The sequence below is a fragment of the Coregonus lavaretus genome, assembly GCF_964263955.1.
Source record: "Coregonus lavaretus genome assembly, chromosome: 1".
Lineage (NCBI taxonomy): Eukaryota > Metazoa > Chordata > Actinopteri > Salmoniformes > Salmonidae > Coregonus > Coregonus lavaretus.
Window position 1 is genome coordinate 7,251,041 of NC_139988.1, and position 115,000 is coordinate 7,366,040.

General features: G+C 45.7%; 1 protein-coding gene across 1 annotated transcript; it reads right to left on the reverse strand.

Moving 5' to 3' along the window:
- Positions 1 to 21,778: 21,778 nt before the first annotated feature.
- Positions 21,779 to 75,323, reverse strand: LOC311135847 (protein phosphatase 1B-like). The gene is made up of 6 exons (XM_084169875.1): positions 74,991 to 75,323; positions 51,407 to 52,264; positions 51,117 to 51,234; positions 39,579 to 39,690; positions 31,137 to 31,194; positions 21,779 to 22,634 (listed from the first exon to the last, which is right to left on the reverse strand). Exons 2-6 carry the CDS (start codon positions 52,247 to 52,249, stop codon positions 22,605 to 22,607), a joined length of 1,161 nt encoding a protein of 386 aa, XP_084026001.1. The 5' UTR covers positions 52,250 to 52,264; positions 74,991 to 75,323; the 3' UTR covers positions 21,779 to 22,604.
- Between the last annotated feature and the right edge of the window lie 39,677 nt (positions 75,324 to 115,000).

Below are 115,000 nucleotides of genomic sequence, written 5' to 3' on the forward strand. Positions count from 1 at the left end.
ACACGATGTCATGGATTCCTCTGTGTGACACGATGTCATGGATTCCTCTGTGTGACACGATGTCATGGATTCCTCTGTGTGACACGATGTCATGGTTCCTCTGTGTGACATGATGTCATGGATTCCTCTGTGTGACACGATGTCATGGATTCCTCTGTGTGACACGATGTCATGGATTCCTCTGTGTGACACGATGTCATGGATTCCTCTGTGTGACACGATGTCATGGATTCCTCTGTGTGACACGATGTCATGGATTCCTCTGTGTGACACGATGTCATGGATTCCTCTGTGTGACACGATGTCATGGTTCCTCTGTGTGACTTGATGTCATGGATTCCTCTGTGTGACATGCATTTCTCCTGAATTACAGCCCATAAAACAGACATAAGTCAATAAATCATAAAACACACAGTTGAAAGAACACACCAAATTCACTGTAATAATTCCTCTAAACACAGAAACTAAGACACAAAGAACACATGAAACAAGTACACAAACATTATTTCCACAAACACATGATTAGTGGTTCCTTTCTCCTGATGCTGGTTTTGGAGGGGTGCCCAAAGTGTGCTGTACAGGGTGGCCATTTATCAGCTGCACTCCCAACCAAGACACTAATCAGATAATTATCATCAAGTAGCCTACGTTAGGCTCAGAGGACTGCCCGTTGCTACACAAACAGCGTTGTAGGGTTTTGTGAGGTGAAAAGGGACCAATAGGATGGTGCGGCATGGCACTCCAGGGACGCAGAGCGAAGAGCAACTAATTAACCATCATGCACTAATCACTTATCTCTCTAATGGGAGGACACACACACACAATGTGAATATACACATTACACAGACGCACACACACAATGTGCAGGCAGACATTTCCAGGCATCACGTATAACATGGAGAACAGCTCTGCATCTCATTCCATTCATATTGGACATATAGTGACTACTGACTATGGCGCTCCATAGAATTGGTAGCAAAGAGTTCACAGAGTATTCTAGGTGTGGGTTAACACAGCAGGCCAGGTTGGAATTAAAAACCAAAGAGTTCACAGAGTATTATAGGTGTGGGTTAACACAGCAGGCCAGGTTGGAATTAAAAACCAAAGAGTTCACAGAGTATTATAGGTGTGGGTTAACACAGCAGGCCAGGTTGGAATTAAAAACCAAAGAGTTCAGAGAGTATTATAGGTGTGGGTTAACACACCAGGCCAGGATGGAATTAAAACCCAAAGAGTTCACAGAATATTCTAGGTGTGGGTTAACACACCAGGCCAGGTTGGAATTAAAAACAAAAGAGTTCACAGAGTATTCTAGGTGTGGGTTAACACAGCAGGCCAGGTTGGAATTAAAAACCTGATGAGACGGGAGGAAGAGAGGGAAAGGAGGAGGGGGGGGGGGGGGGGGGGGGGTATGTGTGTATTCACCACAGGGGTATGTCTATAGTGTGTGTGTGTGTGTCTCTGAGAATATATATATATTTTTTTGTTTCTATACAGGGTTAGGACAGTTGCCTGGACACAACCCCTGAGCTCTTAACAGCCTAGCACTTGTAGAAGGCAAAGCCATTTCCTCAAGAAATGGGACCAAACCAATTAACTTAAATTAAGTCAACTGGCAACTCTTCCCCACTTCACATCCTGAGCTACAAGGAGCCCCTCAGCTAATCATCACAGCCAACACCTCCCCCAGCAAACTGACAGGCCCAGGGGTACACTCACATCACACTACACTCACAAACCATTTACTTTGCTTTTACTACAATTTACTAGATTAACTCGAGACTGTAAATATAATTGTGTAAATCAATGCAGTTGTCATATGATCACGTAGTAGTAGACACCTTCATCCAAAGCAATTTACCATTCCTAGTGACACATGCTCAGCAGCCTTAATGTGGCCCAAGCAGGAATCTAAACCAGAACCCTAGCAGTGCTGGTAGCACCATGCTCTCTAACTGGTATCAGTGCTGGTAGCACCATGCTCTCTAACTGGTAGCAGTGCTGGTAGCACCATGCTCTCTAACTGGTAGCAGTGGTGGTAGCACCATGCTCTCTAACTGGTAGCAGTGGTGGTAGCACCATGCTCTCTAACTGGTAGCAGTGGTGGTAGCACCATGCTCTCTAACTGGTAGCAGTGGTGGTAGCACCATGCTCTCTAACTGGTAGCAGTGCTGGTAGCACCATGCTCTCTAACTGGTAGCAGTGGTGGTAGCACCATGCTCTCTAACTGGTAGCAGTGGTGGTAGCACCATGCTCTCTAACTGGTAGCAGTGGTGGTAGCACCATGCTCTCTAACTGGTAGCAGTGCTGGTAGCTCCACCAGTAGTGTTACACTGAGGGGCACAGAGGCTCGTCACAGAGCCTGGCATGTAAACACACACAGGGGAGCACTAATTAACTGTCACCAACACAAGAGTTAAGAGTTGCAGTGTCAGAGAGTGTTAGAGTTACAGCCCCCAGATCCACATGTAGTCCCCCGGGCCCCAGCCCTCCGCCATTGTCTAACGGGATACAATTAGATAGCATTCTGGCAGAGTGAATTAGCATAGTTATGCAAACAGGGGCTGCTAAAGGGTTGGCACAAGGGAGGACCAAAGGGCACAGTATTCCACACACACTTACACAAAAACACACACTTACACATAAACACACACTTCCACAAACTTACACATTAACACACACTTACACTTTAACACACACACACACACACTTACACATGAACACACACATAAACACAAACACACACATAAACACACACACACTTAGACAAACACATACATAAAACACACACTTACACATTCTTACAAACAAACACACAATTACCAATAAACACACACATGAACACAAACACACACACACTTAGACATTAACACACTTACACATTAACATTCACTTATAAAGCCGATGGTATAGCTGATGGAATAGTCGATGGTGTAGTCGATGGAATAGCCAATAGTATAGATGATGGTATAGCTGATGGTATAGCTGATGGTATAGTCGATGGAATAGCCAATAGTATAGATGATGGTATAGCTGATGGTATAGCTGATGGTATAGCTGATGGTATAGTCGATGGAATAGCCAATAGTATAGATGATGGTATAGCTGATGGTATAGCTGATGGTATAGTCGATGGAATAGCCGATAGTATAGATGATGGTATAGCTGATGGTATAGCTGATGGTATAGCTGATGGTTAGGTCGATGGAATAGTCGATGGTATGGCCGATGGTATAGATTATGGTATAGCTGATGGTATAGCTGATGGTATAGCTGATGGTATAGTCGATGGTATAGATGATAGTATAGATGATGGAATAGTCGATGGTATAGCCGATAGTATAGATGATGGTATAGCTGATGGTATAGCTGATGGTATAGCTGATGGTATAGCTGATGGTATAGCTGATGGTATAGCTGATGGTATAGCCGATAGTATAGATGATGGAATAGTCGATGGTATAGCCGATAGTATAGATGATGGTATAGCTGATGGCAGGATCATCCATTTTAGAGCTATGGTATCTGAACACACACAAAGACATGGTGCATGTAAGCTCTTGGCCTACAAGACAGCAGGAGGGGTCATGTCACTGGGTAATGAGGACGATTAGGAGACTAACAAGAGTTGTAACCAAAGTGACAATGAGTGGTTTTGTAAAGGAGCCACATTATAAAGCCTGCCTATTTCCAGAGACTTGCTATGTCCAAACAGAGGTCTGAATGGATGGCCCCTGTAGCCCTGATTCACCCAGCTCATCCCACAGCATGCCTTATAACACCTCCTTGTAGAGCCTTATGACAGCACAGAGTGAAACCTACATGCATGACCTAGCTGTGACCTAGCCTAGCAAACACCCCCAAAACCAGCCACTCCTCTCCAGTCCAAACGCTGTGTCAACAAGGCTCTCATGTCCCCAACTAAAACCTCTTCAGCCCCAAAGGGGAGCCATTGTGCCTGGAAACTTTGATCCTCACAGGAAACAAGGCCAGTTAAACCCCAAAACAAGCTCCCTACAAGCCCTGCTCCTATGGCCAATGCAGCGTAGAGCACCTAAGTCTACACATTTGCAGGACTAATCCACCCCCAGCGTTTTGGACTCACATTCAGGAAGAGAAGGAGCCAAAGGATTGTGGCTTGTACTCTCCTCAGGGGAGGATTTAGGGATGTGCGAGGTGGAGGGGGGGAGGAGGGGGTAGGAGGGCAGCTAACACAGGGGCAAGGGGCACCCTCTCTTCAGACAATGAGCTCCTGAGCTTCCCCCTCAACTCTTTTTGACAGGGACTTTTGGGGTCAGATGATTGGGCCTAGCAATGCATGAGATCAATTAAGAGTGGTTGAGAGGAGGGTTTGAAAGGCCCCTGAGGTGACGTGACCCTGCCTGGTGGTAAGGACCCAAGGAGGGTTTGAAAGCCCCCTGAGGTGACCCTGCCTGGTGGTAAGGACCCAAGGAGGGTTTGAAAGCCCCCTGAGGTGACCCTGCCTGGTGGTAAGGACCCAAGGAGGGTTTGAAAGGCCCCTGAGGTGACCCTGCCTGGTGGTAAGGACCCAAGGAAGGTTTGAAAGGCCCCTGAGGTGAACCCCCCCCACCCCCCCCCACACACACACACACACATCCCTCACGCTAATCCAGACCAAAGGTGGGTCAAGGAGCCAGATATCTATCTGAACCAGTGAATTGCTCCTCCAGCTGGGATGGTACTCAGGACGTGAAGAAGAAGAGCATCCTGCTGTGGTCACTGAGGGGAACGAACAGAGCTGGAAGCCCCACATTCCTACCAGAGCCAGAAGGGTTCTCTTGTACCCTCTTAACCCCAGACCCTGGTCCTGGTGATAGAGACACCTCTCTCACCCCTCAGTCACACAGCTGGTCACCAGATCAGCTGCAGGTACCAAAGCAGGTCAGACAAGGTTAAGCAGGTAGGATCATCAGCTCTCTTGACAAATAACAACAACATCTAGCCTATAGATGTCTATTTCATGTCACATCAATCTCTATGCAGACAGAATTCTGTACAACCTCTAATACTTAGATGTAAAGATATTTCGGAAGTAAAGATCCTTGCTTGGTTGAATGTCACAATACATCTGAATAATTTCACTATTATACTGAAGGGTCAGAGTGCATTAAGAATTACCCATGACCCCTACTCTATACCAGCTAGGCCTACTTGTAACTCAAATATGCTAATAAGGGCAAGGGGACCCACTACTGGGATAGACTGCTTATTATTTCTGCCTGCTTCAGCTTCATCAGGATTAGCTGGGATGATGGAGTCTGCTGAGCTGTGTGACTTTATAATGGGGGAATACTGGTAAGACTGGGTGGCGTCCCAGTTTTGACCTCTACCACGACCCTAGACTTGATCCCTGTGTAGCCATCTTGCTCACTGACATGAACCTCTGACCCCCATAGCTATGAAGCCACAGGAATACCTAGAACCAATCAGGTGACTGTAAAGAGGGCTTGACATACACAATGGGGTACTAAAACATCCAATCAAACACAAGACGTCCTTATTAACTCATGGATTTAATCAGGATCCATCTATCCATATGTCTACATAGTTACATACAATGATTATATTATTATATTATTACCATATGTACTCCTATATTACAATATAAAGGTAACTGCCAAAATAATGGAAACACTTGACTAAAAGTGTATGGAAAGCAGGTGCTTCCACACAGGTGTGGTTCCTGAGTTAATTAAGCAATTAACATCCCATCATGCTTAGGGACTTGTATACAAATCCTGGGAAGGCCATTATTTTGGCTACCATGGCTATGCCCCAATAGGATGACAATGCCCCCATCCACAGGGCTCAAGTGGTCACTGAATGGTTTGATGAGCATGAAAACCATGTATGGAAATGTAGTAAATAGGCCGTCTCAATTGATGGAAGAATGGATCCCTCCAATAGAGTTCCAGACACTTGGAGAATCTATGCCAAGGTGCATTGAAGCTGTTCTGGCTTGTGGTGGCCCAACGCCCTGTTAAGGCACTTTATGTTGACTTCAATTATTTTTCTAATCTCTGTTGACCCATTTTCTGCAAGACGAAAAGGGAACAGGAACACAGAATGAAAAGTCCAGACCACCAGTCTTGTTCCACCACAGTCCACAGCTATGATAACACAACACCCCAGCTTGGGCTCATTTGAGAGGGAGCTAGAAAAGCGATAGCAGCTTTAGCCAATCTGTTCCTATCATCAAATTAGTGGAATGCTCACCCCACCGTGTGGCAGGTATGTGGGCCTGCTAAAGGCCAGGCTGATGGGGATCACATGATCACATGACCTGGCTGTCAGGCAGGCAGAAAAAGAGGCAGATCAGCTCCCAGGGTGTTTCTGGCTCTGTTGTGTGAATACTAATGCTCAGCGCTGCCTGCTAGTGGGAGTACAGAGAGATGCGGCCTTCACTGAGGGGGTTCCCTCAGTTGAATGCACCAATTTGTAAGTCGCTCTGGATAAGAGGGTCTGCTAAATGACGTAAATGTTCCCTCTTCTACAACCAACCTCTCTGATTTACTGACCAAACGGTTACTAAGCCTTATATAAGATGATACAGAATGGCTGTCACCGTGGCAACACAACAGAACACACTGTTTCCGTTACCATGGCACCACAGCTGCACGACCTTCTCACCTCTCCTCATCTCCTTGGGATGCTCATTTGACTGGCTTCCAATACTTAACATAAGATAATTTGTATTTGTAAGCTGGTTGAGAGAATGCTAAGAGTGTGCAAAGCTGTCATCAAGGCAAAGGGAGTCTATTTGAAGAATCTCAAATATAAAATACTTTGATTTGTTTAACACTTTTTTGGTTACTACATGATCCCATATGTGTTATTTCATAGTTTTGATGTCTTCACGTTTATTCTACAATGTAGACAACAGTAAAAATAAAGAAAAACCCTTGAATGAGTAGGTGTGTCCAAACGTTTGACTGGTACTGTATATACAAAAGTATGTGGACACCCCTTCAAATTAGTGGATTCATCCATTTCAGCCACACCCGTTGCTGACAGGTGTATAAAATCGAGCACACAGCTATGCAATCTCCATAGACAAACATTGGCAGTAGAATAGCCTTACTGAAGAGCTCAGTGACCTTCAACGTGGCACCATCATAGGATGCCACCTTTCCGACAAGTCAGTTGATCAAAATTCTGCCCTGCTAGAGCTGCCCCGGTCAACTGTAAGTGATGTTATTGTGAAGAGGAAATGTCTAGGAGCAACAACAGCTCAGCTGTGAAGTCATAGGCCACAAAAGCTCAAGAATGGGACCGTTCAACTCTGGAATTGTATTGACTATAGCTATGATCCCCCCTTACAGTGAGGGAAAAAGTATTTGCTCCCTTGCTGATTTTGTACGTTTGCCCACTGACAAAGACATGATCAGTCTATAATGTTAATGGTAGGTTTATTTGAACAGTGAGAGACAGAATAACAACAAAAAAATCCAGAAAGACGCATGTCAAAAATGTTATAAATTGATTTGCATTTTAATGAGGGAAATAAGTATTTGACCCCTCTGCAAAATATGACTTAGTACTTGGTGGCAAAACCCTTGTTGGCAATCACAGAGGTCAGACGTTTCTTGTAGTTGGCCACCAGGTTTGCACACATCTCAGGAGGGATTTTGTCCCACTCCTCTTTGCAGATCTTCTCCAAGTCATTAAGGTTTCGAGGCTGACGTTTGGCAACTCGAACCTTCAGCTCCCTCCACAGATTTTCTATGGGATTAAGGTCTGGAGACTGCCTAGGCCACTCCAGGACCTTAATGTGCTTTTTCTTGAGCCACTCCTTTGTTGCCTTGGCCGTGTGTTTTGGGTCATTGTCATGCTGGAATACCCATCCACGACCCATTTTCAATGCCCTGGCTGAGGGAAGGAGGTTCTCACCCAAGATTTGACGGTACATGGCCCCGTCCATCATCCCTTTGATGCAGTGAAGTTGTCCTGTCCCCTTAGCAGAAAAATACCCCCAAAGCATAATGTTTCCACCTCCATGTTTGATGGTGGGGATGGTGTTCTTGGGGTCATAGGCAGCATTCCTCCTCCTCCAAACACGGCAAGTTGAGTTGATGGCAAAGAGCTCCATTTTGGTCTCATCTGACCACAACACTTTCACCCAGTTCTCTTCTGAATCATTCAGATGTTCATTGGCAAACTTCAGACGGCCCTGTATATGTGCTTTCTTGAGCAGGGGGACCTTGCGGGCGCTGCAGGATTTCAGTCCTTCACGGCGTAGTGCGTTACCAATTGTTTTCTTGGTGACTATGGTCCCAGCTGCCTTGAGATCATTGACAAGATCCTCCTGTGTAGTTCTGGGTTGATTCCTCACCATTCTCATGATCATTGCAACTCCACGAGGTGAGATCTTGCATGGAGCCCCAGGCCGAGGGAGATTGACAGTTTCTTCCATTTGCGAATAATCGCACCAACTGTTGTCACCTTCTCACCAAGCTGCTTGGCGATGGTCTTGTAGCCCATTCCAGCCTTGTGTAGGTCTACAATCTTGTCCCTGACATCCTTGGAGAGCTCTTTGGTCTTGGCCATGGTGGAGAGTTTGGAATCTGATTGATTGATTGCTTCTGTGGACAGGTGTCTTTTATACAGGTAACAAGCTGAGATTAGGAGCACTCCCTTTAAGAGTGTGCTCCTAATCTCAGCTCGTTACCTGTATAAAAGACACCTGGGAGCCAGAAATCTTTCTGATTGAGAGGGGGTCAAATACTTATTTCCTTCATTAAAATGCAAATCAATTTATAACATGCGTTTTTCTGGATTTTTTTGTTGTTATTCTGTCTCTCACTGTTCAAATAAACCTACCATTAAAATTATAGACTGATCATTTCTTTGTCAGTGGGCAAACGTACAAAATCAGCAGTGTATCAAGTACTTTTTTCCCTCACTGTACATCTTAATGTAATGACAATAAACAAATTGGCAGATTATTATCAATGACTTATCAACAGCTGTAACAAATTGTCCAGTGTAGGAAATCCTCAATGGAACCATAGTTTATAGAAAGACCATATATCCACTCTTTGTGGGCAGAGAGCCCAGGTTTGCCTTACTGTGCCAACTAAGTGAGTATAAGAGAGTCTGGGACACCAGACTCTCTCTTACCCCCACCTAGGTAGACTCACCTGAGAGCAGACTGGAGGGGCAGAACACAACTCCTGTCCCTCATTAATTCACACAGTACAGTGCATGTCAGTCATCACCTAGAGCAGGGCGACTCTCATGCTCTTTCATTCATCACTCAGCCCACTCACAACTCCTGGGAAATGGGGTCTTATTGCTGTATACAACATGATAAATGTATAATTATTTTATTGACAGCCCACAAATTCTGTGTGCATGTGAGCAATGTCTTACAGTCATCTCTCCCCGGACGTGTGGGTTGAGGAAGTGGAGGTCGGGCTGGCTGCTCCTTGAGGATCTGGTGGTAGTAACACTGCTGCCTCTCCTCAACATAAGTTCCAGGAGGAGTTCCCAAACACACTCACCTGGGAAGGAGAGTTCTTGGTTAATACTCTGGTCTGTTCATCCCCAGTGCTAAACTTGGACTGAAATAGGGGCCGGTACTCATTTTGGGTGCCGGCACTATTTATATTTAGGTGCAGAGAGCGCCACAATATATCCCCTTACAAATACAACTTAAATTATGACAAAGTGAACATGTTCTTGGGGTTGTTTGCAGTAGGACCAGATGAGGTAGTCTGTGTAATGCTCATGTCTACTACTGCTGAGGTTGAACCACTGGTGCCCATCACTGGTATGGTTAGCCATGAAATCCATGATCAACTTCAACCTTGGGGGAAGAAAGGTCAAATGTGACACTTCGGATAGTTGTGGAAAAGCAGTGAGGACTATTACAACTGTGGTTGTTAAAATATACATCTTTAGTCCACATTCCTCACCTTTGTCATGTATGGCACTAAGGAGGTCATCAAAGTCTTGCATGGAGCCAAAGAGTGGATCAATGTCTCAAGTCTTCCACATCATAGCCAAAGTCCTTCATGGGGCACTTGAAGAACGGACTGATCCAGATGGCCTTGTTGAGGTACTGAATGTGGTCCAGTTTATCCACGATGGCTGAACATACGGTACAGCAACGTTAAACCACATTGGCTAAATTAAGTGACTGTGCATGAACCTTAGAACTCTGATCACATAATCCATTGTTTTCTGAAATGTGATGATTCTAGTTAATGTTAGTGTATGAAACAAATATGTACAGTTCATTCGGAAAGTATTCAGACCCCTTCCCCTTTTCCACATTTTGTTACGTTACAGCCTTATTCTAAAATGGATGAAATATATAAAAATCCTCAATCTACACACAATACCCAATAATGACACATTTATGCAAATATATAAAAAATCAGAAATACCTTATTTACATAAATGGGGAGAACAAGTATTTGATACACTGCCGATTTTGCAGGTTTTCCTACTTACAAAGCATGTAGAGGCCTGTCATTTTTATCATAGGTACACTTCAACTGTGAGAGTTGGAATCAAAAAAAAAATGCAGAAAATCACATTGTATGATTTTTAAGTAATTCATTTGCATTTTATTGCATGACATAAGTATTTGATCACCTACCAACCAGTAAGAATTCCGGCTCTCACAGACCTGTTCATTTTTCTTTAAGAAGCCCTCCTGTTCTCCACTCATTACCTATATTAACTGCACCTGTTTGAACTCGTTACCTGTATAAAAGACACCTGTCCACACACTCAATCAAACAGACGCCAACCTCTCCACAATGGCCAAGACCAAAGAGCTGTGTAAGGACATCAGGGATAGAACTGTAGACCTGCACAAGGCTGGGATGGGCTACAGGACAATAGGCAAGCAGCCTGGTGAGAAGGCAACAACTGTTGGCGCAATTATTTGAAAATGGAAGAAGTTCAAGATGACAGTCAATCACCCTCGGTCTGGGGCTCCATGCATCAATTATCATGAGGAAGGTGAGGGATCAGCCCAGAACTACACGGCAGGACTAGGTCAATGACCTGAAGAGAGCTGGGACCACAGTCTCAAAGAAAACCATTAGTAACACACTACGCTGTCATGGATTAAAATCCTGCAGCGCACGCAAGGTCCCCCTGCTCAAGCCAGCGCATGTCCAGGCCCGTCTGAAGTTTGCCAATGACCATCTGGATGATCCAGAGGAGGAATGGGAGAAGGTAATGTGGTCTGATGAGACAAAAAAAATACTTTTTGGTCTAAACTCCACTCGCCGTGTTTGGAGGAAGAAGAAGGATGAGTACAACCCCAAGAACACCATCCCAACCGTGAAGCATGGAGGGGGAAACATCATTCTTTGGGGATGCTTTTCTGCAAAGGGGACAGGACGACTGCACCGTATTGAGGGGAGGATGGATGGGGCCATGTATCGCGAGATCTTGGCCAACAACCTCCTTCCCTCAGTAAGAGCATTGAAGATGGGTCGTGGCTGGGTCTTCCAGCATGACAACGACCCGAAACACACAGCCAGGGCAACTAAGGAGTGGCTCCGTAAGAAGCATCTCAAGGTCCTGGAGTGGCCTAGCCAGTCTCCAGACCTGAACCCAATAGAAAATCTTTGGAGGGAGCTGAAAGTCCGTATTGCCCAGCGACAGCCCCGAAATCTGAAGGATCTGGAGAAGGTCTGTATGGAGGAGTGGGCCAAAATCCCTGCTGCAGTGTGTGCAAACCTGGTCAAGACCTACAGGAAACATATGATCTCTGTAATTGCAAACAAAGGTTTCTGTACCAAATATTAAGTTCTGCTTTTCTGATGTATCAAATACTTATGTCATGCAATAAAATGCAAATTAATTACTTAAAAATCATAAAATTTCTGGATTTTTGTTTTAGATTCCGTCTCTCACAGTTGAAGTGTACCTATGATAAAAATTACAGACCTCTATATGCTTTGTAAGTAGGAAAACCTGCAAAATCGGCAGTGTATCAAATACTTGTTCTCCACACTATAGGTATTCAGATCCTTTGCTATGACTTGAAATTGAGCTCAGGTGCATCCTGTTTCCATTGATCATCCTTGAGATGTTTCTACAACTTGATTGGAGTCCACCTATGGTAAATTCAGTTGATTGGACATGATTTGGAAAGGCACACACCTTTCTGTATAAGGTCCCACTGTTGACAGTTCATGTCAGAGCAAAAACCAAGCCATGAGGTTGAAGGAATTGTCCATAGCGCTCCGAGACAGGATTGTGTCAAGGCCAAGATCTGGGGAAGTGTACCAAAAAAATTCAGCGGCATTAAAAATCCCCAAGACACAGTGGCCTCCATCATTCTTAAATGGAAGAAGATTGGAACCACCAAGACTCTTCCTAGATCTGGCCGCCCGGCCAAACTGAGCAATCGGAGAAGGGCCTTGGTCAGGGAGTTGACCAAGAACTCGATGGTCCCTCTGACAGAGCTCCATAGTTCCTCTGTGGATATGGGAGAACCTTCCAGAAGGACAACCATCTCTGCAGCACTCCACCAATCAGGCCTTTATGGTAAAGTGACCAGACGGAAGCCACTACACAGTAAAAGGCACATGACAGCCCGCTTGGAGTTTGCCAAAAGGCACCTACAGGACTCTCTGGTCTGATGAAACCAAGATTGAACTCTTTGGCCTGAATGCCAAGCGTCACGTCTGGAGGAAACCTGGTACCAGCCCTATGGTGAAGCATGGTGGTGGCAGCATCATGCTGTGGGGATGTTTTTCAGTGGCAGGGACTAGGAGACTAGTCAGGATCTAGGGAAAGATGAACAGAGCAAAGTATAGAGAGATCCTTGATGAAAAGCTGCTCCTGAGCGCTCAGGACCTAAGACTGGAGTGAAGGTTCACCGTCCAACAGGACAACGACCCTAAGCACACAGTCAAGACAACGCAGGAATGGCTTCAGGACAAGTCTCTGAATGTCATTGAGTGGCCCAGCCAGAGCCCGGACTTGAATCCGATCGAACAGCTTTGGAGAGACCTGAAAATAGCTGTGCAGCGACGCTCCCCATCCAACCTGACAGCTTGAGAGGATCTGCAGAGAAGAATGGGAGAAACTCCCCAAATACAGGTGTGTCAGGCTTGTAGCGTCATTCCCAAGACGACTCAAGGCTGTAATCGATGCCAAAGGTGCTTCAACAAAGTACTGAATAAAGGGTTCGAATACTAACGTAAATGTGATATTTCCATTTTTTTTATTTTTAATACATTTGTAAAAATGACTAAAAAACAGTTTTTGCTTTGTCATTATGGGGTATTGTGTATAGATTGATGAGGGGGGAAAATCAATTTAATCCATTTTATAATAAGGCTGTAATTTAATAAAATTTTGAAAAAGTCAAGGTAGATCTGGTACACAGAAGAGGGCTAATTGAGTGTGTCAGTGACTGACATAAGAGAATAACGATTAGTTACCGGAGTGTAACTCCAGTTCTATGAGTGGAGCGGAGACCCATAGGGGAGCTCTGCTCCTATTGGTTTACCCCCTGCCCTAAGGCAGCATCAGCCTGAGACAAAATTATGCACACACCTGCAGCCAATAGGAGTACAGGTGTCCCTATAAGAGGGGATGCCTCCCCTCAATCAGCCTCCCGAGATATTTATCTTCAGTGAGACTAGAGGGTCGGCAGGGCCTTAAGTCCTATGGGGCTCCGCTCCACTCATAGAACTGGAGTTACATTCCGGTAACTAATCGTTCTATATCGTGGAGCTCCGCCCCATAGGGGAGCTCTGCTCCTATTGGTTTAAGGCGGAGCATAGCGCTCCAAAATGTACTCCCTGCTGAGCCCAACACTTCCCATCAAAATGAAAAGGTCAGGCCTAGCAATGGCTGCAACCAATTCCCGCAGTACTGTAACCACTGTCACCCTACAAGTGTCACAATATACTGCGTCATCGGTTAAAAACCCGCTCCACCTAGGCCAATGGCAACACCAATGACTAGTGGGCAGATCACCAGAATACAGGCCATACTAATCTGTACTAGCAGATAGATGGTACCTCAATATCCTGTTACAATACTACCGACCACTAATGGAATGACACAAAGTGTCACTCTACATTGTGTACACGGTAGGCCGCCTCACTCAATCAATGGAACCCCAGAGATTAGTGGGCAGATCCCAGAACATGATTCATACTAATCTGAACAATCAGATAGATGACGTCACATTCCGTCAAATTATCATGACCGGTCTAATAGTATCGTAACCCAAGTTACTACTATTATCCCTCATCATTCCGCCTCACTCCAGTGAATCACTGGTGGGCAGATCAATACATGCTCTACTGTACTGAACCTGTCAGTCAGGAGTCATGCCAAAAATATGTCCTTCTATCAGAAGCGGACCTGATAGAGACCCTGTCTCCACAGTCCTGCATTCCTCTCCTCCTAGCTCAAAGTCTCCCTTCAGCCACGCTGAGTACAGACTGAGCCAAAGAGTTAGAAGACATATCCAAGAGATAGAAACGGATAAATGGAGACGGTATTGACCATGACGCCGCTCTACATATATCCTCTACCCCTGTTCCTCTGAAAAGGGCAGTAGAAGCTGCTACTCCACGAGTGGAGTGAGCTCTGATACCCTGAGGCAATTGTCGCCCCGCTGCCTCATAAGCTGTCTCAATGCCCTCACAGAGCCAATGAGACAGACGCTGTTTTGAAAGTGGTCTACCTAGTGCAGCAGCACCATGACACACAAACAGCTGAGGCGATGACCTAATCGCTGCTGTGCGCTCGACGTAACACGCCAAGGCGCGTACTGGGCACAGGCGATGGAGCCTTTCCTCACTCCTCTATGAGGAGGAGGAGAAAAAGCCCACAGCTCCACGGTCTGTGATCTATATGAACTCCTAATAACCTTCGGCACAAATGCCGGGTTAGGACGTAACACCGCTCTGCTCAGATCGCCATTAATGGCCAGGCAGTCGGGTCTCGTCGAAAGAGCACACAAATAACTAACAAGCTTAGCCGTAGTCAAAGCGAGCAACAGCGCTGTCTTCAAAGACAGCATCTTGAGGGGTATTTGATTTAATGGCTCGAACGGCAACTTACATAGTGCTTCGAGTACCAAAGCCAAATCCCACTGAGGAAGCGTGGCTCTAGGTGTTGGCCTAAGCCGCCGCGTTCCTAATAGGAAATGTTTCACTAGAGGGTGGCTAAAGACATGGTCTCTCCCAAACCCCTCGTGACAAGCTGAAATCGCCGCTGCAAACACCTTAATGGTGGCGGGCGATCGCTGCTTGTCAAACATAAGCTGTAGGAAAGAGAGAATACTCTCAACCTGACAGCTCATGGGGTCTACACCTTGTGTGACACACCATTGTGAAAACACGTTCCATCTACTGGCATACATCTTAGAAGTGGAACTGGCACGTGAACCCTGTATGGTCCTGATCACTGCATCAGATAACCCATGGCGCTCTAGCCTGTCCCTCTCAGCAGCCAGGCCTTCAGTGGTTGGCCGATTATGGGCAACTGCCCTATCGTGCCCCCCGCCTGAGACAACGCGTCCCGTCGATGTGGAATAGGCCAAGGTGGCGCAATCAACATCTGACTCATCTCCGCAAACCAAGGAGCCCATGGGCGATCGGGGGCTACCAGTATTACTGACAGCCCTCCTGATCTCACCCTGGCTAACAGTGGGAGAATGCAGGACAGCGGAGGGAATGCATACAGAAGAACTCTCGGCCACGGGTGATGCGCAAAGGCGTCTCTTCCTAGTGGCGGTTCTTCCTGTTCCCTTAGAGAGAACCATAGGGGACATTGCGCGTTCACACGTGACGCGAATAGATCCACCTCGGCTCTCCCGAACTGTTCCCAAATTTGGAGAACAATGTCCGGATGCAGACACCACTCGTCGTCTCGAGGACCCCCTCTTGACATGAGGTCTGCTCCTACGTTCAAGTAGCCTGGAATGTGTGCTGCTCTCAATGAGCGAAGGTGCTCGTGAGCCCACAGCCACAATTCCTCTGCCGCACGATGGAGAGCAGGAGACCTGACTCCTCCCTGGCGATTTATGTGGGCTACTGTGGTCCGGTTGTCTGACCAGACCAGCACATCGCGACCACGAAGGGTAGACGCGAAGTGGGTCAAAACCAGTCGAACCGTTTCCAACTCCAAGAGGTTGATGTGGCGACTCGAAGGAGGCCACACACCTCCTATCGCTTGGGTCTGACATGTCCCTCCCCATCCTGTCAGAGACGCATCTGTGAACACTGGGATGTAAGAGGACACTTTGCCTATCGGGACTCCGTGCGTGAGAACGAGCAGGGGTTTCTCCAAAAGTTTAGATCTGCACTGAGCGAGAGGGGAACCACCACCAACCGATGACGTTGACGCAAAGGGTCTAGTCTCAGTTGGGCGAACCATCGCTGCATCCTGCGCATGTGCAGGAGTCCCAGCGGAACCACAGCGTGGGCTGACGACATGAGACCCAAGAGTGACATGATCGACAGCGCCGTCACCGTGTGAGTCGGACGACACTTCCCCAGGGCTAGCAACAAGGCTACCCTTCGGGGGTCCGAAATTCGAGCCCTCATCATTACAGTGTCTAGCTGTTTCCCCAGGTAGACAATCTGATGACTGGGCCAGGGCGTGCTCTTTTTCCAATTCACAGCGAACCCCAGACGTGTGAGATGAATCACTGTCTGTGTTGTGTGAGTGATCGCCAGCTCTGCTGACGGGGCGAGAACCAGTAGGTCGTCTAGGTAGGCTAGTAGCCGTATTCCCTGACGACGCAACGGTTCCAATGCCGCCTTCACACACTTGGAAAACGTGCGAGGTGCCAGGGCGTACCCGAATGGCATCCTTGTGTATTCGTACGCCACCCCTTGAAAGGCGAATCGCAGAAACTTCCTCTGACGCGGCTGTACCGGCACATGAAAGTACGCGTCCTTTAGGTCTATGCTCGTACAAAAGTCTCCTTTCTGGACACATTCCAGCAGACGTTTTGTCGTTAGCATTCGAAAGGGCCGTTTGGTTACACTCTCGTTGAGAATGCGTAAATCCAATATTGGCCTTATTCCGCCCGTCTTTTTTGGCACTAGGAAGTAGGGCGAATATAGCCCCTTGTTCCTTTGCTCCTGGGGAACCACTGTGACCGCCTCCTTCGCCAAAAGTTCTGTAATCTCTGAAACCAGAGCGGCCACTTTTTCTGGCGTTTTCATCACTGTCTCTTCCACTCCCCTGAATGGGGGTGGGGTCCGATGGAATTGGAGAGCATAACCCTTCTGCAACGTCTGTTGTAGCCAGCGTGCAGAGGGTGCAGTCTGTAATATGAGGTCCCTATGAGGTAACACAAGGCGGCGCCTTGATACCTTCTTAACCTTCACCTTCTGTGTGTGTTCAACTCTGCACCTCTGGTGGGTTGAGTCACGCTCAGTGTGGTGAGTATTAGCACGTTCAAAGGGAAGTGGGGGCGCCGATACACTGGGCACCTTCGTGACCGTGGTAATCGGGCCCTCCGTGAACGCAGCATGGGTCTGAATCGCACTAACCGAGACCTTGGTCTGCGATAGTGCGCCATCCCCAAATAGCGGCTGCGTCATCATGTCTCCTGACTGAGACTGCAGCCTGCTATGAGAGACACTCACTACAGTACTCCCTGGAGTCTGTAATGTGAGGTCTCTTTGAGACATCATGTCAGAGTCTGACAGAGACTGCCGTCTGCTATGTGAAGCACTTCTTATACCTGAAGTGTTATGTGAACCTACTCTGAATGCCTGTTCAGCAGCGCACCCTTGGTGGGCTGAACGGCGCTTAGAGTGGTAGGGGAGAGAGGGTGAGATTTGAACGCTCTCTGACGTATTATGGAAAAGGGGCTCTTTTTTGACAAAGTCAGGTGGAGCCAACTCTTTATTCAACACATCAACAAAAGCATTTACATCATCACCCATCCCTTCAACCGAAGGGTGGGGGGGAACAGTGGTCACGTTCAAGGCTGACGTGTCCTCCATTCGCTCCCCCGCGTCCCGTCATGTGCGCCTCCTCTTGTGGCCTCCCTTAGGGGCCCAGGTCGGCGCTCTCACCACCTCCCTCGCCGGCTGCAATGGGGCCACCGTGGCTGCTGGAGGGGCTGGGCCCGCTCTCCTGCCTCCTGTGGATACACCGCCTCGCTGTAGATCCTTGTCTACTCTGGGAGGCGGAAGTGGATGGTTTACGAGACGGTGCAGGGCCTAACCTCCCTGCCAGTGGCAGGTGTCTGGCCAGCTGCTTCCTTTCCTCGTCCAACTTGGAAAACCTCTCAGTCGCCTCTTTGACGGCGACTCCAAAGAGTCCGTCGTCAGAGAGGGGGGCGTTCAACAGGGACGTTCTGTCTGCTTCCTTCATGGTTGTCAGGGACAACCAGAGGAGTCGCTCCGCGACCACCGAAGTGGCCATGGACCTCCCCGAGCAGACGGCCGATGCCTGTGTTAGGTGTAGGATGGCGCCAGAAATTCTAGACGCCTCCTCACCTCCTCTGGCTCCAGCGCTGTCTTACCCGTGGTTAAACGGGACAGAGCAGCTGCTAAGAGGGCAATGTTGTTAGCTGCTGCTACAGCTTGGGCTCCCAAATTGAAGGACTTCTCTAACAGCTGTGCTGTGAGACGGTCCTTCTGAGATGGCAATGTGGCTTTCCTGGAAGAGGGCCAGGGACTCGAACCCGGTACGAGATATGCCGCCATGGCGCTCTCTAACCTGGGGATTCCCTTAGCTTGGCCCTGGAACCTTCCCTCCACTCTAGTGAATGGGAGGTACGTTTTAGCCGGCGAACGCGCCGCTAAAGGTGCCTCCCATGAGCCCTCGACGTATTTTGCCAATGAAGGCATGGCAGGAGCTAGTGGCTCTGCCGCTCTTCTTGGCCTGGAATAAGGGCCGCCCTCCATTAAGTCAACCTCCGGTGAGGAGGGAATAGGGGGCAGCGGTATTTCCAGCCGTCTAGCAGCTCTCTCAATGACACCCGGAAAGTCCGTTCTCAGAGACGCTGCGGTGAAGGACAGGGCTTCTGATTTCTCAGAGCCCGTGTCGTCATCACCATAGGAACTACAAGCCCTCTCGCTAACCAAAGGAAAGGGGGCTTGAATGTATGAGGGACGGGGTCTGACTGTTCCATAGGAATGTCAGCCTCCTCCTCATAGTCCCCATCATCCCCTGAGTCTGCGCCGTCGGATGACGCCTCTGAAGCAGAGGCTAGTATCGACAACACGTTCTCTAGAGGGATATCCTCCCTAAAAAACGCCCAACGCTGCTTCCTCTCCTTTGTAGAAAGGAGGGCGCAGGAGGCGCAGTTAGGGGGACTGCAGACGCCCTCTCTTTGGCATGCTGGGACCCTAGACACACGAAACATAAGTCGTGGGAGTCGCCGGCCGCCATGGAGGAGCATCTGCATTGAGCTCTGAAAAGAGCTTTTGGGGGTGAAAAATCTCCTGGTGTGCTCATTTTAGGACGACGTCGGTGACTGGAAATTCGACGGCGTTCTCGTCCTGAGTCTTCTCTTCTTCTCTTCTTCGCTTCTTCAGTCTAGTCCAGTCACATTTACATTTACATTTACATTTTAGTCATTTAGCAGACGCTCTTATCCAGAGCGACTTACAGTTAGTGAGTGCATACATTACATTTTTTATACTGGCCCCCCGTGGGAATCGAACCCACAACCCTGGCGTTGCAAACGCCATGCTCTACCAACTGAGCTACATCCCTGCCGGCCATTCCCTCCCCTACCCTGGACGACGCTGGGCAAATTGTGCGCCGCCCCATGGGTCTCCCGGTCGTGTCGCTGAAGATAAAGGGAGGCTGATTGAGGGGAGGCATCCCCTCTTATAGGGACACCTGTACTCCTATTGGCTGCAGGTGTGTGCATAATTTTGTCTCAGGCTGATGCTGCCTTAGGGCAGGGGGTAAACCAATAGGAGCAGAGCTCCCCTATGGGGCGGAGCTCCACGATATAGAACTGCTGATGCGCAACCAAATTTTGAAATTGCACCTTGTGTATTTTACTATTCTAACTCAATAGTAAGTTGAGACCCCAACTGAGTTCCTAAAACAAATGGGGAACACAGTTGGCTATCCCTGCTCGAGATTATGATTTGTGCAATTTCTTCTGGCACAAGCTGTACCACAAACACTATGACAAAACAGAACAGATTTGTCATTCATATAAAGTCCCCATCTGATCAGTTCGAGAACAGGACAACCCAATATCCCAACTATACATTGTGTGTGTGTGTGTGTGTGTGTGTGTGTGTGTGCGTGTGTGTACACACACCCAGCAGGACTGAAAGTTAACACAGAGCATAACAATAACATCTAAATATATCCATCCTTTATTGAAGATTATGCTCACGGTATGGTCTGAAACATCACAATGTCATACTGGGAACTATCAGTACAAGGAGGTATGGTGAAAACCCAGGATCGACTCCTGAACCCGTCGCAACCCTCGTCACTCAGCTGACCCTGCAGAGGGGGTGGGGCAAGACCGGCCTTGTCTACACACATGATAATGTCACACCATTCTCAAATACAGCACTTCTCATTTAAAAGGCTAAAATCTGGAATAAATAAAATATGTGGAAATTATCATCATTCTTTAGAGCAATACTTGTAGATATACAAAAATCATAAAAGTAAAATCAGGATGAATGACATGGGCCCCAAATTACTAAGATCATTTCCTGCCCCCAAAACATCAGAATCATTCTCATTTTTCAATCGTTATAGTTAGTAGTGATCAGGTGTGGACCAACAAATTGCTAGTTAGGGAAGAAGCTGAGGGAAAAAAAACATCTTATTAATATAATCCCACTTGGGACAATCTATACATATTCCAATGAAACACAATGAAAACTGAATACCAAGGCAAGTTTTGTCATCAAATGACCAGCGGGAGGAAAGAGTCTGTAGCCCCCACTCTGCTCAGCAGTGTAGTGTGAAGTTGAATTACATTCAAAGCAGCCCCCCACCCCCTTAACCCAGTGTCTGCTATAGCTTAAACATACCCATTTACCGGGAGTACCCCCCCCCCACAACTCCAACATAAAACATGCACAGCAAAAAAAAAAATTTGATTTCTACCAAAAAAATGAATCTCATGAAAATCAATGTTACTGCAAAAATAGAACCACACACACACAACATTCAAGTACCTAATAGTCATATGGCAAGCAAGGCTTGTAGACCAGATCATTGCTAGGTCAGAAGCCCAGGCAGAGATCCACCTCACCCCTCACTGGCTAAATCATCCTTAGACTTCTCCTTTTAACAAACATCTATTTTTTTTATACATCCAATTTCTATTGAAATGTAGAGAATAGAATGTAACAACCATATTACACAGCATTTGAAAATGAAAATACAAAAGGTGAACTCATTGCCTAGAAATGTAAATTTTGCTTAATGAAAAATAAAATAAAAATCACACTTTACAATAACGTCTGAGAAAAATAAAAGGCAAGATGTTGCAAGAGTGTTTCTGTTAAAGAGAGGGTGAGGAAAATAGGATACATGAAGAAGCAGAAAGAAATGATTAATGATTGAATGATTGAATGATGATTAAAGTAATTGGTGGGCAGTTAGAATCCCTTTAGCCAAAAAAACAGAGTTCTTGGGTGGCTGGTTTATACACAGGTGTAGACGTCACATATCAGACATCTCCCCATGTCAACCAAGACCTCTGTTTCACTCCTAAAGACACCAGACCAGCAACTTCCTCATATTTACATACACAGTAGGCCACATCTGACATGATTTTATATATATATTTTCTATTTTTCTTGATCAACAGCAGGCTAGAAAGCTTATGGACACAGACGTGATATGCTTGCAGGTTGAGGCAGTGTCTGTCAACGTTAGCTGGCTCTCCGTGGGTTTTTGTTGGTTGGAGAGAAAAGGAACAAATTTGCAAAAAGCAGTCAGTCTCCAAACCTTTCCACACCAGCAGTCAGTCTCCAAACCCTTCCATACCAGCAGTCATCCTCCCAACCTTTCCACACCAGCAGTCAGACTCCAAACCCTTCCACACCAGCAGTCAGACTCCAAACCCTTCCATACAAGTAATGCCATAGAATGCAACCAGACACTCCTGTCCACACGTTTGCATTTGTCTATATGCGGTCCCAGTAGCAATGTCCAGCCAGGCAGCCACAGGCTAGTGAGTCCCTGACCCAGTGGTGGTCCCCTGTAGGGCCCCCTGTAGGGCCAATTATGTCCAGAAGCAGGGCATGGTCAGTTAACAGCATTGGGGAAAAAGGCACCACAGAGTGTACAGGGACAGGCCTCAGAATGTCAACTAGGGCCTCCGGCTCTTCATCAGTCCACAAAAAGAACAAAAAAGCAATAAAACTGAAAAAAACGATGATCTTAATTTCTCTAGAATGGATTTTGTTTTAATGTTTTATACTACCATTGCAGTCGTCCTTTTCCAATCAAAAACGGTTTGCAATCCTTTGGGTTGTGTTGTGTGTTTTGAGAGTTTTAAATCTGCATTTATGGTCCAACTGATCTCTTGGTCTCATAGGAAAAATAAAAGGGGAAAAAAGTGAGTAAAGATGTCTGGTGTATAAAGGAGTCCTTGTGTAGGAACAGGCAGTTGTGCTGGGTTGTTACCAGGTGTCCTCAAGGTCGACTCCATTCTGTAGGACGGAGAGAGATGAAGAAAGGGAGCAGAGAGGAGAGGCAAAGTGACACAAGAGAAGACTGTGAGAAACATCATGACTACTACATCCATAATACCTAATGACAGACTCCTCATTAGAAACAGTCCTGGCTTGTTTTTGTCACACCAATCCAAAATGGCCGCCTGCACAACAAAACCAACTCCTCTCCACTCCAAGGAAACAAGTGAGATCGCTCCCTAGATCTCAGAGATATGCACCTCTCCTGAAGTGCTCGACAATCACCTCTGCCACATCCCCCAAGGAGGCAGCCTATAAAACAAGTCAGATCAAGAATGTGCCAATTTGAACACTTCACCTGAAGGCGACACTACTGAGCAAAGAGTTAAAAGGGTATGGGAAGGCATCAGTACTGTAGGTATGTATTTGTATGCGTGAACTTACCAAATGATACAGGAGGGCTGCATTAATCAGAATGAACACACAGTTAGATCTACAAGTCTACACCAGCAAACCGTAGTGTCTATCAAGAGTGTGTAAAGCACAAAATTATCTGAGGAGATGCGCACACTTGAGTTTTGAATGTGTATGCATCCATTGGGTTGACAAGGTGACCGTATTACTGCCACACCAGCGGTCACGAGTCATGACGGACTTCAAATTCCATGAAACCATTTAGTTACGGTAACTAGGCTTCTCCAAGCTCTGATGCTGCTGATGGTCATTAGTAGCCTACCAAACTTGCTAACTGCCTGGTACTCAGCACTCTATTGTCCCTCTAATCACTCTGACATCAATGCAAATGTAATCGAAAATCGAATCAAACACTTAATGAGAGCCCATGAGCTCACGTTGCGCAACACTTCTATAGGCTATGCATTTGCGTGAGAAAACAGAGTGATGGCCTCTACTAAAAAGAGGAGGATCCCATCAGCTTTCTATAGGCTAGGCCTACTATATTTATTTATCAACTTTCCTAATATTAAGCACATTGCTTTGCTTTACAACAGGAGTATAGCCTACCTGGCTGGCATGAAAATGAAACATGGGAAAAGCGTCCTCCATTTGCCATTTAAGTGCATAGTCCTCCATTCGCTATTTACGTGCATAGATGACATGTATTTCTTTTTCCCATGCCCCTGTTCCGAGACAGGTGTATGATTACGGTCCATTCTAAATCAAAATTAATATCACACATAGGCAAGAAGGCAAGAAACAGGGCATGCCTTTTTTTCTCTCGACTTTTTCCAATCATAGTCGCACACCTCATGTAGCCTAGCCCATAGGCCTTTATGTTTTAATAAGGTTTGTATCACAACTAAAGTGCCAAATAAATTCTTAAAATAAAGCACATTAATCCGCTTTATAACTGGCATACATAGGCTGCACATGAGTTTTAAGTTTGGGGAAGATAATTTTCACCATAAAAATGCACCTTTATAATAAAAATTGACATGCATAACCGCATTTGCGCTCACTTTTGAGAGAAGTGTTTACCTGCTAATTGGAACATTCACACTTATCGCCTACTGCTGTGTTCGCATTGCTGCGCTTAAAATGTGAACAAATTGCCTAATAGTTCAACATTTTAAGTTAAACAATCAGTTTCATTGCTTTTAAAAGTTTTTTTGATGCGAGTGGTTGTATTAATTTGGGCTCTATTGCATCCCACAACTGTCCCAGAGTATGTTTGGAATATTTATTTATTGCACAGAAGGACAAGTTGACCAATAGAATAGGTCAACTTCTGTACTATGGGGGATAGTAGATTGACATAGGCTAGTGCTTTTGCTGTTCGTTAGGCCTACTCATCTTGTTGGCTGATGAAAAGTAAATGTGGACAGTTCTTCTAACTTCTTCAATAAGCGCCTCGGAATTCTATAAGAGGGACGCGCGCAGTTGTGTCCCTGATGTGTCTTGTCTTCATTCACTTGTAGCCTACTTCTTAGCTGAAATGCCTGTTAGAAGGACCCGATCACGTGACAGGCATTGGCTACACCTGGGAGAACCATGTGAGGACGTGCTTCGGAGCAAGGCAGCTGGGAGAAGGGAATTATCATTAGACTATTATATTCAGCCCAAAGGCACAACGCCCACTTTGGCCACAAAAGGCATGGATTCTTTAGGGGGCATTTCGGCCACAAAAGGGGGCTGCCGCCGGGAAATTTCAGACCTGGTGAGAATATTATCAAGCGCTTGTCAAATTGTGAATGAGAGACTGATGAAGTGTGTGCAGCTTGCGACTTTTTTCAAATCATCATTAGAGTCCCATCATGCAGCCTTAGAATGTATGAAAATCAAAACAAACAGTGCATTCTGGAAGTATTAAGACCCCTTGACTTTTTCCACATTTTGTTACATTACAGCCTTATTCTAAAATTGATTAAATTGTTTTCCCCCCCTCATCAATCTATACACAATACCCCATAATGACAAAGAAATAACAGGTTAAGATGTTTTTACACATTTAAAATAAAAAACGGAAATATCACATTTACATAGGTATTCAGACCCTTTACTCAGTACTTTGTTGAAGCACCTTTGGCATCGATTACAGCCTCGAGTCTTCTTGGGTATGACGCTTCAAGCTTGGCACACCTGTATTTGGGGAGTTTCTCAGATTCTTCTCTGCAGATCCTCTCAAGCTCTGTCAGGTTGGATTGGGAGCGTCGCTGCACAGCTAATTTCAGGTCTCTCCAGAGATGTTCGATCGGGTTCAAGTCTGGGCTCTGGCTGGGCCACTCAAGGACATTCAGAGACTTTTCCCGAAGCCATTCCTGCGTTATCTTGGCTGTGTGCTTAGGGTCATTGTCCTGTTGGAAGGTGAACCTTCTGGAGCAGGTTTTCATCAAGGATGTCTCTGTACTTTGCTCTGTTCATCTTTCCCTCGATCCTGACTAGTCCCCAGTCCCTGCCGCTGAAAGACATCCTCACAACATGATGCTGCCACCACCATGCTTCACCATAGGGATGTTGCCAGCTTTCCTCCAAACGTGACGCTTGGCATTCAGTCCAAAGAGTTCAATCTTGGTTTCATCAGACCAGAGAATCTTGTTTCTTATGGTCTGAGTCCTTTAGGTGCCTTTTGGTAAACTCCAAGCGGGCTGTCATGTGCCTTTTACTGAGGAGTGGCTTCGTCTGTCCACTCTACCATAAAGGCCTGATTGGTGGAGTGCTGCAGAGATGGTTGTCCTTCTGGAAGGTTCTCCCATCTCCACAGAGGAACTCTGGACCTCTGTCAGAGTGACCATCGGATTCTTGGTCACCTCCCTGACCAAAGGCCCTTCTCCACCGATTGCTCAGTTTGGCCGGGCGGCCAGCTCTAGGAAGAGTCTTTGTGGTTCCAAACTTATTCCTTTTAAGAATGATGGCGGCCACTGTGTTCTTGGGGACATTTAATGCTGCAAAAAGTTTTTGGTACCCTTCCCCAGATCTGTGCCTCGACACAATCCTGTCTCGGAGCTCTACGGACAATTCCTTCGACCTCATGGCTTGGTTTTTGCTCTGACATGCACTGTCAACTGTGGGACCTTATATAGACAGATGTGTGCCTTTCCAAATCATGTCCAATCAATTGAATTGACCACAGGTGGACTCCAAACAAGTTGTAGAAACATCAAGGATGGAAACAGGACGCACCTGAGCTCAATTTCAAGTCTCATAGCAAAGGGTCTGAATACTTATGTAAATAAGGTTTTTCTGTTTATTTTTTAATACATTTGCAAACATTTCTAAAAACATGTTTTCGCTTTGTCATTATGGGGTATTGTGTGTAGATTGATGAGGAAATGTTTTTAATTAATCAATTTTAGAGTAAGGCTGTAATGTAACAAAATGTGGAAAAAGTCAAGGGGTCTGAATACTTTTCAAATGCACTGTATAGCCCAACATTTGTATCACAACTAAAGTTGCATAAATAACTCTAAATTAAGCATATAGGAGTACCTGTTTCATTGTTAACCGCTCAACACAAAATAGCTGCATGTGCGCACTTCCTTTGAAATCGTTTGTAGAAAATATCCTTTCTATTTTATTCAGCTATGTTCAATTGTTTCTTCATACAATAAAATAATAAAAAATAATGCCATGGAATTCTAAGAAAATCTTGTCTGCTAAATGAACTAGTGTAGCCCACAGCCATATGGCATAGCCAGATCAGGACCAAAGATAAGGACAACTCAGAGAATGCTATTCTGTTCTTCTGAAATAGACTACATTTTCTTCAAATCATGTTTCTTTAGACCGGTCTAAAATAAATAATGGATTTATTGTGATGGTGTAGGCTATATTAAATGGATTTATTAGACTTTTTTAAATGTAGATGTTCCAAATGTCTGCATGCGTGGAAGCCAGGAGATGCTAAACGTATTTATGCTAATTACATACAATGGAGGAAAAAAGTATTTAGTCAGCCACCAATTGTGCAAGTTCTCCCACTTAAAAAGATGAGGCCTGTAATTTTCATCATAGGTACACGTCAACTATGACAGACAAAATGAGAAAAAAACATTGTAGGATTTTTAATGAATTTATTTGCAAATTATGGTGGAAAATAAGTATTTAGTCAATAACAAAAGTTTCTCAATACTTTGTTACATACCCTTTGTTGGCAATGACACAGGTCAAACGTTTTCTGTAAGTCTTCACAAGGTTTTCACACACTGTTGCTGGTATTTTGGCCCATTCCTCTATGCAGATCTCCTCTAGAGCAGTGATGTTTTGGGGCTGTCGCTGGGCAACACGGACTTTCAACTCCCTCCAAAGATGTTCTATGGGGTTGAGATCTGGAGACTGGCTAGGCCACTCCAGGACCTTGAAATGCTTCTTACGAAGCCACTCCTTCGTTGCCCGGGCGGTGTGTTTAGGATCATTGTCATGCTGAAAGACCCAGCCACGTTTCATCTTCAATGCCCTTGCTGATGGAAGGAGGTTTTCACTCAAAATCTCACGATACATGGCCCCATTCATTCTTTCCTTTACACGGATCAGTCGTCCTGGTCCCTTTGCAGAAAAACAGCCCCAAAGCATGATGTTTCCACCCCCATGCTTCACAGTAGGTATGGTGTTCTTTGGATGCAACTCAGCATTCTTTGTCCTCCAAACACGACGAGTTGAGTTTTTACCAAAAAGTTATATTTTGGTTTCATCTGACCATATGACATTCTCCCAATCGTCTTCTGGATCATCCAAATGCACTCTAGCAAACTTCAGACGGGCCTGGACATGTACTGGCTTAAGCAGGGGGACACGTCTGGCACTGCAGGATTTGAGTCCCTGACGGCGTAGTGTGTTACTGATGGTAGGCTTTGTTACTTTGGTCCCAGCTCTCTACAGGTCATTCACTAGGTCCCCCCGTGTGGTTCTGGGATTTTTGCTCACCGTTCTTGTGATCATTTTGACCCCACGGGGTGAGATCTTGCGTGGAGCCCCAGATCGAGGGAGATTATCAGTGGTTCCATTTCCTAATAATTGCTCCCACAGTTGATTTCTTCAAACCAAGCTGCTTACCTATTGCAGATTCAGTCTTCCCAGCCTGGTGCAGGTCTACAATTTTGTTTCTGGTGTCCTTTGACAGCTCTTTGGTCTTGGCCATAGTGGAGTTTGGAGTGTGACTGTTTGAGGTTGTGGACAGGTGTCTTTTATACTGATAACAAGTTCAAACAGGTGCCATTAATACAGGTAACGAGTGGAGGACAGAGGAGCCTCTTAAAGAAGAAGTTACAGGTCTGTGAGAGCCAGAAATTTTGCTTGTTTGTAGGTGACCAAATACTTATTTTCCACCATAATTTGCAAATAAATTCATTAAAAATCCTACAATTTGATTTTCTGGATTTTATTTCCTCAATTTGTCTGTCATGGTTGACGTGTACCTATGATGAAAATTACAGGCCTCTCTCATCTTTTTAAGTGGGAGAACTTGCACAATTGGTGGCTGACTAAATACTTTTTTCCCACGCTGTGTACATTTAAGTAATTTAGCAGACGCTCTTATCCAGAGCGACTTACAGTTAGTGAGTGCATACATTATTAAAAATTGTTCATACTGGAATCGAACCCACAACCCTGGCGTTGCAAATGCCATGCTCTACCAACTGAGCTACATCCCTGCCGGCCATTCCCTCCCCCCTCCCTGGACGACGCTGGGCCAATTGTGCGCCGCCCCATGGGTCTCCCGGTCGCGGCCGGCTACAAAGAGCCTGGATTCGAACCAGGATCTCTAGTGGCACAGCTAGCACTGCGATGCAGTGCCTTAGACCATTGCGCCACTCGGGAGAAGATTAACGGTGAATTACCGTGAGACCAGTTGTTATTTGCTTGACAATCACCAGCTGACAAAATGTAATGACCGCCACAGCCCTAGTCCTACCAGCCACAGCCTCCACATACAAGTGCCTGTGTACTGTGTAGACATCTTACTGGGTTACACAGACGAGTCTTACATTGTTTTCCATGATGTCAGTTTCAGAGAAAGGCAACAAGGAGGAGAGAGAGATCAGTTGTGTGTGTAGGATTTAAAACAGACACACACAAACACACATTCTTTGCTAAGGGTGCGCAAAGACCGCAAGCTCTCTGCTATTCTATTGGGCACTCTTCACACAAGACACCACAACGTATCAAATGGAGAGTCCAGGAGCCAGACCCATGCACCTAGTACAGCACACTATCCAACAGGATACACACAAACCAAACCTTAGATTAGTTGTCAAACACAAAAAAAATCAATAGTTATGTATCAGTTCATGCCATCACACAGGCATCAGCCCATACAAGTCACTGGAGGTTGGTGGCACCTTAATTGGGGAGGACGGGCTCGAGGTAATGGCTGGAGCGGAATTAGTGGAATGGCATCAGATACGTCAAACACATGGTTTGACGTTCCATTCCAGACATTATTATGAGCCATCCACCCCTCTGCAGCCTCCACTGATACAAGTCCTCTCAGGTCTCAGTGAGCCAGAATACATCTGGTCAGACTGTTCTACAGCAGGGCTGTCCCCCGTCCCACCATGCAGCTGCTCTATATCAACAAAACCATCTCACACAGGACAAGACACCATCATCATGAGTCAAACCATCTCACACAGGACATGACACCATCATCATGAGTCAAACCATCTCACACAGGACATGACACCATCATCATGAGTCAAACCATCTCACACAGGACATGACACAATCATCATGAGTCAAACCATCTCACACAGGACAGCTGGTCGCATTTTGGCAGATGGACAGAATCTACTAGTCATGCATAGGATTATGGGTTATAGATGTTAGGTGTTAATTGATGGGACTATCATCCACAGACTGGACTGCTACTGTGTGTTAGTATCACAGCATTGCATTCATGGAGGAAATTATGTTATGAAGGAGTGTGGGTTTGGACATGGGGTGGTGACAGATTCCCATAGAAATAGATGGTTCTTAGGAGTTTATGGATATAGAACAATGTTGCACCTAAATAATCACTGGAGGATTGTAGTAGTGGAACCTGAACCATTAGTTTTTGCTAGACACTGTGCTTCTGCCTCTGCATTGTTGCTTGCTCTTTGGGGTTTTAGGCTGGTATCTGTGAAGCACAGCTGCTGATGTAAAAAAGGGCTTTATAAAATACATTTGATTGATCGATTGAACCTCAGCCTGTGTAGGGACAACTTTGTCTTACACTGTATAATGATATAATTAAGCAGAAAGAAAAAAAACCTGTCCCCAACGTGTCTTGCTTGCTTTCGTTGATTGTCCCGTTTCTGCCCTGCTGGTTCTAAACTTCAGAATATGTTATTATTTGGCCACAGCAACAACTTTCTAATGCCTTTATCATGGTATAAGAAAACATCGTTCCACATTTTAGCAAATGCACAGCAGTCTCTAATAATAGCCAGCGGTTGAAGCAAATAAATGCTGGGCGTTCAAAATAAGTTTAATGGTTACATTGTGTATATAAATTTAGCCTATAGTGTTAAAAAAAAATTGTACAACACTTAAAGATAATATTATTCAGTAACATAGCATATATGTCTAGAATGATGGGCTATGCCCATTGAAATAGTGATCATTCTAGTTCTGTGGTTGTACCATCCCCGGTCTCCAGATAACTCTGGTCAGACAGACGGGACTTTAGTGTAGCCTTGTGCTCTATGAAATACAATTAGGGATCGCTAGACAAAAAAATCATTCAGTCCAAAGAGCAAAACATACTGTAGAAAATACAGGGGTATGAAAGAGGTTTAACATGTACAGTACACACAGTAGAATATACACCAGTGGACAAAACATTAGGAACACCATCCTAATATTGAGTTGCAAAATCATTCTTTAACCCGTCTCCTCCCCTTCATCTACACTGATTGAAGTGGATTTAACACCTGACATCAATAAGGGATCATAGCTTTCACCTGGATTCACCTGGTCAGTCTGTCATGGAAAGAGCAGGTGTTCCTAATGTTTTGTAAACTATGTAAATGTATGTTCTAGAATACATTTGAGGAAAGAAGAGAACAGCGTCCTGATACTTACCCCATCCACTTCCCTGTGTGGGTTCAGCCGGTTGTACACTGCTTCCATAACACTGTGTCTGAGGGGTGGACACAGTGAGAGAAGTCAATACACCCTCTAGAAGTTAATTCACACAGGTGACAGATCAAATCAATCCCTCAAATCAATCCCCCTCTTACTCCTTGACATGACTAATACATTCTTTCTGTAATTCTTTTTTTTTTACTAAACCATTTACCCCAAGGAGGACATTTACACAGGAGCTAATCAGCATGTGAGTAATGACTGATGTGTAACTGGGAAGGTAGAGAGACTATAGACTAGAGACCAGACATTAGAGACTAGAGCATGGGTGGGGAAACCTTTTGGCTCAAGGGCCACATTGAGTTTTTGAAACCAAGTGATGGGCCACATAATGCAGTACCAGTCAAAAGTTTGGACACACCTAATCATTCAAGGGTTTTTCTTAATTTTTTCACATTGTAGAATAATAGTGAAGACATCAAAACTATGAAATAACACATACGGAATATATTTTATATTAGAGATTCTTCAAATAGCCACCATTTGCCTTGATGACAGCTTTGCACACTCTTGGCATTCTCTCAACCAGCTTCATGAGGTAGTCACATGGAATGCATTTCAATTAACAGGTGTGCCTTCTTAAAAGTGAATTTGTGATTTTTTTTTCATTCTTAATGCGTTTGAGCCAATCAGTTGTGTTGTGACAAGGTAGGGGGGTATACAGAAGATAGCCCTATTTGGTAAAAGACCAAGTCCATACCTGGGGGCAGGTAGCTTAGTGGTAAAGAGCGTTGTGCCAGTAACCGAAAGGTCGCTGGTTCTAATCCCCGAGCCAACTAGGTGAAAAATCTGTCGGTGTGCCCTTGAGCAAGGCACTTAACCCTAATTGCTCCTGTAAGTCGCTCTGGATAAGAGCGTCTGCTAAATGACTTAAAATGTAAACGGCAAGAACAGCTCAAATAAGCAAAGAGAAACAACAGTCCATCATTACTTTAAGACATGAAGGTCAGTCAACACGAAACATTTAAAGAACTTTGAACGTTTTTAAGTGCAGTCGCAAAAACCATCAAGCGCTATCATGAAACTGGCTCTCATGAGGACCGCCACATGAAAGGAAGACCCAGTTACCTCTGCTGCAGATGATACGTTCATTAGAGTTACCAGCCTCAGAAATCGCAGCACAAATAAATGCTTCACAGAGTTAAAGTAACAGACACTTCAACTTAAACTGTTCACAGGAGACTGTATGAATCAGGTCTTCATGGTTGAATTTCTGCAAAGAAACCACTACTAAAGGACACCAATAATAAGAAGAGACCTGCTTAAGCCAAGAAACACGAGCAATGGACATTAGACCGGTGGAAATATGTCCTTTGGTCTAGAGTCCAAATTTGAGATTTTTGGTTCCAACTGCCATGTCTTTGTGAGACTATCATTTGTTTTTCAACAGGACAATGACCCAACACACCTCTAGGCTGTGTAAGGGCTATTTTACCAAGAAGCAGAGAGATGGAGTGCTGCATCAGATGACCTGGCCTCCACAATCCCCTGACCTCAAACCAATTGAGATGGTTTGGGATGAGTCGGACGGCCGAGTGAAGGAAAAGCAGTCAACAAGTGCTCAGCATATGTGGGAACTCCTTCAAGACTGTTGAAAAAGCATTCCAGGTGAAGCTGGTTGAGAGAATGCCAAGAGTGTGCAAAGCTGTCATCAAGGCAAAGGGTGGCTATTTGAAGAATCTCAAATATATTTAGATTTGTTTAACACTTTTTTGGTTACTACATGATTCCATGTGTTATTTCAAAGTTGATGTCTTCACTATTAATCTACAATGTAGAAAATAGTAACAAATAAAGAAAAACCCTTGAATGAGTAGGTGTCCAAACTTTTGACTGGTACTGTACATGCGTGATAAAACATGTGAAGCCTTTATTGATTTTCACATTGACACGCAACTACTAGTGTACTGTAGGTGTACATATGCTTGCAGAACAATTCTACCCTTGTACATTCTCTACCCTTGTTTTTTGTGAACACATTTTTCACAAAATTGATATAATTTATAACATGACAGACAGTCAAACACACACACACACAGATCCTGCAACTCCACCCTTGTAAAGTACAATCAAACCTACAGTCACAATATGCAAACTTAAAAATAGATATATATTATATGACTGGAGATGCAAAATGTAACAGCAGATGTGTAAAAAAATAAAATTTCTAAAGTTTGAGTGAAACACATGGTAAGAGCATCCGTTTCAATTGGAATTGTCTGTTTTTGAAGCATATTATGGAACAATTCTCATCTCCATTGTGAGCCATATTTACAGTTATCCAATCACCTCAGCCCAAATCTGACTGACTAGTTATTACCTGTATCCAAGTGCATTGCTGGATAATTCTCACTGCATAACCATCACCATGAAAAAGCATCATCCTAGTCGACCCCAGTCACTGTTATTACATTGATATTTTAGTCATTTAGCAGACGCTCTTATCCAGAGCGACTTAGTTAGTGAGTGCATACATTTTCATACTGGCTCCCCGTGGGAATCGAACCCACAACCCTGGCATTGCAAACGCCATGCTCTACCAACTGAGCTACACAGTTATTCAAGTCTTAATGTGAACCGGCTGCTCATTTGTCTGGAGAACAACATAAGTTTGGCCTTGAATGCTTTCATGTTGGAATACAGTTAATGCACAAAAAACCCCATCTCCCTGCAGTTTCACATTTAGATCGTTCAGATGCCCCAATACAGTGGGGGGGGAAAGTATTTAGTCAGCCACCAATTGTGCAAGTTCTCCCACTTAAAAAGATGAGAGAGGCCTGTAATTTTCATCACAGGCAAACGTCAACTATGACAGACAAAATTAGGAAATAAAGTCCAGAAAATCACATTGTAGGATTTTTAATGAATTTATTTGCAAATTATGGTGGAAAATAAGTATTTGGTCAATAACAAAAGTTTCTCAAAACTTTGTTATATACCCTTTGTTGGCAATGACACAGGTCAAACGGTTTCTGTAAGTCTTCACAAGGTTTTCACACACTGTTGCTGGTATTTTGGCCCATTCCTCCATGCAGATCTCCTCTAGAGCAGTGACGTTTTGGGGCTGTCGCTGGGCAACACGGACTTTCAACTCCCTCCAAAGATTTTCTATGGGGTTGAGATCTGGAGACTGGCTAGGCCACTCCAGGACCTTGAAATGCTTCTTACGAAGCCACTCCTTCGTTGCCCGTGCGGTGTGTTTGGGATCATTGTCATGCTGAAAGACCCAGCCACGTTTCATCTTCAATGCCCTTGCTGATGGAAGGAGGTTTTCACTCAAAATCTCACGATACATGGCCCCATTCATTCTTTCCTTTATACGGATCAGTCGTCCTGGTCCCTTTGCAGAAAAACAGCCCCAAAGCATGATGTTTCCACCCCCATGCTTCACAGTAGGTATGGTGTTCTTTGGATGCAACTCAGCATTCTTTGTCCTCCAAACACGACGAGTGTTCTATTTTGGTTTCATCTGACCATATGACATTCTCCCAATCCTCTTCTGGATCATCCAAATGCACTCTAGCAAACTTCAGACGGGCCTGGACATGTACTCGCTTAAGCAGGGGGACACGTCTGGCACTGCAGAATTTGAGTCCCTGGCGGCGTAGTGTGTTACTGATGGTAGGCTTTGTTACTTTGGTCCCAGCTCTCTGCAGGTCATTCACTAGGTCCCCCCGTGTGGTTCTGGGATTTTTGCTCACCGTTCTTGTGATCATTTTGACCCCACGGGGTGAGATCTTGCGTGGAGCCCCAGATCGAGGGAGATTATCAGTGGTCTTGTATGTCTTCCATTTCCTAATAATTGCTCCCACAGTTGATTTCTTCAAACCAAGCTGCTTACCTATTGCAGATTCAGTCTTCCCAGCCTGGTGCACGTCTACAATTTTGTTTCTGGTGTCCTTTGACAGCTCTTTGGTCTTGGCCGTAGTGGAGTTTGGAGTGTGACTGTTTGAGGTTGTGGACAGGTGTCTTTTATACTGATAACAAGTTCAAACAGGTGCCATTAATACAGGTAACGAGTGGAGGACAGAGGAGCCTCTTAAAGAAGGAGTTACAGGTCTGTGAGAGCCAGAAATCTTGCTTGTTTGTAGGTGACCAAATACTTATTTTCCACCATAATTTGCAAATAAATTCATTAAAAATCCTACAATGTGATTTTCTGGATTTCTTTTTCTCAATTTGTCTGTCTGTGTACATATGATGAAAATTACAGGCCTCTCTCATCTTTTTAAGTGGGAGAACTTGCACAATTGGTGGCTGACTAAATACTTTTTTTCCCCCACTGTATGTCCACACCGAAAACAAAGTCGCCCAGCCAGTCTGTCTTTCACCTCGGAGAAGTCGTCGGCTTTACCAACCGTATCGAGGAACATACCCATCTCCCCTCTCAGTGGTCCTCTGTAGCTCAGCTGGTAGAGCACGGCGCTTGTAACGCCAAGGTAGTGGGTTCGATCCCCGGGACCACCCATACACAAAAATGTATGCACGCATGACTGTAAGTCGCTTTGGATAAAAGCGTCTGCTAAATGGCATATTATATTATATATTATAGTTCCCACACACAGCGAAATACTTTTCCCAGGCTTAGCCAGCATCCTGGTGCTCTGCCTCTGTGTCATTGAGCAGCTGAATGAACTGACGATGGTTAAGCCCCCTTGCCCGTATAAAGTTGACAAGTTTTACAACCACTTTGACAACATTTTCCAACACACTTTCAGCATGCTTGCTGGAAAAATGACGATTGAGATTATATTCCTTAAAAAAACGGCAACACTTTCTTGTCCAATATTAGCAAAAAAGTATTTTGCTGTCCATTCTTCTTTAAACACACGACATTCAGAGTCCACTTTCCTCATTTTCGCAGCACTCACTTTTCATGTCAAAGGTCATCAAGCAATGAAGTGGCTATGATGACTGAGCGCATTCTGAATCTGACTGTAGGCCCAAATACAGAGAGCGCTGCCAGGCTACAGCGCCATCTATTGGAGGTTGTTTGTTTATCATGGAATGAGTAATTTTAGAACAAAAATCGTAAAATAAATGTCTTGCGGGCCGGATTGAAGTACTTTGTCGTCCCCCCCCCAATTGTGAAACATTAATACAAATAAATCTGCCAATTAAACTATTGTATTGTTTTTTTAATGTTTGTGTGTGAGGAAGACGATTAGTGATTAAGTCAGTAGCTTAACCTAGCCTGTTAATGTTAGCTAGCTACTAGCGGAAATAATTTCTGCTAAAAGTAAGATAGAGATTAGCATCCAAATGTCTAAGAGACAAAAACTATCAGGAAGCAAATATATTTTTTAAACGAACGAGAAAAGAGGCAGAATCTCTAAACCAAAGAGATTCAACCACCGAGGACAGGCCGTTCATTCGCCCAGACGGACGAACCCCCGTTCAATGGTTCTAGCAGCGAAGAGGGCGAACCGGAGGAGTCCGAGACATCCACTTCCACCGATGACGACAGCTCTCTGGGTGGACAAGAACAGTTGGTTGCATCAGGCCTAGCCACACCTCCAAACAATGCCAGAAGGGACCCTACTATCTAGGACCCGGACTCAGATTCGTCGCTCCACGTCCCCGATGACAGTGGTGGTGCTGATGCTGAAGGATATCAATCAGAGGGCCTTTTTTCGGCCATGCAGCGCGCACATGCTGAACCTGGTTCTCTCTGATGCAGCATCATGTTGCTTGGAGTTTTTAACACCATCCAAGAGATTTATACATTTTTATGTTGCGGCTGAGTTTTTAACACCATCCAAGAGATTTATACATTTTTATCCGGATCCACACATCGCTGGGACGTGCTGAAAGAGAGAGTGAAATCCCTCAGGCACCACGAGATGGGAGAGCTGGGTGGAGGCTATGAAACCTGTGCGTTACAAAATCAACCTCCAAGAAGCAGTGCATGGTTTTGCTGCCAGGAAGGCCAGGCGAGTCAACTTGTCTTTGAAAAGGTAAGCGTTGATCATAAACTCGCATTAATTCTATCACCAAGTAATTTGTAAGATTACTCAATTATCCATCACCTGTTTACTCTGTAATTTTTAGACTTAGACTACATCCTAATCTCTCTCTCTGATTATTTGATTTCAGGACCATGGACAGCTACCGAGAGAAAACATCGCTGACTGCAATGCAGCACCACAGCAGAGGACAGAGGCCACTCTCGGCGGGCCACGAAATGAAGAAATGCGGAAACTGATGTTCGACAATAAAGGCTGGGTCATTGACAGAAAGCTTATTTTACACTGCTCCAGCGAAACAATCCCCGCCATGCATTTATGAAAGCACTTGTTTCCAAAACTCAAATTATCTCACTCTTTTTACAGTTCTACAGGAATATTAAATGATATGTTAAATAAAAAAGTGTTATTTTTATGGTAACAATTGTGGGGTCGTGCAATGTGTGATAACAGGTGTCATATTATTAGTAAGAAACTCTGTTTCCTACTATAGACAGCTGGCTGCATAGTGATAGCAACATTGTAACTCTCTGATGCAGGGGTTAAAGTAAAATTCTTTTTTGCACGGTAAGGGACCTCCTATATGTGCACGAGCACCAAAATGTTTTATGGGCCTAATCATAGAATTGCAGCCTATTTCTTCCTATTCAAAAACGTGGTAGGCCTACCTGTTTGACAAACACAATTATGCTATCCATAGATGCCAAATCCTCCAATACTGTCGAATGCACTCCTTAAATACCTCCGTGTCTGGGAAGGGCTTGGTGTGTTGGGGTGTTTGGGCTCGAATTGAGTGAGGGTATCCCATACCCTTTGTTAAAGAAAAGGGCAAAAGGGATACCTATTGTTATCTTTATATTTAGAAATAAATACATAAAAAGTATCCAGATTATATAAAGCGTTCTATAACAATGCTTAACTCCGTGATGCCTTACGGTAGAAACAAGCTTTAAAATACACGAAAGATGCATATGGGGACATATTGACTCCTCTCTATGACATTCTGAAGCTGAGCTGCAGCCTATAATATTCAAGGAGACAAACAAATGTACTTTGCTATTCTGTCCCTATTAATTGAGCTTTTCACTTTCTGAGAAGAGAAGATGTATGATTAAACCCAGGCGGCTTTTAGGGAAGCACTTCTGTTGTTGGGTTATGCAATGGAGGAGTAGCCAGCAGTTGAAGCTTACATTTTTCTGCTTCGATAGAGCGTCTGTCTGGGTGGAAAGGTACATTTTGAAAGTGCCATGCTTAGATTCATAAGGATGTCTAAGTGCCATGCTTAGATTCATAAGGATGTCTAAGATTATATATTATATTATATTAAATGATATGCAAACAGCTGTTGCAAACAAGACACTGGTTTGACATGGGAGAAATATGGTAAGAATGTTTATTTCTCTGTCCATTCTTCCCTGAAATTTCTATTTCATTATCCACCTTCTTTAGAGACTGTTTCAGCCCAACATATTATTTTGATTGCAAGCAGTTTTTCCCCAATCAACGCACACAGAACTATAAATAAACAAATGTAATAGAGACATTGGTGATTTTATCAATGTAATCAGATTGAAAATATTAGGCTGTGTTATTGACATTGTACTGATTATTTAGCCTACTATTTGTAGCATAGGCAGATGGATTGGGCTGCTATTATGTTCTGTTCCTCCAATTGGCCAAGGCCAAACCTACTGCCGACCTCTGCTTACATAGTTTAGCGAGGATAGGAGGGGGGCGGCAGTTTTTTTTGTCTTGCCTAGGGCGGCAGAACTTCCAGGGCCGGCCCTGAAGTGGTCAATACACCTGGGTAAAATAAAGTTGTGTTTTGGAGGAAGCAGACGAAGAGCTAGGAGAAACAGATTGGTGAAGGGGGAGAGAGCTTGATAGTGGGGTAATTACTGCTGCTAGCTAACTTTTGATGTTAACAATGTGGCCGTCAAACATTGGACTCGTATGCTAGCTACATTTAATTTAGTTATATTGTTGGCTGTCGTGAGAGAAATTCATCTATCTAGAACAACTTACGAGGTAAGCTGATTTTACACTACCTTCACATCACACTAGCTGTGTGGTTATTTGCTGTGCTAACCAAATGTAGCCAACACCATCAGAGCAAATGGATAATAAACATAATAAATCGTGAAATAAACGTTGTCTGATGATTTTGTTTAGTGGATATGGTAGCAAGTTCAGTTTTCTGGTTGGATCAAGAAACACAAACATGTTATTTTTTGCAAGCCAACTAACTTGCAGCGCTGGATGTTTACTGGGGAACCTCTTGGTTGCGTGTGCATATAGAATGTGTTATTGTTTTGACAGTTGAAAAGGTCTATAGACTAGACTAAACACTAGACTATTGACTAGAGATTAGACACTATAGAGTAGACAGTAGAGGGAGGGGCAGGGCTCTTACTTGCTGGCGAGGCCTCCCCCTGGTGGCAGGTTGGGGATGCTCTCTGAGGACAGGTTTCTCATGACCGTCACCAGGTCTGGAATACCATCCTCTCCCGCCTTCTCTATGATCTCTGAAAGGGGGAGAGAGACAGAGAGGGGGAGAGAGAGAGAGAGGTGGAGACAGAGGGAGACAGAGAGAGAGACAGAGGGAGACAGAGAGAGAGACAGAGGGAGACAGAGAGAGAGGGAGACAGAGAGAGAGAGGTGGAGACAGAGGGAGAGAGAGAGAGAGAGAGACAGAGAGAGAGGTGGAGACAGAGAGAGAGAGGTGGAGAAGGGGGAGAGAGAGGTGGAGAGAGGGAGAGAGAGGTGGAGACAGATGGAGAGAGAGATGGAGACAGAGGGAGAGAGAGGTGGAGACAGAGAGAGACAGAGAGAGGTGGAGACAGAGAGAGGTGGAGACAGAGAGAGGTGGAGACAGAGAGAGGTGGAGACAGACAGAGAGACAGAGAGAGGTGGAGACAGAGAGAGACAGAGAGGTGGAGACAGAGGGAGAGAGAGAGGTGGAGACAGAGGGAGAGAGAGAGGTAGAGAGAGAGAGAGAGAGGTAGAGAGAGAGAGAGAGAGACAGAGAGAGAGAGTGAGAGAGAGAGGTGGAGACAGAGGGAGAGAGAGAGAAAGGTGGAGACAGAGGGAGAGAGACAGAGAGGTGGAGACAGAGACAGAGAGAGAGGGGTGGACAGAGGGAGACAGAAGGGTGGAGACAGAGGCGTGGAGAGAGAGAGGGGTGGAGACAGAGGGAGAGAGAGAGAGGTGGAGACAGAGGGAGAGAGAGAGAGGTGGAGACAGGGAGAGAGAGAGAGAGAGAGAGAGGTGGAGACAGAGGGAGAGGGAGAGAGAGGTGGAGACAAAGAGAGATAGGGAGGTGGAGACAGAGGGAGAGAGAGAGAGAGGTGGAGACAGTGAGAGAGAGAGAGATAGGTGGAGACAGTGAGAGAGAGGTGGAGACAGGGGGAGAGAGGTGGAGACAGGGGGAGAGAGGTGGAGACAGGGGGAGAGAGGTGGAGACAGGGGGAGAGAGGTGGAGACAGGGAGAGAGAGAGGTGGAGACAGGGAGAGAGAGAGAGGTGGAGACAGAGAGAGAGAGGTGGAGACAGAGAGAGAGAGGTGGAGACAGAGGGGAGAAAGAGAGAGAGTTGGAGACATATGAGAGAGAGAGAGAGAGAGAGGGAGGTGGAGACAAAGAGAGACAGAGAGAGAGAGAGGTGGAGACAAAAGAGAGAGGTGGAGACAGAGGGAGAGAGGTGGAGACAGGGAGAGAGAGAGAGGTGGAGACAGATGAGAGAGAGAGAGAGGTGGAGACAGATGAGAGAGAGAGAGAGGTGGAGACAGATGAGAGAGAGAGAGAGGTGGAGACAGATGAGAGAGAGAGAGAGAGAGAGAGGTGGAGACAGATGAGAGAGAGAGAGAGAGAGGTGGAGACAGATGAGAGAGAGAGAGAGAGAGGTGGAGACAGAGGGAGAGAGAGAGGTGGAGTCAGAGGGAGAGAGAGAGGTGGAGACACACAGAGAGAGAGAGAGAGAGAGAGAGGTGGAGACAGAGGGGAGAAAGAGAGAGAGGTGGAGACAGATAGGAAAGAGAGAGAGAGGTGGAGACAGAGGAGAGAGAGGTGGAGACAGAGGAGAGAGAGAAGGAGACAGAGGAGAGAGAGAGAGAGGTGGAGACAGAGGAGAGAGAGAGAAAGAGAGAGAGGTGGAGACAGAGAGAGAGGGGTGGAGACAGAGAAAGAGAGAGGTGAGACAGAGAAAGAGAGGTGGAGACAGAGGGAGGGAGAGAGAGGGGTGGAGACAGAGGAGAGAGAGGTGGAGACAGAGGAGAGAGAGAGAGAGAAAGGTGGAGCAGAGAGAAAGGTGGAGACAGAGGGAGAGAGAGAGAGAAAGGTGGAGCAGAGAGAAAGGTGGAGACAGAGGGAGAGAGAGAGAGGTGGAGACAGAGGGAGAGAGAGAGAGAGAGGTGGAGACAGAGGGGAGAAAGAGAGAGAGGTGGAGACAGAGGGGAGAGAGAGAGAGAGAGAGGTGGAGACCGAGGAGAGAGAGAGAGGTGGAGACAGAGAGAGAGAGAGAGGGGTGGAGACAGAGAAAGAGAGAGGTGGAGACAGGGAGAGAGAGAGGTGGAGACAGGGAGAGAGGTGGAGACAGAGGGAGAGAGAGAGAGGTGGAGACAGAGGGAGAGCGAGAGAGGTGGAGACAGAGACAGAGGAAGAGAGGTGGAGACAGAGGGAGAGAGAGAGAGAGAGGTGGAGACAGAGGGAGAGAGAGAGAGGTGGAGACAGAGGGAGAGCGAGAGAGGTGGAGACAGGGAGAGAGAGAAAGAGGTGGAGACAGGGAGAGAGAGAGAGAGGTGGAGACAGGGAGAGAGAGGTGGAGACAGAGGGAGAGAGAGAGAGAGAGAGAGGTGGAGACAGAGGGAGAGAGAGAAAGAGGTGGAGACAGAGGGAGACAGAAGGGTGGAGACAGAGGGAGACAGAAGGGGATGAGAATTGATGGGATTAATTCAAAGGTTAAATGTTGCTACATAAAACCACAACTGCTGTGAGACAAGTGAGTCTGGGAAAATGTTCAGTGTGCACGTGTTAGGGGTGGGCGATATGAACAAAAATTAATATCACAATATTTTCCACTGTCCTGACGATAACGATAGAATATCATGATATACTGTAAAAAAAAATTTTTTACATTTTATGAGCCCTTCAAAGTTAATAAATGACTAAATATTGCTTTTAACCTTATAGAAACAGAAAGGGGGCATTGCACATTTTTTAAAAGTATTATTTGTTTTACTTCTGTGGTAAACCTGTGCAAACAAAGGTATATGAGTTAAATAAATATGAAGTAACATTTTCTAAAAAAAATATTGAAAGTACTCAGGATGTAAACTTTTTCCTACCAAATATAAGAAGTGCAGTCTTTTTTCAGCATAACAACAGTCATTATGAATTTAAGTTGTAAACCTTTTCAAATTAACTTCAAGCATTAACCAGACAGTCTGTGTTTCTCAGTTCAGCATGTAACAATTCACTGCCTCCCTCTTCACAAGTCCCGTGCCAGGAACACCAGCCTATTGACAGTTTCTGGCTTCAAAGTTGCCCTGTTGCCATGTGTCTCTCAGAGGGTGAACTTGTGGCAGGGATGCATAAGTATTTCTTTGTCAGACAACTCAATTGTGGGAAGTTGGATGCGTGAACTTGCCACCACTCCAAAGGATCAGCCTCACTGTCTGCTGCCATCATCAGAGTGTAACTGTCCAGCTCTTGCTCGATGACCTGTCTCTGGGTTCTTAAGGCAGGTGCACTACTGGTTTTCTTAAAGAAGCTCCCAAGGCTCTTCTTGGACTTCTTTGCTGATTGTGGAGCAGTGGCAGCTTATTTTTCTCTCTCATTCTGGTCCTCTTCAAAAGAGAAGTCTCCCACGGCTGTGTTCCCTACCAGGAGGGCTTCTGTCTCAGAGGCAGCTCTCACCTTCACCTCCACCTCCACCAGCTTCTCAGCGGTCATGTAGGTGGTCTTGAACCTTGGCTCCAGAAAGGTAGCCATGGTGAGCAGCTCATCTGTTTCAGGGTCGGTGTATTTCTCATTCAAGTAATTGAGGACCTTCATCTTAATCTCTCCGGTCAGTTTGGCTTCGCCTTCATTTGATTTCAGAACATCCGTCTTGAACAAATGGAGGACCGGCTTCAGATAGGAAACACTCACGTATGTCTCTCCTGACAGGGCATCTGTGAAATCCTGGAGGGGCTTAAGTGCTGTCGTGATCGATTCAAAGACCTCAATGTCTTGTCAGGAGGGTGCAAGGTGCCGTGTTTTTTTGTCTGCTGCCAGGACTTGTGTGATGGCCTTTTCCTGCTCCAGGACTCTTTCCATCATCTGCAGTCGAGATCCCCACCTTGTCGGGGATTCCGTGATGAGCTTGTGGAGGGGCAGGCTCAGTTTATCCTGTGCACTTGTCAGGGCTTTCTGCTTCTTCCAACTATAGGAAAATGTGCTGACCACTTTCTTGCACACTCATGTGGCCCGGGAAACCCGAGGTTCGTTTTGGACACTCCTCTCTGAAAAATAAAAACGTGAAAAAGAATTACATATGAATCACAATTATTCAATAGAAATAACATCGCATCTGCTGTAATTACAACAATTTACTGCATGGACACTGGACATGATTACACATTTAATCCATCTATAGATTTACAAACAACTGTTGATTAAGAGAGCTATGTTGCTTTAGAAAACGGGATCATTTATTGGAGTAGGCTATTTATTATTGAAAGAGAGAGGATAGATTCATATATTGAAACCATAGGCTAATGTATCAATTATAAATAAAAGCAATGTAATCCATGTAATGTTCGGATATTGCACACATTTACAAATATTCTAGATTTGCATAGCTGTATATATCCGGCTTAACGTATAAGAAGGATCAGGCAGTGTAGTCAGCTCTAACTTTAAACAGAGGAGATAAGGAATAGAACAGTTATTCTGCATTTTATGTTGTTTTTAAGTGAGGTTATTTTTCTACCTAGCTCTCTGTGTTTTGGACGTTGAAACTTACCAATAGCAATGTGTAGCCTGTGTCCGAAACGCCCTAGTCTTGTCCATTTGTTCAGCTCCAATGCTTTGACCATGTTCGATCCGCTGTCGGTAGTCATACATACTTGACGCAACTCTTTCAAGCCGCAGGATGAAAGTGCCTCCCTCAGCCCAGCTGCAATTATTTATCCGGTGTGGTCATCTGGGAAATAAGAGGTCTGAAGGGATTTGCTTTGCAGCTTCCAGTTGTCGTCAACGTAATGAATCGTGAGGCTAATGTATGGCTGTGGTCCGGCTTGACCATAAGTCGGCAGTGGTAGAGAAGAATGCAGCGTTACGGATTTCGTTGGCAACTCTGTCCCGACATTCTGTGTAGAGTTCTGGCAGACATGTTTTGCTGAAGTATTTACGGCTCGGGATCTCGTATCTTGGGTCTAGAGTTCAAATCAACTTTCTGAAACAGTCTTTCTCCACAGTTTGAATTGGTTCCATGTCTTTCGCTATGTGATACGTAATTGTTATCTCATTCCACTTCGTTATCTCATTCCACTTCTTGCTCTTCTTGTCATAGGGAGTACCACTAACGAATGATGCATTGGGTGATAGCTGAGTGCGGGTCTGGCTTGAAGATGTCTTGAAAGTACTCAGGCTGCTTCGGGGGTTTGTTGCACGCATTCAGGTAGACTCTTCATATTCGCACACATGCAGGGTTTTCAGGTGGTGAAAAAGATTGCTGGTGTTTCCACCTTTGGCTAGCACAATGCGTAGACACAATTTACACAGTACTGTTTGTTGGTCGAGGTCGGATATCTTAAAGCCAAACCAGCTCCAAACAACAGAGGCCCCCATTTTTCGAACCAATTCTTCGTTGTCCTGCAAATCATCCTCAATAGTGTTATTTTACTTGTCTTCAGTCATCCTCAATGCTTGATTTTCTGACACTTTTGCTAACAAAAGGAGTTTACTTCACTTTTTTCCATACATTCATTTATCATGATCAAATCAAATTTAATTTTTTCACATACACATGTTTAGCAGATGTTATTGCGGGTGTAGCGAAATGCTTGTGCTTCTAGCTCTGACAGTGCAGTAATATCTAACAAGTAATATGTAACAATTTCACAACATATACCCAATACACACAAATCTAGTAAGGAATGGAATTTATGAATATATTCATATATGGACAAGCAATGACAGAGCGGCATGGCCTAAGATACAGTAGAATATTATAGAATAGAATACAGTATATACATATGAGATGAGTAGTGCAAGACATGTAAACATTATTAAAGTGATTAGTGTTCCATTTCTTAAAGTGGCCAGTGATTTCAAAAGGCAGCAGCAGCCTCTAATGTGCTAGTGGCGGCTATTTAACAGTCTGATGGCCTTGAGATAGAAGCTGTTTTTAATTCTCTCGGTCCCAGCTTTGATGCACCTGTACTGACCTTGCCTTCTGAATGATAGCGGGATGTACAGGCAGTGGCTCGGGTAGTTGAAGTCCTTGATGATCTTTATGGCCTTCCTGTGACATCGGGTGCTGTAGGTGTCTAGGAGGGCGGGTAGCTTGCCCCCGGTAATGCATTCGACAGACAGCACCACCCTCTGGAGAGCCCTGCGGTTGCGGGCGGTGCAGTTGCCATACCAGGCGGTGATACAGCCCGACAGGATGCTCTGAATTGTGCAGCTGTAAAAGTTTGTGAGGTTTTTAGGTGCCAAGCCAAATTTCTTCAGCCTCCTGAGGTTGAAGAGGCTTCGTTGCGCCTTCTTCACCACACTGTCTGCGTGGGTGGACCATTTTAGTTTGTCAGTGATGTGTACGCCAAGGAACTTGAAGCTTTCCACCTTCTCCACTGCAGTCCCGTCAATGTGGATAGGGGGGTGCACCCTCTGCTCTTTCCTGAAGTCCACGATCATCTCCTTTGTTTTGTTGACGTTGAGTGAGAGGTTATTTTCCTGGCACCACACACCCAGAGCCCTCATCTCCTCCCTGTAGGTGGTCTCGTCATTGTTGGTAATCAAGCCTACTACTGTTGTGTCGTCTGCAAACTTGATGATTGAGTTTGCGTGGTTGGCCACGCAGTCATGGGTGAACAGGGAGTACAGGAGGGGGCTGAGCACGCACCCTTGTGGGGTCCCAGTGTTGAGGATCAGCATGTTGTTGATGTTGTTTCCTACCTTCACCACTTTGGGGCAGCCCGTCAGGAAGTCCAGGACGCAGTTACACAGGGCGGGGTCCAGACCCAGGGCCTCAAGCTTAATGATGAGCTTGGAGGGTACTATGGTGTTGAATGCTGAGCTATAGTCAATGAACAGCATTCTTACATAGGTATTCCTCTTGTCCAGATGGGATAGGGCAGTGTGCAGTGTGATGGCAATTGCATCGTCTGTGGATCTATTGGGGGCAGTAAGCAAATTGAAGTGGGTCTAGAGTGACAGGTAAGGTAGAGGTGATATGATCCTTGACTAGTCTCTCAAAGCACTTCATAATGACAGAGGTGAGTGCTACAGGGAGATAGTCAATTAGTTCAGTTACCTTTGCTTTCTTGGGTACAGGAACAATGGTGGCCATCTTGAATTGAATATGTCCGTAAACACACCAGCTAGCTGGTCTGCGCATGCTCTGAGAACGCGGCTAGGGATGCTGTCTGGGCCGGCAGCCTTGCGGGGGTTAACATGCTTAAATGTCTTACTCACGTCAACCACGGAGAAGGAGAGGCCACAGTCCTTGGTAGTGGGCCTCGTTGGTGGCACTGTGTTATCCTCAAAGCAGGTGGAGAAGGTGTTTAGCTTGTCTGGAAGCGAGACGTCGGCGATGTGGCTGGTTTTCCTTTTGTAGTCTGTGATTGTCTGTAGACGCTGCCACATACGTCTCATGTCTGAGCCTTTGAATTGCGACTCCACTTTGTCTCTATACTGATGTTTTACCAGCAAAATCCATATCATGGCACAACGTCATACCGGTATTCACATTCATACCGGTATACCGCTCACCCAATACATTATCAATTACAAATCTTAGAATCAACTACTAAAGACTACCAGAACCCACTGGATTCTCCAATTACATTGAATGAACTACAGGACAAAATACAAACCCTCCAACCCAAAAAGGCCTGTGGTGTTTATGGTATCCTACATGGAATGATAAAATATACAGACCACAAATTCCAATTGGCTATACTTAAAATCATCCTTAGCTCTGGCATCTTACCCAATATTTGTAACCAAGGACTGATAACCCCAATCCACAAAAGTGGAGACAAATTTGACCCCAACAGCAACCTTGGGAAAATCCTCTGCATTATCATTAACAGCAGACTTGTGCACTTCTTCAGTGAAAACAATGTACTGAGCAAATGTCAAATTGGCTTTTAACAGATTACCGTACGACAGACCACATATTCACCCTGCACACCCTAATTGACAAACAAACAAACCAACACAAAGGAAAAGTCTTCTCATGCTATGTTGACTTTAAAAAAGCATTTGACTCAATTTGGCATGAGGGTACGACATTATAAAATCCACACACAAGTGTGCAGTTAAAATGGGCAAAAAACACACACATTTATTTCCACAGGGCCGTGAGGTGAGACAGGGATGCAGCTTAAGCCCCACCCTCTTCAACACACACACATATATATATATATATACCTATCTCAGCGAGAGCACTAGAACAGTCTGCAGCACCCGGCCTCACCCTACTAGAATCTGAAGTCAAATGTCTACTGTTTGCTGATGATCTGGTGCTTCTGTCCCTAACCAAGGAGGGCCTACAGCAGCACCTAGATCTTCTGCACAGATTCTGTCAGACCTGGGCCCTGACAGTAAATCTCAATGAGACAAAAATAATGGTGTTCCAAAAAAGGTCCAGTTGCCAGGACCACAAATACAAATTCCATCTAGACACCATCTAGACACCTGTCTGCTGCCTTTGATACTGTGAACCATCAGATCCTCCTCTCCACCCTCTCCGAGCTGGGCATCTCCGGCGCGGCTCACTCCTGGATTGCGTCCTACCTGACCGGTCGCTCCTACCAAGTGGCGTGGCGAGAAGCTGTCTCCGCACCACGTGCTCTCACCACTGGTGTCCCCCAGGGCTCAGTTCTAGGCCCTCTCCTTTTCTCCCTATACACCAAGTCACTTGGCTCTGTCATATCCTCACATGGCCTGTCCTATCATTGCTACGCTGACGATACACAACTAATCTTCTCCTTTCCCCCTTCTGATAACCAGGTGGCGAATCGCATCTCTGCATGTCTGGCAGACATATCAGTATGGATGACGGATCACCACCTCAAGCTGAACCCTGGCAAGACGGAGCTGCTCTTCCTCCCGGGGAAGGACTGCCCGTTCCATGATCTCGCCATCACGGTTGACAACTCCGCTGTGTCCTCCTCCCAGAGTGCGAAGAGCCTAGGCGTGACCCTGGACAACACCCTGTCGTTCTCCGCCAACATCAAGGCGGTGACCCGCTCCTGCAGGTTCATGCTCTACAACATTCGGAGAGTACGACCCTGCCTTACACAGGAAGCGGCACAGGTCCTAATCCAGGCACTTGTCATCTCCCGTCTGGACTACTGCAACTCGCTGTTGGCTGGCCTCCCTGCCTGTGCCATTAAACCCCTACAACTCATCCAGAATGCCGCAGCCCGTCTGGTGTTCAACCTTCCCAAGTTCTTTCACGTCACCCCCCTCCTCCGCACACTCCACTGGCTTCCAGTTGAAGCTCTCATCCGCTACAAGACCATGGTGCTTGCCTATGGAGCAGTGAGGGGAACGGCACCTCTATACCTTCAGGCTCTGATCAGTCCCTACACCCAAACGAGGGCATTGCGTTCATCCACCTCTGGCCTGCTGGCTCCCCTTCCTCTGCGGAAGCATAGCTCCCGCTCAGCCCAGTCAAAACTGTTCGCTGCTCTGGCACCCCAATGGTGGAACAAGCTCCCTCACGACGCCAGGACAGCGGAGTCACTCACCACCTTCCGGAGACATTTGAAACCCCACCTCTTTAAGGAATACCTGGGATAGGATAAAGTGTTCCTTCTAACCCCCCCCCCCCCCCCAAATTGTAAAGTGGTTATCCCACTGGCTATAGGGTGAACGCACCAATTTGTGAGTCGCTCTGGCTAAGAGCGTCTGCTAAATGACGTTAATGTGCCCTTGAGCAAGGCACTTAACCCTAATTGCTCCTGTAAGTCGCTCTGGATAAGAGCGTCTGCTAAATGACTAAAATGTAAAATGTAATGTAAATGTTGCACTAGAGCACACAAAAAAACTATACATACCTCGGCCTAAACATCAGCAACACAGGTAACTTCCACAAAGCTGTGAATGATCTGAGAGACAAGGCAAGAAGGGCCTTCTATGCATTCAAAAGGAACATAAAATTTTACATACCAATTAGGATCTGGCTAAAAATACTTGAATCAGTTATAGAACCCATTGCCCTTTATGGTTGTGAGGTCTGGCGTCCGGTCACCAACCAATAATTCACAAAATGGGACAAACACCAAATTGAGACTCTGTGTACAATGAAAAACACAAAATAATGCATGCAGAGCAGAATTAGGCCGATACCCGCTAATGATCAAAATCCCGAAAAGAGACGTTAAATTCTACAACCACCTAAAAGGAAGCGATTCCCAAACCTTCCATAACAAAGCCATCACCTACAGAGAGATTAACCTGGAGAAGAGACCCCTAAGCAAGCTGGTCCTGGGGCTCTGTTCACAAACAGACCCCACAGAGCCCCAGCACAACAACACAATTAGACCCAACCAAATCATGAGAAAACAAAGAGAATTACTTGACACATTGGAAAGAATTAACAGAAAAACAGATCAAACTAGAATGCCATTTGGCCTTAAACAGAGAGTACACAGTGGCAGAATATCTGACCACTGTTACTGACCCAAAATTAAGGAAAGCTTTGACTATGTACAGACTCAGTGAGCATAGCCTTGCTATTGAGAAAGGCCGCCGTAGGCAGACCTGGCTCTCAAGAGAAGACAGGCTATGTGCACACTGCCCACAAAATGAGGTGGAAACTGAGCTGCACTTCCTAACCTCCTGCCAAATGTATGACCATATTAGAGACACATATTTCCCTCAGATTACAGAGATCCACAAAGAATTCGAAAACAAATCCAATTTTGATAAACTCCCATATCTATTGAGTGAAATACCACACAGTGTGCCATCACAGCAGCAATATTTGTGACCTGTTGCCACAAGAAAAGGGCAACCAGTGAAGAACAAAGACCATTGTAAATACAACCCATATTTATGTTGATTTATTTTCCCTTTTGTACTTGAACTATTTGCACATCGTTACAACACTGTATATAGACATAATATGACATTTGAAATGTTTCTATTATTTTGGAACTTGTGTGAGTGTAATATTTACTGTTCACTTTTTATTGTTTATTTCACTTCTGTTTATCCATTTCATTTGCTTTGGCAATGTAACCATATGATTCCCATGACAATAAAGCCCTTTGAATTGAAATTCAATTGAGAGAGAGAGTGCGAGAGAGAATCTGAAACAGGGTAAAGAGGCGGAATGTGACAGAGACAGGAGGAGAAGGGAGACAGAGACTGTTGGAAGAGAAGCAGAGGGTGAAGAAGGAGAGGAAGAGGGAGAATGTGGGTCAGGACATGAATGTGCTTCAGTGGGAGTTGATAGGCCAGCTGGAGCTCTAGCAACCACCAGTCAGGCAGTCAGTCAGGCAGCCTACCGGTCTGTGTCTGGGTACTAGGTGGGGTATACCCAGCTGTTTAGAAAGTGGGATGGATTGGAGGGGTGTCCCAGAAGGGAGTGTAATACATTTAGACTGGGGCTGTGCTCCATCAGCGGGAGGGAATGAATGCACACTTGGAGAGAAGGGTACTAGAGAATGGGACTGCAGCCTGGATGAAGACAACAGGATGGAGGGGAAGAGTCATGTGTACAGTCATTCTCACCTTCCACACGAGACTCCAGGAACATATCCAGCTCTGTATCTTTCTTCACCGCCTCCTCTGACACTTTAGGGCAGTTTGGCAAACACACCAACACAACACTCATGTTATCCCGACTTCCCTGTAGCGGAGGGAGGAGAGAGGGATGAAGAGAGTCATTACATGTGTTAACTCTGACCCTAAAGTAAGAAAGAGAGCTTCCTTTATAACTGCACCAAACACGCACCTCCATCCTTAACATTTCTACATGCTAAAACACACACACACAGACTAGCAGTCTTGCCTCACTGTACCTTGTGCAGGCAGGTGTCCAGCACCTGGTTGCAGACCTTCTCCAGGTCCTGAGACACCTCCAGACGGGACTTGACAAACTCGCACAGCTCCTCGTTGCTCATCACGTCCCAGATACCGTCGCAGGCCAGCACCACAAACTCATCCTCCGGGGACCTCTCGATCTCAAACACCTCGGGTTCTGGGGACACCAGCTGCTCCGTGGCGCCCTTCCCATCCACACACTTGTAGTCGTAGTCTCCCAGGGCCCGGGACACGGCCAGGGAACCATTCACCCTCTGAATCATTACCGAGCCACCTGCGTTCTGGATCCTCTCCTTCTCCCGTGGGTTGCAGGGCTTGTGGTCCAGCGTGGAGAAGCAGACGTGCGTGTTGCGGTAGAGCACGGCCCGTGAGTCACCACAGTTGATGAAGTAGAGGTGCTCTGGCGAGAGCAGCACGGCCACGGCCGTCGAGCCACTGCGGTCCATGCCATTACGCAGGTCAGAGAAGTTCCTCATGTGCTCGTCGATCTTCAGGAAGCCGGTGCGGATTCCCGTCTTGACCGTCTCCACAGCGGGGGCTGGGGTGACACCCTCAGGGCCCGGGGGACCCATGCTGTGGGTGATGATGTGCCCCAGCAGGTGTTTAGAGGCGTAGTTAGCCACGCGGGAGCCGGCGTGGCCGTCGTAGACAGCGAAGAAGGACCAGTCATGCAGGCCCTGGGGTAGACCCACCGTGGCAGTGTGGGCGTCCTCCATCTCCACCCGCCAGCCCTGCATGCTGCTCAGGCCATAACGGAGACCATTGCCCTCGCCGTGGGCATTGTGCTTCTCAGTCTTGGGCTTGTCCAGGAACGCCCCCATGGCTTCGGCCACCACCTGGCGATAGGAGGAAGGGAATGAGGAGAGAAGATCAGGAGACTGGTTAGAGCATGCAAAAATAGAAACACCTCATTCATTCCACTTGTGAGATGGGCCAAACAGAGCAGCTGAAAACACAACATACTGTATTCAAGTAATGTTGATAAAAGTTTTGGCAACAACAAGTGAAAGACTAAAGCAGCACTATAGGGGTCAACACAGGGTTTGTTTCCTGATGCCTCCCACATTGCATCTGCTGCTGTGTCTATGGAGAATGTGAATCAACCAACGACTAAACCCACGCAATGAGATAGTTGTCTTGGATGCCAGACTGCATTCAGTATTGAAGATAAAAATTAATGTGGAGAGGTCTGAAATTTACTGCTCTTATCATGTAGAAAATCTGCTTTCTAGCTCTGAGAGTTTGAGACATTTCTAAGAGAAGCACCCACCAGACTGTGAGGGAGACAGGGGAGGGGAGAACAGTGTGTCAAATCTAATTGAGTAATAAACTTCAAATAGAAATTCAGCACTTTTCAACTCCTCAACTGATTACCCTATGGAGTATTAGTATTCTATATGGTGTTCTGTTGGTTGGGCAGTGTTAGTATTCAGCTGGCTGGGCAGTGTTAGTATTCAGCTGGCTGGGCAGTGTTAGTATTCAGCTGGCTGGGCAGTGTTAGTATTCAGCTGGCTGGGCAGTGTTAGTATTCAGCTGGCTGGGCAGTGTTAGTATTCAGCTGGCTGGGCAGTGTTAGTATTCAGCTGGCTGGGCAGTGTTAGTATTCTGTATGGTGTTCCATTGGCTGGGTGGGTATGGGGGGGTAGTAGCTGAGACTGAAGCCATTGTAGGTCTCGCTGTAACAAAGATTAAACCTCTCACCCAGCGGGATGACAGGATTTTCTCTACTCAGACGACTTGGCTCTTAAAGCTCTGCTAGGGAAAACACATTTCTAATGAAATCGTGCTGCCAGATTACAATGAGGTTCATGGTAAATTAACATTGCTTTTGCACTATGAAAATGTCTCCTTTAGTGTTTTAATGGTGGGCAGACTGCAAGCAGGGCAGGCCCCTGGATGTCTGTGAAGCCTGGGGCTTGAGTGGACAGAGCTGTCTAGCTTTGAGAGGCCAAAGACGGCCATCTGGTTTCACAACAGCTAACAGAGTAGGCTAGATGGAATACCTAACCAGCATGATTGCAGCAACAATCACCTGGCTGGCCAGGCATAATGATGATGTTCCAGGTGATTTATGATATATGCCATTCATAATATAGCTTATGCCAATTGAGCTGATTTCTCAAACCATCCTGTGTCAAATCCATATTAAAATACTTCGGCTGAGGACAATACCAGTATCGCAATACTGTTTAGTAATGTGGCAAATTAACAAAACACGAAGCAGATTTAACTTATTTTGGAAACCAACATCATTATGTTGTCATCCAGAGTCACATTTCTTTATTTTCCAAGCTATAGCACACTATATTTTACATACAGCAGGTTTTTAAAGGGCCAAAGAGTTTGGTCTGCTTCGTGTTTTAACTTTTGACATATTGCGATACTGGTATCGTCACAGCTCTACAAATACTTTACTGGGCGAACTAGCCTAAATCAAGGGCAAATATCGGACATGTATTTGACCATCTGTCCAGTATAGGCCTATACAGAGTTCAGGCAGTTACATAGTACCGTCATTTTCGGACTATAAGCCGCGCCTTTTTTCAAATTTTTCAACCCTGCGGCTTATATAACGGTGCGGCTAATCTATGGATTTTTACAGCTAACGGCCACTAGAAGACCTCCTAAATCTATGGATTTTACAGGTTACAGTCCACCAACTTTAACTCTATGGGCTCTATGACCGGTCCGCGCCCCCCACCTTTAAGCAGCGGGCTCCAGCAGGAAAAGCTGGAGGCCGGAAAAGAGTGAGACAGGTAGCGCGCAAAAGTAAAAGTGGAACCGAGAGTGGTACGAGAGACAGAACGAGAGACAGAACGAGAGCAAGACAGACAGACATTACGAGAGCGAGACAGTTTGTCTCTTTCCCGACAATCCCCTCTGTGCACGAACCCTTACATATGGTAATTAAACATTAAAACACCTGCGGCTTATAGTCCAGTGCGGCTTATATATGTACACATCATTCAATATCATTCAATTTAGCTGCTGCGGCTTATACTCCGGTGCGCCTTATAGTGCGGAAAATACGGTATATTCCTGTTTGCTAGAGCCCAGCTCCAGTTGTAGAGGTTAGAGGGCAGGCTGTCCCTCCCTCACACCTTTTATCCCCACACTGAAAGCACAACAGGCAGGACTAAAGTCCCGTGTAGCTCAGTTGGTAGAGCATGGCGCTTGCAACGCCAGGGTTGTGGGTTTGTTTCCCACGGGGGACCAGTATGAAAAAATCGATGCACTCACTAACTGTAAGTCGCTCTGGATAAGAGCGTCTGCTAAATGACTAAAATGTAAAGTTCTGGACATGTCTGACCACTGTAGTCCAGCGGTGAAAGCAGGTCACCCAGCACTGGCAGGGCCACTCACACCATAGTGCGGTCTGTCTGTCTGTCCAGCCAAAGTCACATTGAGGTGTGTTTTGACAACATAGCTGGGCTAAATAAAGGCCGCCCCAACGGTTAGCCAACTAGGGGTAGATGGGGAATAACCTATTTACTGGAGAGCTCCCAGGAATGAGTGGACGAAGAAGCCACATATTTTCCACTTAGCTAGGCTAGTCCTTTTCACATGGGACATTTAATTTTCTTCTGCATATGTCTGTGCACATAATGCTTATGCTGGGGGTGCTCGTTATCTCTTGATTATCATTCTGTTTGGGAGGCAACAATGTTAGAGGTGCTATTTGGGAAACAGGCCCAACTATCTAAATCCTTACATCTGAATTTGAGCACCATAGCAGTGCCTTCGATCTAAGCTTTGCCTGAATGTTCTGATCAGAAGACCAGCCAATATTTTGTGTCAAGAGTGTATCGGAGAAGTAGGCCATCCATCTATCTATCTAGCCATCCATCTTCGGCTGGACCTACATTACTGTGGGCATATAGCAGCATTTACAGGTGTAGTGTAGAGACCCATTGCTGTAAAAACATAGGGTGCTCTCCTCTCTCCATGTTAGCTAGTGATATCCAGAGACAGTCACTGGCCTACTCCAAGATTATGAATGGAGCAGCTTTAAATTCCTTTGGCCAAACCAGACCGGTAAGAACATAACACGCACCAAGCATAGTGGAGGAGGTCAGACACACTGAGACAACAGACAGCCGAGAGGTACTGAAAGGAAAACGCCACCCAAAAACTGTCTTGTGATTTGTTTCATTAGTCAATTGTTGATATAGTCCAAAAATGTTTTGCATGTCAGCAATCAATTTTTCAAGATATGTAACTATCTAAATACAGGAATCTGGCCCGTATGATGCATTTTGAACAGTATGAGGCCATTGCTTCTCTTGCTAGAACAAAAGACATTGCCTGCTGGGTACCGACCTGATACCGTCAAACCGGACATTTAGAACATGTAGAATTGGCCTGCCCCATCAGGGGCCGACAACTTGACTGAGCTAATCAGTCAGCATGGACCACCGCAGGAGGGGAGCCAAAAGGCTTGACAACAAAAAGGAGAAAGAATAATCCACCCCCTTTCCAGCAGTCCTAACTATACTGAAAAAAATCTAAACACAACATGCAACAATTTCAAAGATTTTACTGAGTTACAGTTCATAGAAGGAAATCAGTCAATTGAAATAAATAAATTAGGCACTAATCTATGGATTTCACATGACTAATTGGCAGGGGTCCACCCACTTCAGAGCCAGGTCCACCCACATGGGAGCCAGGCCTAGCCAATCAGAATGAATTTTTGCCCACAAAATGGCTTTATTACAGACAGAAACACTCCTCAGCACCCTCCGTCCCCCTCCACCACCTACTCCGACGATCTCGCAGGTGAAGAAGCCGGATGTGGAGGTCCTGGGCTGGTGTGGTTATACGTGGTCTGGGTTGTGAGGCAAGTTGGATGTACTGCCAAATTGGTCGAGAAATTAACATTCAATTCTCTGGCAACAGCTCTGGTGGACATTCCTGCAGTCAGCATGCCAATTGCACACTCCCTCAAAACTTGAGACATCTGTGGCATTGTGTTCTGTGACAAAACTGCACATTTTAGAGTGGCCTTTTGTCCCCAGCACAAGGTGCACCTGTGTACCATGCTGTTTAATCAGTTTCTTGATATGCCATACCTGTCAGGTGGATGGATCATCTTGGCAAAGGAGAATTGCTCACTAACAGGGATGTAAATAAATGTACACACAAAATTTGAGAAATAAGCTTTTTGTGCGTTTGAAAAATGTCTGGGATCTTTTATTTCAGCTCATGAAAAATGGGATTAACACTTTAGATGTTGCGTTTATATTTTTGGTCAATATAAAACAAAGCTGCATAATACATCTTGTTTTTCTGAAGCTAGTCTTTACATCTAGCTAAGGAGTTTTGTGCTTGAAGAAGCATTTTCTGTTAGGTTTGATAATGTACACTTGCTCATTGGTTAGCTAGCTACAGGCAGTCACACACTGTACACAACACTAAATGCTTCACCAAGCTAGCGGTTAGCGTTGCCATTTGTCAGTTAGCACAACATAGCTAGCTAGCTACTCAACTGACTCAACAGCTAACAGGCAGCTGCTTTATAAAAAAATGAATCCATTATAATGTTGCTAACTATGCTAGTTATCTAGTTGTGGCCATCTGGCTAGAATAAACATGGGCTTACTACAAATTCTAGCTAGCTAGCTAGCAACAACAACCACGCAGCTTGCTAGTTAGCTAACATTAGCCATCTACAAATGTAGAAGCAGGCACAAGCCAAAACATAGCTTGGCAACGGTACTGCCACCTTCTGGTCTGGAGTATTTTAACAAGGCTGAAGGCCGATCTGTGCTATGTGATGAACAAAAAATTGACTGTCGACACCCTGGGCAGAGGTGCTTAGTACGTCTCGGCTGTCAGTATCCTTGATGTCTGAGACACTCTCGGCGGAGGTGCTTAGTACATCTCGGCTGTCAGTATCCTTGATGTCTGAGGCAATGAAAACATGCCATCGGCTGCAGAAGACCTGTCATTCTACTGACATGCAGAAGAACACAAATGACATTGCATACCGAGCCTAAGCTAGGCTACTAGTTGACCCTGCGCAGTAACACACCCACTTTACTAGCCTTTTACCCTTTTTATACCAAGCAGTACAATGTGAAAAGACACTAGCCTATATGAGCTAGTACTGTTCAGGTCAGCACAATGGTGTTGAGTGGGTCGGCTAGAACCATTCTAGGCTGTCCTCTCAGTGGTCTGTCCTATGGTGTCACAGAAGGAGCAGCGTGCCTGTCTGTCTGTGCCCACCACGCCTCACTCACACCAGGCTATAAATACCACAGGGTTTGGGTTACACTCCACACTCCTGTCCCCTTCACCCAGCTTACACAGGCAGACAGGCCCAGAGACAACCAGAGGAAGACACTTCCTGCAACCTCTCCCCCCTGCAGAGCCGTGTGCCAAGGCAGACACACTAACCCTGGCGCTGGGGTACATAGGAAGGAGACTGACTGGCTTAGAAATGACATCACTGACAATGTGTAGCTCAGAGCCCTCCCTCAGCCTCCCTGTATTGCCTAACTCCAAGAGGGGTGCTCTGTGTTCTGTTTGTATAACAGCTATGACCAGTTTGTCCATAACGTCTATTTATCTTGGCTTTTCCCAGTTCTTCCAGTCCAACAGAATAACACCTGCCCCCTCACACACCTGGTCCCTGACTCCATCATCCTCTGCCCACTTTGATCACACGCTGACATTAGCATGACAGAACACTGTCTGCTGCCCCCCCAAACCGGACCTGCTCATTGCTTATGGATGTGTGAGTGCACTATTGTGAACACTTAATCCAGCCTATGTCAAGGGCAGGAAGTGAGCGACGGCGTTGTTCGTTTGAAGTGTTTTCCTTTGACGAGCATCGTGGGGACAAAACGGTTGGCCTTTACAAACCTTTGTTCCACAGCAAACACCCACTGTCTTTCATCCTCATGTTTGTCCATTTCTAGCTTGATATTTTTTTACCTGGCTGTTACAGCTATGACAAAGCCCCAAGCCCTGTTGAATCAGAGCGGTGAATGAGGTCACTAATATAGTAGACTCTCATATAGATCCCTATTACTCTCCAATCAGCCTCCGCTTGCACAGCAGGTAGACTGGATACAGTTACAAAACTAATGCAAACTGGCTGCACAGTGCTGTAAATGGCTGCAAGGCATCTTTGATGCATGTCAGCTCAAATCAGTATACTAGTACTAGCCTATAGATAGGTAAACCGGTTACCATCTCAAAAAGCAGATCATACTGTTCTGATTCAATTATTCCCATCTTGCTAAACATACAGTATGTGATATAATTGGAGTTCCCATACTACAAGATGTTTCCTCTCTCCCACACACTACTAGAGAAAACACTTGCTGAGGTCGGTGGCAGTGATGTAACCACAGGACTGCTCTAGCTCTGGGGCTGATGTCATGTGTTCCATCTCTATGGTTACTGGGCCTGGAGTGGCAGCCAAGTGGTTTCTATAGCGACCGGGAGCTCTAGCACTGCTGCACAGCAAACCCCTGACCATGCACTGTTTCTTCGCTTTAATGACAGGAGTGTTGTGGAAATAAACACTGAACACACACACTTCAGTCGTCACACTATTTCCCCTGATCCTGGTGTTTCAGTGTAAACCAGTGTATTTGAACAACCACACAAAGCATAAGGTAATAACACTTGGATTCACGTGCCACCTCCCCCAACTTACATCAGTAAGTCACCTGAATATCCATGCATTAATTACAGCACTGTTTAATTTATTTAATTGCGGCACTGCTGAGCACATTAAATTGCAATAGCTCATGCTCAGAGACATATCCCCAGGAACATTAAGAACAGCCTGCTTGGTGGGGTTTATTGTCAACAATGAGTTTTAGATTCAGTTATACCTCTTTTCCTTAGAGCAATTCATCACCAATGATTAACATGTGTTCCAAGTTCTGGACAACTTATCTACTTTCTCACTATCAATCATTCATTGAACGTTTGGGAGAAACGTTGACTGTTTAAGATCATATGTGTATCTTGAGGGTTGTGTGTGACTGCTACATTAATCAGAGGGAGCATATAGCCTACAGTTGTACGTTACATGTCAAATATTATTTGTGTGCGTTAGTGTGCGTGTCCAGTTGATTTCCTCTCCCAGTCGTCCGTCAGTCAGTCAGTGAGGGCAGGTCAGTGAGGGCAGGTCAGTCAGTCAGTCAGTGTGGGCAGGTCAGTCAGTCAGTCAGTCAGTGTGGGCAGGTCAGTCAGTCAGTCAGTGAGGGCAGGTCAGTCAGTCAGTCAGTGAGGGCAGGTCAGTGAGGGCAGGTCAGTCAGTGTGGGCAGGTCAGTCAGTCAGTCAGTGAGGGCAGGTCAGTCAGTCAGTCAGTGAGTGAGTGAGGGCAGGGTCTTGGCAGAGGGAGCAGAGCAGGCCCAGCTGCCGCTCAGCAGAGCTGTGTTCTTTGTGCACATGCCCCACTCTTTATTTTAGGAGAAATGAAAGACAAATCTGCTGGAGCAGCTGGGAGGAGAGGGCTGGGCTGGGGCAGGGTGAGCCGGACTGGGGCTGGCTACAGGAAAGGGTCCACCTGGAGGCCCTGCTGAGGGATTTGGACTGGGTCTTGGTACTTAGAAGAGCCTTCATAGGATTATAAAGTCATGATGCAAAATAAGTCTCTCCCAGTATAGGGAGAGACTTCCCTCTTCTATTCACCCTGGTCCTTTCTTTCCCGTTACCACCCCCTAACCCAAGCCTATTCATATGCCCATCACATCCCCACCAGGGTCATGCAGACCTAGGCCAATGATATTCATAAAAACCCAAGATAGTTAATTTGTGTCGTTCTCAGTGGGAGCAAATGAAGCATAGTGGGCAGATCAAGCAAGGAGGTGGGCAGAGCCAAGCACGAGCTAGCAAGATCCTATTGGCCCGTTCTAGCATATTTCTGTTAGAGAACACCTCTGTGAAGTGTGTGTGTGCAATAACGCAATTCGCCCTAACACTCACAACTTTGAAAAACTTTAGCTAAGGGTAACGTCAACAAAACTGTATTGAGATAGGGCTTTTCTTCAATGGGAAAATCAGCAGAATGTTGGCCCAGTCTCACTCTATATTGTACCACTGCCAGCCACTGGGCTTCCTCTCATCACAGGTGGGGAGAGGAAATTCCATCCGGATGCTTCAGATTTATTACAGTCGGTGAAACATCGGCCTCCTTCTTCCATCTGTACCTAGGAGTTAGCAGCCTGACAGCATCTCACTGGTGACTTGGATTCAGTTCTATACCATATCATGGGCCATGCCAGGGTAGGGCATCCATTCTAAATAGAAGATAAACACAGAGGTGATGCCAAGCAACTATCAGAGCTCCCCTCTGTCAAGCTTGCATGGCATCATCCAGGCCAGCAGTCCCATCAACACCATGTGATGTGACAGTGAGAGCATCCCACGACGGGACAGGGCCACGAGTGACCCCACCCCCTGGGGTAGGCAGGCACACAAAGGGTTCCAAGATATGGAGAGGGGCCTTATAATAACCAATGTCCGAAGTCAGGTCATACTACTGAGCTATTTTCATGATACTTATTGTAGGCTCTATAGTACATAATGGTGCAGATATTGTCCATGTCCCCAGCACAAGGTGCACCTGTGTAATGATCATGCGGTTTAAATCAGCTTCTTGATATGCCACACCTGTCAGGTGGATGGATTATCTTGGCAAAGGAGAAATGCTCACTAACAGGGATAAAGAAATCTGTGCACAGAATTTGAGCGAAATAAGCTTTTTGTGCGTCTGGAATATTTCTGGGATTTATTATTTCAGCTCATGAGACATGGAACCAACACTTTACATGTTGCGTTTATATTTTTGTTGAGTGTAGATTTGGTAATCTACTCATTGGATCCATGCAGTGCCAGATTAGCCTCTGATTAAACAGCGGCCAGCCCAAAGAGAGGGATGAATGGCACTGCTCTTCCCACGTGATGCATTGAGGTCAATGGGAGACTAGACTAACTGTAAAGGTTAGGATTGGCCCCATGGTGTCGTCAGATCAGCAGAGAAAGTAAGGAGAAGTAAAGGTGGGCAAACAGATCTAAGGGTGCATGGCATTGTTAGGGTTGTGTACTGTTAAGGCATATATTATGACAACATTTTGTGAGGGTTTTGTTCATTTTGGACTTCGGTGAAGGCTTTTTCAGCTGTTCGGGCACACCTTTTTTCGAGGCAAACCAAAGTTCAGAGCCAAAGTTTATGCCCCTTCGTCGGTGATTGGTCAACATTATGGATTCTTCAATAAAGTCTGTTGTCATTCAACGAGAGACGACTCGTTTTCATGCACGTCGTTTCATTGAGAAATACTGCACCAAACATCTTAGATGTAAAATTGCGTAACTTACAGTTGAAGTCGGAAGTTTACATACACTTAGGTTGGAGTCATTAAAACCTGTTTTTCAACCACTCCACACATTTCTTGTTAACAAACTATAGTTTTGACAAGTCGGTTAGGACATCTACTTGTGCATGACACAAGTAATTTTTCCAACAATTGTTTACCGACAGATTATTTCACTTATAATTCACTATCACAATTCCAGTGGGTCAGAAGTGTACATACACTAAGTTGACTGTGCCTTTAAACAGCTTGGAAAATTCCAGAAAATGATGTCATGGCTTTAGAAGCTTCTGATAGGCTAATTGACATCATTTGAGTCAATTGGAGGTGTACCTGTGGATGTATTTCAAGGCCTACCTTCAAACTCAGTGCATCTTTGCTTGACATCATGGGAAAATCCAAAGAAATCAGCCAAGACCTCAGAAAAAAGATTGTAGACCTCCACAAGTCTGGTTCATCCTTGGGAGCAATTTCAAAATGCCTGAAGGTACCACATTCATCTGTACAAACAATAGTACGCAAGTATAAAAACCATGGGACCACACAGCAGTCATACCGCTCAGGAAGGAGACGCGTTCTGTCTCCTAGAGCTGAACGTACTTTGGTGCGAAAAGTGCAAATCAATCCCAGAACAACAGCAAGGGACCTTGTGAAGATGCTGGAAGAAACAGGTACAAAAGTATCTATATCCACAGTAAAACGAGTCCTATATCGGCATAACCTGAAAGGCCGCTCAGCAAGGAAGAAACCACTGCTCCAAAACTGCCATAAAAAAGCCAGACTACGGTTTGCAACTGCACATGGGACAAAGATCGTACTTTTTGTAGAAATGTCCTCTGGTCTGATGAAACAAAAATAGAACTGTTTGGCCATAATGACCATCGTTATGTTTGGAGGAAAAAGGGGGATTTGCAAGACGAAGAACACCATCCCAACTGTGAAGCACGGGGGTGGCAGCATCATGCTGTGGGGGTATTTTGCTGCAGGAGGGACTGGTGCACTTCACAAAATAGATGGCATCATGAAGGAAGGAAAATTATGTGGATATATTGAAGCAACATCTCAAGACATCAGTCAGGAAGTTAAAGCTTGGTCGCAAATGGGTCTTCCAAATGGACAATGACCCCAAGCATACTTCCAAAGTTGTGGCAAAAAGGCTTAAGGACAACAAAGTCAAGGTATTGGAGTGGCCATCACAAAGCCCTGACCTCAATCCTATAGAAAAGTTGTGGGCAGAACTGAAAAAGCTGAGTTTAAATGTATTTGGCTAAGGTGTATGTAAACTTCCTACTTTTTTTATTTTATTTTTATTTCACCTTTATTTAACCAGGTAAGCCAGTTGAGAACAAGTTCTCATTTACAACTGCGACCTGGCCAAGATAAAGCAAAGCAGTGCGATAAAAACAACACAGAGTTACATATGGGGTAAAAAAAACATAAGGTCATAAAATACAACAGAAAATATATATACAGTGTGTGCAAATGTAGCAAGTTATGGAGGTAAGGCAATAAATAGGCAATAGTGCAAAATAATTACAATTAGTATTAACACTGGAATGCTAGATGTGCAAGAGATTATGTGCAAATAGAGATACTGGGGTGCAAAAGAGCAAAATAAATAACAATATAGGGATGAGGTAGTTGGGTGGGCTAATTTCAGATGGGCTGTGTACATGTGCAGTGATCAGTAAGGTGCTCTGACAACTGATGCTTAAAGTTAGTGAGGGAGATAAGAGTCTCCAGCTTCAGAGATTTTTGCAATTCGTTCCAGTCATTGGCAGCAGAGAACTGGAAGGAATGGCGGCCAAAGGAGGTGTTGGCTTTGGGAATGACCAGTGAGATATACCTGCTGGAGCGCAGACTACGGGTGGGTGCTGCTATGGTGACCAATGAGCTAAGATAAGGCGGGGATTTGCCTAGCAGTGATTTATAGATGGCCTGGAGCCAGTGGGTTTGACGATGAACATGTAGTGAGGACCAGCCAACAAGAGCGTACAGGTCACAGTGGTGGGTAGTGTATGGGGCTTTGGAGACAAAACGGATGGCACTGTGATAGACTACATCCAATTTGCTGAGTAGAGTGTTGGAGGCTATTTTGTAAATGACATCGCCGAAGTCAAGGATCGGTAGGATAGTCAGTTTTAAGAGGGCACGTTTGGCAGCATGAGTGAAGGAGGCTTTGTTGCGAAATAGGAAGCCGATTCTAGATTTAACTTTGGATTGGAGATTCTTAATGTGAGTCTGGAAGGAGAGTTTACAGTCTAACCAGACACCTAGGTATTTGTAGTTGTCCACATACTCTAGGTCAGACCCGTCGAGAGTGGTGATTCTAGTCGGGTGGGCAGGTGCCAGCAGCGTTCGATTGAAGAGCATGCATTTAGTTTTACTAGTGTTTAAGAGCAGTTGGAGGCTACTGAAGGAGTGTTGTATGGCATTGAAGCTAGTTTGGAGGTTTGTTAACACAGTGTCCAATGAAGGGCCAGATGTATACAAAATGGTGTCGTCTGCGTAGAGGTGGATCTGAGAGTCACCAGCAGCAAGAGCGACATCATTGATATACACGGAGAAAAGAGTCAGCCCAAGAATTGAACCCTGTGGCACCCCCATAGAGACTGCCATAGGTCCAGACAACAGGCCCTCCGATTTCACACATTGAACTCTATCTGAGAAGTAGTTGGTGAACCAGGTGAGGCAGTCATTTGAGAAACCAAGGCTATTTAGTCTGCCAATAAGAATGCGGTGGTTGACAGAGTCGAAAGCCTTGGCCAGGTCGATGAAGACGGCTGCACAGTACTGTCTATTATCGATCGCGGTTATAATATCGTTTAGGACCTTGAGCGTGGCTGAAGTGCACCCATGACCAGCTCGGAAACCGGATTGCATAGCGGAGAAGGTACGGTGGGATTCGAAATGGTTGGTGATCTGTTTGTTAACTTGGCTTTCAAATACTTTCGAAAGGCAGGGCAGGATGGATATAGGTCTGTAACAGTTTGGATCTAGAGTGTCACCCACTTTGAAGAGGGGGATGACCACGGCAGCTTTCCAATCTCTGGGGATCTCAGACGTTACGAAAGAGAGGTTGAACAGGCTAGTAATAGGGGTTGCGACAATTTCTGCGGCTAGTTTTAGAAAGAAAGGGTCCAGATTGTCTAGCCCAGCTGATTTGTAGGGGTCCAGATTTTGCAGCTCTTTCAGAACATCAGCTGTCTGAATTTGTGTGAAGGAGAAGCGGGGGGGGCATGGGCAAGTTGCAGCGGAGGGTGCAGAGTTGGTGGCCGGGGTAGTGGTAGCCAGGTGGAAAGCATGGCCAGCCGTAGCAAAATGTTTGTTGAAATTCTCGATTATTGTAGATTTATCGGTGGTGATAGTGTTTCCTAGCCTCAGTGCAGTGGGCAGCTGGGAGGAAGTGCTCTTATTCTCCATGGACTTTACAGTGTCCCAAAACTTTTTGGAGTTAGTGCTACAGGATGCAAATTTCTGTTTGAAAAAGTTAGCCTTTGCTTTCCTGACTGCTTGTGTATATTGGTTCCTAACTTCCCTGAAAAGTTGCATATCGCGGGGGCTATTTGATGCTAATGCAGTACGCCACAGGATGTTTTTGTGCTGGTCAAGGGCAGTCAAGTCTGAGGAGAACCAGGGGCTATATCTGTTCTTAGTTCTGTATTTTTTGAATGGGGCATGTTTATTTAAGATTGAGAGGAAATTACTTTTAAAGAACAACCAGGCATCCTCTACTGACGGAATGAGATCTATATCCATCCAGGATACCTGGGCCAGGTCAATTAGGAAGGCCTGCTCGCTAAAGTGTTTTAGGGAGCGTTTGACAGTGATGAGGGGTGGTCGTTTGACCGCAGACCCGTTACGGATGCAGGCAATAAGGCAGTGATCGCTGAGATCCTGGTTGAAGACAGCGGAGGTGTATTTAGAGGGTAAGTTAGTCAGGATGATATCTATGAGGGTACACATGTTTCCGGATTTAGGGTTGTACCTGGTAGGTTCGTTGATAATTTGTGTGAGATTGAGGGCTTCTAGTTTGGATTGTAGGATGGCCAGGGTGTTAAGCAAATACCAATTTAGGTCACCAAGCAGTACGAACTCTGAGGATAAATGGGGGGCAATCAATTCACATATGGTATCCAGGGCACAGCTGGGGGCTGAGGGGGGTCTGTAGCAAGCGGCAACAGTGAGAGACTTATTTCTGGAAAGGTGGATTTTTATAAGTAGAAGCTCAAACTGTTTGGGCACAGACCTGGATAGTATGATAGAGCTCTGCAGGCGATCTCTACAGTAGATTGCAACTCCACCCCCTTTGGCAGTTCTATCTAGACGGAAAATGTTATAGTTGGGGATGGAAATTTCAGAATTTTTGGTGGCCTTCCTAAGCCAGGATTCAGACACTGCTAGAACATCAGGGTTGGCGGAATGTGCTAACGCAGTGAATAACTCAAACTTAGGAAGTAGACTTCTGATATTTACGTGCAAGAAACCAAGACTTTTGCGATTACAGAAGTCAGCAAATGATAGTGCCTGGGGAGTAGGAGTGATACTGAGGGCTGCAGGGCCTGGGTTAGCCTCTACATCACCAGAGGAACAGAGGAGGACTAGAATAAGGATACGGCTAAAGGCTTTAAGAACTGGTCTTCTAGTGCGTTGGGTACATAGAATAAAGGGGGCAGATTTCCGGGCATTGTAGAAAAGATTCAGGGCATTATGTACAGACAAGGATATGAGTAAAGTGGAGGTAAACCTAAGCGTTGGGTAACAATGAAAGAGATAGCATCACTGGAGGCACCAATTGAGTCGGTCTCCGCGTATATGGGGGGTGGGACAAAGGAGCTATCTAAGGCAGGTTTAGCTGGGCTGGGGGATCTACAGTGAAATAGTACAATTAGAAATAACCGAAACAACAATAAGCTAACCATATTGACAAGGGAGAGAGGCATAAAGCAATCAAGGTGTAATTTGAGAGAGCTAAGACAACAGCTGGTAATGACGACACAGTTTGGGCTGAGGCTAAACATAAACAGGATGCAGTACCATAAAAAGGAACAGTCCAGCAGACATCAGCTGTATAGCTGAGTTATAAGGTCCGGTGAACAGCAATAGGATAGTTCGGAGGTAGTTCGGGGGCTGCTAAAGCACTAGCGAGCAAGAGGGCACGGCTAGCGTGTGCTAGCAGGCCGGGGCTAGCAGATGGAATCTTCGTGGTCAACGTCGTAACGGGAAGCCGGTTGTAAAATCTACCTCATCAGACGATTTCGTCGGCAGACCAGTCGTGTAGGATCGGCTGGGCTCCGTGTCAACACTAGGTGGTCCCGTCCGGTTGACAGAGAGGTAGATAGCCGGGAGATGGGAGATGGGAGATGGGCCTAGCTCAGGATGATTAGCCAGACCTCAACGTCCATTTTGTTGCAGCTAGCTGGTAGCGATGAATCCGGAGTTAAAGGTCCAGTGATTCAGTGATTCCGGCAGAAAAACGGATATGTTCTGGGTCGATAACGCGCTGTGCAGACAGTGCAGACTGGCCGAATAATAGTCCAGACTAGAGCTGGCTGGTAGGTGGTGCAGGCCACGGACAATGGTGAAAAAACGCTAACGGTAGCTGATAGCAAGTAGCTAGTTGGCTGGCTACTCCCGTCCGGTAGACCTAGAGGTAGATAGCCGGGATATGAGCCTGGCTCTAGGCTAGCTCGAGGCTAACTGGTGCTTGCATCGGGGGCAGTGGTGATTAGCCAAACAGCAACACCCATTCGGTTGCGGCTAGCTAGTTGCGATCCGGTGATTAATGTCCAGTGATTAAATTATTCCGGCAGAAAATCCAATGTTCTGGGTGAAATAGCAACTGTGGCTAATAGCAAGTAGCTAGTTAGCTGGCTAGCTAGTTTCAACTGGAGATTCTAGATAAAAGGTAAGTCAATAATAGAATCCGTTCCACATTGAGTGAGGCGGGTTGCAGGAAAGTATATTTTGTAGAAGGATGAAAAGTCTGATAGGAAAATATGTACGAAAAATACATTTTTTTATTTACAGGCCATTTACAGACACACGACAAAAACAGGACTGCACTACTACGCCATCTTGGACTTCAACTGTAGATCTCCTCTGCATAAACATCAAAATTAATGACACATTCCTTGAGTTATCGTAGATTAATTGTGACTGTTTTGAGGAAGTGTATACTGGCTACGGCGTCTCAAGATGGACAAACAGTACTATTGCCACTTATCTCGTTTTTCAAGCGAAGGTCTTTTAAAGGAGTATGAGAGCACACTCGTTCGGTTCGCCTAGCCGACTTTGGCTAGCCGGCAGCCGAACTGAAGCATGCTGATGCCTTTAGCCTAATTGATGGGAATCAGAGCCCTTTTTCCCCCAACAGAGAAAACACATCATCCTCATGGTAAGATGAAGAGAGCCATTTCTAAATCCTGAATCAGTCCTACAGAGCAAACACCCCTTCAGGGCACTGACTAGCCTAATCATGAAATCACAGTCTGGCCTGAGATGAAGAGTGGATCCTAAAGTCATCATCCAAATATAGGCCTACACACATGCAAACAAATCCACAGTCAAACATCACACATTCTGACTCTCATACTGAGTGACCTATTCCCAATGGTTCAGTCAAAAGAGTTCCCAGGAATGACCGGGCCTGAAGCAGGTCTCGCTCATCTCTCTCCAATGCAGAAACCAGCTGGAACCGCTTCAACATGAATTCTAGATGGAATGTTGTTCAGGCAGAAACCAGCTGGAACCGCTTCAACATGAATTCTAGATGGAATGTTGTTCAGGCAGAAACCAGCTGGAACCGCTTCAACATGAATTCTAGATGGCATGTTGTTCCGAGGGAAAAAAGTAAAATCAACACTTGTAACAGGAAAAAGTATTATCTTTGGGAGAGCTTGGGTCTTCCTTCACTGCGATAGGGTGTGAATATCAGATTGACTCCCCGGGCTCCACATACCACCCCGAATTGCACATACAACACACACACACACGCATAGGTGGTGCAAAACCCTCAAAGCAAATTAACATGCTGCGTGAGTTCAGTTGATTGAGTTCAATTATCTGACCCGTTCCTTATCTTTCCCCACAGACACCCTGTTCAACGTTACCAGTGACCCAGCACTGGACACCTATCTAGGAGTCATTCTGAGCCCTCCAGTCAACAGTGTGCCAACATCTGGACAGGGGAGACAGGCTCTATCACTCAGAGGATAGCGAGCCAGCCAGAGTGGAGCTATTCACAGTTGACACCATTTCTGTTGGTGACATCATTAAACGGTCACGTCAGCCAGTAATTGGTTCCCAAACGTTTTTGCACCATGGCCCAGCTGACGCCTTTTATATTTTCTTGTGACCCATCCAACAAACATCTAATATTTTTGCCACGACCAAAAATTGATTTGCAGACTGCCTGACCGAACTCAAAAGGACTGTGTGTGACACTCAAGAACATAGGCCTAACTCTCAACACGCTGACTTCATTACTGACACAGAAACACACGTCACTGATTAGGCTAGTACAGCCTACTTTCTCTGCACCCCGCACACGTCCATAAACACTGCACACATTCTCACATCACACCTCATATCTCACGCATAGAAAAGTACCGCTTTTATTTTTCTAATTAGTCCATTGTAGACAGCGACTCATTTTGAAACCGGAGCAGTTTACCATCATGAGCTGAACCTCTATCATTGTCCTGTCTTGCCACAGCACTGTGACCCGCGGCACATTGAAGGATATGATTGGTCTAGATATGTAAAGGGGTCAAGGGGATTGGATGCACGTTTTAAAAGAAACGCCACTCAAGATTAGAGTGGAGCTGAATGGAGAGAGAAAACGTTCTCCGCTGAGTTTATTAAACTGTAAAAAGAGCAGCACGGTAGCGTTGGTTTATGTACAATGTTATCAACAATTAGGTTGCTGTTACTCCCATCCCTATTGCAGAATGCAGCTTTTTGACAGAATGTACTAAAATTGATTTAATCCACACTTGCATTAGTCTCCTTGTTTGGTGATTGGTGTTTAGGATGTGACAATGAAAAGGCAGCAGACAGTATGTCAGTATGTTTTAGCAGGAAGTTTGTTTAGGGTGACCTGATTTGGAACTATGAAAATCATTTTGACAAACAGATTTCGAACCCAAAAGTGTATGTTCGATTCTAGAGGGGGGTCAATAAATACATTATTTGGTCAGGGTGTAGGGGCAAATTTATGTCATCTTGTCTGAAGATTTTATCTATGTACTTTATTTAGTCTGATCAGTGGAACAATTCTCATTCTTAACAATGAGCTATAATACAGGGTAATTACTGAGCCTGTCAGCAACAGCACTACTGGTATTCCCCACGCGTATTGTATTATTCCACTTCTTCCCTGTACTGCCAGTGTAAACACATGCTAGGCAGACATGGTAGGGGGACGCACAACTCATAAACGCATTATATTTTGTATACAGTGCACTCGGGAAGTATTCAGACCCCTTGACTTTTTCCACTTTGTTACATTACAGCCTTATTCTAAAATGGATTAAATCATTTTTCCCCCTAATCAATCTACACACAATACCCCATAATGACAAAGCAAAAACAAGTTTAGACATGTTTGCAAATTTATAATTAAAAAAATAAAAAATAAACTTATTTACATAAGCATTCAGACCCTTTGCTATGAGACTCGAAATTGAGCTCAGGTGCATCCTGATTCCATTGATCATCCTTGAGATGTTTCTACAACTGATTGGAGTCCACCAGTGGTAAATGTAATTGATCGGACATGATTTGGAAAGGCACACACCTGTCTATATAAGGTCCCACAGTTGACAGTGCATGTCAGAGCAAAAACCAAGCCATGAGGTAGAAGGAATTGTCCGTAGAGCTCCGAGACAGGATTGTGTCGAGGCACAGCTCTGGGGAAGGTCAGCAAAACATTTCTGCAGCATTGAAGGTCCCCAAGAACACAGTGGCCTCCATCATTCTTAAATGGAATAAGTTTGGAACCACCAAGACTCTTACTAGAGCTGGCCGACAGGCCAATCGGGGGAGAAGGGCCTTGGTCAGGGAGGTTACCAAGAACCCGATGGTCACACTGACAGAGCTCCAGAGTTCCTCTGTGGAGATGGGAGAATCTTCCAGAAGGACAACCATCTCCGCAGTACTCCACCAATCAGGTCTTTATGGTAGAGTGGCCAGACAGTAAAAAGGCACATGACAGCCCGCTTTCAGTGGCAGGGACTGGGAGACTAGTCAGGATCGAGGCAAAGATGAACGGAGTAAAGTACAGAGAGATCCTTGATGAAGTCCTGAGTGCTCTGGAGCAGGTTCTCAGACTGGGGCGAAGGGTCACCATCCAACAGGACAACGACCCTACGCACACAGCCAAGACAACGCAGGAGTGGCTTCAGGACATGTCTCTGAACGTGCTTGAGTGGCCCAGCCAGAGCACGGACTTGAACCCGATCAAACATCTCTGGAGAGACCTGTAAATAGCTGTGCAGCGACGCTCCCCATCCAACCTGACAGAGCTTGAAAGGATCTGCAGAGAAGAATGGGAGAAACTCCCCAAATACAGATGTGCCAAGCTTGTAGCGTCATACCCAAGAAGACTCGAGGCTGTAATAGCTGCCAAAGGTCCTTCAACAAAGTACTGAGCAAAGGGGCTGATTACTTATGTAAAATGTGATATTTCAATTTTGCTTTTTTATTTGCTACAATTTCTACTAACCTGTTTTTGCTTTGTCATTATGGGGTATTGTGTGTAGATTAATGAGGGGGGGAAACTATTTATTCCATTTTAGAATAAGGCTGTAACGTTACAAAATGTGCAATAAGTCAAGGGGTCTGAATACCTCTTTAATGCACTGTATGTAGAGTAAGATGAAGGCAATGATCTTCAACTAGTAGGCATAAACCACCTGAACATTGACATTCATTAGATTGTTCTTGAATTTGCAAAATACTAAATGTATGTGTCCTTACCTTGAAAGCAGTATATGGACAATGAGACTGCAATCTATGATTTGGTTACCCACTGCCATCAATCACTAATATAAAAGTGTCCTGTGCAGAGCCTTGGTGTAGTGGTAACACTCCCCGGCACGTGTCGCATACAACTTTGCACCTGAGAACAGGGATCAATCCCTGCTTCCAACCTTCCCACTGTTAGCGTACTTTAAATGTAATCCCCTAAAAATCTCAAAGTAACAAAGTTGTCCAATTTTGTGTGTTCATTTAATGTTCAAAGCATCCTGAATACACCAGACCTGTAGTTTCTATTTTAAAATGTTCCTCCCTGGTCATAGGCCTAAGACGTGAAAATACGTAGAATTGCAGGAAACGAGCTTTAAAACAGTCAAATGTTACTGGGCGACGACCCCCAGTCTAGAGGTTGTGCCAGGGGGCAATGAAATTCACATAGCAAATCTCACTGCAAGCTTTCTTCAAAAGTTGGCAGCCCTGCACACCTATCCATAAACACACACAGTTGGTAAGACTGGGGCCCATATCCCAAGACATCCTTGAATAGAAACAGAGTGTAAAGACCATACTATTCAATGAACATGTCAGACGTACTGGCTGGCTTTCCGTATCCCATTAATAAGACCAAATGTGTGAGCCGTCCAGCATAAACACCAGCTCTACAACTGAGTGGGAATAACAGGCTGAATGAGCAGCTGGGTTGTGTTCAGTTCTGCACAAAAAAAGGATGACATGTTTTCAAACACAGTGAAGAGAACAAGCCTAATGGGCTAAAACGTATCCAATAAGAACCAGGGCCAGGAGTCAAGAACATCAACAATACAACTGTCCATCAGTAGAGCCCAGGAAAAAAATCCTCCAGACAACCACTTTTCTTTTCACCTACCACACTCTATTCGGACCATCAGCCCCACCTCCACCCCTCATGAGGTACTGAGACCAAAGATAGCAGGATGTCATGACACCCTGAGGCCTCAGAAGCACTGATTCTCCATGGCAGTTAAAGCGACAGGCTCAAAAAAGAGAACTACCTTCCTTCCAAGAAAGTGAGAGGCTCATTCTTGGAAGTACACATCACTGTTTGTTTTGAGCCTGTCATCACCTCACCTGGTCGTCTGAAGCCCCAGGGCTGCTAGGCCTAATCATTTTATCACGGAGAAACTCAGTCATCATAAGTGTCGCCCATCTACACCAACATTTTAAAAAAAGTATATTCAGGGGCTACAGGAGTAAAGCGAGTGTTGCAACCGAGGACAGACACATTTTACGCGCTATGCTCTTCAGCACTCCTGTTCTGTGAGCGTGTGTCCCCTACCACTTCGCGGCTGAGCCGTTGTTGCTCCTAGACGTTTCCACTTCCCAATAACAGCACTTACAGTTGACCGGGAAAGCTCTAGCAGGGCAGAAATTCAACAAACTGACTTGTTGGAAAGATGGCATCCTATGACGGTGCCACGTTGAAAGTCATTGAGCTCTTCATTATGGGCCATTTTACTGCCAATGTTTGTCTATGGAGATTGCATGGCTGTGTGCTCAATTTTATACACCTGTCAGCAACGGGTGTGGCTGAAATAGCAGAATTTGAAGGCGTGTCAACATAGTTTTGTATATATAGTTTATTTCATCTATAGCCTAATAAACTGCATGTTTCCCAAGTCGTAGAGGGAGGACCACAAAACATATCATAGCTTGTCTCCAAGTTTACTTCAATATGATGGTTATTATATCAATATTTGCGTATAAAGACATTTCCACCGCCATGCCTCGCATAATACATTTTACAGACACAAAAATATCCCACCATGTCGAACGAACAAAGTATCTGTCGGCATTTATAAAATTGTACCTAAACTTCCTGTTTCCATCACAGCTGTCGTGTTCTTTTTAAATACGGTATGACTTTACTCACATTAAAACTGAATGGAAACGTGGCTAATGATGACGCAATTTCATCCGCACAGCTGACTCTCCCACAGGGTGTTGGTGGTCAGTAATAACAAAATAAGTCATTGTCACCTCTACTGAAACCTGAAGGGGGGGCCCATATGGTGCACCCAGATAATGTCAGCAGACATAGAGAGGAGTTAGCCTACAATTGAAAATGTCTGGTCCTGCCAGTACTTGCACTTAGCCTAATAGCCGTACACTATCTATATATAACTACCAGTAAAGCCTGAACTATTTGTCTTCAGCTGGACCTGATTGTTTTTATAAATAATACTTTCCCTCTGAGTTGCATACTATTGGACTGACTGGACCACACCTGTGACATAAGTGCAGTCCACAATTGTTGCATAACTGGGATGTATTCACCAGGAACCAACCAGACCTCAATAAACATTTTCCGTTGCAAAACGTTTTGCTACAGTGTCTGACTAATAAATACACCATCGCAACAGGAGTGTCACTCTAGTCAATCGCTTTCACACAACCTACTAAGGTCAACAAGTTAGTCAATGATACAGAACACACCATGTCAGTTTACATATGGTTGTAGTCCTAGCTTTACAAGCAATATCCACCTGGCATGGCACTGTTGATCGTGGGATAGCTAATGAGGAACAATCAAATCACGATGGTTCCTGCGGTTAAACAACATCCAGAGTCTAAATCTCGGAGGTTTAAAATTACAGTTCAGGGGGAGTCTTGCAGATTCGGCCAATAATGTTTGTAGCTAATGTTGTCGTTTTTAGTGACGTTACTGCACACTGCCAAATGTCACTCACCTATATACTGTGAGTATGAGTTAATATAACGTTAGATAGTATGACCCCAATTAAAATTAGCTTGCCGGCTGTCTTGGCCCCTCGTAAATGATGTCCAACATGGATAGCGACCAATTTAGCGTGTATTTCTAGTTGGCTAGCTAGCCATATGTGTCCAAGAACAAGTAAATGGCTGGGCCAGTGTGGCTGCTGTGTTGAGGAGCTACTGTAGCTAACTAGTGTAGTGCAAGTGTGGCTGTCAACAACAACAGCTAGCGTTAGCGAAATACTGATATGCTACAAGCAAAGGTCGACTTCAATCAATGGCCATTTAACGTTACTGTTTTCAATAGTTAACTATACTAATGTAATTACCTATTATGCCATAACTAGCTACACACATAACTAGCACATATTTACGCTGAAAGTCATGATTTAGTATGACTGCAATGTGACTAGCTAACGTTGCTTTAGCTAGCTAGCTGGTTAAGTCTTAAGTTGGCTAATGCCAATTCCCCTGAAATAGTTATCTACTTACGTTTTCGGAGAAATTTACTCTTCTGGTTGCAATGGAAGATTTCTTTACTTGTCTATCAATTTTTGGTTTTAATTCGTTTTCTTGAACTAGCTAGCTAACGTTACTTAGCTGACCAGAATTCAAGCTAGCTATATAACCAAGATAGCTAGCGCTTTACACGAATTCCCCTTTCAACATTTCTTGGCACTGACTGTGGTCTTTTTTATGCATGTTTGTCACCAAAGAGACAGCACTATGATTTTAAAAAATCTAGCTAGCTATTATAGAAGAAGTGATCTGATTTTGTCAGCTAAATGTATGAAACAGATGACGTTCTTTCCTCCATTGATGCGCAGAAGATCCCTGCTCCAAGTCCAGTTCAAGAGGAGTGACGTTCTCTCCACTCTTTACAGTCATTGGTCAAAGTCTACTACAAAATGGAGCTAAGATTGGTAATTATATTTGTCAGTCAAATTACATTGTGACCTACCCTCTGAGGTATAATATTGTTTGCAGTTTATTTATTTTTTATCGCTTCGGTACTATTTTCACAAGTATGTGGTAAAATTTCACAACTCTTAGTAGGAAACTCAAAACAGATCATAAAAAACCCCGCTTTTTCAAAACGTTAAGCACATTTTCAATTGACTAAGTACAACACACAAAATCACATAGTAACTTTTTCACCAACCCTAATCAGTGTTTTTTTTCAAAAATACCTTTCATATAAAGTAATTGCCTTTCACAATGCAATGCTCTCAATAGTTTTCATATGATTCTCTTCTCATTTGTTTAAATACATTTGACCATTACTTAATCCAACTGCGCTTAATGGCTAATCACTTAACCGTTTGGTAAACCTATAGATTTTAAACTGGTTTGTCTACTATATATGGATTTTGAGAACTACAGAAATAAAATGTGTGTTTGTATAGTATAAAGGTCTAAATTACATGTATGATGCACGATAACCATATGTAATGACTACTTGTTATTGCTAATTGATTTCACATAGTGGTAACAACAATTGGTCACCATTTAAAACGGGGTGTGTGAACACTTGCAATTTCTTTCAACATGGAGAAGGATAGACAGCAAGGGAGAGGAAGAAATCAAAGAGCTGGTGGGCAAAGAGGTCAAACAGGTGGGTATGGGCTCCGTCAAAGAGGTCAAACAGGTGGGTATGGGCTCCGTCAAAGAGGTGGGCTTGGGCCCCATCAAAGAGGTCAAATAATAATAATAATAATAATATGCCATTTAGCAGACGCTTTTATCCAAAGCGACTTACAGTCATGCGTGCATACATTTTTGTGTATGGGTGGTCCCGGGGATCGAACCCACTACCTTGGCGTTACAAGCGCCGTGCTCTACCAGCTGAGCTACAGAGGACCACAAACAGGTGGGTATGGGCTCCGTCAAAGAGGTGGGCATCGGCCCCCGTCAAAGAGGTGGGCATGAGCACCATCAAAGAGGTCAAACAGGTGGGTGTGGGCTCCGTCAAAGAGGTGGGCATCGGCCCCCGTCAAAGAGGTGGGCATGGGCCCCATCAAAGAGGTCAAACAGGTGGGTATGGGCTCCGTCAAAGAGGTCGGCATCAGCCCCGTCAAAGAGGTGGGCATGGGCCCCATCAAAGTGGTCAAACAGGTGGGTATGGGCTCCGTCAAAGAGGTGGACATCAGCAAGAGGGAGGCAGACTGCATGGAACTGTTGTCTAATGAAGTCCGGGCCATCGTTGTTGACCATGTAGTAAACAAAGGCCTTACCATGGCAGAGGCTGACAGATTAGTTCACCCCAACCTGAAAGATCAACTGTCAATTCGATCATGAGAACATTTCGTCAAGAAAACCGGTAAGTCTGCAGGATATGCACTATGCTTTACCATTACATTTACAGTAAATTACATATTGTAATGCATGTTAATTCACAAAACATGTTACAGTATTCTTACATTATGATCTATTGACAGTACACTACCGGTCAAACATTTTAGAACACCTACTCATTCAAGGGTTTTTCTCCATTTTTACAATTTTCTACATTGTAGAATAATAGTGAAGACATCACAACTATGAAATAACACATATGGAATGATGTAGTAACCAAAAAAGTATTAAACAAATGAAAATATATTTGAAATGTGAGATTCTTCAAATAGCCACACTTTGCCTTCATGACAGCTTTTCACACTCTTGGCATTCTCTCAACCAAGCTTTTCAACCAGCTTTTCCAACAGTCTTGAAGGAGTTCCCACATATGCTGAGCACTTGTTGGCTGCTTTTCCTTCACTCTGCGGTCTGACTCATCCCAAACTGTCACGCCCTGACTCAGGGGACGGTTATTTGTTGAGTCAGGGTGTGTATATTTCGTGTTGTGTTTATTTCTATGTTTAGTTTCTAGATCGTTTAGATCTATGTTGGCCAGGGTGGTTCCCAATCAGAGGCAGCTGTAGCTCGTTGTCTCTGATTGGGGACCATACTTAGGCAGCCTTTTGGCACCAGTCTGTGTGGGATCTTGTTCCGTAAAGGTATGTTATTAGTCTACCTTGGACTTCACGTTTCGTTTGTTGTTTTTGTCGTGTGTTCAGTACGTCAATAAATATGGATGCATATCACGCTGCGCCTTGGTCCTTCTCGTTAATGAACGATCGTGACAGAAGATCCCACCAATCCTGGATCAAGCAGCGTGATGAGGAGAGAGGATGGACTTGGGAGGAGATGAGCGAGAGTCTGGCAAGAGGGATGGAGGCCATGAGCACGGGGGAGAGACAAGCCCAAAACATTTTTAGGGGGGGGCTCACGCCGTGGACGACGAGGCAGCAGGAGGCCGCGATAGAGCGGTTCAGCCGTTTAGCAGAGGAGGCCGCCAGATTAAGGGGGTCATTGGTGCAGAGGGAGCAGAAGGAAAGTGTAGAGGCACGGCGAGAGGAGCTGGTTAGGCAGCAGAAGGAGCGGGGGTTAATGAAGGAACCCAGTCCCGCTCCTCGCACCAATCGAGTGGTGCGTGTCACCAGTCCGGTCCGGCCTGTTCCTGTCCCTCGCATCAAGCCAGTGGTGCACATCGTCAGCCCAGTCCGGCCCGTTCCTGCTCCCCGCACCAAGCCAGTGGTGCGCGTCGTCAGCCCAGTCAGGCCCGTCCCTGCTCCCCGCACCAAGCCAGTGGTGCGCGTCATCAGCCCAGACCGGCCCGTTCCTGCTCCCCGCACCAAGCCAGTGGTGCGCGTCGTCAGCCCAGTCCGGCCCATTCCTGCTCCCCGCACCAAGCCAGGGGTGCGCGTCGTCAGCCCAGTCCGGCCCGTTCCTGCTCCCCACACCAGGCCAGTGGTGCGCGTCGTCAGCCCAGTCCGGCCCGTTCCTGCTCTCCGCACCAAGCCAGGGGTGCGCGTCATCAGCCAGGTCCGGTCCGTGCCTGCTCCCCGCACCAAGTCAGTGGTGCGTGTGTCCAGTCCGGCACGGCCCGTGCCTGTTCCACCGGTGCCTGGTCCGGCACCGGTCAGCTGCTCCACTCCGGAGCCAGAGCAATCCGCTCCACCGGGGTCCAGTCCAGCCCCGGTCAGCGGCTCCACTCCGGAGCCAGAGCAGTCCGCTCCACCGGTGCCTGATCCAGCTCCAGTCAACGGTTCCAGACCAGACCAGGGGCGCAACGGGGAGGTGGAGAGTAAGTGGTGGTTACACCCAGAGCCGGATCCGCCTCTGAGGCGGAATGCCCACCCGGCCACTACCCTATTAGGTTTATGTGGCGCGGTCGGAGTCCGCACCTTTGGGGGGGGGGGTACTGTCACGCCCTGACTCAGGGGACGGTTATTTGTTGAGTCAGGGTGTGTATATTTCGTGTTGTGTTTATTTCTATGTTTAGTTTCTAGATCGTTTAGATCTATGTTGGCCAGGGTGGTTCCCAATCAGAGGCAGCTGTAGCTCGTTGTCTCTGATTGGGGACCATACTTAGGCAGCCTTTTGGCACCAGTCTGTGTGGGATCTTGTTCCGTAAAGGTATGTTATTAGTCTACCTTGGACTTCACGTTTCGTTTGTTGTTTTTGTCGTGTGTTCAGTACGTCAATAAATATGGATGCATATCACGCTGCGCCTTGGTCCTTCTCGTTAATGAACGATCGTGACAGAAGATCCCACCAATCCTGGATCAAGCAGCGTGATGAGGAGAGAGGATGGACTTGGGAGGAGATGAGCGAGAGTCTGGCAAGAGGGATGGAGGCCATGAGCACGGGGGAGAGACAAGCCCAAAACATTTTTAGGGGGGGGCTCACGCCGTAGACGACGAGGCAGCAGGAGGCCGCGATAGAGCGGTTCAGCCGTTTAGCAGAGGAGGCTGCCAGATTAAGGGGGTCATTGGTGCAGAGGGAGCAGAAGGAAAGTGTAGAGGCACGGCGAGAGGAGCTGGTTAGGCAGCAGAAGGAGCGGGGGTTAATGAAGGAACCCAGTCCCGCTCCTCGCACCAATCGAGTGGTGCGTGTCGCCAGTCCGGTCCGGCCTGTTCCTGTCCCTCGCATCAAGCCAGTGGTGCGCGTCGTCAGCCCAGTCCGGCCCGTTCCTGCTCCCCGCACCAAGCCAGTGGTGCGCGCCGTCAGCCCAGTCCGGCCCGTCCGGCTCCCCGCACCAAACCAGTGGTGCGCGTCGTCAGCCCAGTCCGGCCCGGTCCTGCTCCCCGCACCAAGCCAGTGGTGCGCGTCATCCGGCCCGTTACTGCTCCCCGCACCAAGCCAGTGGTGCGCGTCGTCAGCCCAGTCCGGCCCGTTCCTGCTCCCCGCACCAAGCCAGGGGTGCGCGTCGTCAACCCAGTCCGGCCCGTTCCTTCTCCCCGCACCAGGCCAGTGGTGCGCGTCGTCAGCCCAGTCCGGCCCGTTCCTGCTCCCCGCACCAAGCCAGGGGTGCACGTCATCAGCCAGGTCCGGTCCGTTCCTGCTCCCCGCACCAAGCCAGTGGTGCGTGTGTCCAGTCCGGCACGGCCCGTGCCTGTTCCAACGGTGCCTGGTCCGGCACCGGTCAGCTGCTCCACTCTGGAGCCAGAGCAATCCGCTCCACCGGGGTCCAGTCCAGCCCCGGTCAGCGGCTCCACTCCGGAGCCAGAGCAGCCCTCTCCACCGGTGCCTGATCCAGCTCCAGTCAGCGGTTCCAGACCAGACCAGGGGCGCAACGGGGAGGTGGAGAGTAAGTGGTGGTTACACCCGGAGCCGGATCCGCCTCCGAGGCGGAAAGCCCACCCGGCCCCTACCTTATTAGGTTTATGTGGCGTGGTCGGAGTCCGCACCTTTGGGGGGGGGGGGGTACTGTCATGCCCTGACTCAGGGGACGGTTATTTGTTGAGTCAGGGTGTGTATATTTCGTGTTGTGTTTATTTCTATGTTTAGTTTCTAGATCGTTTAGATCTATGTTGGCCAGGGTGGTTCCCAATCAGAGGCAGCTGTAGCTCGTTGTCTCTGATTGGGGACCATACTTAGGCAGCCTTTTGGCACCAGTCTGTGTGGGATCTTGTTCCGTAAAGGTATGTTATTAGTCTACCTTGGACTTCACGTTTCGTTTGTTGTTTTTGTCGTATGTTCAGTACGTCAATAAATATGGATGCATATCACGCTGTGCCTTGGTCCTTCTTGTTAATGAACGATCGTGACACAAACCATCTTAATTTGTTTGAGGTCGGGGGATTGTGGAGGCCAGGTAATCTGAAGCAGCACTCCATCACTCTCCTTCTTGTTAAAATAGCCCTTACACAGCCTGGAGGTGTGTTGGGTCATTGTCCTGTTGAAAAACAAATGATAGTCCCACTAAGCCCAAACCAGATGGGATGGCGTATCGCTGCAGAACGCTGTGGTAGCCATGCTGGTTAAGTGCGCCTTGAATTCTAAATAAATCACAGACAGTGTCACCAGCAAAGCACCCCCACACCATAACAAATCCTCCTCTATGCTTTACGGTGTGAATTGCACATGCGGAGATCATCCGTTCACCGACACCGCGTCTCACAAAGACACGCCGGTTGGAACCAAAAGTCTCCAATTTGGACCAGACCAAAGGACAAATTTCCACCGGTCTAATGTCCATTGCTCGTGTTTCTTGGCCCAAGCAAGTCTCTTCTTATTATTGGTGTCCTTTAGTAGTGGTTTCTTTGCAGCAATTCGACCATGAAGGCCTGATTCACACAGTCTCCTCTGAACAGTTGATGTTGAGATGTGTCTGTAACTTGAACTGTGAAGCATTTATTTGGGCTGCAATTTCTGAGGCTGGTAACTCTAATGAACTTATCCTCTGCAGCAGAGGTAACTCTGGGTCTTCCATTCCTGTGGCGGTCCTCATGAGAGCCAGTTTCATCATAGCGCTTGATGGTTTTTGCGACTGCACAAAGTTCTTGAAATGTTCTGTATTGACTGACCTTCATGTCTTAAAGTAATGATGGACTGTCGTTTCTCTTTGCTTATTTCAGCTGTTCTTGCCATAATATGGACTTTACTTTTAGCAAATAGGGCTATCATCTGTATACCCCCCCCCCCAAGTGTATGGTTGAGAGGGATGAGGCAAAAGGAATGGCAAATAAGTCTGCCTGCAGAACTGATTGCAAATTGTGAAATCATCTGACTAAACTGAATAAAAAGAAGACGAACTAACACTATGAAACAAGGATAAATGACATAAAGAATGATAGTAAAAAGCTTTGGAGCACCTTAAATGAAATGTTTGGAAAAAAGGCAAACTCAGCTCCATCATTCATTGAATCAGATGGATCATTCATCAAAAAACCAACTGATATTGCCAACAACTTTAATAATTTTTTCATTGGAAAGATTAGCAAACGTAGGCATGACATGCCAGCTACAATTGCTGACACTACACATCCAAGTATATCTGACCAAATTATGAAAGAAAAGCATTGTAATGTGTGGAAGAGGTGAAAAAATTATTGTTGTCTATTAACAATACATTTTTTAAATCATTTTTTAATCTTCAACATAGGAATGCTACCAAAAATAATTTACTGAAACTGGTTACAAATGACGGAGTCACCCATCATTCACCAAATTATATTTTGAAGGAGGAAACAAAGTACTTTAAGCATATGTTTTATTTTCAGTCGCCTCCATCTCCTCTAACTGAAGCTAATTGTAGAGATTTTTTTTCTATTGATAATGTAAAATTAACAGCCATACAGAAAGACTCTTTGAAGGTGAAATTACATAGGAGGAACTTCTGGATGCAATTAATAATAATAATAATAATAATATGCCATTTAGCAGACGCTTTTATCCAAAGCGACTTACAGTCATGCGTGCATACATTTTTGTGTATGGGTGGTCCCGGGGATCGAACCCACTACCTTGGCGTTACAAGCGCCGTGCTCTACCAGCTGAGCTACAGAGGACCACAATTAAAGACTTTAAGTCCGGGAAAACTCCATGGTTGGATGGCATACCAGTCGAGGTATACCAAACCTTTTTTGATATACTCAGAGGACAGTTATTAGCATACTTTAACCACTCCTATGTAAATGGTAGATTATCAGACACTCAAGAAGAAGGTCTGATTTCATTATTCCTGAAACAGGATACAAGTGGAAAATATAAAGATCCAGTCCATTTAAAAAATTGGAGGCCCCTTACACTTCAGTGTTGTGATGCAACATTTCTAGCAAAATGTATAGCGCATAGAATTAAAAAGGTATTGTCGGACATTATTCATTCTAATCAGACAGGTTTTTACATGGAAGATACATTGGAGATAATATAAGGCAAGTACTGGAAACAATAGAACACTATGAAAAATCTGGGAAACCAAGCCTGCTATTCATAGCAGACTTCGAAATGGCATTTGATAATGTACGACTGGAGTTTATATGCCTGGAGCATTTCAATTTTGGAGAATCTCTTATAAAATGGGTTACAATCATGTATAGTAACCCTAGGTGTAAAATAGTAAATAATGGCTATTTCTCAGAAAGTTTTGGAGCATTTCAATTTTGGAGAATCTCTTATAAAATGGGTTACAATCATGTATAGTAACCCTAGGTGTAAAATAGTAAATAATGGCTATTTCTCAGAAAGTGTTAAACTGTCAAGAGGAGTGAGACAAGGTTGTCCACTATCAGCATATCTATTTATTATGGCCATTGAAATGTTAGCTATTAAAATCAGATCCAACAATAATATCAAGGTATTAGAAATCCAGGGCCTAAAAACAAAGGTGTCATTGTACGCTGATGATTCATGTTTTCTTTTAAATCCACAACTTGAATCCCTCCACAGCCTCGTAGAGGATCTAGATACATTTTCTAACCTCTCTGGATTACAACCAAATTATGATAAATGTACTATATTACGTATTGGATCACAAAAAAATACAATTTTTACATTACCATGTAGTTTACAAATACAATGGTCTGATGGTGATGTGGATATACTCGGAATACATATCCCAAATGAAATAAATGATCTCACTCCAATACATTTTAATAGAAAGTTAGCAAAAATAGATAAGATCTTACTACCATGGAAAGGTAAATACCTGTCAATTTGTGGAAAAATCACTCTGATTAACTCTTTAGTATTATCCCAGTTTACCTATTTGCTTATGGTCTTGCCTACGCCTAGCGAACAGTTTTTTAAATTATATGAGAAAAAAATATTGCATTTGATTTGGAACGGCAAGCCAGACAAAATTAAAAGGGCCTATTTATATAATTAATATGAATTATATATATTTGCGAGAGAAAAAAAACATATGGGGGATTGGAAGTGATCCAGACAATTACATTGATGGAAGTTACAATCTATCTGCAATATTAAAGCTGATCTACCCGCTAAAAAAAAAAAAAAATACAAAAAATAAAACACATGCCACTGGCTTTGAGTAAATCCAGTGTGTAAATGTATGCGGATGACTCAACACTATACATGTCAGCTACTACAGCAACTGAAATAACTGCAACACTTAACAAATAGTTGCAGTTAGTTTCGGAATGGGTGGCAAGGAATAAGTTAGTCCTAAATATTTCCAAAACTAAAAGCATTGTATTTGGGTCAAATCATTCACTAAACCCTAAACCTCAACTACATCTCGTAATGAATCATGTGGAAATTGAGCAAGTTGAGGAGACTAAACTGCTTGGAGTAACCCTGGATTATAAACTGTCATGGTCAAAGCATATTGATACAACAGTAGCTAAGATGGGGAGAAGTATGTCCATAACAAAGCGCTGCTCTGCCTTCTTAACGACACTATCAACAAGGCAGGTCCTACAGGCCCTAGCTTTGTCACACCTAGACTACTGTTCAGTAGTGTGGTCAGGTGCCACAAAGAGGGACTTGGAAAAATTGCAGTTGGCTCAGAACAGGGCAGCACGGCTGGCACTTGGATGTACACGGAGAGCTAACATTAATGACATGCATGTCAGTCTCTCCTGGCTTAGAGTGGAAGAGAGATTGACTTAATCACGGCTTGTTTTTGTAAGAGGTGTTGACAAGCTGAATGTACCGAGCTGTCTGTTTGGAATACTGGCACACAGCTCGGACACCCATGCATACCCCACAAGACGTCTCTTCACAGTCCCCTAGTCCAGAACAGACTATGGGAGGCGCACAGTACTACATAGAGCCATGACTACATGGAACTCTATTCCACATCAGGTAACTGATGCAAGCAGTAGAATCAGATTTATTTATTTTTACGGGTAAAAAGAATACACCTTATGGAAAACGGGGACTGTGAAGAGACACAAACAAAGCTATAGACACATGCATAAGCACAGATTGTGATATTGTTATATGGTGGTATTAAACATTTTGTATTGTAGATACAGTATACATGAGGAGGGACAGGCAGGCAGAGTTACAGAGCTCAGGCCACAGTGGAGAGCAGAGGGTTTTGTGAAAAATAAAGATCTAGAAACTATACTCCACAGTTTCTATGGCAATGAAAGGCTCTCACTCCATGGTCTCCAGAGCAATGTCTGTTTAATGGCAGTCGCTAATGGACCCCACAGTGCACGCTGTTCATCTAGCTGTAGAAGGAGGAAAATGGAGAGCACCAGACATCTTTGTCCCCATGTGCAGTTACAAACCGGCTTCTTCCTTGCTGAGCGGCCTTTCAGGTTATGTCGATATAGGACTCGTTTAACTGTGGATATAGATACTTTTGTACCTGTTTCCTCCAGCATCTTCACAAGGTCCTTTGCTGTTGTTCTGGGATTGATTTGCACTTTTCGCACCAAAGTACGTTCATCTCTAGGAGACAGAACACGTCTCCTTCCTGAGCGGTATGACGGCTGCGTGGTCCCATGGTGTTTATAGTTCCGTATTATTGTTTGTACAGATGAACGTGGTACCTTCAGGCGTTTCGAAATTGCTCCCAAGGATGAACCAGATTTGTGGAGGTCTACAATTTTTTTCTGAGGTCTTGGCTGATTTCTTTTCATTTTCCCATGATGTCATGCAAAGAGGCACTGCGTTTGAAGGTAGGCCTTGAAATACATCCACAGGTAAACCTCCAATTAACTCAAATGATGTCAATTAGCCTATCAGAAGCTTCTAAAGCCATGACATCATTTTCTGGAATTTTCCAAGCTGTTTAAAGGCACAGTCAACTTAGTGTATGTAAACATCTGACCCACTGGAATTGTGATACAGTGAATTATAAGTGAAATCATCTGTCTGTAAACAATTGTTGGAAAAATTACTTGTGTCATGCACAAAGGAGATGTCCTAACTGACTTGCCAAAACCATTGTTTGTTAGCAAGAAATGTGTGGAGTGGTTGAAAAACAAGTTTTAATGACTCCAACCTAAGTGTATGTAAACTTTTGACTGCAACTGTATATACATGGAGGAGGCATGACCAATTCAATGCCAGAAATTAGTCCGAGTTTTGAAACTACCTACACACTGGTTGAATCAACATTGTTTCAACATAATTTGTCAATGTATTGTGATGTGGAATCATCAGCTCAGCAAAATCGAACACAGCTTGTTTCCTAAGCTATGTAGGGTACATAGAGGTAGGCATCTGGATGCTAGACTAAGCTATGTAGGGTACATAGAGGTAGGCATCTGGATGCTAGACTAAGCTATGTAGGGTACATAGAGGTAGGCATCTGGATGCTAGACTAAGCTATGTAGGGTACATAGAGGTAGGCATCTGGATGCTAGACTAAGCTATGTAGGGTACATAGAGGTAGGCATCTGGATGCTAGACTTGTTCTCACTGAGTGGCGCAGAGGTCTAAGGCTCTGCATTGCAGTACTTTAGGCGTCACTGCAGACCCGGGTTTGATGAGGTGTGAGGCGGCGCACAATTGGCCCAGCATCGTCCGGGTTAGGGGAGGGTTTGGCCATCCGGGATATCCTTGTCCCATCGCGCACTAGCAACTCCTGTGGCGGGACGGGCGCATGCACGCTGACACAGTCGCCAGTTGTTTCGTCCGACACGTTGGTGTGGATGGCTTCCGGCTTAAGCGAGCAGTGTGTCAAGAAGCAGTGCAGCTTGGCAGGATAGTGTTTCGGAGGACACATGGCTCTCGACCTTCGCCTCTCCCGAGTCCATACGGGAGTTGCAGCGATGGGACAAGACTGTCCCTACCAATTGGGGAGAAAAAAAAGGGTGAAAAAAACATTTTAAAAGTGCATATACCATATACCTGGGTCTAGTCAATGTTCAGGCAGGAATCGTTGGACTGTGGATTCACAAATGCTATTTCAATATACCTCTTTATTTAGGTTGATGGCATGACATTGAAACAATGATGTTCATTCAAACATACCATTTTACTATCAACATTGAAACAAGGACAAAAAAAATATATCTAATCAAATTCTACATAATTTCAACCACCCAATATATCTTGATTATAGGATGTAAAATATTTTTCACGTTTCTATGTGGAGTTCTGAACACAATTTGAACTTATACATAGTTCTGACGACTATGTTGTAATTAGACTGATGTAACAACCTGTTAGTCAAGTTAAGTACATTTATTTAAATTGAAGTTGTACCCTAATTTCAATGTTTACAACGCTTGTTGAAATTAGGTGAAAACAGTACTGGTTGATGACTTTTTTCAAATCCAATGTATTTTCCACATTGATTCCACGTCACAATACGTTGACAAATGACGTTGAAATAATGTTGGTTCAACTAGTGTGTGCCCAGCAGGTACAATACGAAAGCAATCATGCACTGGCCCTCTACTCCAAAACATAAGAGCACTTTAGAGACCTGATTTTGCTTCTGGTTGGGAGGATTTTTCAAATGTTTGTTTGAGTCATTTCATTGTCATTCCATTGCCAGAGATTCAGATTAACGTTAAAGCAAGAATCCACAGTAGAAGCAATAACAAAACGGACACCCCGTCTCTGATTTGGTAAAAAGCTGAGGAATGGGCCTGGAGAAATGTAACCACTCTCAGATGAATAGACAGAGCTATGGATGCAAGGACTGACCATCCATGATACCAACATTATAGATTGAACCATGTTTTGAGGCTATACAGTGTTTGTTTACATTTACATTGTTTACAAACATTGGAGTAAAACAAGCTTCTATTTTGGGTTCTGATGGGGAGGACAGTTAAACTAAGCTCACGAGGCATTTACAGTATAAGTTATATAGCTCTCCGAAAATGGGTGTAGCAACAAAAAATTCTAGCTTGAAAGTTTTTTGAGATTCATGTTTTTGTAATACAAGCGTAATGATGTTAGATTCATTACAAACATTGAATGAATGCTATTTGCATTATAAAAGCCTAACCCCAACCGCTTCTCTCTCTTTAATGGAAAGACCGTAAGACACTAGCCAGAGTGGCATCCTGATTAGTTTCTGTCTGATCCTCATTTACATTTACATCATTTAGCAGACACTCTTATCCAGAGCGACTTACAAATTGGTGCATTCAACTTATGATAGCCAGTGGGACAAGCACTTTTTTGTATATATATATATATATATATTTTTATGGGGGCGTGGGGGAGGGGGGGTAGAAGGATTACTTTATACTATTCCAGGTATTCCTTAAAGAGGTAGGGTTTCAAGTGTCTCCGGAAGGTGGTCAGTGACTCCGCTGTCCTGGCGTCGTGGGGGAGCTTGTTCCACCATTGGGGTGCCAGAGCAGCAAATAGCTTTGACTGGGCTGAGCGGGAACTGTGCTTAGGGGGGCTAGCAGGCCAGAGGTGGATGAACGTAGTGCCCTCGTTTGGGTGTAGGGTCTGATCAGAGCCTGAAGGTAAGGAGGTGCCGTTCCCCTCACAGCTCCGTAGGCAAGCACCATGGTCTTGTAGTAGATGCAAGCCTCAACTGGAAGCCAGTGGAGTGTGCGGAGGAGCAGGGGTGACATGAGAGAACTTGGGAAGGTCGAACCCCAGACGGGCTGCAGCGTTCTGGATAAGTTGTAGGGGTTTAATGGCACAGGCAGGGAGCCCAGCCAACAGCGAGTTGCAGTAATCCAGACGGGAGATGACAAGTGCCTGGATTAGGACCTGTGCCGCTTTCTTGACCTCATTGTCACGTAGCAGGATGGCACCCAGGTTTGGCAGACACAGACAGACAGCGAAGGAAACAAACTACTGTAGTATATTATACATTGACAAACAGTCAGGGAGACATATCGAGAGGGACAGACAGGAAATGAGAGCAGAGAAGGCCCACGTTTGAGCCCCTTTGTGGACAGACAAAATATTATCTCTTTCTTTCTTTCTTTCTTTCTTTCTTTCTTTCTTTCTTTCTTTCTTTCTTTCTTTCTTTCTTTCTTTCTTTCTTTCTTTCTTTCTTTCTTTCTTTCTTTCTTTCTTTCTTTCTTTCTTTCTTTCTTTCTCTCTCTCTTTCCCGCTCTCGCTCACTCTCTATCTCTCTTTCAAGGTACTGGACAGAGGAGCCCTGTCAGACGCACCCCTCTGCACATGCTCTCCCTAAGAACCAGGATGTTGGCACTACCATAACAACACTCTTCAGTCTACACATATCCAATGATCATCCTACATAAACCACAGACAATAATATATTTCATTTTAGTAGGATGGACATTTTAAGCCCCAAAATTGCCTACTCTGGAAGCCTGTGTTTCAGACACAAGTGGATGGCGGCACATGTTTTACTTTAAAACTCAGACAAAACAGAGATGCTAGTTCTAGGTCCCAAGAAACAAAGAGATCTGCTGTCGGATCTGACAATTAATCTTGATGGTTGTACAGTCGTCTCAAATAAAACTGTGATGGACCTCGGCGTTACTCTGGACCCTGATCTCTCTTTTGACTAACATATACAAACTATTTGAAGAGCAGCGTTTTTCCATCTTTGTAACATTGCAAAAATCAGAAACCTTTTGTCTGAAAATTATGCAGAAATGCTAATCCATGCTTTTGTCACTTCTAGATTAGACTACTGCAATGCTTTACTCTCCGGCTACCCGGATAAAGCACTAAATAAACTTCAATTAGTGCTAAACATGGCTGCTAGAATCCTGACTAGAACCAAACAATTGTATCATATTACTCCAGTGCTAGCCTCTCTACACTGGCTTCCTGTTAAGGCTAGGGCTGATTTCAAGGTTTTACTGCTAACCTACAAAGCATTACATGGGCTTGCCCCTACCTATCTCTCCTATTTGGTCCTGCCGTAGATATCTACACGTATGATACGGTCACAAGACGCAGGCCTCCTTATTGTTCCTAGAATTTCTAAGCAAACAGCTGGAGGCAGGGCTTTCTCCTTTAGAGCTCAATTTTTATGGAATGGTCTGCCTATCCATGTGAGAGACGTAGACTCGGTCTCAACCTTTAAGTCTTTAATGATTGCGTGTAGTCTGGCCCAGGGGTGCGAAGGTGAACGGCAAGGCACTGGAGCGACGAACTGCCCTTGCTGTCTCTGCCTGGCCGGCTCCTCTCTCTCTACTGGGATTCTCTCCCTCTGACCCTATTACGGGGATGAGTCACTGGCTTACTAGTGCTCTCCAATGCCATCCGTAGGAGGGGTGCATCAAGTCTTGCCAGGCTTTCTTTGCTATTCACGACTTAGTGTGTTGAGTCACTGATGTGATCATACTGTCTGGTTTTGTGCCTCCTCGAGCTTGTGCGGTGGGGGAGATCTTCGTGGGCTATACTCGACCTTGTCTCAGGGTAGTAAGTTAGTGGTCTGTTGATATCCATTTGGGGGTGTGGGGACTGTGCTTTGGCAAAGTGGGTAGGGTTATATTCTGCCTGATTGGTCCTGTCCAGGGGTAACTTTTGACGGGGCCACAGTGTCCCCCGACCCCCCCCCCCCCCCGTCTCAGCCTCCAGTATCTGTGCTGCAATAGTCTATGTGCCGGGGGCTAGGGTCAGTCTGTCCAATCTGGTGTTTTATCTGGTATCCTGTGTGATCTTAGGTATGCTCCCTGTAATTCTCCCATCTCTCTCTCCCTCCCCTCCCGGAGGACTTGAGCCCTAGGACCATGCCTCAGGACTACCTGGACTGGTGACTCCTGACTGTCCCCAGTCCACCTGGTCGTGCTGCTGATCCAGTTTCTGCTGTTCTGCCTGCGGCTATGGAACCCTGACCTGTTCACCGGACATGTTACCTTGTCCCAGACCTGCTGTTTCAACCCTCTCTCTCTCTCTCCCACTCTCTCTCTCTTTCTCTACCGCACCTTCTGTCTCAACCTCTGAATGCTCAGCTATTTAAAGTCAACTGACATTTACATCTGAGATGCTCTGACCTGTTGCACCCTCTATAACCACTGTGATTAATATTTAATCTATGAACATTTTAACATCAAACACGCGTGTGTGCATGTTTGGGGGGGGGGGGGGGGGGGGGGGGGGGGGTGCAAGCTGCTCGCCCTCCATAATGAGATTACACTCATTAAACAGCTGTATGTTAAATGACCTCTCTCTGTGTCATTCAGGACCTTTCTGATCTGTAATCAGAAGGCTGGGTGAGGACAGGCTCCCCACGACAAATCACATGCTTGTATGTCACACCCACTACTCTTAATATGCTCTATAACACGTGTGCATTTCTCTATATGTACGTCATACCATGTTTTTGTGGAATTCAGTTAACAACCCTCTCTGCCCACGTTGCAGTGAGACGTAATAGAATACTATGTTATAAACTGGAAAATGTTGATTAGGATTGAGTCAACAGAGTGACCTATAGACTATATATGTTGGCCAATCCGTGTGGTATAAGCACTGCTTTTCCTATAAGTACCACAGCTATCAAAATCACACCAGAATTTTACCAAATTAGGATTTCACTAATCAGTGTCATAATGTGACCATGATCTGAGTGAATGTCATGGTGACTCCCACTGATCCTGTTGTAGATCTATGAATGAAACCAGCCAGACCCTGAAAGCAGAACCCCAATGGAAAAGTGTATCTGTATTTACAGTCAGTCTTACTACCATAACTCACACAAGGATACATTTATCTAAAGTGTAGGACATGTGTTAAGTCAGCAATGGCATGGTGAACCTTGTCTGCAGTACATGAGAATCTAAGCTTTAGGCTGACTATCAGCAGCATGACACCACCATCTAGTGGCACATGGCAGTACTGCCTACGGTACAGTATTGTAACGGTTATCTGTTCTGATTATGTTTTGAGAGGATTATCAGCACAGGGTTGATTACCAGGACAGGAAAGAGATGACCAGGACAGGAAGGAGATGACCAGGATAGGAAAGAGATGACCAGGACAGGAAGGAGATGACCAGGACAGGAAAAACAGGAAGGTGATGAGTAGGATGCCAAGGTGACCTGGGAAACTCAGTGTCTCCACGACTCTGACCTGTACCCCTCTGGGCTTCTCAGACTGAGAACGGTTCAGCCGGAAGAAATCATTTAACAAAGCAAGGGCAGACTTTTTCCCTCAGCATGCTCAGGGGCACCTCTGTCTGTCTCACTGTGACATTTCACTGTGTATTGATCAGGACAGGAAAACACACCAGATTTGTTTGTCTGCAGGGGGATGGAGAACAGGGAGAGTTCAGGGGGGAAAGATCCAGGAGTAATGGGGTGGCAAAGACCAATACAGAGCAGGATCTCCAAGGAATAGCTTTTAGCACTGAGTCTGTCTTCTCTCATCCACCTCATAGCAGTAACATTAACCCTTGGGTGGAATGGAAAGAGACAGTTCTCAATTTAGCAGACGCTCTTATCCAGAGCAATTAGGGTTAAGTGCCTTGCTCAAGGGCGCATTGACAGATTTTTGACCTAGTCAGCTCAGGGATTCGAACCAGCAACCTTCCGGTTACTGGCCCAACGCTCTTAACAATTACGCTACCTGCCTCCCCACAATGTATGTTAAACTATGTCAAACTGAATTCTGCTGTTAAAGTTCTGAAAGTAGTAAAGTAGTTGGGCAAAACTGAAGAAAATATTCACACTATTTATACTCCTGGTAATCCCTCAGTTAATATTATAAGATATGTGCTGCATTTATGGCGATACAGATACAGACGGAATTACAAATGCAGACATGTTCTCCTTGTGCATTCTTCATGATTGCATAAAACATGCAAAGGGTTGGCATCCTGTCATGCGTCACAACTCCCTTAAATCCAGAGTGGTGAGTGAGTTGGAGCACTCTGAGGGTCCATGCCTGGTGCACAGAGGGTCCTTAGCCATTGAGACAGACAAGGCTAACAAACTGTATCTTTAATTAAAGACTCAGACTGCAGTCTGACCTACATAGAGTGGGTTCTGAGATGAACCATCTCTATTCTGATCTCAGCCTGCACTGCCACTGATAGGGCCCCGTCCATTATTGATGATGTCATTTAAATATGCACAAGGACAAAACAGGCAAGGCGGCAGAGCATGTTTCACCCGCTGTGTCAGTAGCACTTGCTGACATAGCAGTTAGCTCCTCCTTCCCTTCTCATTACCACAGCAGTTAGCTCCTCTTTCCTTCTCATTACCACAGCAGTTAGCTCCTCCTTCCCTTCTCATTACCACAGCAGATAACTCACCCTTCCCTTCTCATTACCACAGCAGTTAGCTCCTCCTTCCCTTCTCATTACCACAGCAGTTAGCTCCTCCTTCCCTTCTCATTACCACAGCAGTTAGCTCTTCCTTCCCTTCTCATTACCACAGCAGTTAGCTCCTCCTTCCCTTCTCATTACCACAGCAGTTAGCTCCTCCTTCCTTCTCATTACCACAGCAGCTGTGAGAACTGAAATAGGAGAGGATGAGAGACACTGGAACTTCCCCTTATAAATTCTGCTCCAACACAATGATAATTTCTCTATAATTGGCAAGACAGTGTGAATTATTGTAAGTTACTACTGTTCACATACACTCTTTCTTTGTTTAAGGTGCAGTCAGTGTGTGTCATGTGTACACTTGTTGATCTGACTGAGTTTCTGTGAAGGAGTGATGTCTGTGAGGGGGTTTCTGTGAAGGAGTGATGTCTATGAGGGGGTATCTGTGAAGGAGTGATGTCTATGAGGGGGTTTCTGTGAAGGAGTGATGTCTATGAGGGGGTTTCTGTGAAGGAGTGATGTCTATGAGGGGGTTTCAGTGAAGTAGTGATGTATATGAGGGGGTTTCAGTGAAGTAGTGATGTCTATGAGGGGGTGTACCAACATGTACTGTCGATGTGAATTTCTGGGTGAGTGAACATGTTCAGATGTTTCAGTAGAGGGTTATGCTATTTGATGGAGTTTTCCATGTATCTAAATGAACCTGCGTGTGTGTGCGCGTGTGTGAGTGTATGTGTGCGTGTGTGTGTTTGTGTGTGTGTGTGTGGCGGCGGTGCATAGCTGTGATCTAACAGCTGCTGACAGGCAGGTTTGAGGGCACTCTCTGGGGTCCTGGCCCAGTGCGGAGGGCCAGAACTGCTCCCTGTCCCACTGAGCTCCCAATTAGCACACACTCCACTAGAGCAGGCCCCGGCCAGCGCTATCACAACCTGCCCCCTAATACTGACCCAGAGACAGCACACACTCCACTAGAGCAGGCCCTGGCCAGCGCTATCACAACCTGCCCCCTAATACTGACCCAGAGACAGCACACACTCCACTAGAGCAGGCCCTGGCCAGCGCTATCACAACCTGCCCCCTAATACTGACCCAGAGACAGCACACACTCCACTAGAGCAGGCCCTGGCCAGCGCTATCACAACCTGCCCCCTAATACTGACCCAGAGACAGCACACACTCCACTAGAGCAGGCCCTGGCCAGCGCTATCACAACCTGCCCCCTAATACTGACCCAGAGACAGCACACACTCCACTAGAGCAGGCCCTGGCCAGCGCTATCACAACCTGCCCCCTAATACTGCCCCAGAGAAAGCACACACTCCACTAGAGCAGGCCCTGGCCAGCGCTATCACAACCTGCCCCCTAATACTGACCCAGAGACAGCACACACTCCACTAGAGCAGGCCCTGGCCAGCGCTATCCCAACCTGCCCCCTAATACTGACCCAGAGACAGCACACACTCATTTTACATTTACATTTTAGTCATTTGGCAGACGCTCTTATCCAGAGCGACTTACAGGAGCAATTAGGGTTAAGTGCCTTGCTCAAGGGCACATTTACGTCATTTAGCAGACGCTCTTATCCAGAGCGACTTACAAATTGGTGCATTCACCCTATAGCCAGTGGGAAAACCACTTTACACTTTACACTTTACACTCCACTAGAGCAGGCTCCGGCCAGCGCTATCACAACCTGCCCCCTAATACTGACCCAGAGACAGGCTCATCAGACTGGTCAGTATTCTGATCTGTTATCTTCTACATTTAACATAAGCCAAGCATGCTGCTTCTTTACCTATTCATCCTCTTCTCTGTACTCAGCTCTGTCCTCTTCTCTGTCCTCTCCTCTGTCCTCTGTCCTCTACTCTGTCCTCTTCTCTGTCCTCTCCTCTGTCCTCTCCTCTGTCCTCTGCTCTGTTCTCTCGTCTGTCCGCCTCTCACCCACAGCTGTCCGTCTGACGAAGACCTCCTCTGTCGCCCTGGACTAAACCCCTCTACACAAAACAATTAATAAAGAACTCTACTTACACACACACACGTGGGCAAACACACACACAACCATGGGCAAACACACACACACACACGCATACACGTACACCCATACCCTAAACCCTAAACCCTAAACCCTCCCCACCCTCTGATATCTTTGATGTCGCTACGCAGTCATAATACACACAGCCCCTACGGGATGTATTGGTGGGGGTGTGTTGATGAGGGAGTGGGGATGAGGTGGGGGTGTGTTGATGAGGGAGGGGGGTGAGGTGGGGGTGTGTTGATGAGGGCAGGGGGTGAGGTGGGGGTGTGTTGATGAGGGAGGGGGGTGAGGTGGGGGATGAGGTGGGGGTGTTTTGATGAGGGAGGGGGGTGAGGTGGGGGATGAGGTGGGGGTGTGTTTTTGAGGGAGGGGGTGAGGTGGGGGTGTGTTGATGAGGGAGGGGGATGAGGTGGGCGTGTGTTAATGAGGAAGGGGGGTGAGGTGGGGGTGTGTTGATGAGGGAGGGGGGTGAGGTGAGGGGGTGTTGATGAGGGAGGGGGGTGAGGTGGGGGATGAGGTGGGGGTGTTTTGATGAGGGAGGGGGGTGAGGTGGGGGATGAGGTGGGGGTGTGTTTTTGAGGGAGGGGGTGAGGTGGGGGTGTGTTGATGAGGGAGGGGGATGAGGTGGGCGTGTGTTAATGAGGAAGGGGGGTGAGGTGGGGGTGTGTTGATGAGGGAGGGGGGTGAGGTGAGGGGGTGTTGATGAGGGAGGGAAATCGATGCCATGATCACTGGAGTGTGAATCCCTTCTGTAGCCGACGTCTGAGACCAGGGACATTGACCGTCTCTAGAGAGGGACCTCACAGACTGGAGACAAAAACAAGACCCGCTCCCTCTCTGTAATGGAGTTTACCACTGTTTCATCATTCACAGACCCGCTCCCTCTCTGTAATGGAGTTTACCACTGTTTCATCATTCACAGACCCACTCCCTCTCTGTAATGCAGTTTACCACTGTTTCATCATTCACAGACCCGCTCCCTCTCTGTAATGGAGTTTACCACTGTTTCATCATTCACAGACCCGCTCCCTCTCTGTAATGGAGTTTACCACTGTTCCATCATTCACATGGATGTTCAGCAGCTTCTCCACCGGGGGAGTATCAATGTGAGAGTTCTTCTTCAGGGCGCTGGGGTGTGAAGGTTCCTCTGGGTGTCTGTGGTGGTGTGAATGTGTCAGGGAGTGTATGGCCTGTGTGTGTGTATGCATAGGAGGCATGATGCTGCAAGCATGCGATGAGAGGGGGGTGTCCGCCTCCTTGCGATGTGGCTGACACCCAGCATATGATCTTGAAAGAGCATGACGGCTACCTTCACACCCCCACCACACCCTGAGTGACAGCCATCCTGTCAGGGGCCTCACACATCCGCCTTGCCACCGGTCCCATGGATGGAGGGATGGAGGGATAGATGGATGGGTGGGTGGATGGATAGATGAAAGGAGCGAGGGACAGAGATTGACTTGAGGCTACAGGGCAGACAGATACAGATACAGGGTTGGACAAGGCACCAAAGGGCAGGTGAAGGGGATAGATGGCATGCAGACATTTTGGACAGGTCTGCTGTGGTGGTGGAATGTAAATCAGATCAGAGTTGCAGGAGAAACACAGGAAGAGGAAGAGAAGAATAGGATGAGGGGAGTGCTGATTAAGTTTGAGACGTCCCTTAGGAGAGGCTGAGAGAGGGTGAGTACTCTATTCTGACAGACGAGACAGACAAGATGAGTAGGGAGGGTTCACTCTCTAGCTAATGAGATTCAGCAAATGCTCCAAAGGCTGAGAGGGAGGGATAGAGGGAGAGAAGTGGGAGGGACGGATAGAGGGAGAGAAGGGGGAGGGACAGATAGAGGGAGGGAGAGAAGGGGGAGGGACGGATGGTGGGAGAGAAGGGGGAGGGACGGATAGAGGGAGGGAGAGAAGGGGGAGGGATGGATAGAGGGAGGGAGAGAAGGGGGAGGGACGGATAGAGGGAGGGAGAGAGAGAAGGGGGAGGGACGGATGGAGGGAGAGAAGGGGAGGGATGGATAGAGGGAGAGAAGGGGGAGGGACGGATAGAGGGAGAGAAGGGGGAGGGACGGATAGAAGGAGGGAGAGAAGGGGGAGGGACGGATAGAGGGAGGGAAAGAAGGGGGAGGGACGGATAGAGGGAGGCGAAAACAAGGGCAGAGGAACTGTTTGACAGATAAATATGGACTGAAAGAAACTGAGAGGGGATGGACATTGTATAAAGTAAGGGCAATCTGACAGAGAGAGAGAGAGAGAAAGGGGGATTATACGTATATGAGAGATAGGTCAAAATCAAATCAATCTATCAATCAAATATATTTATAAAGCCTTTTTTACATCAGCAGATGTCACAAAGTGCTATACAGAAACCCAGCCTAAAACCCCAAACAGCAAGCAATGCAGATGTAGAAGCACGGTGGCTAGGAAAATAGATTATAACAGTCCATGGCCATTAAGGCCAGATGTTCAAATGTTCATAGATGACCAGCAGGGTCAAATAATAATCACAGTGATTGTAGTGGTTGCAACAGGTCAGTACATCAGGATTAAATATCACTTGGTTTTTCATAGCCGGGCATTTAGAGGTTGAAATAGTAAGTGCGGTAGAGAGAGAGTTGAAAACAGCAGGTCTGGGACAAGGAAGCACATCCTGTGAACAGGTCAGGGTTCCATAGCTGCAGGCAGAAGAGTGGAAACTGGAGCAGCAGCACGACCAGGTGGACTGGGGACAGCAAGGAGTCATCAGGCCAGGTGGTCCTGAGGCATGATCCTAGGGCTCAGGTCCTCCGGGCTGGGAGGGAGAGAGGGACAGAGAGAGAATCAAATCAACTTGTATTTGTCACTTGCTTCTTAAACATCAGGTGTAGACTAACAGTGAAATGCTTACTTACAGTCCCTTCCAACAACGCAGAGAGAAAAATAATAACACAAGGGATAAATACACAATGACTAATGATAACTTGGCTATATACACGGGGTACCAGTACTGAGTCTGATACTGATTCATGATTTCGACTGGCTGAGAAAAGCTGCCTGCCTGTCTGTCTTGTCCCGACTCCTGACACCTCATTACTATGCGATAGCTGGAGATCGAATTTGAATATTGAAAGAATGTTGTAAATGTCGGAGAGACAGACAGCAAGGTTTATACAAATCTCCGCTGTTGAAAACTAAATGTTAGTCTAAAAGAAATGTGAGATAATGTCTAGATGCTTTTTATAGTGGAGATCAAGTTCATAAATTGCCTGGCTGGGCTGATGAGACAGTGGATTGCGCAGTCAGATGGAACAGAGTAAATAGGCATTTTAACGTGATAGATTTAGCCGGTGGTAACTTGTGGAATAGACACCGGCTGGAATGCGGTTTTAACCAATCAGCATTCAGGATTAGACCCACCAGTTGTATAAGTTAATATAGGCAGGGATAAAGTAACTAGGCAACAGGATAGATAATAAACAGTAGCAGAAGCATATGTGATGAGTGAAAAGAGTTAGTTCAAAAAGGGTCAATGCAGATAGTTAAATAGTTAACCAAATATCTACCAGGACTAACTATTTAGCACTCTTATGGCTTGGGGTTAGAAGCTGTTCAGAGTCCTGTTGGTTCCAGACATGGTGCATTGGTACCGCTTGCCGTGCGGAAGCAGAGAAAACAGTCTATGACTTGGCTGGCTGGAGTCTTTGACAATTTTTAGGGCCTTCCTCTGACACCGCCTGGTATAGAGGTCCTGGATGGGAGATATGTGCAGTGATGATGAGGGTTAATCTGTTGATAATAGCGAAGCAGAGATGTAGATGGGTAAGATATGTGCAGTGATGATGAGGGTTAATCTGTTGGTCAAAGCGATGCGGAGATGTAGATGGGGCAGATATGTGCAGTGATGATGAGGGTTAATCTGTTGATCATAGAGAAGCGGAGATGTAGATGGGGTATGTATGAGGAGATGTACATGGGGTATGTATGAGGAGATGTACATGGGGTATGTATGAGAAGATGTAGATGGGGTATGTATGAGCAGATGTAAATGGGGTATGTATGAGGAGATGTACATGGGGTATGTATGAGGAGATGTAGATGGGGTATGTATGAAGAGATGTAGATGGGTTATGTATGAGGAGATGTAGATGGGGTATGTATGAGGAGATGTACATGGGGTATGTATGAGGAGATGTAGATGGGGTATGTATGAGGAGATGTAGATGGGCTATGTATGAGGAGATGTAGATGGGGTATGTATGAGGAGATGTACATGGGGTATGTATGAGGAGATGTAGATGGGGTATGTATGAGGAGATGTAGATGGGGTATGTATGAGGAGATGTAGATGGGGTATGTATGAGGAGATGTAGATGGGGTATGTATGAGAAGATGTAGATGGGGTATATATGAGGAGATGTAGATGGGGTATGTATGAGGAGATGTAGATGGGGTATGTATGAGGAGATGTACATGGGATATGTATGAGGAGATGTACATGGGGTATGTATGAGGAGATGTAGATGGGGTATGTATGAGGAGATGTAGATGGGGTATGTATGAGGAGATGTACATGGGGTATGTATGAGGAGATGTAGATGGGGTATGTATGAGGAGATGTACATGGGGTATGTATGAGGAGATGTAGATGGGGTATGTATGAGGAGATGTACATGGGGTATGTATGAGCCAGATCACAGAATAAAGGCTTTCATCCTCGCCTCCTTGGCCCTCAAAACAGAAAGGTATTTCTCCATGAGCTCCTAAAATCACAATCCACCTAAAAACACAATCCACCCCTACACTACACCCGCTGCTAAACGCCCCCGGGCCCTGTTTTCACAGAGCAGCAGAATGCAGAAGCAGCGCGACAGTAATCTCCTTCCCCCGGGAGACTCTAACTGATAAGTGCCAGAGAGCGGGGGGACTGATTCTGTCAGGGGCGTCTTCAGCAGAGCGTGATGGCACACGGCATCTCCTCACGGCGCCACGCGGTAATGCGAGACGACACGGCTGACGTTACACACCGCCCACCACACATCACAGAGAGGACTTCACAGTCCAACTACAGAAAGAGAGAGAGAGAGAGAGAGAGAGAGAGAGAGAGAGAGAGAGAGAGAGAGAGAGAGAGAGAGAGATGGGGAGAAAGAGGCATCAGTGGGAATATCGAAATGCCCCTATCCTTCTCCATGGGCCACAGAGAGGGTACAGGCCACATAGAGGGTACAGGTCAAGGGACCAGGTACATTCCCTCTCTCATCTTTCCCAGTTTCATATATATATTTTTTTCATTTCTTGGGGTGACAATTTGATCATACGCTCGGTTGTTCCTTGGATTGTAATGGCTATAGCTGTGTTTAATTATGTATTTGGTTGTTTGCATGTTTGTTTACTATTTGTTTTCCTCCATCCCTCAGAGGTTAGAGGTTATAGGTTAGAGGTTAGAGGTTAGAGTTCAGAGGTTAGAGGTTAGAGATAGTTGGAGTTGAATATGGATGCAGAATAAACAACAACTTGACAGGACCATTCACTCACCAGGTTGAATGTCCAGATACTACATACAGTCCACCAGGGTTTCCCAACTGGTGGCCCGCGGGTAGTTTTATTTGGCCCCCCATATTTTCTGGACATAAAAGACTGTAAAAACACCAGCAAATCAGCCACATTGGGATTTTAATTTTGGAAATCTGTTCCAAAGTATTACCACACACAATAGAGAGCTATACACTGAGTGCACAAAAACATTAAGAACACCTGCTCTTTCCATGACATAGACCGACCAGGTGAATCCAGGTGAAAGCTATGATCCCTTATTGATATCACTAGTTAAATCCACTTCAGTCAGGTGGTGGTGGAGGTGGGAAGAGGACAGGTCAGGTGGCGGTCCTCACCTTTAGAAGTGTTGCCAGGATATGGAGGGGGACAAAGAGCAACACAGTAAAATTGGAAAGGAAACATAATGGGAGAGTTTCCAAATGTCATTTAGCTCAGGGCTGTGGGTGAGAGAGAGAGAGAGAGAGAGAGAGAGAGAGAGAGAGAGAGAGAGAGAGAGAGAGAGAGAGAGAAGAGAGAGAGAGAGAGAGAGAGAAGAGAGAGAGAGAGAGAGAGAGAGAGAGAGAGAGATGGGGAGGTGAGGATACTGTCTGAGGAAGGTCACCTTGTCGCCTGAGAAACAGAGAACCCCTTGAGATCTGCAGGTTTTTAGCTGGACAGGTAAAATGGCAGCCAAAACTCAGCCAAAGCAGATTATGATGAGCCGAGGAGCAGTCAAACTGTAAACCAGCCAATATAGAACAAATGGGTGTCAACAGACCCTGGGTAGGATTTCAACAGACCCTGGGTAGGGTGTCAACAGACCCTGGGTAGGTTGTCAACAGATCCTGGGTAGGGTGTCAACAGACCCTGGGTAGGGTTTCAACAGACCCTGGGTAGGGTGTCAACAGACCCTGGGTAGGTTGTCAACAGATCCTGGGTAGGGTGTCAACAGAACCTGGGTAGGTTGTCAACAGACCCCCAGTAGGGTGTCAACAGATCCAGGGTAGAGTGTCAACAGATCCTGGGTAGAGTGTCAACAGACCCTGTGTAGGGTGTCAACAGACCCTGGGTAGGGTGTCAACAGACCCTGGGTAGGGTGTCAACAGACCATGGGTAAAGTGTCAACAGACCCTGGGTAGAGTGTCATCAGATCCTGGGTAGGTTGTCAACAGACCCTGGGTAGGAGGTCAACCGTACAGCCAATTGTGTTGTGGTATCAAAGAGAATGTACATTGTACATTAAGCAGATGGACATGAGAGGTGGGGATAATGTATGTACTGTATGTATGTATGTATGTATGTATGTATGTATGTATGTATGTATGTATGTATGTATGTATGTATGTATGTATGTATGTATGTATGTATGTATGTATGTATGTATGTATGTATGTATGTATGTATGTATGTATGTATGTATTTATGTATATATGTATGTATGTATGTATGTATGTATGTATGTATGTATGTCTGGAGATGAGAGTGGTGTGTACTATACTATATGGAGGTGAGAGTGGTATGTACTATACTATATGGAGATGAGAGTGGTGTGTACTATACTATATGGAGATGAGAGTGGTGTGTACTATACTATATGGAGATGAGAGTGTGTACTATACTATATGGAGATGAGGGTGGTGTGTACTATACTATATGGAGATGAGAGTGGTGTGTACTATACTATATGGAGATGAGAGTGGTGTGTACTATACTATATGGAGATGAGAGTGGTGTGTACTATACTATATGGAGATGAGAGTGGTGTGTACTATACTATATGGAGATGAGAGTGTGTACTATACTATATGGAGATGAGGGTGGTGTGTACTATACTATATGGAGATGAGAGTGGTGTGTACTATACTATATGGAGAGGTAGCGTAGTGGGTAAGAGCGTTGTGCCAGTAACCGAAAGGTTGCTGGTTCTAATCCCCGAGCCGACTAGGTGAAAAATCTGTCGATGTGCCCTTGAGCAAGGCACTTAACCCTAATTGCTCCTGTAAGTCGCTCTGGATAAGAGCGTCTGAAAAATGACTAAAAATAAATAAAAATAAATAAAATAAATAAAGATGAGAGTGTGTACTGTACTACATGGAGATGAGAGTGGTGTGTACTATACTATATGGAGATGAGAGTGTGTACTATACTATATGGAGATGAGAGTGGTGTGTACTATACTATATGAGAGTGGTGTGTACTATACTATATGGAGATTAGAGTGGTGTGTACTATACTACAGTGCCTTGCAAAAGTATTCATCCCCCTTGGTGTTTTTCCTATTTTGTTGCATTACAACCTGAAATTTAAATGGATTTTTATTTGGATTTCATGTAATGGACATACACAAAATAGTCCAAATTGTTGAAGTGAAATGAAAAAAATGACTTGTTTCAAAAAATTCTAAAAAATAAATAACGGAAAACTGGTCGTGCATATGTATTCACCCCCTTTGATATGAAGCCCCTAAATAAGATCTGGTGCAACCAATTACCTTCAGAAGTCACATAATTAGTTAAATAAAGTCCACCTACGTGCAATCTAAGTGTCACATGATCTGTCACATGATCTCAGTATATATATACCTGTTCTGAAAGGCCCCAGAGTCTGCAACACCACTAAGCAAGGGGCACCACCAAGCAAGCGGCACCATGAAGACCAAGGAGCTCTCCAAACAGGTCAGGGACAAAGTTGTGGAGAAGTACAGATCAGGATTGGGTTATAAAAAAAATATCAGAAACTTTGAACATCCCACAGAGAACCATTAAATCCATTATTAAAAATGGAAAGAATATTGCACCACAACTAACCTGCCAAGAGAGGGCCGCCCACCAAAACTCACAGACCAGGCAAGGAGGGCATTAATTACATTTATACTGGCCCCCCGTGGGAATCGAACCCACAACCCTGGCGTTGCAAACGCCATGCTCTATCAACTGAGCTACATCCCTGCCGGCCATTCCCTCCCCTACCCTGGACGACGCTGGGCCAATTGTGCGCCGCCCATGAGTCTCCCGGTCGCGGCCGGCTGCGACAGAGCCTGGATTCGAACCAGGATCTCTAGTGGCACAGTTAGCACTGCGATGCAGTGCCTTAGACCACAACAAAGAGACCAAAGATAACCCTGAAGGACCTGCAAAGCTCCACAGCGGAGATTGGAGTATCTATCCATAGGACCACTTTAAGCCGTACACTCCACAGAGCTGGGCTTTACGGAAGAGTGGCCAGAAAAAAAACACTGCTTAAAGAAAAAAATAAGCAAACACGTTTGGTGTTCGCCAAAAGCCATGTGAGAGACTCACCAAACATATGGAAGAAGGTACTCTGGTCAGATGAGACAAAAATTGAGCTTTTTGGCCATCAAGGAAAACGCTATGTCTGGCGTAAACCCAACACCTCTCATCACCCATCCCCACAGTGAAGCATGGTGGTGGCAGCATCATGCTGTGGGGATGTTTTTCATCAGCAGGGACTGGGAAACTGGTCTGAATTGAAGGAATGATGGATGGCACTAAATACAGGGAACATCTTGAGGGAAACCTGTTTCATTCTTCCAGAGATTTGAGACTGGGACGGAGGTTCACCTTGCAGGACAATGACCCTAAGCATACTGCTAAAGCAACACTTGAGTGGTTTAAGGGGAAACATTTACATTTCTTGGAATGGCCTAGTCAAAGCCCAGACCTCAATCCAATTGAGAATCTGTGGTATGACTTAAAGATTGCTGTACACCAGCGGAACCCATCCAACTTGAATTGAAGAATGGGCAAAAATAGTGGCTAGATGTGCCAAGCTTATAGACACATACCTCAAGAGACTTGCAGCTGTAATTGCTGCAAAAGGTGGCTCTGCAAAGTATTGACTTTGGGGGGGGGGGGGGGGGGGGGGGTGAATAGTTATGCACGCTCTAGTGTTCTGTTTTTTAAATCTTATTTCTTGTTTGTTTCACATCTTCAAAATGGTAGGCATGTTGTGGTAGGCAAATCAAATTATACAAACCCCCAAAAAATCATTTTTAATTCCAGGGGGGTGTCAAGGGGGGTGAATACTTTCGCAAGCCACGCAATCAATAATTGAGAACAATGTCTATGTCGGCTCCGCTTGTGGCTTTCAAACCCTCTAGAGTCTAAGCCCTGTTTAAACCGGGGGGAATTGTTTTAAGATGGCCATACCAAGGATAATTTAGCTATTTGATTTTACATTTTAAGAAAAAACGTAATTTGATGAAACATTGAATTTGGCTATGCTTCTATTAGCCAATAGAAACGTATTGAATAACAGCTTTACTACATGGAACAACAGATAGTCCACAAATAAATCAAAAGTTTGTTTGTTGGAAAGTGTCAGTCCTATATTTGAGAGATATAAATAAATATTTGACCCCTATTTAACCCCTTATTTTAGGCACTAAACTACTTCCATATGTACTTCCATTCATTTTTTAAACTGGTACCGGGGGACCTTCAGACTACTCTTGTGAGGCCTGTGGGCATCCTAGACGCTACAGACAGAAGTTGGCAGATCTGCAGTACCGACTTCAGACCAGTCCCCCGATGCTTGTGGGGGTCGTAGAGCAAAACAGAGAATACCATCATGTTCGTGAGTCTCATCTTTCCATAGAGGTGTCATAATATCTTGTAGGCCAAACCGTTCAGACGCTACAGACGTTTTCGTGAGAAGGCAGACTGCATGGAACTGTTGTCTAATGAAGTCCGGGCCATCGTCGTTGACCATGTGGTAAACAAAGGCATTACCATGGCAGAGGCTGCCAGATTAGTTCACCCCAACCTGAAAGATCAACTGTCAATTCGATCATGAGAATATTTCGTCAAGAAAACCGGTAAGTCTGCAGGATATGCACTATGCTTTACCATTACATTTACAGTAAATTACATATTGTAATGCATGTTAATTCACAAAACATGTTACATTATTCTTACAGTATGATCTATTGACAGTATACTCTGTTCTACCCTCAGAATTGACAGAAGACCCCATGGTGGGGGCTGTGGCTGTGTGCTGACCGACCAGCAGGAGTGGGCAGTGGTGGAAATGGTGAGGGCCAGAAATGACATACGGCATCCATCAGCCTTCCAACAATCACCCACCTTTTGAAGAGGCACCAGGTATCTATGAAACACATTTACCTGGTGCCTTTTGAGAGAAGCAACGACCGGGTGAAACAACCGCAGGGCGAGTATGTTCAGGTACTGCACTATATACTGTATTACTGGTACTATCATATTGGAACTATACTGTAAAAACTAACCAAAACATATTTTTAGAGGGTGACTGTGCTTGATGCTGCTGTGAACCATCGCAAGTATATCTTGTTGATGAAGCGGGCTTCAACCTGGCCAAAACTTGGCGCCGTGGGCAGAACCTCATCGGGCAACGGGCGACCGTCCAAGTGCCTGGAGGAAACGTCTCCATGTGCGCAGCTATCTCTGAAGATCCTACAACACTGCACACTTCATTGTGTTTCTCAATTAAATTGAGAAGACCTGTCAAGGTGAAGGGGTCACCCATGTCATTGTGTGGGCCAATGTCAGGTTCCACCATGCAGTCATTCAGGCATGGTTTCGGGCCATCCTCGATTCGTGACCCTATACCTGCCACATACTTCTTTCCTTAACCCTAATTGAGGAATTCTTTCAGCATGGAGTTGGAAGGTGTACGATCGCCATCCCATTGAGCGTGCCACCCTGTTTCTGGCCATGGATGAGGCATGCCACGACATCAATGCAGACCAATGTCAAGCTTGGATTCGCCATGCCAAAAGGTTTTTCCCGCAGTGCATGAACAATGAGGACATTTACTGTGATGTGGCTGAGAATTTATGGCCAAATGCTCAAGACAGGCTTGAAGCAAATTAGTGCGTGCTAAATGTTATGTTTTATTTTCATTCATTTAATTTGTTTCATTTAATTTGATTAGACCGTACACCTATGTTTTTTTTTTAGCATGAATGATTGTAGAGCATGTCTTCATTGATCACACCTTTGATTACACATTGGATAGATATTATAGAAATCATTGATTTTCTGTCAATTTTGTTGGGTAATGTAAGTGTATTGCCTAATGTGAAAACTGTGTAATCTACTGTAATTTACAGTACTGTAGCATATTACTTTCATCACTTCCAAGGGTGATTTGAAACAGTATCTTGCATTTTTTGCTATTGGATTAACTGGTAGTTAAAACGACTCAATTGAAAAGATATCGTTATGTTGTGTTTTGGTGATTAAACCAATGTTCTCATTACATTTCACAATAAATGTATATTTTGAATCAATGGTTGTGTGGTGAGAGATGTTTACAATCCAAATGAATGCATAATTGACAGGTTTTGAATGAAAGACTGGCAGGAGTTTTGTATTAAGAGTTGTGAGAATGTACCACATACTTGTGAAAATAGTACCAAAGCGATAAAAAAAAAAACTGTAAGTAAACTAGACGGCACGATTTTCTTGTTTTTTTTATTTACGGATAGCCAGGGGCACACTCCAACACTTAGACATAATTTACAAACAATGCATTTGTGTTTAGTGAGTCCGGCAGATCAGAGGCAGTAGGGATGACCAGGGATGTTCTCTTGATAAGTGCGTGAATTGGACCATTTCTCTGTCCTGCTAAGCATTCAAAATGTAACGAGTACTTTTGGGTGCTAGGGAAAATGTATGGAGTAAAAAGTACATTCTTTTCTTTGGGAATGTAGTGAAGTAAAAGTTGTCAAAAATATAAATAGTAAAGTACAAATACCCAACCAAACTACTTAAGTAGTACTTTAAAGTATTTTTACTTAAGTACTTTACACCACTGCACATGTAACAGTGTTGCTTCCGTCCTCTCCTCACCCCTACCTGGGCTTGAACCTGGGAACCTCTGCACACATCGACAACAGTCACCCTCGAAGCACCGTTACATGTCGCTCCACAAAAGACGTGGCCCTTGCAGAGCAAGGGAAACAACAACTTCAAGGTCTCAGAGCGAGTGACGTCACCGATTGAAATGCTACTAGTGCGCAACGCTAACACGCTAGCCATTTCACAACTGTTACACACACACACACACCAGCCCTTTCACCTGCTGAGCTTGGGGCAATACCCGAATATCACACCTCACAGTTATCTCCCTAAAGCTGTCTGGAAGTGCCCCGTACCTCCTGTGTCAAGGGGCAAGCCAGGACCATAGGGCTGTCACACCAGCTTCCCCCCCTAACATATTGTGAGAGGAACACTGTGTGTGTGTGTGTGTGTGTATGTGTGTGTGTGTGTGTGTGTGTGTGTGTGTGTGTGTGTGTGTGTGTGTGTGTGTGTATTCCAGAGCCTCAAAATACCAGTACACCCCTCTCTCTGTCTCCAGGATTTTTATTGTGCTGTCCCTCACATAGACTTGATAATAAGGCTCCATATTCCCTGACCACTGTTGACTGGGTCTGATGTCACTTGTGCAGGAATGAGAGAACAAAATGTTGAGCAGGTAAACTCGGTTCTTCTCCATTAGTAACAACCATAACTGTCTTCACTCACAACATCTGCACACACTGAGAGAGACTTAGGCGAGATGGTGTGTGTGTGTGTATTTGTGTGTGTGTGTGTGTCTGAGATGAATATAGCATATAGCGTTGGGAGAGAGGCGAATGAGAGCCGCTGACCAGGGAGGCAGAGTTAATCCTCAGGTGATTATAGCCAGGCCTGGGGCATCATTAGAATGGGCATACACTGCCCCTCCAGCCTCCCTCCATCCTCCCTCCATTCCCTCTCCCTCACTCAAGGCCGACTTAACCACCCCTTCTGCGGAGTCAATAAGGAGAGGGACCTAGGGTTATCTGTCACGTGATCCCCAAGATGGCACAGGGCTGGCACAGCTATAAGACAGAGGTGTGGGTAAATAAACATATCTCCCCTCTGCCATCCATCCATCACACTCCGCCAGACGGGAGAGGAATGCAGCCTCTCTGAGGACCCTGATGAGTAGAGACATAGACAGAGCAGATGCCACATGGTCAGGGTGCTAGGTGTTGGAGCGTGAACTGCTCCACTGTGCTAATTTCGATATAATGATGGTACTAATGATCCTTGCATGGGGCTGAATGTCAATGTGTTTAGAGGAGGAGACTGTATATGGTTTAAAATGTGTGGTTGGTATATAGAGGAGGAGACTGTATATGGTTTAGAATGTGTGGTTGGTATATAGAGCAGGAGACTGTATATGGTTTAGAATGTGTGGTTGGTATATAGATGAGAGACTGTATATGGTTTAGAATGTGTGGTTGGTGTATAGAGAAGGAGACTGTATATGGTTTAGAATGTGTGGTTGGTATATAGAGGAGGAGCCTGTGTATGGTTTAAAATGTGTGGTTGGTATATAGAGGAGGAGACTGTATACGGTTTATAATGTGTGGTTGGTATATAGAGGAGGAGACTGTATATGGTTTAGAATGTGTGGTTGGATTATAGAGGAAGAGACTGTATATGGTTTAGAATGTGTGGTTGGTATATAGAGGAGGAGTCTGTATATTGTTTAGAATGTGTGGTTGGTATATAGAGGAGGAGACTGTATATGGTTTAGAATGTGTGGTTGGTATATAGAGGAGGAGACTGTATATGGTTTATAATGTGTGGTTGGTATATAGAGGAGGAGACTGTATATGGTTTAGAATGTGTGGTTGGTTTATAGAGGAAGAGACTGTATATGGTTTAGAATGTGTGGTTGGTATATAGAGGAGGAGACTGTATATGGTTTAGAATGTGTGGTTGGTATATAGAGGAGGAGACTGTATATGGTTAAGAATGTGTGGTTGGTATATAGAGGAGGAGACTGTATATGGTTTAGAATGTGTGGTTGGTATATAGAGAAGGAGACTGTGTATGGTTTAGAATGTGTGGTTGGTATATATAGAAGGAGACTGTATATGGTTTAGAACGTGTGGTTGGTATATAGAGGAGGAGACTGTATATGGTTTAGAAAGTTTGGTTGGTATATAGATGAGAGACTGTATATGGTTTAGAATGTGTGGTTGGTATATAGAGGAAGAGACTGTATATGGTTTAGAATGTGTGGTTGGTATATAGAGGAGGAGACTGTATATGGTTTAGAATGTGTGGTTGGTTTATAGAGGAAGAGACTGTATATGGTTTAGAATGTGTGGTTGGTATATAGAGGAGGAGTCTGTATATTGTTTAGAATGTGTGGTTGGTATATAGCGGAGGAGACTGTATATGGTTTAAAATGAGTGGTTGGTATATAGAGGAGGAGACTGTATATGGTTTAGAATGTGTGGTTGGTATATAGAGTAGGAGACTGTATATGGTTTAGAATGTGTGGTTGGTATATAGAGGAGGAGACTGTATATGGTTTATAATGTGTGGTTGGTATATAGAGAAGGAGACTGTATATGGTTTAGAATGTGTGGTTGGTATATAGAGGAGGAGACTATATGGTTTAACATATGTGGTTGGTATAAAGAGGAGGAGACTGTATATGGTATTGAATGTGTGGTTGTTATAAAGAGGAGAGGAGAGACTATATGGTTTAAAATGTGTGTGTAAAGAAAATGTATTTGATAGAGGAAACGATAAATAGAGGAATTGAAAAGTCTCTCTCTCTCTCTCTCTCTCTCTCTCTCTCTGTCTCTCTCTCTCTCTCTCTCTCTCAATTCAATTTCAATTCAATTCAATTTAAATTGAAGGGCTTTATTGGCATGGGAAACGTATGTTAACATTGCCAAAGCAAGTGAAGTAGATAGTAAACAAAAAGTGAAATAAACAATAAATATTAACAGTAAACATCACACTCAGAAGTTTCAAAAGAATAAAGACATTTAAAATGTCATATTATGTATATATACAGTGTTGTAACAATGTGCAAATAGGAAACAAGTACACATGGGAAAATAAATAAACATAAATATGGGTTGTATTTACAATGGTGTTTGTTCTTCACTGGTTGCCCTTTTCTTGTGGCAACAGGTCACAAATCTTGCAGCTGTGATGGCACACTGTGGATCGCTGTAATCTGAGGGAAATATGTGTCTCTAATATGGTCATACATTTGGCAGGAGGTTAGGAAGTGCAGCTCAGTTTCCACCTCATTTTGTGGGCAGTGTGCACATAGCCTGTCTTCTCTTGAGAGCCAGGTCTGCCTACGGCGGCCTTTCTCAATAGCAAGGCTATGCTCACTGAGTCTGTACATAGTCAAAGCTTTCCTTAAGTTTGGGTCAGTCACAGTGGTCAGGTATTCTGCCACTGTGTACTCTCTGTTTAGGGCCAATTAGCATTTTAGTTTGCTCTGTTTTTTTGTTTGTTCTTTCCAATGTGTCAAGTAATTCTCTTTTTGTTTTCTCATGATTTGGTTGGGTCTAATTGTGTTGTTGTTGTTGTTGTTGTCCTGGGGCTCTGTGGGGTCTGTTTGTGTTTGTGAACAGAGCCCCAGGACCAGCTTACTTACTGTCTGCTTGCAGTGTCGAGACTTTGGCCAGGTTCTGAGGTGGGCTGTTCTGCTGGTTTCTCTGCGGGGGTGGCCAGCTCTCTAATGGGTTGTTCTATGTCACCCGTCATCGTTCTCACCTTCCCCTACAGCACTCTGATCCTCTCCTCTAGTGCTCTGTTCTTCTCCTGCTCCTGCTCTTTCTCCTGTTGATGTTGTCTCACCACAGTCTAGAGTGCAGACATGTCTCTCTCTACCTCCAGCTCTCCAGGTCTAGTTAAGGGGGTGTTGTTGTGCTGGACTGTTGTCTGGGTCTGTGCTGACTGGAGTGTGTTCACCTGCTGTTCCAGCTCCACCTGCCTTACCTCCAGCTGGGTGAATTTATCCTTAATTTCAATGAGGGAGTAGTACTCTGTGCTGGGAAGTTGACTTTCTGCTTGGGGTTGCTCTGTGGGGTTATTCAATGAAGAGGTCTGGTCTGACCCGCTCGGGGTGGGGGTATCTTTCTCAAGGGAGAGCTTCTCCTGCTGAGCTATTTCTTTGATTAGGTGAAAGTCCAGCTGGAACTGTTTGGTGCTGCCTTGAACCAAAACGGTTCCAGATTTATAGAGATTAATATTAGACGACTCAGAGTCCTCGTTGTCCAGTATCCTGAGTTTCCACCCATCGCTAACACCCCCCCTTTTAACAGAGGGGTAGTGTGCTAGTATAGCACTGTGCCATGCCAGGGGATGGTCTGTGTGGAAGATAAGGTTGCTTATCTCTCTCTCTCTCTCGCTCTCTCTCTCTCAGGAGCATGGCCCATTAGTGGGGCTGCTCATGGCGGGGCCTGGGGCTACAAAGTAAGGGGGAGTTAAAGGTGTAGCCCTGAGCATCCTCACTAAGACACACCAGCAGCAGTTGTTACCGTCTCCATTTCCACAGTCACCCTAGAGACAAGAATACGACTGTACTCCATCTAGTGTCTCATAGGCACATGAACGCTCTCACGCACACACACCCACTCACAAATACACACGCACGCGTGCGCACATGCACGTACGCACACACACACACACACACACACACACACACACACACACACACATACACACACACACACACATGCTGCCTGCTCCTTGTGTCATCACTGTGCTTGGAGTGTGTCCTTTTGCCATCAGCTCAACCACCCAGCTCAACCACCCAGCTCAACCACCAGCTCAACCACCCAGCTCAACCACCAGCTCAACCACCCAGCTCAACCGCCCAGCTCAACCACCCAGCTCAACCACCAGCTCAACCACCAGTTCAACCACTAGCTCAACCACCAGTTCAACCACCAGCTCAACCACCAGCTCAACCACCAGTTCAACCACCAGCTCAACCACCAGTTCAACCACCAGTTCAACCACCAGCTCAACCACCAGCTCAACCACCAGTTCAACCACCCAGCTCAACCACCAGCTCAACCACCAGTTCAACCACTAGCTCAACCACCCAGCTCAACCACCAGTTCAACCACCAGCTCAACCACCAGCTCAACCACCCAGCTCAACCACCAGCTCAACCACTAGCTCAACCACCAGCTCAACCACCCAGCTCAACCACCCAGCTCAAACACCAGCTCAACCACCAGCTCAACCACCCAGCTCAACCACCCAGTTCAACCACCAGTTCAACCACCCAGCTCAACCACCAGCTCAACCACCAGTTCAACCACCAGCTCAACCACCAGCTCAACCACCAGTTCAACCACCAGCTCAACCACCAGCTCAACCACCCAGCTCAACCACCAGCTCAACCACCAGTTCAACCACTAGCTCAATCACCATCTCAACCCCCCAGCTCAACCACCAGCTCAACCATGAGCTCAACCACCAGCTCAACCACCCAGCTCAACCGCCCAGCTCAACCACCAGCTCAACCACCAGCTCAAACACCCAGCTCAACCACTAGCTCAACCACCAGCTCAACCACCCAGCTCAACCACCCAGCTCAACCACCCAGCTCAACCACCAGCTCAACCACCAGCTCAACCACCCAGCTCAACCACCCAGCTCAACCACCAGCTCAACCACCAGCTCAACCACCAGTTCAACCACTAGCTCAACCACCAGTTCAACCACCAGCTCAACCACCAGTTCAACCACCAGCTCAACCACCAGTTCAACCACCAGTTCATCCACCAGCTCAACCACCAGCTCAACCACCAGTTCAACCACCCAGCTCAACCACCAGCTCAACCACCAGTTCAACCACTAGCTCAACCACCCAGCTCAACCACCAGTTCAACCACCAGCTCAACCATCAGTTCAACCACCCAGCTCAACCACCCAGCTCAACCACCAGCTCAACCACCCAACTCAACCACCAGCTCAACCACCAGCTCAACCACCAGCTCAACCACTAGCTCAACCACCCAGTTCAACCACCAGTTCAACCACCCAGCTCAACCACCAGCTCAACCACCAGTTCAACCACCAGCTCAACCACCAGCTCAACCACCAGTTCAACCACCAGCTCAACCACCAGCTCAACCACCCAGCTCAACCACCAGCTCAACCACCAGTTCAACCCCTAGCTCAACCACCAGCTCAACCACCCAGCTCAACCACCAGCTCAACCATGAGCTCAACCACCAGCTCAACCACCAGCTCAACCACTAGCTCAACCACCAGCTCAACCACCCAGCTCAACCACCAGCTCAACCACTAGCTCAACCACCCAGCTCAACCACCAGCTCAACCACCAGTTCAACCACCCAGTTCAACCACTCAGCTCATCCACCCAGCTCAACCACCCAGCTTAACCACCCAGCTCATCCACCAGCTCAACCACCCAGCTCAACCACTAGCTCAACCACCAGCTCAACACCACCAGCTCAACCACCAGCTCAACCACTAGCTCAACCACCCAGCTCAACCACCAGCTCAACCACCAGTTCAACCACCCAGCTCAACCACCCAGCTCAACCACCCAGTTCAACCACCAGTTCAACCACCCAGCTCAACCACCAGTTCAACCACCAGCTCAACCACCAGCTCAATCACCCAGCTCAACCACCCAGCTCAACCACTAGCTCAACCACCAGCTCAACCACCCAGCTCAACCACCCAACTCAACCACCAGCTCAACCACCAGTTCAACCACTAGCTCAACCACCAGCTCAACCACCCAGCTCAACCACCAGCTCAACCACGAGCTCAACCACCAGCTCAACCACCCAGCTCAACCGCCCAGCTCAACCACCAGCTCAACCACCCAGCTCAACCACTAGCTCAACCACCAGCTCAACCACCCAGCTCAACCACTAGCTCAACCACCCAGCTCAACCACCAGCTCAACCACCCAGATCAACCACCCAGCTCAACCACCCAGCTTAACCACCCAGCTCAACCACCAGCTCAACCACCCAGCTCAACCACCCAGCTCAACCACCAGCTCAACCACCCAGCTCAACCACCCAGCTCAACCACTAGCTCAACCACCAGCTCAACACCACCAGCTCAACCACCAGCTCAACCACTAGCTCAACCACCCAGCTCAACCACCAGCTCAACCACCAGTTCAACCATCCAGCTCAACCACCCAGCTCAACCACCCAGTTCAACCACCAGTTCAACTACCCAGCTCAACCACCAGTTCAACCACCAGTTCAACCACCAGCTCAACCACCAGCTCAACCACCAGCTCAACCACTAGCTCAACCACCAGCTCAACCACCAGTTCAACCACTAGCTCAACCACCAGCTCAACCACCCAGCTCAACCACCAGCTCAACCACCAGCCAACCACCCAGCTCAACCACCCAGCTCAACCACCAGCTCAACCACCAGCTCAACCACCCAGCTCAACCACTAGCTCAACCACCAGCTCAACCACCCAGCTCAACCACTAGCTCAACCACTAGCTCAACCACCCAGCTCAACCACCAGCTCAACCACCAGTTCAACCACCCAGCTCAACCACCCAGCTCAACCACCCAGCTCAACCACCAGCTCAACCACCCAGTTCAACCACCCAGCTCAACCACTAGCTCAACCACCAGCTCAACACCACCAGCTCAACACCACCAGCTCAACCACCAGCTCAACCACCAGCTCAACCACCCAGCTCAACCACCAG

Coding starts and splice junctions, on each gene's coding strand:
- LOC311135847 (XM_084169875.1), bottom strand. CDS start 52,249: ATGGGGGCGTTCCTGGACAAGCCCAAGACTGAGAAGCACAATGCCCAC. Junction 51,235..51,406: donor TGGACACCTGCCTGCACAAG/GTACAGTGAGGC, acceptor CCTCCGCTACAG/GGAAGTCGGGATAACATGAG. Junction 31,195..39,578: donor GGGGGAGGCCTCGCCAGCAA/GTAAGAGCCCTG, acceptor TCCACCCCTCAG/ACACAGTGTTATGGAAGCAG.